This window comes from Bos javanicus, chromosome 3 (genome assembly GCF_032452875.1).
Source record: "Bos javanicus breed banteng chromosome 3, ARS-OSU_banteng_1.0, whole genome shotgun sequence".
NCBI classification, from domain to species: domain Eukaryota; kingdom Metazoa; phylum Chordata; class Mammalia; order Artiodactyla; family Bovidae; genus Bos; species Bos javanicus.
Window position 1 is genome coordinate 54,039,482 of NC_083870.1, and position 144,179 is coordinate 54,183,660.

The 144,179-nt window shown below is 39.8% G+C and overlaps 1 protein-coding gene across 4 annotated transcripts; it reads right to left on the reverse strand.

Moving 5' to 3' along the window:
* Positions 1-1,942: 1,942 nt before the first annotated feature.
* Positions 1,943-79,431, reverse strand: LRRC8B (leucine rich repeat containing 8 VRAC subunit B). 4 transcript variants are annotated; one of them, XM_061411291.1, is made up of 7 exons: positions 79,343-79,431; positions 38,477-38,580; positions 28,338-28,392; positions 27,550-27,608; positions 17,999-18,101; positions 13,352-15,519; positions 1,943-6,014 (listed from the first exon to the last, which is right to left on the reverse strand). In XM_061411291.1, the coding sequence occupies exons 6-7, from the start codon at positions 15,491-15,493 to the stop codon at positions 5,742-5,744; spliced, it is 2,415 nt and encodes an 804-aa protein (XP_061267275.1). In that variant the 5' UTR covers positions 15,494-15,519; positions 17,999-18,101; positions 27,550-27,608; positions 28,338-28,392; positions 38,477-38,580; positions 79,343-79,431; the 3' UTR covers positions 1,943-5,741. The 4 variants fall into 4 exon arrangements, with proteins under 4 accessions (XP_061267275.1, XP_061267276.1, XP_061267279.1 ...); XM_061411292.1 differs by lacking the exon at positions 27,550-27,608; XM_061411295.1 differs by lacking the exon at positions 38,477-38,580 and having other exon boundaries at positions 79,343-79,416.
* Positions 79,432-144,179: the final 64,748 nt, after the last annotated feature.

Sequence of the window (144,179 nt, forward strand, 5' to 3'; positions counted from 1 at the left end):
CCTGTCTTAGTTTTTTACTTTTTATTTCATCTGGTCCACTAGTCAATGTTAGTGCTAAACCAACAGCAAACGGAGAAACAGGAGCCAAGAAGAAAGGGAGAGAGATGGATTGGTTTGTGAACGAGTCCCAAGGGACAAACACTGCTGGACAGATGAATCAGGAGAGTGACAGACTGCATACCCTCCCACAGTGCATTCTAGGATCAGTCCAACAGTTTTCAGAGCCTTGTGGCCATTGTAGCATAGTTTAAAAACTCATATTACTGTTATGATAGTCATACCACCATTCCTTGGTGGCTCGGTGGTAAAGAATCTGCCTGCCAATGCGGAAGCCACAGGAGACGTGGGTTCCATCCCTGGGTCAGAAAGATCCTCTGCAGGAGGAAATGGCAACCCACTCTAGTATTCTTGCCTCGGAAATCCCTTGGACAGAGGAGCTTGGTGGGCTATACAGTCCATGGGGTCGCAGAGAGTCAGACACAACTTAACAACTGGAAGACAGCTACATAAATCTGAAATTTTTCATTTGGTGAACAACATAACAACACAACTGCACAGGGAACCCTGGGAAGAGGAGGGACTCACTTCTGGAACTTGGGCACTGATAAATGTATACAGGTAAAATTAGTCCAGTCAACTTCTTCCAACACTGAATCTGTTTTTATTTGCTATTTATTATAAAAATTGAATCTGTATGTTACATAAAAGTTATTTTAAAAACAATAAAGTTCACTCAAAAGTACTAAATCTCAGGCAGAGGGATTTCACACCAAAATCCAGATTTACATGGTAAACCTGAGGGCCAAAAGCATTCAGCTCACAACAAAATCTTACATTTTCTAATAATTCATTACCAGAAGCAAAAACCAATTATGTACATGCTTCAAAAGATATGACAAAAACAAAATAACAAATGCGAGCATTCCCTGTGAAGCTAACTACACAAAATGTTTCTTCTCAGAATTGGCCCTTTATTTTGTTGAGAGTGAAACATTTGAAGAGCTTGAAAAATATTTAAGCATGAATATTTAGGTTTATACACAATACATATATGTACAAACACACCCATTCTATGCCCCTTTGAATTTTTTAAATTGCACCATCTCTGTTAAGAGATAACATGTAACATGCAGGAGGCATTCCTAATTGTTTTTCTCAGCCGTAGTGTATTATACAAGTCAAATGCAAAATTTAAATATGAATTCAGTTCAATCGGAAGCCATCTCAACTCAGTACTTTGGCTCTTATATTCTATGCTAATACTTTAGGTTTTGATGGAATTGTTCATGTATTTAAAAAGGTGAAGAAAATGTAGTTCATTACCAGAAGGTACTTAGTAGATAGGTCTCAGTGGACGTAGAAGTGATGGACCAGAGGCAGGAAGAAACCAGTTAAACTGGTTTCTTTTCACTGCTTCAGCTTTCAGATACAGCTGAAGAAATTATCATATCCAGGGCATTTTGCAACAGTTATTAGTTTAGGCCATTTCATGTATATAATGTCTTCATAATTCAAACCAGGGTACAAAATAACTCCTCCCCAGACCAGACTTCCTCGTTTCTACAAAGAAATAAACACAGATTCTGATGCAATATACAGTTCCTGAAAACAAAGTGGATTTACAGTTATATTCTCATTCTCTCTGTTATATTGGTATGGATGAAGAATCACTGGATCAGCTCTGAACACTGCAAGGATGGGTTGAGTAGAACAATTCAATTAGGCGTAATTATAGGCTTTGGCTTCCCCCCAAATAAATACATGCTCCAGTAGTATTTCAAGTTCTCTAGCACAAATATATTCTGTTACTATATCAATTTAAGGAGGTGGGTGAGCAGAGAGGGAAAACAAAATAGCTTATGTGGATGGGACGTTATAAGAAAGTGAAGATGGAAAGAGTATTTGATTGAAAATACAAGGAAATAAAACTAAACCCACAGAATAATTGTTTGATTATTTTAATGGTTTTGAACCCATCAATATTATGCAATATTTTAATTCAACATACAAAATTTAAATCATGAGACACCTGAAGAACAGAAACAAATATTTCCACTATTAAACAATAATTTTATACAGATAACAGCTCCCCACAGCACATACACTGGCGCTATGCCACAACGATGAGATCTTGGCATCTCTATTTACCCTGTTTAACACAAACATTTGCTAAGTGACAGTGAAACATGGTGGTATCAGGAGAAAATGAAGACGAAGGATGAAGAATGAAAACACCTCATCTGTGTGCCACAGAGATGGACCTTAATGTACATTAGGGTCAAAACCACTTAGGTTGCTGACCAAGTCTGAGCATTTGGTTTTCTTTTAAAGTATTCTTGGGCTTCCCTGGTGACTCTGCTGGTAAAGAATCTGCCTGCAATTGGGAGATCTGGGTTTGATCCCTGGGTTGGGAAGATCCCTTAGAGAAGGGAATGGCTACCTGCTTCAGTTTTCTGGCCTGGAGAATTCCATGACTGTATAGTCCATGGGGTTGCAAAGAGTCAGATACGACTGAGTGACTTTCATTTTCATTTCTTTTTACTTTAATATTATAGCTAAGAGAATAGAGCACTCCATGATTACAAGTAAGGAATAAAAAAGAATTAATATTTTAGCATTAACCTACAACCACTTGCAACTTTGGAAAAATATAACATATATTCAAAACAAATAAATTTTGTACACGTAGGGATGTGCATGCAGGCTCATCATTGTGTATCTGTGTGTGTGTATGTAAATAAATGCATCTAGTCTAGCATAAGCCGTCAACTTTGTTCTGAATAACATCCATATTTATTTTTTGGAAAGTGCAGTACACATTCTTGGAAAGCAAGTGTCAACTGGTCTCAAAATTATAATTGAATAAACTTCATTTGCTTCTTTGAAAACTCTCTTTCAAAATGAAATTCTGCTCCAATATTGCATTAAAGTTGGCAAATACCACAGTTTTACATGTTAAGTGGTGGTCTCAGAGTTCATGGCATCTGTGTTACATCATTCCCAAAGCTACCTAAACACTGGTGTGTAGGACTGAAATAAAAATGTATAATATTATATATGAAACGAGTCGCCAGTCCAGGTTCGATGCATGATACTGGATGTTTGGGGCTGGTGCACTGGGATGACCCAGAGGGATGGTATGGGGAGGGAGGAGGGAGGAGGGTTCAGGATGGGGAACACGTGTATACCTGTGGTGGATTCATGTTGATATATGGCAAAACCAATACAATAAAGTTAAAAAAAAAAATGTTAACTTGAAAGGAGTTTGCACTAGTAACCAAATTCTTGTGTTTGGAAAGCAGCTTACAAAACTCATTATGATAGTAACTTGCTTCCAGAAATGTAGACAGGTGATAAGGAAGATTTAGTTAGTGCCTTTTGCAGGTGAACAGAACCTGGTGACTAGCCAGGAGGGGCTGTAGACTGTCAGGGGAATGGTGTGTACGTGCTCAGCCGCTCAGTCATGTCCGACTTTTTGCAACCCTATGGACTGTAGCCTGCTAGGCTCCTCTGTCCATGGGATTCTCCAGGCAAGAATACTGGAGTGGGTTGCCATCTCCTCTAGGGCATCTTCCCAACCCAGGGATCGAACCCATGGCTCCTGCATTGACAGGCGATTCTTTACCACTGTGCCACCTGGGAAACCCCAGGGAAATGGTAGTAAATCTGAAATTTGTTTTGAAAACTTTTCCTTATCAAAAGGGATAGGATTTTTCATACACATTATGAGTAATTATATGACCCAAAATGAACATATTTCCATGTATCATATTCATGTTCCAAACACTGGAATTGGTACACATGACAATTCTACTGTGCAACACAGATGGGAAACATTAAAATGACAATGATCTCACATTAAAAAGATTGAAAATAACAAAAAACCTAGATAGAGTCAGAATCTGTTTTCTGAAGTCTAGAAGAAAGTTTCATCAGTTATGCTTGGGTCCCTGAGAGCTTGAATGTTCTGACTAAAGGCAAGTTTTGGTAAAAATTGCATTTTTACATTGTTCTTCCTCATTTAGAATAAACAGCAGTGTTTTAGGCAGCTTTTGGTGTTTTATGTTTTTTATAGCTATTACTCAAATTTTATTTGATGTGAACAGTTGTTTTCTCTGAATGTAAGATCAAAGGTGTGTGGCAGGTGAGGGAAGCTACATTTGGCCATAATTTAAAAACTCATTTTCATCCTTCTGGAAGGGACAAAGCAAGGGGAAAAACATACCATACATCACAATTCCATGTTTACAGTACTCTTTACCCATAGTGTTTTCCAGTTTTGTCGAGGTGCAGTTAATAGATTATTTCATAGTTTGAAATGGCATCACAATGCCTAGACACAGAGAAAAACACATCAAAAATGTATATTTCCCCAAAATGAGTCAGTCAGCTTTATTCATTTTACAATATGCATGATAATAAAAAGCCAAACACAAAACTCTTTATTGAAAAAAAAGAGCAAAATGTATTCCAGAGAAGTTAGACAAAGACATGAGATGAATTTCAGTTAATTAGATCTATTTCTTTGTGAGCTTTGAGAACCCATATTAAGCAATGAATAGAGGCAGAGTGTTTCACATTATAATCCTATCTAGAGATCATGCAGATGGAGAAGAAAGTATTTTGTTTAACTTTTACTTAATTTCTACAGAGTGTTTAAAAATCAGTTTTATAGATCCAAATCTGTACCTCTCCCCTCCATCACAGTTTTTGAAGTAATTAAGAATGGTTACCCGTACAATAGCACAGCAACTAGGGAAGAGAGAGGTAGATGATGTGGCCATCCTCTTGGAAGGAAACCCCCAAATATTTTAGGGCATGAAAACACAAGGCTTTTGTTATTCAGAAATAATTAGCTGCAGACTACAAAAACATTTTGGAGCCAAGTGCGCACAAAAGTGAGACTCGTAAGCAGCCGAAACCAAGTACATTAATAGTAAGTTCTTAAAGAAAAGGATGTGTCCTCTGTACCTTACAAAAACTATTCTCACAGATTTTGAATCCAAGATTACACAATAGAAAACATTTATATGTTTTACATTTGATATAAAAATTAGTAGCAAATAAAAAAGGCTCTGATGATATACAAGAAGAAATTGCAGAGGATACATTAAAATTTCAGGATGGCCCAAGGATGACTTATCCTAAATACCCTGCTCCTGTTCTGTGCAAAGGCCACAGGCAGGCACTTTCTCAGGGTTCATCACTGTTGCTAAGAGAAAATCAGATGAAGGAAGACTCAAACAAGCTGGGGCAGGAAGTAAAAATTAAGCCAAGGAGGAACTCTGCCAAGCACAATGCATCCTGCCTAAAAGTATTTAAGAACATAAATCAAAGACAGTGCTGAGTGTACCTCAAGGGAATTTATGTTGATGAGTTTATGCCCTAGGTGATAAATATCAAAACAGGAAGTCAGTTAAAACAAGTATGCAAGTAAGTTATATCTCATCTTCAAAAGATAAAAACTGCAGTGTAGAGATTCAATAACTTCATGGCCCCATTCTACCCTCCAAGTGTACACTTGTTATATCTCCATAAGTTAAAGATCAATTATTCACAAAACTTTGTTTCAGTGTTAATACTTTTTACCTGTTTAATTTAGACACTGAGTTGCCTTATTATAATAAGACATTTGGTTATAGTTAGTGATAATTATCCATTGTTCATCTTTATAACCTAGGAAATTTTAGTTCTCATTTAAAGCCCTGGAATGTACTTTTAAAAATTATTCTCTCTTTAGGTCAACATTTATCCAGGCATGTCTGCAAACGTTCTGTTACAGGGGGAGGAAGAGTATTGAGCAAATTCTCCTCGACAATCAGACAGCTCCGTTTTAGGGACTGACACCCTTCCAGTTCAGGAGGAAGTGTTTCCAGGTAATTACCGATGAGCTCCAGATGAGTAAGGTTTGACAGCTCACCCACGTGAGGCGACAAGCTCATCAGGCTATTTTTCCCCAAGAGTAAACACTGCAGCTTTTTGCACTGAAACAGCCCATCTGGAAGCATCTCAATCTGGAAAGGGAAAAAAAAGAAGCCCGTAAAACTGGGTTTTGAGGGCCTATTATACTACAAGTATTTATTTATACCCCTTCCTTTCCCCCAAAACATTTTCAGACATTTTACAGAGGTACATAAAACAATGATGATACATTTGAAGTAGATGGGAAACTTACAGGAAAAATAAGGATGTTCTGGAGTCAGGATTGAGGCCACTAAGAACTTCGAAACCCCTGCTGTATATGGGTGGGCAACAGACTAGCTCTAACAAAGCAATTCTCAACTCTCAAAGGAAATCTATCAGTTACATACTCATTTACAAACCAGTAACTCAGGAGAAGAAAATCAATCTCAACAGTCCTCAAGAAGAGTTTTACTGTGTGAGGTAATGAGCTATACCCTCAAAAACAGACACAAGGCTATTTCTTAGGGTTTCACAATATAGACTGAAAACTTCCTTCTGGTTTAAAGAAAACGCTGACAGAAGCAGAGGCAAGAAGATGTGATCGTATAAACATGTAGGTTTCATTCTCCTCTACGTGCACACTCACGAGTATGAACTCTTTTTCTACCTGCTCCTGAGTTTTAAGGCATCTGAAACAGAGAAATCATTTGGAATATGATAAATAGCCTGTGGCTAGGTCAACGCCTAGAAATGCTCAACTGAATTGCTCCTCTATCTGGTGGGAAGGTTGCATGTGAGTTTCTAAGGGAACCACAGTGTGCATATGAAATGGGCTTATTGGGGAAAGACACCCAGAGAAAGGGTTAGCATACTCAACGTGCTCAGCTCTCATCCTGCCACTGAACTGCAAGTTTGCTCCAGGCCAAGCTGGACTGCACATACTCCACCCTCTTAATGGTTAACAAATTTATACAAGCCTGGACCAGGCAACTCTGCAACTATAAAACAATGCAGGCTCCCTAGTTCAAGTCGTTGCTTTGTTAGAAAGAGGGATGAAAGGGGCGCTCCAGAGTTCAACTTGCTCCTCTGATGACCTAGTACAACCCCACTGAGCCAGTTCTCCACAGGAACTTCCAGAAATATCTCTTTAAAAAGATAAACTTTCCTTATACAGTGTAAAAGATGGTCAGACTGCATTAAAAAAAAGGCTTATTATGATGGAATCTGCCCCCTCCTCTATCACTCATACAATCATTTGGTACTGGATATCCTTGAAAATAAATCCAATGATCACTGCTTCTAAGACTATCATGCAATATAACTCATTCTACATCAAAATACTAGGTGGTATAAGCAAAGGAAAATATCTACCCTTTTATTTCATTCCTTAAGAATACAGATACAAAACCACAGATATGTCAATTTCAGTATAGATACGGCAGAGAAATGAAAGAAAAAAACGTAACCTCCTTCTGATCAGACATTATCTGCAGCTCAAAAATAGGGTCAGTGACGTGCAAGTAGAGGGAATGATCAGTCCTGTGCAATGAATGTGCTCAGGGTTGAGAGTGCCTACTGGCACAAGAGGAATGACTTAGGCAAACAGGCTGAAAGGAGGGCAGACTTGTCTCACCTGTATGCAGTGGATGCCTGCTGAGAGCTTTGTTTTGTGCCAGGCTCCCAACCAGGTGCTGGGGATAAAATGCTGAGCAAGACAGATGGGTCTTTAAGACCCATGCAGGGTCTCTCCACCTTGGCACTGTGGACATTTGGGGTGGGATAATTCTTTGTGTGTGGGGTGTCCTGTGCATTCAGCAGCATCCCTGACTTCTACCTGCTAGATGCCAGTGCCACTGCCCTCTCTAGTTGTGACAACTACACATGTCTCCAAACAAATGTCTTCTGCAGGGTAAAACTGCCCCCCTTTGACAAGCACTGGTCTACTAGGAAAGAGAAGTATTAAACAATTATGGAGATCATTAGTCTACAGTGGCTGCTATGAAGAAGCCTGTCTTAACCAGGGCTGCATCAAAGAATCCCAATCTGTCTTCTTTAGTTAAGTTTCTAGACTCCAGCAGGTATCTTGCTTAATTGTACTGATTTTTTTTTTTAATTGGGTGAAGACCCTGAGCCATTGTCCTCTCTGGCTACCAGCACTACCATGTCTTACTCATCTCCTTTCAAATCTCTGAATTTGTGATTTTAGCTTCTTCTCAGCCCCCAGTACAGGCGAGGAATTTCACCAGGCAATGAGAGTGAGCCTCTGGGGTTGGCCCCTCAGTAGTGTCTGTTGGGAAAGTGAGTGAAAGGCTGTGGACGATGCACACTTCCTGAGCGCTAAGTGTCCATCTCAGCCAAATGTACTGAAGCCCTCAGAACATCCAAGGAAGGATGGTTCTCTTCCTATGTTCATGGCTGACACTGATAATTAAATATTTCACTGTTTCCCAGAGGCTGGGACCTCATTTCAGAATTCTTCTCAATGTCAGCTTTCCTATTTCTCTGGCCATTGACACATGCTATTTCAGAACACACCAACCTAAATCCATAAAGTCCAATCATTTCAAGAGACAAAGCTGAATATTTCCAATCTAAGTGATAATGTCAAAACCAACATGGAACATTGCCACATAAATGATCTTTAGAGAAGGATTTCTACACTATTCACCTTTGGGCTAAATGTCTGTGAGTTAATAAAATGCATTTAAATGCAGAAAGAGAAATTGGAAGACCGAGGTATAAGTTGGAGTCATTTTTAAGATTTGAGCAAAGCCATTAAACCCTCCTCCTTTCCTGTGCTTCTTGGTTACATCCAACACCATCATAATCCAACTACAGTTTGGCACTGGAGAGAGCTGGAGGTTGCCTCTTCCTACCCCATCACCCACACACACCACTGCTTCCCACGGAGCATCATTTGGACTGATGCATCTGAGCTGCAGGAGAAAGAGCACTGGAGGAGGAGCTGAACAGAGGTTCCGACCCAGATCCATCAACTGGGAAACTTTGGACCCCAGGCAAATCGCTCTGAGCCTCAGTTTCAGTATCAATAAAGTGAGGGCAGTGGATTAGAGCAGAGGTTGGCAAAGATTTTCTCAAAAGGAGCAAGAGGGACCTCCCTGGGGGTCCAGTGGTTTAGACTTTACATTTCAATGCAGGGGAGCTAAGACCCCATATGTCTTTGAGAACTAAGATCTCAAAAACCCAAAGCAAAAAAATAGAAGGAATATTGTAACAAATTCAATAAAGACTTTAAAATGGTCCACATCAAAAAAAAAAAAAAAAAGAAAAGAAAGGAGCAGGATAGTAAATATCTTGAAGGTTCTGCAGGCCAAATGGCAAAACTGAAAATACTATGTAGGTAATTATAATAATAAAAGAAAAAAAATTTCATATGTTTCTAAGTGATGTAATGAAAAATATAATAACAAGTATAATTTTTTTTGTAATATAGGCCCACTAGGGAGAACAATGGAATTTATTTATGGACACTAAAATTTGGATTTCCTATAATTTTCAAATATGAGGAAGTATTATTATTTGATTTTCTTCCCCCAATCACTTAAAAATTTAAAAGCCATTCTTAGGTCAGGCTGTGAGTAGATTTGGCTCCGAGGCTGTACTTTGCTGACCTCAGGACCAATGATCCATAGTATTCCTTTCATACATGAGTCTCTTTTTAATCTATATTCCTACTTCTAAATCATAACTGATTAAACCTTCCCATGGGGTTCTGTTTCTTGACTGTCCTCTTCCAACCTCTGAGTATGCCACACCCAATGCCTCCTCGCACTGTGAGACTCAAGCCTCACCTTAGTTACCACCCAATGACTCAAACTAGACTGGCAGAATTCAAGGCAGTCTCCATTCGGACCCCCCGTCTAAAGGCTCTCGTCTCTTATTACACCTGGCATGCCAGTGACAATCTTCTGGGTATGACTTCTATCCTTCCACATTTCCCCAATCAGTGTTCTCAGAACACTCCTCTCAAGAGTTATCATAAAAAAGAATGCCTTGCTCAAATAAGTGTGCCAAATGTTGCACACCCTATCATCCTCTTGGAGAAGCACAATGCATGTTCATATGATAAAGGCTCTGAGGAATCCTGCCACAAAAACATGCTAAAAACTGTTTCATGTTTTTTGTGAGAAGACCTATCACTATCCCATGGAGTAAAGTCTGGAGTGTCCTCTCAGTGAATGTCTTTCATTTGGGGGCTGCCCAACATCTTCAATGTCTAGAGAATTCTCTACCTTATCTTCATGGGGCTCTTGGTGGGAAGCAGCACCCACTTCCTACTAGAGGACTGACAACACCAGATTCTTCTGTTCCAGATTTCCTGCAGCTCGAGTGTGAGCATTCACGAACATGGGCGTGTGCGTTTGCTCGGTTGTGTCTGACTCTGTCCTACCCCATGGACCGTAGCCTGCCAGTCTCCTTTGTCCATGGGATTCTTCAGACAAGAATACTGGAGTGGGTTACCATTTCCTTCTCTAGGGGATCTTCCTGACTCAGGAATAAAACCAGTGTCTCTGGCATCTTCTGCATTGGCAAGCGGATGCTTCACCACTGAGCCACATGGGAAGCCTGTGAGCATTCACAAGCTCTATCAGTTGCTTAGATGCGGGGCTCAAGGCATGGTTTCAAGCAGAAACCATGAGGAACCGATTCTGTGGCAGAGCAAGGGCCACAGTGACAGCAGCATCGTTTTCAGGGCAGCACCGGTGCTCAGTGCTGGGATGGTCAGTGTCGGGGTATCTCTTAATTTTACTTTTGTACTATGATTCTGGCTGCTTTTCTCTTGCTATCTAACTTTGTCCCTGTTTCCCAAGCCTGATTTTGTAGGCTTTTCATTAATGAGACACATGACGTCTTTTCAATAAATGTCTTTTCTGCTTAACCCCAGGGTTAGCATTTGTTGCCTCCATCTTATGAACCTGACACACTGCCCAAGTCTTTAAAAGAGTGTCCTTTCTGCGATCTTTACCAACCTCCACTCCAGAGAGGAATCAACTCACATTTCTGAGTATAAGCATATCTAAATATTTATGCAGCAGGTTTGATGCTTTATTTTCTAAGTTTTATAAATATTTTGTTCTACCTTATAGAGTCATGAGAACCTTAAGGTTTCAAGAAGAAACCTTCAAGTTAGTTAAATTCCTACATAAAACATGAATCCTCAGTTCCCTTTACCAATATTCCCACCAAGCGGCTGACGATATCTGGACAGTTTAATTAAGAAAATCACTTCTCCCTTCTCAGATGTTCATTCAGTCTCTGGACAGCTTTCTTGGGAAAGATGAGAACTCTTCTCTTGCTTGTCTGAGCTCTAACACTAACAACAACTCCCAACAGGCTTTCCTTCCTAAGTAGGGCTTCCGAATATTTGAAGACCAATAGTGTGGACTATTCTCTTTCCCTTCCCTTTCCAGTGCTTCCTATCACTAGGCTACACTGTCCCACCAGAGAGGAATCTTTCATCTCTCTGGCTGCTGTCTTCCAATTTCACCACATCCTTAGCAGGTAAGTCTCTTCACAGTTCTGAGAAGAGTGTTTCTCACCCAGTCCAAGATTTGCAGTCATTACAATGGTTCTGAGGATGCTCACAACTGCTGGTTATGACTTCTGAGACAACACAACCCAAGACAGCATTGTTCTTGGTCCATAAATTATCTTAAGCATAAGAATTTTCATATGCTACCAAGTACCCTTTCCTTATTCAAGACAAAATATGTCTGATACTAACATCTAGTCTCCCTTTCAGCCACAAAAGAAGTCAATAAACTTAGTGTCAACAGTACCAACAATCTCACAGTTTCATGACATTAAACTAGAGAAAATAATCAACTTGCTTATACACTTAGATAATTATGGTTAGATGACAATTTAATCAGCTGTGGCTTTCAAAACTCCATGGAGTGATTTAATTGGACAATTTGGTAAAACCAATACCTTTCAAAATTATTATTTATATTTTTTAGTACAGGTTTAACAATGGAAAAACTGTGACCAAAATGCTAATATTAAGCAACTTTATAATTAAGCAACACTAATGCTAAATCTCTAGATTTGTAGTTTTCAAAGTGTGGTCATTAGACCAGCAGCACCAGCTTTACCTGAGATTTTCAGTGCTATAAACTCCTGGATCCTACACCAGACCTGCTTACTGAATGAAAAACCCTGGGAGTGGAGCCAAGAAATCTGTGTTTCAACAAGCCTTCCAGGTAATTCTAAGGTACATTGCTAACTTTTAAAGGAGTTTTAAAACCTCATAATCTTATAATGGGTTCTACCCTTCTACATATAGTGAAGCCACAGAGTTCTAAAATTCAGCATAAATTCTGTTCTTTCCCCAACTCTGGTATTTTTCCAACAATCTATGGTTTCTAAAAACACTGTCTGGTGATCAATATGTTTATTGGCCAACTCCATGCTCACAGATATATTTAGCATGAAATATAAACTATTAAAAAGTCTAGGAGTACATCTATGGCTAATTCATGTTGATATATGGCAGAAATCAAATTAATATTGTAAAGCAATTATCTTTCAATTAAAAATAAACAAATAAAAAAGTCTAGGAGATAATACCTTTTTGGGTGGGGTAGAAGAAAGTAGTTCCCATTTTAACTAAAGGGGAATCACTTTCATCTTTTGGCAGACCTGATTTCTGCAGGTTTTTTCTTCTTCCCATATGGATATTACCATCACTCTCTTGCCCTTTCAGCCAACATGATTTTTGTCTTTTTCTTCCTTCTTCACATTTTAACCTAGGAAACTACTCATTTATTCTGTTTTTTCTTGTTTCAGCTAAGTTAAGTTCTCCTTAATTTGGCTTTACTGTTGCAAATTATGGTTCATTTTTAAAGCATGGATGCTGGAAAAAGCTTCTAAGAAGCCCTAGTGCTGCATTATAGAACCAGGCCTTTCATTTTGAATTGTCTTTCTAGACGTGCATGGAGATTTCAAGTCTTTCTTACCGAATTACAGAAAGAACTTATGAATAATTCACAATCCCAGAATTTTTTACAAGAAGTTGTCCTATGTCAGACTTGGAAAGCTGAAAAATTTTATGAAACTTTGTAAATATTGTACTTAAGCCTTTTCTGAAACGAAAGCAAGCTCTGCCATAACTTTTGTGATGTTTATGTTAAAAAACAGGGAAAGAGGATAAAGAGAATATTTGAATACCTACTACATGCCAGAAACTGTGCCAAATGCTTATATATACTTTTTTCATAAAATCTCCATGACAACTTGTAAATTACATTAAAAACTGACTCTCAGTGTTTTGATAATTCGTCCACGGTCACATGTCTAATAAGTGGTAGTCAGGCCAAGCTCAAGATGCTATGACTTAAAGTCCACTATCTTTAGTGACATCACACACTGCAACAGCAGATGCTCAAATGACTGGCCAAAAAAGGGGAAGAATGGATTTACTTACGTTGTTATTGGTCACAGCAAAGTACTGCAAATTACTCAGATACTGGATTTCTTCTGGAATGAAGGTCAGGTGGTTATAGCTTAGATCCAAATAATGTAGTTTGGTGCATAGGAAAAGCTGCAGGGGCAGGTTCTCAATGTTATTATGGTCCAAAGAGAGCTGCTCTAGATTAGACAATGCCCCGATCTGGGCTGGAATATAAGCAATGTTATTGTGCCACAACTTTAAGCAGGAAAGATTCTGGAGGTGCTGAAAGCTAATGATCTCTTCCACAGTTTTAAGGTTATTTTCTCTGAGGTCTAACTCATGCAAATTGTTCAGACTGAAAATGGAGTGTGGAATACGTTCCAGGTCGCAGCTGATCAGCTCCAGGCTTTTCAGATTGACCATCTTTTTCAGGTTGTTCAATACAACCAGCTTGCTCCCCTCGTTATCGAGGGACAACTTCTGCAGTGAAGGCAGGAGATCCGTGATAACTTGTGGGATCCGGGAGAGGCTGCTCTTCAAGTAGAGGGTCCTCAGGTTTTTCAGGTCCTGAAAGCCCTCCAGCTGCATGGTGCTTACCTGTTCAGGCAGCACACAGCCTGACAGGTAAAGCTCCTTGAGATTCTTCAGGTGAAACACCCAGCGTGGGATTTTCCCCATTTCAGTAAATTTCAGGCGGAGGATTTTTAAATTCTCCTCTAGAAAGGCCAGGGCAGGGTGGTCGACCACCAGGGATGAGTGGTACACATGGAGCTCCTTAAGGCTGACCAGCTGTGAGATCGCAGAGGGGAGCTTGACCTCAGGGATCAGCTCCAGGCTTAGCACTTCGATTTCTGTCAGCTCGAAGACATTGTCAGGAAGACCGTTTAGCATGAAAAGGTGCAGTTCTACCTTGTCCTGGGCATTTTTCACAAGCTTGCTTTTTAGTTTCTCGACCGTCCATTCATTGTTGAGGTTGATCTGTTTCAGTTTGTTCTCACTGACCTCTGACAGGAATATGGAGAAGCGTTTGGAGTAAAGCGGGTCGTATTGATCAGCCAGATGGAGGATAAAGGCGAAGTCGTTCTTGACATCTGGAATGTCGCTATAGTTGCTTTTTTCTCTCAGTGCCTCAAAGGAATATTGCTTCAGAGAGCTCCGCAGCATCCACCACAAGCTGTAAGACGAGGTGAGACCATAAAGTATAACCAAGATGACGTAAAACGAAGCCAGGACCTTGAATATTTCTGCCAAGGAGTACACACACTGGTAGCGCTTGTATCCAGTAAAAGCCTGCACATCCACTGAACAGTCAATTTCCAGAGTGATGTAGGTTAAAAAATACGGAACATAAGTTATGATGAGGACAAACAAAATGACTTTGACTATGATCTGTTTCAGGTACACTCTGTAGATGATGTCCTTCTGCTCCACGTGCAGGCGGAACCTTTTCACTTTTTCAAAGATGGCTTTGGCCTGTTCGCCCTCCTTTTTGTCCAGGACACTAGAGGTCGGGCTTTCTATGCCAGCTGACTCTAAGCCAGGCTGTGGGTAGGGCAATGACTGCTTGTTGGAATCCACGTCGCCGGCTGAGCACCCTGAGGATGAGAGCAGAACCTTGGATTTGGAGAGGGTCAGGGGCCTCACTGACTGCTCAGCCACCGTCTCTGACAGGGCGCGGGTGGTCCACGGAGAATCGAAGCACTTGTGCAGGATGGCCACAAAATGCTCGAGCCTGGAACTGGTGCTGGGGTAGTGAAGCCAGAAGTTGCTGCAGGCTGCAAAGATGAGCGTATGCAAGAGCACCAAGTAGGGGAAGAACTTGGCAAACCAGTGGAGCTGCTTCTCGTAACAGACGGCGTCAATGTAGGAGTACTGCTGTCGGTGGAGGTCGTTCTGGATTCTGAGGGGCAGCGGAAGTGGCATCCCGGCATTGGAGGATGCGTTCACGCTGGCTTTCAGGATGTCCCAAGGCACGGCGCAGTGATTGTCAAATTCCACCTTACAAGGCAGACAGCACAGAACCCTGCTCTGTGTCAGCTGGAGGGCTCCAGCCAGCACGGCCACCAGCAGCATGATCAGGGTGATGTAATACCAAAAGACGTCCCACCACGGCTTCAGGATGTGATAACATGACTGGGCGTCTGCTAGACATTTTAGCTCTGTTAGTGTAATCATGGCTTTCCCTTGTAGGAGGACAGAAACTGGAAGAGGAAGATAAAAGAAAAACCACTGAAGCAAGTACCCCAAGTAAGCTTAAACTCTAATGTCTGTACATATCCAAGTAGGATTTAGCTCAGGGGCAAAACCTGGCAGGCAGGGGTGATGATCAAAAAGTATCAAAGTCTCCTGGCTTCATGTGAAACCTTAGGCTATGCCAACTGAGAACTATAAAGTCCCTTAGATGAGAGACTATTTGGTGACCGCCAGACTGGATCTCTGCAAAGGTATTTGGGGTAGGACGTGAAGCAACTATCTAGCTGCCTCCTGCATCTCCACTTCATGCTAATCTATTAAAAACCAGAAACTGAATTTTCTTCAATCAACACTAGGAAAATCTGTTCCTATGCTACTGATTTCTAACAACCACATGTTGTACCTTCTAAATGGTCTGAATAAGCTTTATTTCATATCCAATGGAGCATCGGTTACAGCCTAGGAGCTGTGTTTCAACCACTACAGGAACTTCCTTTGAGCGAACACTATTTTATAAAATTTTCCCTTAGGATTAGCAGGATCTACCAATCCTATCTATGTTCAGAAAAATTATGATTTAATATATTATCTCCTTTTCCCCTAAGCTCTAACTTTGTAACTTAAATTCACATCCAACTTAGAATACTTAAAAGCTGACACACAATGGTAATGGCTTAAAAAAATGGATGGGGAAGAAAGCCCTAGTTAAAACACCCTACTATGGGGACTCTCTTGTATTTAGTGTTTTGACAGCAAAGTACTAACAGTACAAATGACTAAGGGCATATGCTATTATTATTTTTGCCTTCAGAAACAACAAGGTGGGTTTTTCATTTTCATATTGAAAAGTATTCAGAGAATGCTCCTTACAGAAATGACTTACATGGTGTTCAGCCTTACATAGACCAATTGTTTAAAAATTGCTAACTGGTAAAGTCCAGACCACCTATATGATGGCACAGAGTAAAGACAGATAAAAGGAAATATGTGGATCTAATAACAACTCTGGTTAAAAACAATCACAGTAGTATGGTCATCCTTGCTAGGGGTCCAGCTACAACCTTCTCCCAAGGACTTCTCTTGCACTTTTTTGAGTCTAAAGTCTTACCGTCTTCCCTGGGTCTGAGTTTCTCTCTCTAGATACCCTAGTCCTGGTAGCATCACCAAGAAAAACTTTTTTGCTCTCATTAGTCTTCCTCTGAGGGACTGGTATCCTGCCTTGAACCCTAAAATCCCATTACAGAGGCTCTGGTACCTATGAATAAGCGTCTTTTCTTTTGCTGGTCAGCCTTAACATATAATGGGCCATCTGACTCTGAACCCTATGCCTTCATGCTCTCCCCCCTTGCTAGGGCGTCCCAGGGTCTGATTTTAACTACTGGCCTGCAGCACGAGTTTCCACCTGCATCCTTTCTAGGCAACATCATACTATATGGGTTCAACTTCCTCTTAGGACTCATGACTTGATTAAATAACTCTCCAGGGCTTCCCTCCTTTACTCTGGTTTAGTGGATCTCTTTCTAACTCTCAACTTCTCCCTTTCTGCCTCACTCAACTGCAGTTAATTATAATTGTGTCAAGACATGACAAAAACCCAAAACAAGAGGATTATAGGCAACAGAGAGAAAGTCTGGACTTGGAACCCAAAATACCATAAATATGATGGGAGGGAAGGATGGCAGAAGACACTGCTGGGTGAACATGGGAAAAATACTTAAGGATTTTAGTTGACATGAATGCATGCTTTAAGCTAACTGTGTCATAGCTATTATGCTCCATATAGCTATAACATGACGGTAATCTGTGGCCATATTAATTCATGAACTCAGATAAAGGGGCAACAGTCCTTCTGTGCCTGCCTGGTGAGATCACACCTGGAACCCAACATTGAGTCACAGGTTAAAGACTAACTGGACAGTGAAATAATCAGGAGCTAACTTGTCTACGAACCATTTCTCTTGGAGGAAGACAGGAAATTGATGATATTCAGCTGAGATAAAAGATGACTAGGGGAATCTAAGAATTCATCCTTACCTTTTTGAAGGATTACCTCTTGGATTAAAGAATAAGTGGATTTCTTCCCGAGGCAGAACTAAGAGGGTGCACATTTTAGAAAGTGGTATTTTGATTTAATTTGTACCGGGACACCCACAGAAATAGTTCTGTGAAATAGTTTAGGCCCTTCTCCCTACCAGGACTGAGCTAAATAAGATGACCATCTGTCAAGGATGTTGTGAAGGAATTTCTTGTAATGGATAAAGAAAGTGAAAGAGATCATCTCTAAGGGCTCTGCCAGCTCAAAGTCTATAGCTTTATTTGTCCTTTCAAAGATCCTCAGAGTTAAATTCATTAAAGCTACACAATAAACTATAGAATAATAGAAACAGCTTTAACAATAAGGGTATTTGACAGAGAGCAAATATTTATTCAACAAAGAATACAAGTCAACATTGGCCAAAACAATGTACTTTAAATGTTTATACTTACTATAATGAAAAAAAAGGAATCCAGTAAGTTGACTGTACTTCAATCAGGAGGCCTACACCTTTTGAAATTTCTTAGATACACCATCTCTGTGATTGTCTTCATTCTAAGAGGAAGTATAGGTATCTTGAAATAGCTGTGATCATTCAAACAAACAAAATTGGAGATACTGTCTTTAGAGACCCTCTCCATCATAAGACATGGCAAGTGGATTTTCATAGTTCAGTTTACTTTTCACACTGGAGGACATTCTGGCAAAGCTACTTATAAAAGACCCCATCCACAGACCAGATCACATATGGCCTCTGACCTTAATTTATAGAGATGTTTCTACAGAAATTTACATGTTATTAATAACATATTTTAAAGTGCCATAGCTATAACACTTGGGTGAACACTCAGCTTTTTCCAGGCAATCTACATACTCTAATTTTGCTCATTCAGTTGGTCTTATTTGCATTCATCAGATGGCCTGTCAAATCATATAATTTCTGCACTTTATCACACATCTATCCAAATGAGACTCAGTGCTCTTAAAATTCAGCCTACTGATTCATTAAATATAGTTACAAGTTAATAACTTACACAGCTCAGAAAAAAGACTGAAATTCTCTGAAATTATATTATTAAATGTAGCTATCCTTTACATTAATAGGTTTTTGTTTTGTACACAGTAAGTTAATAAAAGCCATTCTTAGCATCTATTTCAATCATTTTTAATAATTTAAATTATACATATACTGATTCATTTGAAATGTAACATTTTAAAACATACAAAATTTTTTTTAGTTGGGTGTGAAAACTGTATTTTTTAGTGCCGATATATCCTCTGAAAAGTTGCTGAGAAGGCTTATATATTTGCCTGGAATATACAATCCTTTTTCTGGTTTATTAAATACTCGAAATCCAGCTCAGAGTACTGACCCCAAATTATACTTAAGGTACTTTTAGCAATACTCTTGTAACCTTGTCATTTTCAAAGATCAAAAAGTTAGCATGTCTGAAATTTACTTTGGATTTACCAATCCATGTGTAAAAGCTTCTTTATAACTACTACCCAGGACCAAATTATTTTTCAGGCCAGAAAGTACAGTTAGTGTGTGACAACCCAACTGTGTATTAACTCATACTTAGCACCACTGGAGTATGAGTTTCTTATTCACAATTCATTTTTAAAAGTCTGACAACATATAACAGACAACTGCATTTATGTGTAGTAAGCACGATAAAGACATTTGATGTGTTAAACATTTTACATATTGTTCCACTGCCTTGCAGCTGTAATGTGCCAGGAGAGAATTTATTGCGTAATTCTAAAATGCTGCCCAGACATCACGATACTCACTATACAACACAATTTCCCTAAAGACTGCAAAAACATTTTCTACTTTCGATATAAGAAGAAAAAAACAGAATCACAAACTTCCAACTACAGTAATGGTTTTAAAATAATCAGAATGAGAGATTACTATAACTAACTTGTTAGAGGACCACAATTCACTACAAATTTGTGACATTTATTCTAAATTATTTGTAAATCATTTTTCCTGTTCATCTTTTTAAGAATTATAAACTTTTCCTCTAATCATCTAATGTAGCCTTCCTTGGATAAGTTCCTCATCAATAAGAGAACAAATAAATATCTGTTATTAATAATCTAATATCAGTTTTCTTACTGTCAAAGCACTTTCACTTACATTAGTTTTATACCTACAATAAACCATTATAATAAGTATGATTCGTTACATTTTACAAACATGGAAAATAAGGCAGGCTCACAATGGTGTGATCACTGACCTAGAGCCAGACATCCTGGAATGTGAAGTCCAGTGGGCCTTAGAAAGCATCACTACGAACGAAGCTAGTGGAGGTGATGGAATTCCAGTTGAGCTCTTTCAAATCCTGAAAGATGATGCTGTGAAAGTGCTGCACTCAATATGCCAGCAAATTTGGAAAACTCAGCAGTGGCCACAGGACTGGAAAAGGTCAGTTTTCATTTCAATCTCAAAGAAAGGCAATGCCAAAGAATGCTCAAACTACCACACTACTGCACTCATCTCACATGCTAGTAAAGTAATGCTCAAAATTCTCCAAGCCAGGCTTCAGCAATACATGAACCCTGAACTTCCTGATGTTCAAGCTGGTTTTAGAAAAGGAAGAGGAACCAGAGATCAAATTGCCAACATCGGCTGGAAAAAGCAAGAGAGTTCCAGAAAAACATCTATTTCTGCTTTCTTGACTATGCCAAAGCCTTTGACTGTGTGGATCACAATAAACTGTGGAAAATTCTGAAAGAGATGGGAATACCAGACCACCTGATCTGCCTCTTGAGAAATCTGTATGTAGGTCAGGAAGCAACAGTTAGAACTGGACATGGAACAACAGACTGGTTCCAAATAGGAAAAGGAGTATGTCAAGGCTGTATATTGTCACCCTGCTTACTTAACTTCTATGCAGAGTACATCATGAGAAACGCTGGACTGGAAGAAACACAAGCTGGAATCAAGATTGCTGGGAGAAATATCAATAACCTCAGATATGCAGATGACACCACCCTTATGGCAGAAAGCGAGGAGGAACTAAAAAGCCTCTTGATGAAAGTCAAAGTGGAGAATGAAAAAGTTGGCTTAAAGCTCAACATTCAGAAAATGAAGATCATGGCATCCAGTCCCACCACTTCATGGGAAATAGATGGGGAAACAGTGGAAACAGTGTCAGACTTTATTTTTTGGGCTCCAAAATCACTGCAGATGGTGATTGCAGCCATGAAATTAAAAGACGCTTACTCCTTGGAAGGAAAGTTATGACCAACCTAGATAGCGTATTCAAAAGCAGAGACATTACTTTGCCAACAAAGGTTCGTCTAGTCAAGGCTATGGTTTTTCCTGTGGCCATGTATGGATGTGAGAGTTGGACTGTGAAGAAGGCTGAGTGCTGAAGAATTGATGCTTTTGAACTGTGGTGTTGGAGAAGACTCTTGAGAGTCCCTTGGACTGCAAGGAGATCCAACCAGTCCATTCTGAAGGAGATCAGCCCTGGGATTTCTTTGGAGAGAATGATGCTGAAGCTGAAACTCCAGTACTTTGGCCACCTCATGCGAAGAGTTGACTCATTGGAAAAGACTCTGATGCTGGGAGGGATTGGGGTCAGGAGGAGAAGGGGATGCCAGAAGATGAGATGGCTGGATGGCATCACTGACTCGATGGACTTGAGTCTGAGTGAACTCTGGGAGTTTGTGTAGGACAGGGAGGCCTGGCGTGCTGCGATTCATGGGGTCGCAAAGAGTCGGACACGACTGAGCGACTGAACTGAACTGAACTGAAAGGTGTTATCCAAGGTGTTATCCAATGGACTGTCCAAGGTGACAACAGCAAGAAAGAGTTACAACTAGAACCTAGGTTCTCAGGATAAAATCTCAAGGCTCATCCACACCAGACCACATTGTCTAGGCCACTCAATCCACTTAACTATGCCAATCTCAGTTCTTTCAAAAGCTAAGAAAAAGTTGAATATTTAACTCTTTCCATTTAACTACAATGGACTGAATATTGTGTCCCTGAAAAATATGTATTTTGAAATCCTAATGCTCCAACATGATAGGATTAGGAGGTGGGACCTTGGCGGGTAGGTCACAAGGATGCTGCTGTAATGAATGGGATTGGTGCCCTTATAGAGGGTCCCCAGAGAGGTCTCTTGCCCCCTCCACTTTGTGAGGAAACAGAAAGAATGTGGCTATCTACCGACTAGGAAGTGAGCTCTCATCAGACACTGAGTCTGCTGATCTTACACTTCCCAGCCTCCAGAAACTTTGAGAAATAAATGTTTGTTGCGGTAGTTTGCTGTATAGCAGCCTGAAGGGACTAAGACATCAACTTAAACCAACATTTGCACTGTAAGTGGGCTCCATTTTAATCTTTGGAAAGACCAGGCTATAAATGTATAGCTTTCTGCAATGTCTCCAGTTACATACTATATAATCTGCTTTCTCAGCTAAACTTTTTCTACTAAACACATTCCACTGAACTATTTAAGAGTTTATATAAATATATAGCATCTGCATTTAATGCTGTATGAAGTCTCAAGCATTCCTATATATTAAATGATGTTAATTTTTCTAATTGAAGTGCTTAAGTGGAGAGTTAGAACATAGCTGTCCTTTGTCATTACAAAGTTGAATACTGTTTGTGTGTCCAGGAAATTTTTTCCAGACCATATTTTTGCAAACAATGAGGATTCAATCCAAATCAGATCTCTATTTCTAATATACAAATGCACTAAATCAATTCAAAGAAACAATGTTAAAAGTAAAGGATTTTATGGTCTTAATCCCATTCCTTTAGCTTTTAAACCTCATTAAAAAATCATAAAAGCTTTTCAAAGCACATGAATTCATTTGACAATCTCACCCCGAAGTCTCTAAGACTGGAACAACAACATTCAAGTTAGACAGTCTTTACTTCCCACTAGTCCTAATTTTACTTTGAAAGCATTTCCAAAATAACCAGTGAAAAAATAAACAAATGATGATCAGATGGTATTTAGAGTCATTCTATGCTGAGAACTGGACGCTACTTCAAAGATCTCTGTCTCTGGCTCCAGGCAGGGACATAGCCAAACAAATCAAAATGGGGTTTCTGTACACTACTCTCACTGATTATTAACTTAAAAAGTCACTTTATAGTCTTTCAAAATACTTAGTCCTACTCTTCTCATCAAGATGTTTCTTGGGTCTAACGTATCTTCAGCTGAAATGTAAATTCACCCTGGGAAACAATGCATTAGTGTCCAGGACTCACTTGCTCCTTTGCTTTATACTAAATAATCCTCTGAACCACTCTTCAGAGGTCTGATGACAATTATTTAGCATTTCTCAAGCACTTGAAGAATCACTAGCCAGACACTAGTTTTGTGATCTAGAAGGGAACTACAGGATTCATCTAGTAAAGTGTTTCTCTAATACTAATGCTCATAAATCACTGGAGAGCTTGTTAAATCACATGATAAACCCCACTCTCGGAGTTTCTGATTCATTAGGCCTGCAGTAGGCCCCAGGAATGTGTATTTTTAACAAATTCCTAAGTAATGTTGATGCTACTGGTATAAGACTACTTTTTGAGAATCACCAATCTAAGACAGTGGTTCTCAACTTTGGTTTCACATTAGAACCACCTGGAGCACTTTTATAAGAAACTTAAACCCAGATGCCACTCTTAAAGTTGGTGGAAGTGAGGTCAGAGGAGAGAGCTCACAAGATAGACTGGCAACAAAATAAATGGGGACATTCCCTATCTTTTAAGTCTTCCTGGAAGTTTCAGATGTCTAGAGTGCTCCCTCTCCCCAAAGACTACAAAGTAACAGCTACCATCAACCACAGGAACCTTCAGGTGAGAGGGGGGAACAATGAGTCACTGAGCTACAGAGATCTGCAGTATGGATTTAAGGTCGAGGGGTTAGAAACAGGGGGGCAGCTGAACGGTTATTTCAATCATGTGGGCGAGAAATAATACTGAAAACCTTTGCAATATATTTGAAAAGAAGCAGTGAATAAAATAGTCACTGTATATGAAAATTCAACACCGCTTAGCAACATCAAATATCCTAAAAGAGGACCATGGACAAGCAGGGTCAAAAGAATTCTGATTCTGATCCTACGGCATTATAGGATCTTCCACAGTTTCTAGCACATGGTGTACAGTAAGTATTTGTACAATAAATAACTGAATGTACAAAAATGCATAGGGCAGAAGAGTATAATGTTCACATGTTAGGCAGGATGTATCTAAGGGATTAAGCCTCTCCTTGGAGAAGCAAGATCTTGGAAGCATATAGATGGGAAGGAATTTGGCTAGTTAGTCTGTACATTCCAAACCTTAGTGGCTTAAAAATAAGTTTATTTCTTGTGATTCTGTGGGTGGTTCTTTCACTTCCTGGAGTTGGCTGGCACAGAGATGGCTGGAAGGTTCAAAATGTCCTTATTCATCAGGCTGGTACTTGGTGCTGACTGGAACTTCATGTGAGACTTCCTGTGGTTGTTCGAGTGTCCTCACTCAGCATGGTGCCTGGGTTCTATGATGGTGCTTTCCAAACAGAGAGGTGAAAACTGCAGTTCTTTTATGGCATAGCTCTCAAATCACGGTGTCATGCCCAGCATACACTATTGGCCAAAGGAGTCAAGTACCAGCCCAGATTTATTCGGGAATAAATGCCTCCTCTCAGTGGAAGAACGGCAAAGAATGTGCAGCCATCAGTCTACTCTCTACCCACAAATGATTTACATTCCTCTCACATGAAAGCCTCACCCTCTCCCTAGTCCTGCCCCCCGCCCAAAGTTTTATTCCACTATGGCATCAAGTTCAGGCTTAAAGTCCAGGATCTTGTCATCTAAATTATGTTCGGAATACTATGGGACAACACCCTTAAGATTCTTAGAAGCCTTGCTACCTAGCTGAGAAGAGGCACTGCCTTAAATCTTTCTAAAGTCTAAGTACAGGGCCCTATCCCTGTGCCCTGGCCTTAAGATTCCTACCTTAATACCAAGTTTTACTGCACTAGCACTGCTCTGGATCTCATCTTTGAGTACCTTTTGCTTGGAAGAGAAGCTATGAATTAAGAAACAGTTTTATTCATGACCCCAGAAAATTCTGAATTGGAAATATGTCCTCTAAAAGTCTACTTAAAATCTGAACTGTTTCTTCTATAATTAATCTCTCTCTTACTTTAGTCATAAACGTTTTTAAGAAGTCAATTAGTACTTCCAACATTCTGAAGGAAAATCTAAGCTAGATATACAAATCGATTAGGTTCATTTTCTATATTCCATATTACTGTGTCAGTCTCGTCAAGTTTTCTGCCAATACATAACAAGGGTACTGTTTTATACCCTCCAGTAGAAATTTCCTTTCTGCCCTTCCAGCCACCATTAATAATCTTCTTACTTCCCCTGCAGGTTCACTGCTACCTGGTCTCAAAGCCAATGCCAGATGTTTTGTTGTGGCAACACCTCGCTTCTAGGTACCAATTTTTATTTTGGTTCTTTATTGCTATGTAACAAACCAGCCCAAAACTTAGCAGCTGAAATAACCATTCATCATTTCAGATGATTCTTTAGGATGAAGAGGCAGTTCTGTTTTGCATGGTGTTGGCTCGAACATTGTGATGGCTGGAAGGTCCAAGCTGCCTCAGTCACAGGGCTGGTGTTCTGGCTGGCTGCTTGGCCTGGACCTCAGCTTCAGCTACTGACCAGGGGCCTTGCCACTCCTTCACATGGCTGTTTAGACTTTCTCACAGCAAGGTGGCTGAGTTCTAACTAAGAAAATTATAAGCACACAAAAGCAGAAGTCACAAAGCCCTTTAAGGCCCAGCCTTACCCCATATGATTTCTGCCACATGTGACAGGTCAGAAAAAATAACAGGGCCAGCCCAGATTTAAAAGGACAGGAAATAGACTCCATCTCTTGACGGGAAAAAAAATCACAAAGTATTTGCAGCCATCTTTAACCCACCACGGGAAGTCCTGAGCATTTAAGTAGCAGATAGTGCCAAAGAAATGAATTCATTGGAAGAATTTGGTGAAATAAGACTAGAATCTCTCTCTCCTTTGTAACATATCAGATGAGGAAGGGCCAAGAGTAAAGGTGGATAGAGAAGCAGGTGAAAGAGCAGCATAGTGTTTCTGGAGCACAGAAATCAAAGGATCTGACGTCATAGTCAAAACAGAGAAACCAAAGGAGAATAGTAACGGGTAACTGTCATTCTGCAGCTTCTTATCCAAAGCTGTAGAGTGGTAAGGGATCTGTGAAACAATCAAATCATATGCTAAATATTAGAAAAATTACCCTTATCATCTGAAGCCCCAAGAGAAAGTTACTGAATATGACAATTGACAGCATGTGACCATCTCTGGAAATCCTAATTAAATCAGAGTTGTTGAAATTTAAGGAACATTGCTTCACTTCTTGTTTCTGATGGTTATGAAATACATCATGTATTTAATTTACATGGTAATTGTGCTTTCAGAAAAAGACCTCTCAATTCTTTGATGCTTTACGTAAGCTACCAAATCATCTAGAATAAAATGAAGAGAAGCTGCAGCCCTATTACTATCTCATTAACAGTAGAGCATAAGCCGCCAGTGGCTACACAATTCCTAGAATGTGTAAATAGACAGCAACCTCAAACCCTTCTCTACCATCTTCATTGTTTATAAAACTGTTTTCCTGACCCCCTCTCATCATCCCAGGGTCAGCAAACCACAAAGCTGAGCCAAACTCAGTCCCTGTGCAGTCCCTCGGGAATCACACATGCTCTCCTTTTAAATGACAACAGCAGGCATCAGTCCATTTCCTTCTAATTCTTGCACAGGTGACCTACCTTTCACAGGAGCAGAATCATATGGACTATTTAACCCAAGAAGAAACCATAGAGATCAGAGTCTAACTCTTTACAAATAAAGAAACTAAATTTCAGAGGTGTTTAAGTAGCTTCTCTAGGGTCACAGAGTAGTACAACATGGGTTTATTGCCTAACGTGAAAAGAACTGAAGTTGAGAGCATTGCTTCTAGTCACCTAGCCTAAGTAATAATAGGCTTTCTTAAACAGTTTTAGAACATGAAGCTGAAAAAATAGTCCAGAATATTTCTATGTTATAAATATTTTAAACCATAAATCAAAATGAGTCCCCCCCCTCCCCCCCGCTCTAGGACACACAAACCAGAATTATGTTTTGGTCTTAACCCTTTCTCTAAAGTTAACATTTACATGCATTCAATCATGGAGTTTAGGACTTTACAAAGGTATACCAAGGAAACACGAGGCCTTGTTTCTGCTCTCATGGGATTTAAAATCCTATTGTGGAGAGATGACATGCATAGTTGAGAGTTAGCAACACCATCTTATACTGTCATTTCAGTGCCAAAATGAGTAGGATGGTGGCCAAAAATAAGCAGTGCATTTGGTTCTACACAAACAAAATACCCAAAGAGAATGGGTGAAACATTACAGAGAATAGTAAAGCAGTGCTTGTCAAAGAGAGGTCAGGATTTTAGTCTGTTATGCAACAAATATTTAGAACATCTACTATGCGCCAGACAGAGTTCTAAGTGTTAGGGAAATACAGAAATGTGAAAGATGGACAAGATCCTGGCTCCCAGGGACCTTACTGTGTAGTAAGGAGAGACAGATTAGATACATGTACATGATAAAATCAGAAAAGCTACGAAGAAGACATAGCTACTTTAGACCAGGGAGTCAGGGCAGGCGTCTCTCTTTAGAGGGACTACCACTAAAATGTAGATGAGAATGGAGCCAACCATGTGATGATATTGGGGGAGATCATCTAAGTAGAAGGCGCAAGAAGCTTAGGATGTGTGCAGATCAGAAGGGAGGACACTTGGCCTCAGTGTCAGAAGCCTGGGGAAAGTTAAGAGTAACAGAGACCTGCAGGCAAGATAAGCAGTTCAGATAACAAGTAGTATAGGAGTGGTAGAAAAGCCACTGAAGAGTCACAAGAAGAGAAGTGGCTGATCTGTTATTAGCTTCTCAGAATTCATACTGACCTCGATAATTCAACAGCAAAATGTGGATATACTCAAGAAGTCCAAGTGTCTACCTTCATCTGTAAAAAGAAGGATGATCAGAAAACAGTAGGAGACAGGTCCACTGTCCTCAAGCACTGCTTTACTGGGACTATGTTCAGAGCTGGGTGACACAGCTTTAAGACATATGCCATATTCAGAACACTGGAGAGCCACGCAATTTAACGCATAAAATTTAATCATTCATTATGTCCAAGTCAAAAGCTCTGCCACAGAGCTAATTCAAGATTAAACTTCCACAATTACAAAAGATGAATGATGCTTGCAGGAAGCAACAGGAGATGGGACTTGTTTACTTCTGACTTGCCTACTCGAGGAAGGCAAGGCCATCTTTTTATTATGGAAACATACCAAACAAACCAATTCTATGCATTAGAAATGCTACCTTAAACAAAAATCAGGAAAATAGAGACAGGGAGTCATGGAGTCTAAGCCTCTCATAAACATTCATTATATTCTTTAGATCTTTAACGTTAAAAAATTACAAATATCTAACACATACATACACACATATCCTTTCCTACATACAAAATAAACAAAGGATAGGAAGATGATATTTTACCAAAATGCATACAGATTTAATTTTCTGTTTAATTGGTTTTAAAACATCAAAAGGATTTTACTCAAAACATCTGTAAGAATAGTAATCTTTTTTACATACTAAGTATTCAGTACTTATTTGCCCCAAGCTACCAATGTAAAAGTAATTATCTTTACCATGTGTTCACAATTCAGAATATTAATCTTACCCTATGAATGCTGGTCAACTGGAAATGCTGCAATTAGTTTCTGTTTGAAAAATTCCTAAAGAGAAATCATAAACATACTGTTACATTTTATCCATCACAAATTGCAAGACAATTTTATCCATTTTTGTGGTTCTAAAGTTTCAAACATCTATAACAACTTTCTGAAACATACAAAAGATAACAGTTTAATAAAGCAACTGCTGTTAAAGAGGTCACTTTTAACCTCTCACAAAAGTTGTCAACTAAAACCCAGGGAGGTAAATAAATCATTGGCTGGCACTAGTGGTAAAGAACCTGCCTCCAGTGCAGGAAACTGAGAGACATGGGTTCAGTCCCTGGCTTGGGAAGATCCTTTGGAGAAGGGCATGGCAACCCACTCCAGTATTTTGCCTGGAGAATCTCATGTTCAGAGGGGTCTGGTGGTCTATAGGGTTGCAAAGAGTCAGACACAATTGAAATGACAGCATGCATGCATGTCATAATTTAAGCATTTAATCCCATCACCATGGCAATTTACAAGGCATAAAATATGAACTTTAAATTTTTAATGAAGAATGAGATAAGCATTATATCTAAGGCACCACTACAAGAAAATTGTTTTCTCTTAACTAAAAGAAAAGTTCATTGAAAATATCTATGCTTCTTACAGAAAATAAGGAAACCTGGGGAGAAAACAACTTAATGTTTAGGATCATTTTCTCCTTCCAGTTTTATTTTTGTTTTGGTTTTTGCTGCCTGCTAGTTGTATATAATTATACTATTATAAAATTCAATGATAAGATATTGAGATCTTTTTGACTCATCATTTCTCATAGGCTTTTTTGATGTTGTAGTTTCTCTAAGCATCATTTTTAAATCATAACAGTTCACACATGGATATGTCACAGTTTACAAAATCATTTCCCTACTGAATCATAGATTTTTCTCTTTTTATTACTAATAACGCATATTATTACTAATACGTAACTCTGTTCATGTGATTTCCTTTGCAGAGACCTCTGGAAATAGTAAGAGTACTAAGCTAAAGAGCATAAACATTTTAAGGCTTCTGCTGCTGCTGCTAAGTCGCTTCAGTCGTGTCCGACTCTGTGCGACCCCATAGATGGCAGCCCACCAGGTTCCCCCGTCCCTGGGATTCTCCAGGCAAGAATACTGGAGCGGGTTGCCATTTCCTTCTCCAATGCATGAAAGTGAAAAGTGAAAGTGAAGTCGCTCAGTTGTGTGCGACTCTTAGTGACCCCATGGACTGAAGCCTACCAGGCTCCTCTGTCCGTGGGATTTTCCAGGCAAGAGTACTGGAGTAGGGTGCCATTGCCTTCTCCATAAGGCTTCTGATATATCAAATTATTTCCCAAGGAGATTACACTAATTTTCTTTCCTGTAAACAGTATGAGTAATACCCTCATGAGGTGGGAATCATCTTTAAAAATAAAAGTCTTTGCTAATTCCATGTATGAAAAGAATCTCACTGTTGCTTTACTGTACATTTCTTTGAATTGGCTTGAATGCTTCCCAACATGTTTCAACAATGAGTTTCATTACCCTTTTACATTTCACATTTACCTAAACTGGAGTATTTTGCTGAGAGGATACAAATGTAGAACTTAATGCAAACTCTCTCACAATGACAGCTTGTCATCTCAGAGTGAAGCCACTGTTGTCAAGTGGGAAAAAAAAAAAAAAAAAACCCAACAAAATGTAGCTCAGTGTCTTTATCCAGCCTAAAATCAAATCACTCAAATTCATTTTAGAAACAACAGCAAAAGTTAACACCTCGCTTCCTCCCCAACACCAAACAACAGTACAAGCTGGAATAATTAAATGTGAAAGTACTAAATCACAATGCTTCTAAGATTAGAAATAAATATTCCATATTAGGCAAGATCAAAATAGGACTTGGACTGTCACAGTCATTGTGACAAACACAGCTGCTGAAGCAGCATCAGTGAGTTCCCCAGCTTGCTGTGCTGGAGTGTTACAAAACTGGCCTTATCTGCCTCTGAAAAACATTTACTGTCCCCAGAGGCAAGACACAAGATGTTTATTTTCCCTGGAAAAAATCAATCCCAAGATAACCTTAAAAATGTATTCTGGAAGATTTGGAGATGACAAACACTGAGAACTCCCTTTCTCAAATAAGAGGTTTTTTCAGAAGGCTCCCAGGCAGGGACACAAAACAGAACACTCCCAAGGGACTATGGATTAAGGAACAATAGGGGACAACCAGCTTTCTGATAGAAACACAAAAGGTCCCAAGGCCTTTGAAAACTGAGACGTCCAGGGGCTCTTATTTCCTTCTAGTCAGTGGAGATAGCAGAGTCTGAGGAAACAAACTTCTCTGTAGTAATGCAAAGGCCTACTGTAAAATTTTTATCTGAGAAAGGCCTTCCATTTGGGAGAATTTGTCTCTCAGTGATAGATTCCTTTTAAGATGTAGCAAGGAGTCAAGAATCTTTCTTTACTATCTAAGCCACCAGGTCAGTATGGCAAGACTCACTGCAATGTCACACTTACTCAACCTGCCTTGTGCAATTCCATAAGTTTAAGGCTTTAGGTTGCATAAAATGAAAGTATCCTATTTTCATCCATTTGAAAGATTCAAACTCTGAACACCAGATTTACTTAAAATTAAGAAAGGGTATTTCACTTCACCAATGGTCCCGCCCTAGGATCACTGTCATGAATCATTGCCTTGAGCCACACTGACCTCCACAGGCTACATTCACTGTTCTTCTCTCTGCTTTCCCAGAAGACTAATAGATCATGGCATCTGGTCCCATCACTTCATGGCAAATAGATGCGGAAACAATGGAAACTGAAAAACTATTTTCTTGGGCTCCAAAATCACTGCAGATGGTGACTGCAGCCATGAAATTAAGATGCTTGTTCCTTGGAAGAAAAGCTATGACAAACCTAGACAGCATATTAAGAAGAAAGACATTACTTTGCCAACAAAGATCTGTATAGTTAAAGTTATGGTTTCTAGTAGTCATGTATGGATATGAGAGTTGGACCATAAAGAAGGCTGAGCACTAAAGAATTGATGCTTGTGAACTGTGGTGTTGGAGAAGACTCTCGAAAGTCCCTTGGACTGCAGGGAGATCAAACCAGTTAATCTTAAAGGAAATCAGTCCTGAATATTCATTGGAAGGACTGATGCTGAAGTTGAAACTCCAATACTTTGGCCACCTGATGGGAAGAGCTGACTCTGTAGAAAAGACCCTGATCCTGGGAAGATTGAAAGCAGGAGGAGAAGGGGGACAACAGAGGATGAGATGGTTGAATGACATCACTTACTCAATGGACATAAGTTTGAGCAAGCTCTGGGAGATGATGAAGGACAGGGAAGCCTGGTGTGCTGTAGTCCATGGGGTCGCAAAGAGCTGGACATGACTGACCAACTGAACAATAGTTCTCTCCTACTATCTTATGACATGTAATAAGTTACTATTTCAAGTTCCTTGAAGACTGGGGCAGAATCTTATTTACCTATATTCTCAGGATCTAGCCCAGTGTCTCTTTCTAAGGCTAGACTTAGGGCCTGGATATTATAGCAGCTTCCCTGTACCAATTCATCAATGGGGTGTTCAAACATCTTTGGAAAGTTAGTGAAATTAAACTTAAATATTATGCCTTTTCTCAGGGATGGTACAGAATATGGCTTGAAGAAAAGGCAAGGAGTCTGCTACTTTTCTTCTGGTCAGTTGAGATCCTGAGAACTGGCAAAAAGGGGAACTAGAGGCGCTCTTTGGCTACCCTGTTATCTCTCATACAGCTCCTGGCTTCTCTTAACAATATTGTGAACAAATATTTAAAGAATAGCAGGGAGGCAGTCCTAAGAAGGTGGAGGAATAGGACGGGGAGACCACTTTCTCCCCCACAAATTCATCAAAAGAACATTCGAACGCTGAGTAAATTCCACAAAACAACTTCTGAATGCTGGCAGAGGATATCAGGCACTTAGAAAAGCAGCCCATTGTCTTTGAAAGGAGGTAGGAAAAAATATAAAAGACAAAAAGACAGACAAAAGAGGTAGGGATGGAAATCCGTCCCGGGAAGGGAGTCTTAAAAAGAGAGAAGTTTCCAAACACCAGGAAACACTATCACTGGCAAGTCTGTGGCGAGCCTTGGAACCTCAGAAGGCAACATAATCAGGAGGAAAAATAAATAAATAATTAAAACACACAGATTATGCGCCCAATGGTAACTCCCAGCGGAGAAGCAGCACAGACTCCCGCATCCGCCACTAGCAAACAGAGGCTGGGCAGGGAGGCCCGGGCTGCACTGCTTAGATTAAGGACCAGGCCTGAATGCCCCAAGGGCAATCTGAGGGAACTAACTTGAGATAGCAAACCAGACTGTGGGATAGCTATCCAGGGAAAAGCCCTAACCTAAGACACCGCCAGACCCGCTCACAGAACAAAGGACTGAACAGAGCTAGCCGGCTGCGGGCCGGCCCACCCCTGCCAGAGACAGGCAGGCGAGGGCAGCCAGAGCCGGAAGGGGGCAATTGTGGCCTCAGAGAGGCATCATCTACCAAACTGCAAGCAGATTTTGTTGCTAACCAAGACTTCTTGGTATTCTGGACGGTCGACATCTGCCTGAGAAGGTGTGCTGGTTGTACACCCAGAAAACCAAACAGCAAGGATGGGGGAGGTGATAAGTCACAGCGACCACGCTCACCAAGCACCTGGTCACCTGAGCTGCTCGCACCTGGGAAGGGCACAAAACGCAGGCCCAACCGAGTCTGCGCCTCTGAGGACTACCCAAGTACCTGAACCTGAGCGGCTTAGACCTGGGAAGTGCATACAACCCAGGGCCGGCCTCAGACAGTTCCTGGTAGAGCAACCTAGAGCCTAAGCAGTGTAGACAGGGAAAGCACACACGCCATGAGTGGGGGCAAACCCAGTGTGGCCAAGACACTGCGAGCAAATGCCAGTGTTATTTGTTTGCAATGTTCTTCCCTCCCCATGGTACCACTGAACAACTGAGCCTAAAAAAGTGTCCACCACCGCCCCCTTGTGTCAGGGCGGAAATTAGACACTGAAGAGACCAGCAAACAGAAGAAGCTAAAACAGAGGGAACAGTCTTGGAAGTGACAGGTACAGTAGATTAAAACCCTGTAGTTAGCACCGAAAAATGGCAACCCACTCCAGTATTCTTGCCTGGGAAATTCCATGGATGGAGGAGCCTAGTAGGCTACAGTCCATGGGGTCGCAAAGAGTTGGACACGACTGAGAGATTTTACTCACTCACATAGGAAGGGGCCTATAGATCTTGAGAAGTATAAGCTGGATCAAGGAACTATCTGAAAATGAACTGACTCCACACTGTCCACAGCAACACCAGAGAAAGTTCTAGATATATTTTTACTATTATCATTCTTTAAATTAAAAGGAATTTTTTAAAGTCCTCTATTACTCCTTTAATTTTCATTTTTATAACCTACTATTACTTTGCAAAAAAAAGACCCTATTTTTTCAAGCAAACTTCATATATATAATTTTTGTGACTTTGTTTTTTTCTTTAACACTGTATTTTTGGGAATCCAACCTCTACTCTAGATTTTTAATCTTTGCTTTTTGGTATTTGTACCAAAAATTTTGTACCTTTAAGAACCCAATCTTCAGTACCCATTTTTACTTGGGAGCAAGATTACTGGCTTGACTGCTCACTCCCCCTTTGGACTCTCTTTTTTCTCCACTGGGTCGCTTCTATCTCCCCCCTCCCCCTTCTCTTCTCTACCCAACTCTGTGAATCTCTTTGTGTATTCTGGACTGTGGAGAACACTTAGGGACCTGATTACTGGCTGGATCTGTCTCTCTCCTTTTGATTCCCCCCCTTTATCATCCTGGCCACCTCTGTATCCTTCCTCCCTCTTCTCTTCTCTGTATAACTCCATGAACATCTCTGAGGGATCCAGACTGTGAAGAGCACATATGGAAGTGATTACTGGCTAGCTTGCTCTCGCCTCTTTTGATTCCCCCTCTTCTCTTCCTGGTCACCTCTATCTCCCTCCTCCCTCTTCTCCATGTAACTCTGTGAACCTCTCTGGGTGTCCTTCACTGTGGAGAAGCTTTTTATCTTTAACCTAGATGAGATGTTTTATCATCGGCGCTGTATAGATAGAGAAGTCTTGAGGCTATATATAGAAAACTATGAAACACTGAAGAAAGAAATCAAAGAGGACAGTAATAGATGGAGAAATATACCGTGTTCATGGATTGGAAGAATCAATATAGTGAAAATGAGTATACTACCCAAAGCAATCTATAAATTCAATGCAATCCCTATCAAGCTACCAACGGTATTTTTCACAGAGCTAGAACAAATAATTTCACAATTTGTATGGAAATATAAAAAACCTTGAATAGCCAAAGCAATCTTGAGAAAGAAGAATGGAACTGGAGCAATCAACATGCCTGATTTCAGGCTCTACTACAAAGCCATAGTCATCAAGACAGTATGGTACTGGCACAAAGACAGAAATATAGATCAATGGAACAAAACAGAAAGCTCAGAGATAAATCCATGCACCTATGGACACCTTTTCTTTGACAAAGGAGGCAAGAATAAACCATGGAGAAAAGACAATCTTTTTAACAACTGGTGCTGGAAAAACTGGTCAACCACTTGTAATAGAATGAAACTAGAATACTTTCTAACACCATATACAAAAATAAACTCAAAATGGATTAAAGATCTAAATGTAAGACCAAAAACTATAAAACTCCTAGAGGAGAACATAGGCAAAACACTCTCCGACAGAAATCACAACAGGATCCGCTATGACCCGCCTCCCAGAATATTGGAAATAAAAGTAAAAATAAACAAATGGGACCTAATTAAAATTAAAAGCTTTTGCACAATAAAGGAAAATATAAGCAAGGTGAAAAGACAGCTTTCAGAATAGGAGAAAATAATAGCAAATGAAGCAACTGACAAAGAATTAATCTCAAAAATATACAAACAGCTACTGCAGCTCAATTCCAGAAAAATAAACGACCCAATCAAAAAATGGGCCAAAGAACTGAACAGACATTCCTCCAAAGAAGACATACAGATGGCTAACAAACACATGAAAAGATGCTCAACATCACTCATTATCAGAGAAACGCAAATCAAAACCACAATGAGGTACCACCTCACGCCAGTCAGAATGGCTGCTATCTTAAAGTCCACAAGCAATAAATGCTGGAGAGGGTGTGGAGAAAAGCGAACCCTCTCACACCGTTGGTGGGAATACAAACTAGTACAGCCACTATGGAGAACAGTGTGGAGATTCCTTAAGAAACTGGAAATAGAACTGCCATAGGACCCAGCAATCCCACTGCTGGGCATACATGCCGAGGAAACCAGAGTTGAAAAAGCCACATGTACCCCAGTGTTCATCGCAGCACTGTTTATAATAGCCAGGACATAGAAGCAACCTAGATGTCCATCAGCAGACGAATGGATAAGAAAGCTGTGGTACATACTCACAATGGAATATTACTCAGCCATTATAAAGAATACATTTGAATCAGTTCTAATGAGGTGGATGAAACTGGAGCCTATTATACAGAATGAATAAGTCAGAAAGAAAAACACCAATATAGTATAATAACGCATATATATGAAATTTAGAAAGATGGTAACGATAACCCTGCATGCGAGACAGCAAATGAGATACAGATATATAGAACAGTCTTTTGGACTCTTTAGGAGAGGGCGAGGGTGGGATGATTTGGGAGAATGGCATTGAAACATGTACATTATCATATGCGAAACGAATTGCCAGTCCAGGTTTGATGCATGATACAGGATGCTTGGGGCTGGTGCACTGGGATGACCCAGAGGGATGGGATGGGGAGGGAGGTGGGACAGGGGTTCAGGATGGGGAATACATGTACACCCGTGGCGGATTCATGTCAATGTATGACAAAACCAATACAATAATGTAAAGTAATTAGCTGCCAATTAAAATAAATATATATTAAAAAAAATAAAGAATAGCAGGCTGAAGTGGCATCAAATCATTAGCCTGCCCAGAGTGACAAGTTAATAGCCCACCTAGGGTGCTCCCATGTCTCAGTCCTGCCTTTGCCCTCATCATAAATACTAAGTAATTATTGAGTGAACCAATAACACCAGATCAGGTTTCCCCACCCAGTTAAGCACCAAGGGTATGGAGAAGCAGGTCTGGCTCTATAAAAGATATGTGCACACAGCTCGAGTACAGACAGTGGGCCTGGAAGGGTGATAAGCAAAGCAGTGGAGACAGGGCCTTGGGCATTTTCATCAGCTCTTGACAGGTGCAGAGATTCAGAAGCAGAGGCTAAGCCTTTACCCTTCAGAAAGAAAGGGGAAAAATTCATATTTGCCAACTTACTCACCAAACATGACATCTCACAAATCTGAATAGAGAAGTGCTGTCAAATTCAGCCTGACTGGCTGCATTATAATGACAGTGAGTCAATTTGAATCAGTGATGGATCGCTGGATAAATGCCGCAGCATTCTTAAATGACCTTAATATCTTATCAAATTATGACTTCACAATTCTTCTTTTTTTTACAAATTAACAGTATAAGCCAACGAGAAAACGTGTGGGCCAGAGGAAGTATCAAGTTACCACCTAACAAGGATAATGTGTACCAAGTCATTCTGTGTCCACTTGATGCCCAGTTCACCTTCCCCCAAGACCACAGACTCTGGGAAGGTAAGGACGTTGCCCAGGGCCTGCCACATATTAGGTGCTCTCTAATTATTGTAGTTCCAGAATCCTGCATGCTATGATCAAGCTGACAATATTCATATCCTGGGATGGTTTCAGTCTCATAAAACCAGTAACTTCTGACCATGATCACTGTAAAAAATGCTATATCTGCACTACCATACTGTCAACCCAATGACAAAAATAAATTGCCATGCACTGCAAATCAGACTCATGTTAAGATCAAGCTAATTTCTGACCACAAAATACAAAAGTGTAATGTTCACCAAGTACTGAATGACCACTAAACATTAAACACAGAAGATATTTAAAGTGAACACTGCTACTCACTCACCCCCCAAAACAAGTAGTGGTTCCATTCCTGGTGCTTCTTCAGCATTGAGGGAGTGCTCAGTGTTGTACTGCTTCTGTTAAACTGCATCACCAAGAGCTGGTCAGATGCCTTCCTGCCTCTCACTATGAGCTCTTAGAAGAGTTCACATGCAAGACAGGGGCTAACACACAAGATTCTCAGTAATTGTCTGCCGAATGGAGAAAGGTGGTGGGAGGTGGAAAGGAGAAGGCTCCCATATAATGTGCTTTTAGTGAGGTAGGTATTATGGTCTCCACACTAATGGTGGGAAAGGTGAGAATGAGAAGAACGAAGAAGCTTGCTCAGGCTCAAGCTCACAAAGCAAAGCCAGAATTCACACCAGCTCTGACTAAGAGCCATCTGCTATACTGCCTCCCCAGTGAGCTATGTTAAAAGGAGTTTTATATAGAATGTGATAATGCTTAAAGAAAAAAAAAAAAAAAACCCCTACAATCTATCTTAGAGAAACTGAAAGACACAATCTAAAAATCATATCTGTAAAGTTTTCCTGTTCATTACTCAGTATTCCATCCAGTGAAACAGAATCACCAACTGCTCCCTCCATCCTGCTTGCCTCTATTAAGTAATTAAGATCAGCATGACAGCCAGCCAGAGCAGGCACGTACATCCTGCTGCCACAGCCTCTTATAGAGAAACATGCACTCATCCCTGTAATGACAAGAGGAGTAACCCAAGTTTCATCTGTATTTAAATGATGTTTTACATGGCTTTTCTTCCTGGTCTTCCTATTAAAATGAGGTGGCTCAGTAGTAAATAATCTGCCTGCCAATGCAGGAGACATAAGAGACGTGGGTTCAATCCCTGGGTGGGGAAGATCTCCTGGAAGAGGCAATGGCAACCCACTCTAGTATTCTTGCCTGGAAAATCCCAAGGATAGAGGAGTCCAGAGGGCTACAGGCCATGGGGTCACAAAGAGTTGGACACGACTTAGCAACTAAAACAACAAAATAAATTTATGCCATAACATCTAAATATGACCTTTCTGAATGACTTAATAAAGAAGTACTGCATGTCTTAATCTGTTAGTTGCTTTGTTAGGCCTAGTGCTTACCTGACACTCTTACGAGGAAGGGAGTGTAGCAGAATGGTTAAGATCAAGTGCTGTGTCATTTACCACCTGCTTGATCTAAATAAACTAAGTATCAGTTTTCTCATCTGCAAAATAATGATGACAATAAGAATTAAATGTTTTAAGAATTAAATAAGGTAACTATAAAAATCAAATGCTTAGCATAGCAGGAGGTTCGAAGTAAATGCTCAAAAATGGTAATTTACTAACTAATAGGTATATCTAAAATGAATTCTTTAAAGGTTGCCTTTAAAGCATTACCATCGGGTAAAGAGAAACCAGACTGGATGTTAGGGATTTTGGTTCTCCACCCAAGTTAGTGATTTCCATGCCAGATTTTACAATGTATCACATGACTTCAGTTACTACAAAGTGTTGTGAAATATAAATATAAATGTAACTTACCTGAATTATTTAATATATGACACATAGGGAAGACCAGGTATTGTGAAGCCAAAACAACACAGGGTGATGCAACATTTTTAAAAAGTTAACCTGTCCAAGTAACCTCCACTTTTATGCCTATCTTTCCAATGAAGGTTCATGCTGCAGACAAGTCAGATACAGCTAATGTCACCCAAGGCCATGTTTTAAAGTCTATAAACACAGATGCACACCAATGTGAATAAATTTTATGCCACAAAACTATACACTTTAAAATGGTTAAAACTGTACATTTTATATTATACATATTTTACCACAAAAAAATCTCTCATGTAAAGAAAGTGAAGTCGCTCAGTCGTGTCTGACTCTTTGCGATCCCATGGACTGGACCCCGTGGGACTGTAGCCTACCAGGCTCCTCCCTCCATGGGATTCTCCAGGCAAGAATACTGGAGTGGGTTGCTATTTCCTTCTCCAGGGAATCTTCCTGACCCAGGGAATGAACCTGGGTCTCCTGCATTGCAGGCTGACACTTTAATCTCTGAGCCACCAGGGAAGCCCCTCTCATGTGAAACAGGAAAACTATTCTGCTTCATTTTTTTTTTCTTCTTGGCCATGCCTCACAGCTTGCTGGATCTTAGTTCCCAGAACAGGGATTGAACCTACACCTCTGGCTATGGAAGCATGGGGTCCTAACTACTAGACCACCAGGGAATTCCCCTACTGCTTTAAAATGAGCATAAATGGATTACACAAATCAAATACATAGCAGGCCCCCATGTACTAGAAAACATAACACATAAAAATATACTGTGTCAACTTTGCTTTGTCCATAATTCACAAATTATTATAACACTATTTAATTATGAATTTTTTGGTTACTTCTAATTGGAAGGATTTGAGTGGGGGAGATATGATCTCACTAATTTGTCCAGAAAAGGCATGGGTTTCTTTTATACTAGATAAACAGCCATATAAGAAGCTAAGACATTCAAAAATCTTCTAGTGACTAGTTAGGTAAACACACACATATGAGATCTTTTTTTTTCTTCTCCTAAAAGAAATGAAGAACCCACATGTTTATAAAATCATTAATAACTTACAATGAATTTGGCAAGTATTTGATCCTCCTGTTAATCTTCTTTTATTAATAGGTCAGTTCAGCAAAAAGCATCTAGGATAGCCTTATAGGGTGTGAGGCAGGGTGGAGGGAGAGGCTGGTGCTAAGGTGGAGAGACTGCATGTGTGTGTGTGTTTGTGTGCGGAAGTGGTGAGAGAAGATTCACCATAATCCTTTGCCTAGTGATACCAGACATACTTATTGGGCTCTTAAGAGTGGTCAATCAATCAATCCTTGAGGCTTTCATAGTAACACACAATTTTGTAGGACTGCCTTGTTACTTCCTTGGTCTCTGCATTATGTGTGGCAGAAATGTCCATTCCAGGCCTGAGAGAATAAAGGTAATGGTCAATATCAAATGAGAGCCCATTTAAAATAAGAAATAGCTGCTCTGCCTCTCTACAGGGCTATATTGAAGAAGGATGAGGGGAATGTAGTAATGAGATTGGGTGTTTAAATGAAGGAACGTCACCATCACCATGTCATAAGGGAAGAATCAAGACTCTGAGGCATCATGCCCTAACAGAAAGAATCCCTGACTAGGTATGGGAAAACCCAATTTCTACTCTTTACTTTATATCTAACTGATCATATGTTAGACAAGTCATCTCACCTCATCTGACCTGACTGCCCTCACTTGTCATGTTACAGAGAGCCAAACGACAGACCCTCCACTCCCAGCATTCCATCATCCTGTGAGCTGACTAACCGAAGCTGGAGCTAAGTGAGACCTAATCTGAAAAGACCACTTTGGAGTGATGAGAGTCGAGCAGCGCTTTAAGAGAAGAAAGCGATATGGCCAGGAAACGATTAACCTGAAGGTAAATGCTGTGTTTTCTTAGAAAGAGAGTACACTGAATGGTATGCAATTAGAAACTAATAAATTGGTCTTGCCAAAATGAGAGGAAAAGTGGGTCATCGCAAGAAAGGAAGGTCATCAGGTCAAGCATATGATGAAAGCATTGATTTTAATTGAGCTAGAAAGGTAAGTGGGAGCCATGGAAGGGTCCTAACACCACCATCCCTTAGGCAGCAGAGTTTGCCAGGATTCAGTCCCTGGCCAGTAGCTTCTCTGTGCATGCATATGCTCTCCTGGGGGGGACATCCTCTATTAAGAATCATCCACATCTCCCCGCAGATGAATCCCAAACACTACACGACAAGTCCAGTTCCCTAATCCTAAGCCACAGAATCACCTCCCCATTATCTTCCTGGCTACACACTGAGATGTGTGGAAAATCCAAACTTAGCATGTCCCAAACTGAACCTGTCACTTCTTCTCAACACCCACATCAAACCTGCTCTTCCTGAGTGCCTGGATATTGGAAGCAACATTAACACTGATAGCTGAAGGTTGATGGCAACATCAAGAACGCTCATACCTAACCCCAAAGCTTCTTTTCCTCTATTCTCTGAAATCAATTGGTTCTTTTCTTAAACTATTCCCTTCTGCATCCCTGCTACCACTGCCTTGGATGAAGCCTGCCTCATCTTTGGGGAAGACAGCTGGAAAGGCCTCCTTTCTTGACTTCCTTAGTTCCAATTCCATACTGTAGCTAGAGACCTCTTTTTAAAACGTATCATCTCCTGATTTGGTTATTTGTTATTATAATGTCTCAGGGTGGTGGGACGGAAGCTGGCAATGGAACAGCATGGAAAGGAGAGCTATCCAGTCCCTTTTGTGGTTTTATTAGCTCTTGCTATTTCCTTCCCCAAAGGCTGGGCAGACTGGACCTTATTCTGTGATCACCAGTCACTTGAGAACAGGTGTTTCTCTGTGAATGTTCTGGAGCTGCTTTAGGTGACTGCAAACTGCCCACGTTTTATTTATTCATATCTTTTGTTCCCCTAACCCTCCACTCCACCCACAAGTGAGAGTAGGAGGTTGGGGCTGGTTTTCTCTGCTCACAGTGGAAAATGTACACTGGAACAATTTCTAGGCCTGCCTCCACCGCCATCTGCAGGGGCTAAAGCAAACCACTCACTTAGTCCAGGCCACAAGGTCCTAGGCTTTGAAATAGGGCCAATCTAAGTTGGCTTAAAGCTCAACATTCAGAAAACGAAGATCATGGCATCCAGTCCCACCACTTCATGGGAAATAGATGGGGAAACAGTGGAAACAGTGTCAGACTTTATTTTTCTGGGCTCCAAAATCACTACAGATGGTGACTGCAGCCATGAAATTAAAAGATGCTTACTCCTTGGAAGGAAAGTTATGACCAACCTAGATAGCATATTGAAAAGCAGAGACATTACTTTGCCAACAAAGGTTCGTCTAGTCAAGGCTATGGTTTTTCCTGTGGTCATGTATGGATGTGAGAGTTGGACTGTGAAGAAGGCTGAGCGCCGAAGAATTGATGCTTTTGAACTGTGGTGTTGCAGAAGACTCTTGAGAGTCCCTTGGACTGCAAGGAGATCCAACCAGTCCATTCTGAAGGAGATCAGCCCTGGGATTTCTTTGGAAGGAATGATGCTAAAGCTGAAACTCCAGTCCTTTGGCCACCTCATGCGAAGAGCTGACTCATTGGAAAAGACTCTGATGCTGGGAGGGATTGGGGGCAGGAGGAGAAGGGGACGACAGAGGATGAGATGGCTGGATGGCATCACTGACTCGATGGACGTGAGTCTGAGTGAACTCCGGGAGTTGGTGATGGACAGGGAGGCCTGGCGTGCTGCGATTCATGGGGTTGCAAAGAGTCAGAGACGACTGAGCGACTGATCTGATCTGATCTGATACTGCCCCCATGACTTGATAGTGATAAAGAAATACTGCAGAGGAGCACGTTGCAATCATTAAAGGTGTACATAAATGTAAAGGGGAACCCATTAGAGAAAGCCAATTTTTTTGCTGGTAAAGTAATTTTAGAGGAGGATACTTCTGGCCTTGGAGCACTATCCTAAATTGAAACAAAACAGCTCATGAAGTGAGCCTTATTTATACCACCTTGGTTCCAAGGAAACAAAACAGCAAGTGTTACAAAGTCACTGACGCCCCCTCACATCGAAGTCCCATTACAAAGTCAAAAAGAATTTTTTAAAAAGGCACAGGGGTCTGGGTAGAAATATGTAACCAAAACACAAAACTGCAATAGTCCCTTCACTGTGAGCAAACAATAACCCGAGTACATGGGTCTTCTCCAAATTCACCTTGCAATAATGGACTGAAAACAGGCCATTCATACTGTCAACTAGGGATCAAAGAGCGAGAGAGGAAGGAAGGAAATAAAGAAGGAAGAAAGAAAGAAAAAGAAAAAAATAACACCCACAATCTCTGGTTCACAATGCCAAAGAAGTGCAGCCATGCCTGTCTGCCCAACCCAAAGGCCTTTTAAAACATTCTATCAGCCAAGACTGCTTATCTCTTCTGGCTCCTGTTTTCCCTGGAAAGTGTGGGAAGTAAAGGATTGAGCAAGAGCATAAAGAGAGAAGTAGGTCAGTTTTGAAAAGCAAGCTGTTATATCATCTACTTTTCAGAGGTTAAAAAGTCCACCTTCACCTTGGTGTTAAATCAGTGCTTCCTATTTGCAACCCTGGTTAATGGCTGCTGGTGGTCAAAAACACTGGTTTCCATTTGCTCTTCTGCTAGAGTAGAGAAATGTCTGGTTTCCATTCAGGGTAAACATAGTGAGTTGTCTTTTTCTGACATTACCTTTTCTGACACCAACTGGGTAGTCTTCCATGCAATCCTCTTTCGACACTTAGGTTAGTGCAAGATTCCACAGGTTTATGTGTAGAGTCCCACAAGACCGCCCCTACTTTAGATGCCAGTCTCAAGTCCCAGGGACTCGGATGATCCACACTTCTGTCCAACGTGACTACAAATTCAGAGGTTCCCGCAACCCCCTCCTCAAGCTTGATAATTCACTAGAACGATTCATAGAATGCAGGGAAACACTTTATGCTTACAAGTTTATTGTAAAGGATACAACTCTGCAACAACCAAATGGAAGAGATGCACAGGGTGAGTATTTGGTGGTGTGTGTGGGGAGGGCGGCAGAGGGTGTGAAGATTTATGCACTAAGTATGACACCCTCCCAGAGCCTCCACATGTTCACTAATCTGGAAGCTCCCAGATTCTGTAGTCTAGGCATGTTTCTGGAAGTTTCACTGCATAGGCATGATTGATTAAATCACTGGCCACTGGCAATTAGAAATCTCTTGACACCCCCTCCTCCCTCCTCAGAGGTCAGTGGCTAGACTGAAAGTTCCAACCCGCTAATCACTTGGTTGGTTTCTATGGCAATCAGCCTCCATCTAGAAGCCACCCCAGAGTCACTCTATTTGCATAAACTAGGGTAGGGTTGAAAGGGGCTCATCCTGTGTAACAAAAGATGCTTCTATCAGGAAATTCCAAGGATTTTAGGAGCTCTGTGCTATAAACTGAAGGCAAAGACCAAATATACATGTATTTCTTATTATACCACTCATGACATTACATTGCATGAGAACAGTCTTACAGAAGGGCTAATTCTTATTCAAAATAGTTGCAGTCTGAAACAGTGCCAAGTGGTCCACTTAGAAAGTCCGGTTCACCTTCAAGGCCCAAACAGAGCAGGCAATCACTTAAGCCATGGATGTCCTGAGTTAGTGACTTAGAGAAGTTACTTCTTAAGGGACACCTCTGACCAGGACCTTCACATCTGGCCTTTTCCGTTTTCTATTCCTTGCTTTCACAGCATTTATTACACACCTTTATGTAACCATTCAATTGAGGTTTATTTCTCTTCAACTAAAATGATAAGCTCTAGGAGGTCTGGTCTACATGTCTCTTGCTCATCATTGTATGCCTAGGGCTTAGCAGGCAGAACTGCTATTAAATATTAAATGAACATTAAAATAATTAAAATTAGAACCTCCCTTCCCCCTTGCTTGAAGCAAAACCCAGAACCATTTCCTACAAACACTGCATCATCTAATCTTCAAGTCACCAGAATCCTTTAGGAAATTAAGTCTCTATTCTAGCCCTGTCAGCAGAGAGAAGAGGTTTAGTTTAGGCATGGCCGTAAGACTAATGTGAGGCAGCTCTGGCGTTACTGAGGTGATAAGAGGAAGGTCAGACTTCTAAAAGAACCCATAAAGAACTGTAATGACACGAATCAGGTAGGTCGTCCCCATTCCAAAGAAGGGGAGTGGTAGGGTTTCCACACACTGGGTTGGCTTTGGGCTTCAGAACTCAGAGGACTCTGTGGCTTCATGTGGTATTAGCAAAGGAGAGAAACCATACTCTCTCTGAAAGTTTAGAGTTGTGATGGCTTCCAGGAAATAAAAGCCACATTCTCTGAAAGTTTAATACATGACTTCTAAATCAGGGTGGGGCTTTGCCTGGCTCAGTGACAAATTCAGCAGCACAACAGGTATCATCTTTGGTCAGTGACCTGGGTTTCTCTTCTGTGCACAGCACATGAATCTACGATTATTTCTCAACAACAAACTTGAAGGTAGAAAGATTGTACCAAGAAAGCTAATGGTGTCTTTTTTTCCTATCTCTATTTTTTTCCCCTTAATCCATACACAATAAATAACATTTTTCTATTTCTACCCGACAACATCGCGTGTTTCTATTGTGGAAAGTCTTTACTCATTGAAGGAAGACAACAACAAAGTCACTGTCAGTTGAACAGAGACAGAAATGAAGAGGGTCCTATGTGCCACCAACTTGGTCCCAGCCAGAGATGGGGTTCAGAGAGTGTAGGAGGACTTTCTTTCAGCCACATCTTTCATTCATTAGGTATCCTTAACAATCATGACCTAGCCTCTACTGGGTGCAATGCATCATCCCAGGTGCTGAAGGGGACAGAAAAGTGTCAGACTCAAGACATGAACTTCAAAAGGAGCTTATTTGGTAAATAAAGCATGAATACAAGATCAAACACATGGATTACAGAGTTGTGTTTTAAGGTAATATATGCTAAGGAAATAACAGTCATTGCACAAGATTTATGAGTTGGACCAAGAAAAATGCACAGGATTTATATAAATGGGAGGTAATGGGATGAGGGATAGAAGGCAAGATTAATAAGGGGCACATAATATTTTATGTGAAGGGATGGGGAACAAATAAAAAGGCAAACGGATATTTCAGAAATTAGTGAAGAGACTGGAGTGGAATTTAGTTAGTGCAGATGGAGTGGAATTTCTGAGACAACAATAATGGAGATGAGTGTAAAGTGGATTAGGGTTAAATATTAAAGTCTAGATTGTCAGGCTAAGAATTTTTCAAGATGAATCTCAGCCCTTGGTATGTAACAGACACCTGAGAAATAATTGCTTTGGGATACAAATATCACTTTTAGAATTAATAGTCAAGTATTTTTATGAGAGCAGAAAGGAATTTAGATTAGAACATACAAGCAATAGGAAACCACTGATGGCATGTGAGCAGAGGACTGATGGAAAAAAAATTTAAGGGCATATTAGTATATATTAGGGAAATTAATTTGAAAGCATAAGGAAGCATTCATTGGAAAGGATTTGAGGATGAGAGCAGTGAGCCTAATTCTGTATTAGGGTATACACATCACATCACCTTGTAAAATAAAGATATTGGGACTTTGAAATACCAAGTAGAAGAGCAGTTATGCTTAAAAATATTAAGCTTTCAGATTAGCCAGTAAAATGATGCAACTGGACAAAACAATTAGATTTTGAGGGGACAGAGTTTTCCCAAAAGTCATAAATGATGTTTTCAAAAGAGAAAAGTATTTGATTAGTTTCTGTTGTTGTTATTAGTGTTTTGTTGCATCAAGCGGCACGTAGGGATCTTGGGCCCTGGACCAGGGATTGAATCCACACCCCCTGCAGTAGAAGCATGGAGTCTTAACCATAGGACTGCCAGGAAAATTCCTGATTAGTTTCTCTACACTAGGTGGTACTTGAATACTTTGGTAGAAATTAGATGCTTTGAGATAAAAAGAATACTTTTAGAATTAGTAGCCAAATATTTCATGCAATGTTATATCAGAGAAGAACAGGCATTTAAAATACACACACACACACATACACAATGGTGCCACAGATCCACAAGTGCCCATGTTAGACATGCCCGAGGCAAGCCGTCCACCCAAGAGCACACTGGGCTTTTCTTCTGGAGAGATCGTTAGGCTTTACGTCACTCACCATGCAACCAAATCTCTGTTTGAAATCAAGTTACAATTACTCAATTATGGGCCAACATTTCATTTGTTTCACAACCGGGGCCTAATCAAACAGTTCTGTAGACTTTACCACAAGGTAACTTAATTGGAACTCCAGTACTTTGGCCACCTCATGCAAAGAGTTGACTCATTGGAAAAGACTCTGATGCTGGGAGGGATTGGGGGTAGGAGGAGAAGGGGACGACAGAGGATGAGATGGCTGGATGGCATCACTGACTCGATGGACGTGAGTCTGAGTGAACTCCGGGAGTTGGTGATGGACAGGGAGGCCTGGCGGGCTTCGATTCATGGGGTTGCAAAGAGTCGGACACGACTGAGCGACTGAACTGAACTGAACTGAACTTAAATTCAGTGCCAAAAGAGATTTTTTACAGTTTTCTTTACGTAACTGATTTACCAGTTTAGGGATCAGAAATCTTATTTCTATAAAAATTACTACAGGAACTAAATCTAAATTAAATCAAAACACATCCATTAAAAACTATATTCTTCTTTCATAAACACTTTGTTTAAATATCCCCCAGCAACAGGCCTGTGTGGACAAACCAGGAAGTGAGAACAAATATGATCACGTTGTGAAAGCAGAGTAAGATGAAAGAATACATTTGGAATCTGCTGAAGCACTCTTCAGATTTCATGTAAAAATTCATTCCTATGGAAACATCAATTTATATAAAATTGTCATAGGAGGAATTGCAAAAGCAGACGTCTTCATTTTGTTGTTTGGCAATTCCCCTCAACCTCCTATGCAAATGCCTTTTCCTGCAGCTGGGCTGGCTCATCTGAAATGAGGGCACTCATCCACCTGTCTGGTGAATGGAGGACAGGGTTAAGCTATCATTTTCATGATACAAAGTCAGTCCTGAAAAAACAAAACAAAACAAAACAATCGCAGCCTTTAATGACTTACTTTGGAGAAATGTGCCTTTAGCTTCTAAGGTAACAAGCAAATCCCATTCCTCCTAATGGTTTTGCTGAGATTCCTGTCACTCCTTGTGATTTACTTTAAATTATAAACTCCTTAAAAATAGGAACCATATTTTACTGTTTGACCAGTTTGTTTTTTCACTGAGTATGAAGACTCAGTGACCCAGACATAACAAGAGTTATATGTATCTAATGATTATTTTTATTGTTCAAGAAAAGTGTTATCAAACAAGACTTGTCACAGATCACATTCCCCTACCAAGTAGAATCATAAGCACCTGCACTCAGCACCTTTTCCTTCATTCCTAGAGGTCTGCCTTGTGGAAGAGGCAGCTGGAAGATACCTGTGCAAAAACAGAAGGAATTCCCACTACTGACAGTTACTTTTATTCTTATTTTTAATTTTAAGCAGGATTTGACTACATTTACTATAAAAATTTGCAAAAAAGCAAAATGGCTGTGTGAGGAAGAGAAGCGAAAAGCAAAAGAGAAAGGGAAAGATATAAGCATCTGAACGCAGAGTTCCAAAGTACAGCAAGGAGAGATAAAGCCTTCCTCAGAGATCAGTGCAAAGAAATAGAAGAAAACAACAGAATGGAAAAGACTAGAGATCTCTTCAAGAAAATTAGAGATACCAAGGGAACATTTCATGCAAAGTGGGCTCGATAAAGGACAGAAATGGTATGGACCTAACAGAAGCAGAAGATATTAAGAAGAAGTGGCAAGAATACATAGGAGAACTATACAAAAAAGATCTTTACGACCAAGATAATCATGATGGTGTGATCACTCACCTAGAGCCCGACATCCTGGAATGTGAAGTCAAGTGGGCCTTAGAAAGCATCACTACCAACAAAGCTAGTGGAGGTGATGGAATTCCAGTTGAGCTATTTCAAATCCTAAAAGAGGATGCTGTTGAAAGTGCTGCACTCAATATGCCAGCAAATTTGGAAAACTCAGCAGTGGCCACAGGACTGGAAAAGGTCAGTTTTCATTCCAATCCCAAAGAAAGGCAATGCCAAAGAATGCTCAAACTACCTCACAAGTGCACTCATGTCACACGCTAGTAAAGTAATGCTCAAAATTCTCCAAGCCAGGCTTCAGCAATACGTGAACTGTGAACTTCCAGATGTTCATGCTGGTTTTAGAAAAGGCAGAGGAACCAGAGATCAAATTGCCAACATCTGCTGGATCATCGAAAAAGCAAGAGTTCCAGAAAAACATCTGTCTGCTTTATTGACTGTGCCAAAGCCTTTGACTGTGTGGATCACAATAAACTGGAAAATTCTGAAAGAGATGGGAATACCAGACCACTTGACCTGCCACTTGAGAAATCTATATGCAGGTCAGGAAGCAACAATTAGAACTGGACATGGAACAACAGACTGGTTCCAAATAGGAAAAGGAGTACATCAAGGCTGTATATTGTTACCCTGCTTATTTAACTTATATGCAGAGTACATCTTGAGAAACGCTGGGCTGGAAGAAGCACAAGGTGGAATTAAGATTGCTGGGAGAAATATCAATAACCTCAGATAGGCAGATGACACCACCCTTATGGCAGAAAGTGAAGAGGAACTAAAAAGCCTCTTGATGAAAGTGAAAGAGGAAAGTGAAAAAGTTGGCTTAAATGTTGGCTCAACATTCAGAAAACTATCATGGCATCTGGTCCCATCACTTCATGGGAAATAGATGGGGCAACAGTGGAAACAGTGTCAGACTTTATTTTTTTGGGCTCCAAAATCACTGCAGATGGTGACTGCAGCCTTGAAATTAAAAGACGCTTACTCCTTGGAAGGAAAGTTATGACCAACCTAGATAGCATATTCAAAAGCAGAGACATTACTTTGCCAACAAAGGTCCGTCTAGTCAAGGCTATGGTTTTTCCATTAGTCATGAATGGTGTGAGAGTTGGACTGTGAAGGAAGCTGAGCGCCAAAGAATTGATGCTTTTGAACTGTGGTGCTGGAGAAGACTCTTGAGAGTCCCTTGGACTGCAAGGAGATCCAACCAGTCCATCCTAAAGGAGACCAGTCCTGGGTGTTCATTGGAACTACTGATACTGAGGCTGAAACTCTAATACTTTGGCCAGCTCATGCGAAGAGTTGACTCATTGGAAAAGACTCTGATGCTGGGAGGGATTGGGGGCAAGAGGAGAAGGGGACAACAGAGGATGAGATGGCTGGATGGCATCACTGACTCGATGGACATGAGTCTGAGTGAACTCCGGGAGTTGGTGATGGACAGGGAGGCCTGGCGTGCTGTGATTCATGGGGTCGCAGAGTCAGACACGACTGAGCGACTGAACTGAACTATAAAAATAATGCAATACTTCTATAGACATTTCTTAGTCAGGTAAACAAGCTAGGCTTCAACAAGGAATCAGGTACTACTGTCAGACAATGCACAAACACAATGCAAAGGCGAACAGGCCAGTGCTCCTCTGTAGACAAAGCAGACACTGCTGCTACACATGAGAATGAAATTTAAAGGAAAAAAAAAAAACTGTGAATGTCAGTGACATCCACGGGCACAATACATGCCTGTATAAACTGTGTGCATATAATAGTATGCATAATTAATTATGTGGATAGTGAATTCAATAAACATTTGAGAGCCTATTCTATGCAAGAATGGTATTATTCCTAAGAAAATGAGGCAATTCTATTGTCATGTCTAAAGATACTGTCTAATGAGCCCACCTGTAAACTGATAAAAGTCAGTCAGTACTGAGGCAGGCCAGTGGCCTTGACAGTCTCCTTCTCTCTGGTCATTTTGTTGTCTGCCAGTTACTCTCTCTCCTTGTACTTTCCACTCTAGTGCCTTTTAGTTTACATTTGTATTCACTGGATTCTCTTGACAGGGGAGAATTTATTGAACATTTGCTATGTTGTAGGCTAAACGGGACAAGAAGGAATGACAGTCACTAAATGAGAATTCATTTTACTTTTGTATTTCACCTCATATCTACCCTTCAAACACTCAAAAGTTAGGGCGATGGGCAATATACACAAAATGAATAGGGAACAGAAATATATATAATCAAGGATTGAACAGGATAGTTGAAACAACAGTGAGATACACCTACATAATGCTTTAAAGTTTATGGAGTAATTTTTCCCGTAAGTCATTTAAATCACTCACTTGACTTTACTAAGGATACCAGCTCAGAGAGAAAAAATAGCTGCCTAAGTCAGATGTATGGTGAACAAGAGCTTGATCCCATTGCTGACACCAAATATGGTGTTGTTCTCACAATCAATGCTGCCTCTCACAAAGGCCAACAGGAAGACTTCAGGGAATGGAGAAAGCAGCACAGGTGATGTATATCTGAGAGTCTGGGAATATGATGAAGCTGGATCAAGAATTCCAGTTGGGGAAGGGCAAGAGCAGGGAGGTCCTGAGTGAGGAAAAGTAATGAGTCAGCAGGTCCCACTGCGGACTGATGGTAGTCTTCTAGCCAAACGGAAATGTAAGGTGTAAAAATACACCTTCACAAAGATGTATAAAGACACTTTTAAGACTTAAGATTCCAGAATGAAGAATATAGTTTGTCTTGACTCACAAAAGAGAAACACTATATATTCTAAAATAGAATGCAAGGAATGCTTTAGGAAAATGAACCTAGCGGGGCCTGGGAGATCCCCTGGGGCAGGAGAGGGGAGGGGAGGGGAGACAGAATGAAGGCAAGGGAAGCGGGTAGGATCCTACTGCAGTAATTCAATAACTGAGGAGTGGGGGCCCAAACAGGGCAGTGTCGGTGAAAGTAACAGGAGTGAGTTTAAGCAGCAGTAACAGTCCATTCTGAAGGAGATCAGCCCTGGGATTTCTTTGAAAGGAATGATGCTAAAGTTGAAACTCCAGTACTTTGGCCACCTCTTGCGAAGAGTTGACTCATTGGAAAAGACTCCGATGCTGGGAGAGATTGGGGGCAGGAGGAGAAGGGGAAGACAGAGGATGAGATGGCTGGATGGCATCACTGACTCAATGGACGTGAGTCTGAGTGAACTCCGGGAGTTGGTGATGGACAGGGAAGCCTGGCGTGCTGCGATTCATGGGGTCGCAAAGAGTCGGACACGAATGAGCGACTGATCTGATCTGATCTGAACAGAAAAAAACTTGACCAGTGTTGGCTGATGGGAGATATGAGGAAAGGAAATAGGAATGAAGTTGGGTGAAAGGCTTTATCATGAAGTGTGAGTTAATATTCAATTATTCATTGGAAGGCCAATGAGCAATCTGGTGATTTTGCTTTCACTTTGATTAAGGATAATTTGCTAACATAATAGAGTTTTTATTTCTTTATTAGGGGTTTGGCTAGGCTAAGTTTTGACTGAGTATTGCTCTTGGGAATGAACCCTGTGGGAAAGTTGAAGAAGGTGGGGTGAAAAGGCCACTTAGGTTCAGATCATAAAGAGACTTGGGTACCATGCTATGGAACCATGAAGGTTTTTATACAAGGAAGTGAAATGATCTGGTCAGTGTTAAATTTCAAATTTAGAAATGTAGTATTTGAGGCTTTGGTAGCATGGGGGATTCATTAGAAGGGGGAAATGTATGAGACCAGATCAATAGTCCAAGGGATAAAAACAAAAGAGAAGGTTTGAAGTAAGATGTGACTGAGTGTGAGAAAAAGGGGAATAAAAGCAAATACTTTAAAGTACCATTACTCTTTCAAGCAGGTACTTTGCTAAATAGTTTATGGGCATGGATCCTAGGGCGGCTGCTGCTGCTGCTGCTAAGTTGCTTCAGGCATGTCCAACTCTGTGCGACCCCATAGACGGCAGCCCACCAGGCTCCCCCATCCCTGGGATTCTGGAGTGGGTTGCCATTTCCTTCTCCAATGCATGAAAGTGAAAAGTGAAAGTTAAGTCGCTCAGTCGTGTCTGACTCTTAGCGACCCCATGGACTGCAGCCTACCAGGCTCCTCCATCCATGAGATTTTCCAGGCAAGAGTAATGGAGTGGGGTGCCATTGCCTTCTCCGATCCTAGGGCTACTCAGTACTAATCAGGACTAGTGGCAAACCCGATGTTAAGGAGAGCCAAGGACTCAAGGACAAGTGACCACCCTTGTTTTGGACCCAGGGTCAATGGTGAATATTGGTCAGTGGAGAACAGTTTTTTAAAAATACTGAGTCTGCAGTACCTTTTAGGTGGTGAGGTTTAGTAGGCAGTAGGAAATAAACTGGAGCCCTGTGGAGAAGAGAACATATGAATGAGTTGTTAGACTGTTTTTGCCACTGACTCTGGCCAATGTTGGATTCAAAGGCTTGCGCTTGGTAATTTGGAAAAAAATAAGTTATTTAAGACAAAGGCTCACACTTGGTAATTTGGTAAAAATAAGTTATTTAAAATAAAAAACTAAATGTAGACTGAGTCTATTGCCTATAAAAAGTAGTTCACTTAATACTTTCCTTTGTGAATATTTCTATTTAAAGATGAGGCAATTTAATTTTTTATGAAGGCAATCAAGTTGACTAAAATATAAAGTTTGTATATTATAAAAAACACACACACATACACGTCTCTTAAGGTGGCTTTTACTTGTCTGCCCAAATGGAGGTAAACGGGATTGACTTTAAATATGAACTTCCAGTCTCCCATTGCAGGTGCTCACTGCCTTCTTGATCATGAATGGACAACTCTCTAACAAAATGTGTAAGGGCAGATTTTTCATTGTATGCTGCTGCTAAGTCACTTCAGTTGTGTCCGACTCTGTGCGACCCCATAGACGGCAGCCCACTAGGCTCCCCTGTCCCTGGGATTCTCCAGGCAAGAGTACTGGATGAGATCAGATCAGATCAGTCGCTCAGTCGTGTCCGACTCTTTGCGACCCCATGAATCGCAGCATGCCAGGCCTCCCTGTCCATCACCAACTCCCGGAGTTCACTCAGACTCACGTCCATTGAGTCAGTGATGCCATCCAGCCATCTCATCCTCTGTCGTCCCCTTCTCCTCTTGCCCCCAATCCCTCCCAGCATCAGAGTCTTTTCCAATGAGTCAACTCTTCACATGAGCTGGCCAAAGTACTGGAGTTTCAGCTTTAGCATCATTCCTTCCAAAGAAATCCCAAGGCTGATCTCCTTCAGAATGGACTGGTTGGATCTCCTTGCAGTCCAAGGGACTCGAGTCTTCTCCAACACCACAGTTCAAAGGCATCAATTCTTCGGCGCTCAGCCTTCTTCACAGTCCAACTCTCACATCCAAACATGACCACAGGATAAACCATAACCTTGACTAGACGGACCTTTGTTGGCAAAGTAATGTCTCTGCTTTTGAATATGCTATCTAGGTTGGTCATAACTTTCCTTCCAAGGAGTAGTGTCTTAATTTCGTGGCTGCAGTCACCACCTGCAGTGATTTTGGAGCCCAGAAAAATAAAGTCTGACACTGTTTCCACTGTTTCCCCATCTATTTGCCATGAAGTGATGGGACTGGATGCCATGATCTTCATTTTCTGAATGTTGAGCTTTAAGCCAACTTTTTCACTCTCCACTTTCACTTTCATCAAGAGGCTTTTGAGTTCCTCTTCACTTTCTGCCATAAGGGTGGTGTCATCTGCATATCTGAGGTTATTGATAATTCTCCCAGCAATCTTGATTCCAGCTTGTGTTTCTTCCAGTCCAGCATTTCTCATGATGTACTCTGCATATAAGTTAAATAAACAGGGTGACAGTATACAGCCTTGATGTACTCCTTTTCCTATTTGGAACCAGTCTGTTGTTCCATGTTCAGTTCTAACTGTTGCTTCCTGACCTGCATACAAATTTCTCAAGAGGCAGATCAGGTGGTCTGGTATTCCCATCTCTTACAGAATTTTCCACAGTTTATTGTGATCCACACAGTCAAAGGCTTTGGCATAGTCAATAAAGCAGAAATAGATTTTTTCTGGAACTCTCCTGCTTTTTCCATGATCCAGCAGATGTTGGCAATTTGATCTCTTGTTCCTCTTCCTTTTCTAAAACCAGCTTGAACATCAGGAAGTTCACGGTTCACATATTGCTGAAGCCTGACTTGGAGAATTTTGAGCATTTACTAGCGTGTGAGATGAGTGCAGTGAGTTTGACCATTCTTTGGCATTGCCTTTCTTTGGGATTGGAATGAAAACTGCCCTTTTCCAGTCCTGTGGCCACTGCTGAGTTTTCCAAATTTGCTGGCATATTGAGCACAGCACTTTCACAGCATCATCTTTCAGAATTTGGAATAGCCCAACTGGAATTCTATCACCTCCACTAGCTTTGTTTGTAGTGATGCTTTCTAAGGCCCACTTGACTTCACATTCCAGGATGTCTGGCTCTAGGTCAGTGATCACACCATCGTGATTATGTATGAAAGTGAAAAGTGAAAGTGAAGTTGCTCAGTCGTGTCCGACTCTTAGTTACCCCATTGACTGCAGCCTAGCAGGCTCCTCCATCCATGGGATTTTCCAGGCAAGAGTACTGGAGTGGAGTGCCATTGCCTTCTCCATTTCATTGTATGCTGCTGCGTTTCATTGTATACTTCGGTGTAAAAAAGCTGCTCTCTCTCACACTACTTAAACTTCATTTTGTGCTGTAAATTTACTGGTTGGTTGCAGAAATAGTGAATATATTTAGCTTATCAACAGAATTAATAGAACCAGGAAGGAATTTCAGATGTGGTATGTTTTGTATATTTATAAATATCAATCTTCCCTTTGCTAGCTTTCATAGAATTGGGAAATGTACCCTTGGGGAATCCAATTCTGAAGAATACTTCCTGTTTTGTTCTTCTCTGTGTAATTTATCTCTGTTTAATGTACTACATAATTATTTTGTCTACTTTCTATGTCTATCCACCAGGCACAGTAGGCTTCAAGAGCACAGAGCTTTTATCTGTAAAGTTCAATGACATATCTTTCTCTAGCTTTTAACCCAGATAATAGGAGCTCAGTAAATAACTGCTGAGTGAATATATCACAGTCCTGTGATTACTGTACTTCACAAACTTGACATGTGTTTTTCCTTAGCAATCATGACTCAATTTCCATATTCTAACTTCATCTTGAACCATGATTTCTATTTATATACTCCAAAGAAATTCTTTTAGGACCTATATCATCATGAGATTCTGTAGGGCATTGAAGGTTACTGGTACAAAAAAATGAACGTGGGAGAAATGGTAGCCAAGTGTTACACCTTCCCAGATTCTCCAGGTGATTCCTCTGCCAAGCTCTGTCTTACAAGGAGTTATGATTCTTCTACCCTCCTACTCTGACTTCTTGTTTCCTGACCTCAGTTCCTGTTTTCAGCATCTGCTTCAACCTAGACCTCCTTTTGGTAATCTGACCCCAGGGTACCTGAGTTTAACATCTGTTATTTTTCACTGCTTGACATTTTAATTTTTTTTTTTTTGGTGTGTGTGGTTAAATCTAGAGGATGGTCTAAGCCTGTATTTCTTACACAGCCTAGAAACTCACATAATTTAATGTTACAAGATAAATATTATAGACTACTTTCCCCTAAAGGTTCTTATTGCCCTTCCCTGTCCCCCACACATAAAACCTAATAATTTCCTCACCACTCTGCTTGATGGGATAATCACAGTGATCACTTGCATTCCTTATTGTACATAAATTTTTTTCTCTGGTCAACTGCATTTGGTAAGTAGGAATTATTATACAATCAAAGAAAAGAAGAAAACTACCACCAGTCTCCAGATGCATACAGTGAATGAAATTAAAAAGGACTTCAAACTTAGAAAAAAGAGAGATGTATTCTAAGCTACAAATTATCCAGTTGCTGTCTAGATATACGTTAGAAAAAATATTGTGCTTGTGCACTCTTTGTGAGATATAGTCAGCACATAACCTAGGCTATGTGTTTTAAGTCATTGGATTTGGCCTAATTTAATTCATAGGCCAGCAATTCTAAACACATCAATTTTATCAGCAAGGCAATGTTTAGAAAGGCTCATCAACTGCAGAGAAGACAATGCGCTTGACAGCACTGCTTTCTCGAGCAATGACTCAAATCAGTTAGACTGAAAATAAATCCAGAGGGTACACAGCTGTCATATAGCCCAAAGTAGTCCTCTGAGTGATAATGTGATTCATTTTCCCCTATCTGTTCAACTGCTTCTGCAAACAGGATTGAAATCCAACAAGTACATTTTCATCCCACTGTGAAGGGAGAGCTCTTCAGTGTCATAGAGAGGTCTCTGTTGGGTTCCTTTATACTTACAGGTATGGTAAACTGTGCATAGTGATTTCTTGATGTTATTTAATAAGAAACAGACATTTATTTCAATGATCTACATCAACCAGTTACAAGAAAGGGCTCTAAAATTAGAGAATCATATTTTTTCAATGTTTGATGCACCAAAGTTTGAGGAATAGACAGGTACCAGACCATCTACTGGGTATAGGCCACTTATTTATATTGTAATATTCCTAAATTGGGCTTCCCAGGTGGAGCTAGTGGTAAAGAACTCACATACCAATGCAGGAGACAAGAGATGTGAGTTTGATCCCTGAGTCAGGAAGATCCCTTGGAAGAGCATGGCAACCCACTCCAGTATTCTTGCCTGGGGAATCCCATGGACAGAGAAGCCTGGTGAGCTACAGTCCATAGGGTGCAAAAAGTTGGACACAACTGAAGCGACTTAGCATATTCCTTAATTATTAACATTTTATTATGGAAAATTTGAAACATACACAAAGGTAGAGAGCAGTAGTAAAATAAAGCCTGTGTGTCCATTACTCTGACCCAACAAACATGATACCCACTCCAATGGGATTATTTGAAACAAATTCTAGATTTAATCCTTTATTGGACTTATTTCAGTCATCTCCAACAGGTAAAGAATTTTTTAAAAACATAACCACAACATCATAATCATACCCAAGAGTGTATTTAACAACCAGTTCTCTAGCCAAGGGAGGACAGTAGTCCTTGCCAATTTCAATGGGGTTGAAAAGAAATGTACAGCATATATATGGTACTTACACTATGCAGATACATTATATATGCTGTTGTTCAGTTGCTCAGTTGGGTCCGACTCTTTGCGACCCCATGAACTGTAGGATTCCAGGCTTCCCTATCCTTCACCATCTCCCGGAGTTTGCTCAAACTCATGTCCATTGAGTTGATGATGCCATCCAACCATTTTGTCCTCTGTCGTCCCCTTCTCCTCCTGTCTTCAATCTTTCCCAGCATCAGGGTCTTTATGAGTCAGATCTTTCCATCAGGTGGCCAAAGTATTGGAGCTTCAGCTTCAGCCTCAGTCCATCCAATGAACATTCAGGGTTGATTTCCTTTAGGGTAAACTTATTTGATCTTCTTGCAGTCCAAGGGACTCTCAAGAGTCTTCTCCAACACCACAGTTCAAAAGCATCAATTCTTCGGTGCTCAGCTTTCTTCACAGTCCAACTCTCACAATCCGTACATGACTACTGGAAAAACCACAGCTTTGACTAGATGGACCTCTGTTGGCAAAGTAATGTCTCTCTTTTTAATATGCTGTCTAGGTTGGTCATAGCTTTTCTTCCAAATAGTAAGCATCTTTTAATTTCATGGCTGCAGTCACTGTCCACAGTGATTTTGGAGACCAAGAAAATAAAGTTTGTCACTGTTTCCACTGTTTCCCCATCTATATGTCATGAAGTGATGGGATCTGATGCCATGATCTTAGTTTTTTGAATCTGAGTTTTAAGCCAGCTTTTTCACTCTCCTCTTTCACCTTCATCAAGAGGCTCTTTAGTTCTTCTTCACTTTCTGCCATAAGGGTGGTGTCATCTCTATATCTGAGGTTATTAATATTTCTCCCAGCAATCCTGATTCCAGCTTGTCCTGCATCCAGCCCAGCATTGTACATTATGTACTCTGCATGTAAGTTAATAAACAGGGAGACAATATACAGCCTTGACACACTCCTTTCTGAATTTTGAACCAGTCTATTGTTACATGTTCAGTTCTATCTGTTGCTTCTTGACCTGCACATGGGTTTCTCAGGAGACAGGTAAGGTGATCTGATATTCCCATCTCTTAAAAGAATTTTCAACAGTTTGTTGTGATCCACACAAGTCAAAGGCTTTAGCATAGTTAATGGAGCAGAAGTAAATGTTTTTCTAGAATTCTCTTGCTTTTTCTGTGATCCAGTGGATGTTGGCAATTTGATTTCTGGTTCCCCTGCCTTTTGTAAATCCAGCTTATACATCTGGAAGTTCTCGGTTCAGGTACTGTTGAAGCCTAGCTTGGAGGATTTTGAGCAGACCTTGCTGATATGAGTACAACTGTATGGTAGTTTGAACTTTACATATACATTACATGTAAATAACCTTAAGTAGTTTATACACTTATAAATAACCTTGAGAGCACAGATAATAGCAAATTATAGAAAAATAAATAGGAAGTGATAAGTTTTGAGTGTTACTTTAACACTTTAAGTTTGTGTAATTTTTTGAAGGCTGTGTTTAACAACTGGCTTGCAGAATTCCTGAAAATACAATAATTAACTCTTGTCAACTCCATCGTACCACCGAATCACAACCAAATAATTAATAATTCCTTCATAGTACCAACTATCAAATTTCTCTCTCACCTCTTTTCCCTTAGCAACAGAGAAACACATTAAGTAGGAAGGAAGAGGGAAACTCTGCTTTAGAAAGCTACACCAAGGTGTCTGGCTTTCTATAGGCTTCAGTGCTGCTGTATGTAACTCAGTCTGCTGTTAAAGGCTGCTTCCAGGAAGTGAAATTATGGGCTGTCAGGCACATGTGCCACAAAAGAGTTGGACACAACTGAGCGACTAAACAACAAGAGCAGTGTTTTTATTTCGCTTTTACTGCCCATTCTCAGGCACATAGGGCAGAGAGTTTTAAAAAGAGCAGAGGAGGAACTTGGCAGGTGGAAAAATAAGTCCTTTTCAGGTAGACAACCATAAATTGATGAAATGTTCTACAAGAAAGATTCCTAAGATGTGACACCTTCTGTCACACAACCATCGACTGTTTGTAAAAGCCCTTTTAAAATGTGCGTTCCCGAGTGGAATATGGCATGTCAGATGTGATGGGGCCAAATAAACCCCCAAGTGGGGCTGCTGTCATCCTTGATGAAGAGGCAGGCTGTACTACAACTCTACCTTTACGTTCACAGTCAAGTGAAACTCAAGTCCAGAAAATGAAGCGGTGTCTACCAGTATCACCCAGACTCCAGAGAGTCTGGACTTCAGAAGGACCCAGACTTCATCAACTCCTCCCAGCACCAACTCTGTTCCCACACTGTCTTTCCAACATCATCTCCCACTGCGCCTCTGAACATGCCCTTAATTCCAAATAGGCAGCCGACTCATTGTCCAAAACGTACCATTGTTATATTTTAAGCTTTTTATTATGAAAAATCCCTAATACATACAAAAGTACAAGTAACAGTACAAGGAAGTCCCATGTACCCTTCCACTTAGTTTCAACAATTAACAAACTCTTATCACACCCATGCTCAGGATTAATTTTGAAGCAAATCCTGGACATTATTTCACCCACAAATATTCCAGTACTGTATACTGAAATATACAGTATTTCAGTTCTGTCCTGTACATCTCCAGTCAGATATTTCCCTTCTACTTCCTTCCCCTTTCCAAATTCTATCTCATCTGACGAGGCTCGCTTGGGTCTCTCTTCCTACACTGTTTCTCCACTGAACCTGTCACCTAGTTATATGTCTCCTTGGGCGCCTCTCTTATTATCGTCCTGTTGTTCCTGACCTCCTAAGCTGTACACTCACGATGTCATTAGCTTGCAAAGCAGGAAACTGCTCTGCACTGACAGGGAAATGATGATGCTCAGTAGGAAGCAAACTAAGTAACAACCTGGTTTTAGAAAGTTTATAAAAATTTAGTACACCAATCTCACACAGCATATTGACTCAATTACTTGTATGGCAAACATCTCAAGGCATAGAACAGGGTGTGCCCACAAAGTATGATAAGCCAGAAAGAACACTAGACACCGAGCTAAAAGAACTAGTTCTTGTTCTGGTCCTACTGTTTGTATGTTATTCTGGGGCATATTGAGCGACTTCTTGAGGTTTTCCCATAAAATAGGAATTAACTATAGCCATTTTCTCTCTCTTTTCCTCACTAGACTGTCAGACATGCATACGTACATGCTCAGTCATGTCTGACTCTGCAACCCCAAGGACTGTAGCCCGCCAGGCTCCTCTGTCCATGGGATTTCTCAGGCAAGAATACTGGAGTGGGTTCCTATTTCCTTCTCCAGGGGATCTTCCCGATCCAGGGATCAAACCCGCATCTCCTGTGTTTCCTGCATTGGCAGGCGGATTCTTTACCTCTGAGCCACCTGGAACTCTCAGAATCAAATGCAATTATATATGCAAAGATGGCTTTGTAATTACAAAGCATGTTGTTGATACACATCATTACCTGGCCATCTGACTTGATAACAAGGACAACTATTGCTTTAGATCTCGAATATATGAGAAGAGTTTGCTCTCAACAGGGGAAATGGGAATGTGAAAAATAGAAGTCAGATGAGATTCAGAACTAACAAAGTTAACCCCTGGGGGAATTTAAAAGTGTACCTAGAGTCTAGTTGCAAAAACCACTGCCTTGGGACCTGCCAGTACAGTGGTTAAGACTCCATCCTTCCATTGCAGGGGGCATGGGTTTAATCCCTGGTCGAGGAGCTAGGATCCCCCATGCTGAGCAGCACAGCCATAAAAGAAACAAAAAACAAGACAAAAACAACCAACCAAACAAAAAAACCCAACCGCCTGCCACTGCTTTATAATTAAAACAGACACACTGAAGGATCTCTAAAAACAAGGGAACTTTTAAACTGCAAGGGAAGCAAGATGGCAGCTATTTAGGAAAAATTCTTGTTACTTTAATTAAATGAAAAGTCAAAATTCAACATTTGATGCCCTCTTTCAAATAAAATGGCATAATTGTCCAATAAAATGGCTATAATTCTGAGTTTATTCTCTCCTAGGACATTTTCAAAGCCTTTGACTTCTCAAATTTTCCTTTTGCTTTGCCAGAGAATAATCATTACTATCAAACTGCAAACACTTATCATATTACACTAAACACTACTTAAATTACAATAGAATCAAGGTCTCTCCCTCCTCCAGTAAAAAAGAGGATAGATAGCTTTATTCAAAAAATGCTGTTCCATTAGAATATTAATATTATAAGCTTTCTTGCAACTAAATGAAAAGTACAAGGAATGAGGAAAAGGCTTAAATTTTATAAAACTCTGGATAATTTAGGCCAATGTAGAAAACAAGGTTTTTCAACTTTGAACATTAACACAATTTAGCAATAGTTGGTAAAAACAACAGCTGCTAAGCGTGGTAAACCCAAATGAGATTATTAGGTCAAAAATCACACAAATACACAGAGAACATTTCAAAATTCCCAGCACAATCACAACAAAGCACCAAAATAAATCTCGTTAAGAAACAAAATGTTTTCAGAAAGAATTTTTTTTTGTAAGACTGCACCATGTGTAACATCTCCAAGGACTTCACTTGAAAGGAAAAACACAGAATCAAAAGGGAGAACTACAGAATGGTTTCCTTCCTCTCTTCCCTTTCCCCTCTCATCATCCTCTACTGCACATACCAAGTAACTCTCTGCATTCTTACAACTCATTCTCTGTTCACACACACATTGATAGAGACTGAAGAAAACAAACAAAAAAAAATCATTTTTCAAAAATGAGATATTGTTAGAATAAACTTTCTCTTATCTAGACGCTTTAAGGAAACTACCAGTCACTGATTCAGTCACCTTCATGCACAAGACAAGAAACAAAGGAGTTCCAAGGCTTCTAACAAATAGCAATGGGGATTTTATACCATCTAGACTTACGTGGCTTTCATCAGTATGTTACCCATGCTGATCAATTATCATGAAAGACTTTTCAAAGTTAAGGTTTACATATCACAAAAAATATGCATTAAAAATGTGAAGCAGCATAATTTTTTTACCTGTTCATTTGCTGAATAATTCAAGGTTGAATTTCAGAGAATGTGAAGATTGAACAAATCTCAGGCTAAAACAAAGACTTCAGGCTTTTCCAATTTCCTCCTGGGACAGCTATAATTTCTTCTAACACTGTAGTGTTTTTTGTACAGACAAATTCTTTGTAGTGTTCCTATACAATCAATAACTATCCAAAAGCCTAATCTTCAAGGCTTAAGTAATTTGAAACTAAAAATAACCAGAAAAAAAGTTCATCTAAAGCCTAGTTAGGTGAAACAACTTACTATAAATCATCAAAAGACAAATGAAATGGGACTGGCCCTAATAGTTCCTCCTAGGTAGATAAGACAAAACAAGCCCAGTGTTCTGTGAAGCCCTCATATAAGTAGCTGATGTGAGGCTGAAGTAGTCAAATTCACTACACATACTGTAACACTCAGTCATGGAAGCTGATGCTCATCGAAGATAATCATATGTTACATATTCTACTAAGCCTTTCATATCAATGAACTTATTCATGCTCCCAACAACGCCATGAGGCTATCTCCACTTTACACATGGGGCAACTGAGACAGTTATGGAATTTATCTATGTCAGCACAACAGGCAAACTCAGAAGACTAGCCAGAATGTGCATAATCTTCAAAGAGACATTTGAGGGGAATAAAAAGTAGCTCAGCATTAACCTAGACAGCATCTTAAAAAGCAGAGACATTACTTTGCTGACAAAGGTCTGTCTAGTTAAAGCTATGGCTTTTCCAGTAGTCATGTATGGATGTGAAAGTTGGATTATAAAGAAAGCTGAGTGCCGAAGATTTGATGCTTTTGAACTGTGGTATTGGAGAAGGTTCTTGAGAGTCCCTTGGACAGCAAGTAGATCCAACCAGTTCATCCTAAAGGAAATCAGTCCTGAATATTCATTGGAAGGACTGATGCTGAAGCTGAAACTCTAATACTTTGGCGACCTGATGGGAAGAACTGATTTATTGGAAAAGACCCTGATTCTGGGAAAGATTGAAGGCAGGAGGAGAAGGGGGTGACTAAGAATGAGATGGTTGGATGGCATCACTGACTCGATGGACATGAGTTTAAGCAAGCTCCGGGAGTTGGTGATGGACAGGGAGGCCTGGCGTGCTGCACTCCATGGGGTCACAAAGAGTCGGACATGACTAAGCGACTGAACTGACTGACTGACAACTCAATAAAATGACCAGCAGTAAACATGCATTCATTCATTCACCTCTTCCTTCAGTCATGAGTGGAGCAGTAGAGGCCAGCAAAATGACTAAGGAGAGTGAACTCTTATCCTGCCTAACATCTTCCTTAACTGGGAGCCAAGTGACACAGTGTCTCAGAATGCCAGCTTGATTGTAAAAATAGAAATAGTTTAGCTGGCCTACTTTCTACCTTCTCACTGATGATAATATCAAATGCAATGGATACTCCCTCCTCCCAGGAGGCATCAGAGAACAACTGCCCATGAAGGGAGAAACTCCTGGCAAATCCAACGAGCCCACAGTTTTCAAGCCTTCTGGGAAACAAGGCGCTATCCTGCGTGGAGGGATTACCTGGTTTCCACAGACCTCTCCTCTGCAAAGAGAGTCATTATTCTTCCCACAGAACCCACACTACTTCTCCCAAGTCTTCTCTCGTTTCTAGTCAGAAGACACTCAGGTTTTGAAGCTGTCTTAATCCATCTGGGCTGCTATCCCAAAGATTGGGAGGCTTAATCAATAAACATTTATTTCTCACAGTTCTAGAAGCTAAGGAGTCCAATATCAAGTGCCAGAAGAGTCAGTGTCTAGAGAGAGCTCAGTTGCTGGTTCACAGAAGGACTGCTTCTGTGGGAGGGGCAATGAAATTCTCCTGAGTCTCTTTCATAAAGGCACAACCCCCATTCTTGAAGGTTCTACTCCTGGGACTTAATTACCTCTCACCCGTCTCCCCAGCACCATCACCTTAAGGGTCAGGCTTTAACATATAACTTTGCTATAGCAGAAGCTATGATTTTCAAAGTTCCAGCTCCCACTCTAGTCTCTGGTGCTCTCAGTCTTCTGCTCATGACACAAAGGGGAAGAGCTGACTTTGGCAGGGAGGGCTACACTGGGCCTATACTTAAAACACAAAGTGTGAGGTTGATTGTGAGCTTATTTTCACATCAGTATAAGAGCCATTATAGCAGATAAAATTGGCAAAATACTATTTCATCAGGCAAAAAGAAAGGAGCCATGTGACTAAAGAAGCAAGAATTTACAGTCAAAAAGAACTTCAGGCCTTCATGCTACAATGCAACAGAAAAACAGAATGTTCATCTTTGTTAGCTCTAAATTTGATTCATGTCCTATGACTTTATATACTAAAGGACTGTGCTAAATTATTTCCCTTGTACATAAAACAGAGACATAAAATATGAGCAATGTAAAACTTAAAACATAATTTTAAAAAATTTAGAAATAACTGTCCAGAAGATGGAACTGATTAACTGGAATATTTTATTTAATCTTTGGGTATTTCATTATGGGTGTCCAAGAATCTGATACATGAAGATGTATTAAAGAATGATTATGTATGCAGAAGGTTTAAAGGGAAGCCCAAGAGGGAGGGGATACATGTATACTTACAGCTGATTCACACTGTTGTATGGAAGAAACCAACACACACTGGAAAGCAATAATCCTCCAATTAAAAATAAAAGTAAATACCTGTGGGCACCTTCTCCCAGATTTTATGGAAAATACTAGTTTCCACAATGCAGGGAAAATATTTAATTGTAATTCTAAAACAAGCAAAATAAGTACACATTAGTTTAACCTCATTTTAAAAAATTCAAACAGATGGGACCAAATACTGCAAGCTATCAGTAATTAAGATAAATCGGTATTCCTTTTTTAAAAAATGTCTAATACAGGCTAAGCATCTTGAAGGCAGGAAAACCTAGGCTGGCAAATCTCTAATGTGAGGTAAAGCTGAACACTGCTAACTCAGGTAATAGGACTGATGACTGGTAAACCTTAAAACCAGTTCATGATTCCCTCCCATATGTAATATGCGTCAGTAGATTTGTCTTTTGCAGTGCGGTGACTCTATGGCATTAATTTCTGTACCACATCCCCCCTACAAGCCCCCATTACTCTTTGCTCACCTTCATGACTCTGGGTAAAGAAAGGTCTGGGGAAGAGGAGAACAATGGGAAAAGCAGGGCCTGAATCAGCTCATAACCCCAGTGCCCCCTCCCAGTTGGGTTGGTCCAGTTCTACCACCAATAAAGAACAAGCCTGAAAAAAACCTAGATCCCTTTTTAGCACTGTGAACCATGTAGGAGATGCTTATTACATCCGCTTTGTTCTCCATTTCTATGGTGCCCATCACCATAGTAACAAGGCACACAGATGGAAAAGTAGGCTACAAACACCCAAAAATGGAGGTGGGGATGGGGAATATGGAAGAAAGGGCTTTTCACTGGTTAAGAGAGAAGAGGATAGAATTCTTCTATCAACATAACATTAAGGGGAACTTCTAATGGAAAAAAGTAGGTTTTCTTTGTCTTTAAGACAGCAACAATAGAAAGCAGCCTAAAATTTCAGTTAAGTATCAGTGTTTTGTAGGAGGTGGAGTTGGTAAGTTTTGAAGGTTTTAAAAGCCAGATGTATTTTATTAGAAAATCTTGCATGCAAATCAAAACCTTTACACAGCATCCAATTTTGAAAATTACACACTCATTCCGATTACTACTTAAAATTTTTGGTTATTTCATAGTACTAAAAGTTGAGACATCTGTGACGGAAGTGTGGCTGGGAAGATAAGTTGACACAATGAATATTTTCCTGAAACTAACACGTTTATCTTCGAAGTTTTTGTATAAAATGTCCAAAGGGGAAATCACTGGGTGGGTTGGTGAGGGTGCCTGTTGAAACTGGGACAAGGCCTTTCCCACCACCAATCCCTCTGGTGTCTGTACACAGACCTTCAAAGGCACTGCCAGTCCCTATCCGGTCTGTAAGAAAATCTTCCCACTCCAAGATCTCCATTTTTGTTTTTGTTTTTTCCTTTTCTGCTACCAGCCTGAGTTCTCCTCATTGAAAAATTTCTAAGACATTTGGAATACTTGGGATATTATTTATGTTGTTATGGGTCAGGAAATGGGAAAAGGAGCTACGTTAAGCCATATAAGCTACTTGGGGAGGTTTTCTACATAAATAAAAGCAGTACACACACACACACACACACACACAGAGACATAAAGCAGGAGACACTTCATGGACTAAACTGAAAGAGTTTAACAATCTAGCAACTTTGTTGTTGTTCAGTCACTTAGTTGTGTCTGACTCTTTGTGACCCCAAGGATTGTAGCTTGCTAGGCTCCTCTGTCATGGGATTTCCCAGGCAAAAATCCTGGAGTGGGTTGCCATTTCCTCCTCCAGGGGATCTTCTTCAGGGATCAAACTCAAGTCTCTTGCATCTCCTGCACTGCAGGCAGATTCTTTAATGCTAAGCCACCAGGGAAGCCAACTAGTTGTGACACTGGATGATTTTCACTTTGCTTTTTTCAACCTTACTGTCTTATCAGTAAAAAGAAAAACTGAGAACAGAAATAATGAACTTGAAGTGTTGTAAGGATGATTTCAAGGCACGTTAAAATGTTATGCATATGTGTTGTATTATTCTGGGAAAGACCCTCAAGGATACCTACAATATAAAAAAGTTAAAAAGAGATACTCGTTAAGATCAATACTGTATGTCAGATTTGCATATTTTCTATCTTCCCTCCTCTAGGATGTATACTCCATGCAAAGAAACATTTTTTATGTTTTCTTCATTGTTGGATTTATCCCCAGGGCTGAGGTGATTCCTGGCAAATATTAAGTGCCCCCAAAAATACTGAATAATTTTTTTTAATCCATAAAATGAAGAAAAGCAGATTCAAAATTCAAATACATCTTTTTTCTTTTTTAAAAAGCTGAGGGCTTGCTAAGAACAATGTATTCTACTAAGCATTTGTGAGCATATTTATCTTAATTTTTATATGACCACTTTACAGCAAGTTTTCCAATCTTTAGAGCCTTCTACAAAATGATTCTGGGAAAAGGAAGCAGCCAATATACATTAAAAAAGTTGCTTTATCAGGTACCAGATCTGCAGCTAACACGTGGAGTGTGCTGAGACAAGCCACATATCCCCTTATAAACCCAGTATGCATATTTGCATCATGGGAATAATACTTGACCTGTCTTCCACAAGTCATCAGGAGAATAAATGTGAGCATAATGCTTTAGTATTTTAGAAGAAACATCAAAAAATATAGTAATGCAGTGGGGGCTCTGTAAGTGTTTCGGGAGAGATTTGCTACAAACTGGTGGGAGAAGGCAAGGGCACAGTGGACCTCTGAACAGTATCTTTACATACATGGTGTCGAGAGCATCTAGGATCAAGAGGACCCCAGGAAAGACTTCTTAATCAATGGGATGATGGCCAGGCTCAACTCCTCTCCCTTCAGAATGCATTAATCTGCAAAGAAAAAAAATTTCCTAAACCTAGCTTGGGACCAAACCTTTTGGCATGTAATTCATAACCTCCTCATTGGGGGAAAAAAAAAAACAAAACCCTAGTATTCCTGATAAAACGCTGCAAAAAATTTTTTTTTCAATGGGACTAATTGGAAATCAGTCACCTACTGACCTATGTGACTGTCAGTCAAGCATCTGTTGATCTTTACCAACATTCTATCTGTATCTAGTCTAACAATGGGTATAAACAAGTATTTCTAAATATTCTAGGAGAGTTTGAGTATACTTACTAAAATGGATAATTTTAATTCCATTACTATGGTATCAAATTAGCTTCCATCAAGTCTTTTTAAAACAGTGATTCACTCTATGTTCTTTCCCTATTGAATATTCCTGTCCACCAAGAAGAAAATTTTATATTGGCTTATTAGGGGCATTTTCCCTTAAAGTTGGTAGCTAACTTGACAGGGAAAAGTTTTCTTCAGCACCCAATCAATTGATCTACAAAGTGAGGTATGGGATTTGAAGGGCCTTTTGTTTTCAGAAGAAGGGGTAATCTGGTAGAATCTACTTTCAGATCACCAATTAACTGCTGTCTAAAAGTATCTGCTTCTGGGACTTCCCTGACTGCACAGTGGTGAAGACTCTGTGCTTCCACTGCAGGAGGCACAGGTTCAATCTCTGTTCGGGGAACAAAGAGCCTGAGCATGCCTCGCAGCATAGCCAAAAAATAAAGTATCAGAGAAGGAAATGGCAACCCACTCCAGTGTTCTTGCCTGGAGAATCCCAGGGACGGGGGAGCCTGGTGGGTTGCCGTCTCTAGGGTCGCACAGAGTCGGACATGACTGAAGCAACTTACCAGCAGCAACAACAGCAGGCCCATTGAGAGTTTTGAAGATCTCCCAGGACCATTGAGAGTCAGTTTCAACACCCCCTAAACCCAGAGGGTGCCATCTCAGGTCCAGACAGTTCTGCTGAAGAAGTCCTTTCCTGGCCCCCACCTTCTCTAAAAAAAAACTCCCGTGTGGGAACTGGGGGCGGATTTGCCTTTCTAATTGCAGGCCCAATTAGAGGCCCAATGGGAGAAAAGACACTTTAACTTCAAGTTTAGAGTTCTCATTATTACACAAGAATGGATTTTTTAATCCCTGTAGTGAAACTGGTTTTTGTGTATGTATGCATATGTGTGTGACCAAGGGTAACTGGAAGACTCTGATTATCTATGAACAAGTGGAAAAAACTCTAGGTCTACCAGAGATTGTGTCTAAGGGAGAGAAGGAATTAGCCCACCAAGTGAGTCTGATCAGGCAAATAAAATTGCTTTATGATTACGCTCTATCAAAAAAAAAATAATAATAAAGTGTCTATTTCAGAACACCTGATGTCCAATTGGTTACTTCTGGTCATCTCCCTCTTTCCCTTTTCATAGTCATCCTCTCCCCACACTCCATAAGAAAGGCAAACCTTTCATTTCTCAGGAGTCTGCTTATGGTACACTGCGCCTTGGGGAGTAAAAATCTCCAGGCCCCAAGTTGAGGGTCATTTGAGATAACTGTAGGGTTATAGATGTTAAGGAAGTAAATGACTTTGAAGACTGAAACATCCTTTTGGGAGTTAAGGAAAAGTATCCATTTCTCTGCTTCAAACAACACTGGAGGGAGATATAACTAAGTCAGACAGCAGAACACGGAAAATCATTTTTGTGATCAATTACTAAGCAATTTTGGCATACACCTCAGAAGTTTAAAAAATAGAGTGGAATTATACTGCCTTCATTTTCATATACATATGGGAAAGTGTCTTAAGCATTTACATTTAAAAAGAAAACTTGATTATGAAGCCTATCTTATCTTAGCAATATGAAATACTTACTTATGCATGAATATTTTTTAAGTCCCAGGCATCTCATCAAGAAGTTATTTCCCATAATATTTTACCTATGCTTAAAATTATTTATCAAAATTCTAATATACTTGTTCTGATCAACTGTGTATTAGTCAAAATCATAAAAACTCAATCCAAATGAAATTTTATGTAACATTTAGAGCCTTATAGTCACAAGAACTTCAAAAAATATGTTGTGTGTATATGTGTGTTAGAAGAGTATGATAAGGAATTCAATGAAAGATTTTCAAACACAAGTGTTACATGGGGAGTAACTATGTAAAATTTCCAGCTTTTCTAAACAAGCTTGTTTTTGTGTTTTTTAAATGGATGGCATGGTAGATAAAAAAATCATTCTAGTATTTAACTTACACTGGGTACATTAGAAAAAATGTCTTTCTAAATCAATATTTATATATCACAGGTACCATCTATTACAACTATTAAAAAATTTAGAATAAACTTTTAAAACACATGAAGAGGGAGATAGTGTTTCAAAATCCTTTCAGGGGGTATTAGATGAAAAACATTCAGATACTTTGTTCTAAACTGCCTGTAAACCGAGAACTTGTGCTGACCATCTAAAATTCTGACTTCTGATAGAATGGTAAAGCCAGAGTTAATTTAGAAAAGTTCCAAGAGCTGACTCAAGCCTGTCCTGCAAATGGCCAAATCCAGAACTCTGAACACAATAAATGTTCAGTAAACACTAGCTCACTGACAAAATATTTTGGTCATTCAATTGATACCTACTACCAGCATATACATGATAATTCTTCTTCCTACTTCTAACCTTCAAGGACATCTTTCAAATTTTCAAATACCAGTCAGAAGAATGTTATTGAAACAAAGCCTTGGACTAGATAATAAGTATACTGAATTTTATTGCCTAATTCTTTCCCAGATATTAATTTACATGCCACGTATAATGCCTGGCTCAGGAAACTCAATCAGAGGATGAACAAAATAATCTTTATAGGAAGAGTACAAGGCTCGGAGGTAGCACAGAGAAGGGAATGAGGATCTCTTGGAAGTGGTAGGCAGAGGGAAGGGTTTGGAATGATCTTCCAGAAAAAGTATGCTTGAACTGACTCCTGAAACATGAGCAAGTGACAAGGGGATATGACTACCACAGATAGAGAAAAGGTGAAAAAAAGGGGGTGGGGCATGGAGTGGAGCCGTCTGGCTACCTCCTACCTTCCTCCTTGCACTGCAAACAGTTTAGGATGCCCGGTGCATGGGCTGTGACTGCATGCTGTACCCACAGTGCACGCGTTCGTGATTTAGAAATGATGAGGGGTCAAAGGTGAAACTGGAGACCTGAAGAAGCAGGCAGAGGAAGACTATACTATATGGCTCTCCAAGGCACTTGGACTTGATGCTTTGACAAAGTAAGTCATTAAAGGATTATTAAACCAGGCAATGGTGGTATGAAATTTACCTTTCATAATCATTATTTTCCTCTTGTGTGGACAACGAATTGAGGGGGGAGGTGGGTAGAAGACTGGAAAGACTACAAACTGAACTACTGGTTGCAGGCAATAAGCAGCGGGCCTGGAAAAGACTCAAGGCAGTCAAGAAGCTGTGAAGGAAGGGTGCTGACGGGAGGGACCTGAAGGATGCGGCCTCTGGACAAACTGGTTGCCAGAATTTATAGAGCAGTTTAACAGGGAACAAAGCAAAGAGAAGCCCAGAACGAGTTCTAAGTATTTAGGGCTATATAATTGGGTAAATGGTATTGCTGTTTGCAAAAATATGAAATCTAAAGATGAGCAGCAAGTTTGGGGTGGGGAGAGTATCTTTGGTATATATTAACTCCAGCTCCTCATTGTTCTGTGACACAGGTAGCACAGATGCTATTATCCCCATTTTATGTTCAAAGGGCTAATTTTTTTGCCCCAAACCACATGTAGCAGCAGTCTGGGGAGTTTTACTACATACCAGGCTTAAGAGCAGGTATACTAGGGAGACAAGATCCTTGCTTTCACAGAACTTATATTCTGGTAGGGACAAGCCAGCAAACAATAAACCAACGCCTGAAAGACTACAGTGAGGGCAGGCAGATGTATTTTATCCGAGGTGATCAGGGAAAGGATCCCTGAGATCACTGAAGCCAACTATTCATTGAAAAGGAAGCAGTTACACAGACTTATAAGGGAAGGGGGTCCAGGCAATGGAGAAGTGCCTGGTGCAGTAACAAGGCTGGCATGTCCTGAGGGAGGAATTCCAACTACCAGGCTAGTGGTTAGCCAGAGGAAGTCCCAGCTCCAAAGGCATTCCTGGGAGGGTGAAGTTAAAAGGCTTGCGGCCCCTTAGGGCAGTGCTAGCAGAGCATAAATTCTCTGGGAACCTGCTCACCAAGCACAGCACTGCACATCTAGAAACTGCATCATGACTCACACACACTTTTCAAAGACAAGTCACTGGCTCAGTTGCCTATCTGGGCATTGAATCAGGGGCCAAGAACAAACTCAGTTTTGCCTAGAGAGATGAACTTTAAAGTTTTTAGATGGACGAAATTCATCATAAATGTTATCTGCTCAGAGCAAGACACAACCTGAAGTCCAATGGCAGGCAGCTCTGCCACGCAGGCTCAGTCATGCCTTAACACGTTACATGAGAGCAGAGCCTCCCAGACACTCTCCAAGGCCCTCAAAGGGATGAGAGATGCAACACTTCTCCCAAAGGATGCCCCCATGAGCTCAGCTGGAAAGGACAAGGAAAAATGGTATACCATTGTCAAGGTGCTAAGCTGGGTCCTACCTATGCAAGCCTGAAAGCCTTGGAGAGATGGGATGCTGCGTGGCCTGTGGGCCCTGAGATGGGCCATCCCAAGCTCAGTAATGCAGCCCACTCTCCAGAAAACACTGCCTTTGCCTCCCCGCCTGTGGTCATCACCCACCGCTGCTTTGTGGGTTACCTATTTGTCTGTCAACCTGTCCAGCCAAAGGTCTTCAAATTCTACTCACTAAGGGTGATGCAGATCAATCCTCTGACCCTCTCAAAAGACCCTATTTTACTGCCTATTTTCTCAGATGCATCTGCTTGGTGTATCAAAAATAAAAAAGGTATCTGAATTTAAAGCTTGTCACTAAAGCATAAATAAATTATAAAAGAATTTAATTATTCCTGAATTATGTAGTCCCTTCCAGAGACTCACATGGATAAGTTATATATTATGTACATGTATTTTAATGATGGCTCCAAATGATATGCCTTCTTTGGTATGGTGCTGGAAACCTGTGGGACACTCTGATCTGTGCTGGGACCATGCTCATCTCACGACAGAGCTCATTTCAAACCACACTCCCACAACACCTCTTTGCTTCCAAGCACTGGCCGACTTTTTCCTAAAGATACCATTCAACTTCTGACCATAAGATATTTGCACATACTTTCATAGCACCTGTACATCTCCTTCCTGATCATGTTAAGTGGAAATTTTTTTCATTTATTTGCAGGGATTGATTCTCCTGTCTCCCCTAGTACCTTGCAACCTCCACGGTGGCAGGGACCATGTACATTTTTGCTTACTGCTGTGTCCCTAGAACCTGGCATAGTCATATCTGGTACACAGTAGGTGCTTAACAAACATGCTGAAAAAAAAATACTATGACATATACTCACTGGTGGGAATGATTCTGCTTCTGAGAGTGGATCTGCCAAAATCATTTAAATCAAGGCTGAAGACGGTTAAGGCTGAGCTATTCTGGTTTTCGTTTTTTTAAAAAAGCAAAGACTTTGTAGCTATTCAAGGTTTAAACCGATTTTGGGGACAATTCTCAAAAAGTCTGACTAAAAATTTAACAACACTCATTTAGATATGTATGCTGCTGCTACTGCTAAGTTGCTTCAGTCGTGTCCGACTCTGTGCGACCCCATAGACAGCAGCCCACCAGGCTCCCCCATCCCTGGGATTCTCCAGGCAAGAACACTGGAGTGGGTTTAGATATGTATGGAGATGACCAATTTTAAAACTTCTTTTTAATGGAATAAGAGGTCATTTTCTGAAAGGTTCACCTAGATTGGGCCAAATTTTAAAAGAAAAGCTAGCACTTAATCACACAATTTCTTAGGCACTCTAAATACAATTTTTCCATACTTCTCATATCTGAATCTTACCGCAGGTTTCCAGATGAGGAAACTGAAGGTGCAAGAGGCTGAGGTTACATACTGAGTAAGTGACAGAGCCAGGATTTATATCTAGCTATATTTGATTCCAAGAGCTATATCTTAAATCTTAGCCACCCTTTAAGCTAAGAAGTAGATGCTGACATTGAGTCATAATGTGTTACTTTCTCCCATGATAAGGAACCTGACTATAGGCTAGTACTATCAATTGGGGCCAGTATTTAAAATGGGATTTGGATACCAATGATGTGGTAGCAGAGAAATGCGATAATTTATGAAAAAGGAGTAAGGAGGAATATGAACTAACATTTACTGAAAGCTTGTTTTACACCAGATACTGTATTATATGCTTTCACATTAATATTTCTTTTAATCTTAAGACTCCTGTGAGATGGGTAACAAGTCAAGAAAAAAAGAGGTGTAGAATAACAGTGGTGTTTGACTACTCCAATATTTCTTTCCCTCTATCTTACTAAGGATGCAAAACTCCCAAGTTTTAGCTGGGCTTAAGATTGTCTCAAGTAAGGACAATATTCCCTAGTCTCTATCCTAGCTGCTGCTGCTAAGTCGCTCCAGTTGTGTCTGACTCTGTGCGACCCCATAGACGGCAGCCCACCAGGCTCTGCTGTCCCTGGGATTCTCCAGGCAAGAACACTGGAGTGGGTTGCCATTTCCTTCTCCAATGCATGAAAGTGAAAAGCTAGATGAGGTCATATTACTCAAAGTCTGGTCAATGAGATATAATAAAAAGTGTACGACAGCCTCCAGGAAATTTCCTTAAGAGACTCTGGTCTCTTGCTTTTCCCCCCTGTCTTCTTTCCTTCCTTCCGTCTTCCTTTCTAAACTTGGAACCTAAATGTGATGGCCTAAGCTCCCCTTTGGATCACAAGACTGAGGGTCTGATTTAATGTCTGAGGTTCTAAAAGGTGGAACCAGCATAGGTCTGAAAAGATTTGCAAAATCATAATACCAGCTCTAGACTGTCTCTTTGCAAACTTTTCTTTAACGTGAAAGAGGAACAAACATTGCTTTGTTTAATTAAGCCATTGTTCTTTGTGGTCTCTGTAACTGGCAGCTAATCTTAACTAATCCAGTAACGCATCCAAAGTGATACAGTGTAGGGTTCAAATCCAGGCCCATCAATCTGCATAGCTTAAGTTCTTAGGTGGAAGCCTGAAGAATTCTTGATTATAATCTGCAATAGATCTGAGGGGTAAGTGTAAAAATGCTGAAAAAAATATGACAGAAGAAAAGAAGGATGGTTTGAATATGCTCTCAAATCTTCCTACCTGAGAGATCATCAAAGGGAATATGCTACTTGACAGTAAAGAATTTAGTCTCCATCAGAGATGGGCAGAGGAAGATCTGAGTCACCTGTGTGGAGCTGGAAAGACAAGTGAAATACAAGCTTTGCAGCTGATGATGTCTCTGACAGATACTGTTGACCAAGAAGTAGGCATTGTAGAAATACCTGAAAATGGCCACAGGATGAAACAAACACAACACAGAATTAAAGGAACCCTGAAACTGAAGAAGCAGGAGATGAAGTTCAAAGATACAGAGTCTGGAAAGAACCAAGGAGAATCACGTGACCCATATCAAGGCTTAAGGGCCAAAAAGGCAAAAGGAAAGGTCAAGGTTGAAGCTCTGACAACTCATTTTTATTCATTTCCTTTACATGCATTCACAACAGCATTGAAGAAGTGAATTTAAATTCTGTTGCAATTGAGCAGAATCCTAAATAAGAGGAAGTCATAGAACAGGGAGCTTATTATTTCCCTTTGTTCAATTTCTAAATGAACAGCACTGATAAGAACTTAGCAGACAGATTCAGTGACTGCAGACAGGACCAATTTTATTTAAGATCAATGTTAATAATCCAGAAAAGGAAAAAATAAGTTGTTATGTCTGCCAAAGACATTAGTTTAAACACCTTGTAAAAACCTGTCATAATAAAGGTACATAGGAAGTTTAGAAAATATAGATGAGAAATAGAATGCAAGTGGGCAAAAGCAATAAAAGAAAAGGCAGCAATATGAAAACAGAGATGACAGAAATTAGAATACACTTGACAATTCATTAAAGAAACCCTACACTATAATTGGGCCTCCCAAATTCCTCATGAGTGGTCATGGGTTTGTAATGTTTGCAGAACAAGCAGTACGCCCTGAGTCAAGAAAGCAGAGGCGACACGCTATATAGAAGGCACTGGAAACCATGCCATTGAGTCTGGGGTAACAGGACAGAGCCAGCATACATTTGCTTCTGATAATACCAGAGTATGCTAGAAGGATGCTTTAAAGAGAAAAAAAAAAAGAGAAAAAAAGAGACTTTTATTTTTTTTTAAGTCTAAAAGAGAAAAAAAAAATTGGAAATTCAACTTGGGAGACACTACATGAACATGAGAGATTAGATTAAATAGGCTATTTTTATGGGCAGTTAAAAAAATCAAAAAGAAAATAAAAATATTCAGATACCATCAAAATAGATTCATAAATTACAAAAACTTGTTTATAAATAAAAATCTCGGCTCAAACAAGAATCTTTCACATATTAAATATTTCCAACCTTCCACACCAGAAAATAAAACAAAAAATCACAAACTTCAAGCCACTTACAGGAAAATACCCACACAGTCTAAAAAAATCTAGAGCCATAAAGTAATATTATTCAGTGCTTAAAAAAAAAAAGTTAATCAAGCCATGAAAAGACAAGAAGGAAACCTAAATGCATAATATTAATTGCAAGAAGCCAATCTGCAAAGGCTTCAGACTGATTCCAGCTATTTGACATTCTGGAAGAAAAATGTGGACACAGTGAAAATATCAGTGGTTGCCAAGGGTTAGGCAGGCAGTAGGAATGACTAGGAAGATCACAGAGGATTTTTAGGCTAGTGATCATACGATATAGGATCATACGTGATGGTATTATAATGGCAGATACACGTTGTTACACATATTGGCTAAATCCACAGAACGTATGACACCAACAGTGAGCTCTAAACTATGGTCTTTGGATGATACGTCTCAATGTAGCTTCATCTATGTATCAAGTGTCTCACTCTAGTGGGAGATGTTGATAATGGGGGAGGCTATGCATGAATGGGGGCAGGGGGTATATTGGGAACTCTCTGCAGTTACTCTCAGTTCTGCTGTGAACCTAAAACTGCTTTAAAAAACAAATTCTCTTAAAAAAAAAAAAAAAACAGCTTAGAAGACCTGATATCCTATTTCAGTGATATTCAATAGAACCCTTTTCATTCCCAGGCTTCAGAGGAATGAAACAGCAGTGGGGAGGACAATGGTTATTATAAAGCAAATCTTAACAACTAGTCAAATGAAATCATTCTCAACATGCGAATCTTCACGCTAGGCTGGACGTGCTGGGACACTTTTCCAAATTAAGAAAAAAAGAACAAGTTTCACATAATACAAAATTTAATTCTAACATGTAGTAAATGGATAGTAGGTATCATGACTCAACGAACACTCAGAGACAACTCTGTCCCCCTCATTACCTGAACTAAGAGTAACATCAGACATGCTAGGACGAATATTGTTAAATCACAGAGGCCCAGTCACTTGCGGGATTGGCTGTCATTTCACATTCCTTCAAGGGTGAAGCTGTTGACTAGGAAACCAGGAGTAAAAGGAAGTCACCTTGACACTCACAAATCAAAGAGCACTTGGGGTTCTCTCAGGAGGTTCAACCTCAGCACCTGGAAGTTATTGTAATTAAATAATTACACTGCAGTTTGGTTGCTTCTGTGTACTACAACCTAACTAGGAGGTTTAGGAGACCTAAAGGTTAGGAAACCTAATAGTCTGATAAAGACACATACCATTTCCTCTTTTAAAAAAAAGTGAATACTGTCTATTTTAAGTTGGTAACCTATTTGCAAATTAAATTTTCATACTGGTATCTTTTTATGGATTTTTAAAAGTTTTTGGCAAGGCGAATTTATTCAAGAAAGTTTAAAGGTAGGTTTTTAAGTTCAGGTTTGACCTTTTTGGGGGGAGGTGTGAAGGGGGCTGCCGGCAGGGTCTTCCTGACCACAAAAAAAGTCTTCCACACACGTCATCTGACTAAAGGCAACCTATGGACTTTGGGAAGTCAGCTGAGGACATAGTGATGAGCCAACACTGAGCCTCCTCCCTTCTGACCTCTCGGCACCTGCTTAGCTGCAGCCTAGTAAGGGGAAACTCAGATTCTCTCTCGAAAACGGTAGAAGTTGCTCCCTTCTCCCTCAAACAAATGAGAGCCAACACCACCATCAAACAGTAGGTGAACAACTGTATAATAGGTTTCCCAAGAGCAGAAAAATGTGTGTCAACGAACAGCACCAGGGCAGGGGGCAAAGGAAAGCGACCCAAGCGCGGACGCCCTCCGGACAGGTCTGCTCACCTAGGGAGGGCGAGACTCCAGCCCCAGGAAACCAGAACCCGGTTCCCGCCCCGCCCCGGGAGCTCACACTTAGGTGTAGCGCCGCGATTACGGGGGAGACAGCGTCCATTCCTCCTGCCCCGAATGACCCCAGCACCCCGGAGGAGTCACGGGCATCACTCCCACTCTCCCGGAGACAAGGGAGTGGCAAAACCGCTTCTCATCTCCCCCGCCCAGCCACTTGCCCGCAGGCCCGGCTCTCAGGTGAGGCGAGAACAGGTAACCGCACCTGCTCGGCCAACCCCACCTGCTGCGTCCCCTCGCCCTGTTCTCTGCCTCCATCACCTGGATCGGCTCCGCTCCTCCTCCGTGACCCGGGGCGTCCGGCCCCGACCTACCTGTGCGCCTCCGGCCCCGGGCGCCTGCGCTCCTCACGGCGTGCGCCCCGCGCCGCTTCGGGCGCGCCGGCGGCGGCCCCGCGCCCGCACTTCCTCGGCGCCGGCTGCTGCGGGCTCAGCGGGAAGCCCCAGCGCTGCCCGGCTCACCGCCTCCAACCGGCTCCATTGTGACGCGGCGAGTTCTGCTGGCCAATCGGGGCGCGGCGGCGCGAACCGCTGACTAAGTTCGCGGGGGAAGGAGGAGGGGACTGGGTGGAGGCAGCAGGCGGAGGTGGCCGCGGCCGAGCGGCAGTGGCGGTGGAGGAGGAGTAGGAAGAGGAGAAATGGGATGCGGCTGCTTCGGTAGTTGCTCCTGCTGTTAAATTTGCAGCAGCCTTGGCCCGAGTGGTTTGCCCAGCTTAGGAACTGCGGGAACCTGTGACTCACCCCTTGCTGATGGAAACAAAGCGCAGCTGCCATCACCCAGGAGCGCGCCATGTGGCCGCCCGGCCCGCTCCGCACAGCCTCCGGTGCGCAGGCTGCAGTGCCCTGCGCCCATCGAGCTGGGGCTAGGAACGCGGAGGGCTGGTTTCAAGAGACCAGAGAGGGGCTTAGGACTGTCCAGGTGCACGTGCAAGGGGCTTTGGAAGTACAGTATTTATCTGTCGGACCAGCGCCTTCTCACGTGCACACCCAGAGTAACTTATTTACATAATGTGTTTTGAATCTTCAGGGAAGCCGGGGGTGGAGCTTGCGGGAAATCCCTTTACCTTTCCTTACGCTGCGTCCTTAGGCTGCTGGGCCGAGCCCTGTGTGGCAGTTTACGGTTGTACCAAACTAAGCGGCTTAAGTTAAGATGCTGGGCCTCCAATTGCATCCGTCTTTCTCATATATGTCCTTATCCTCCGCATGGGGAGAGAACAACGCTGTAGAGTGGTCTTGCTTTACTCATCACCAGCCTTTTACTGCTGGTAAACTGCAGGCTCACCCCATCTACTGCCCCACTGCTTTCCCTCCACAATTAGGTGGGAAAAGTTAAACAAAAAGTAAATCCAAAGCCAGGAATTCGGGGGACAGAATTTTTTATCATCGTCATTCACTCCCGATTCTCATCCCTACCCCAGATTTAACTCAGTCTTTTTGCAGACTATCATCCTTAACACTGTGATTCACTTAGGCAACATTTATATCTGAGTTGCTATGGCAGTCACATTTCCATTAAAAAAATGTTTGTACAGGGACCTCCCAAAGGAATTAAATAGAGGCTATAAAAGACTCACAGTTGGAACATATCTGATCGGCTTGTATAAATGGGAGTAAAGAAAATGGAACAACTGAGTTATGTGAGACTGGGTTGTGTCAGACAGAGACTTGAGACTAGGACTACTATTTGAATTACCCCAGAAGGGAATAAGAGGGTTGGTTGTCTTTGTGATGACACTACTCTTTTCTCTCTTGGTCCATTCCATTCTGGGTTGGCAGCTGTCTTGGAGGAGAAGCCAAAAGAGCATTCCTTCCTTTGGTCATTGATAGAGTTTTAATATAGCTTATGAGTGTGAGACACTGTGTATGTAGAGATGTGTTAAGCTAATTTAGGTTTGAGTTTGGTCATCAAACTGCTTAAAACCTGGAGAAGATGAAATGTATTCAGAATTACATATGAAACAGGAAAAAAGCAAGTGCTATAAGAAATACTGATCGATTGTAAAGTCATGACATTAAAAATTTTTAATGTCTAGCTTTCCATATGTATCTTTGAGTGTTTGGAAAGGAATATTCTCTCCCCTTCCAAAAACCATGAATATCACTACTTGTGTGACTTGGAGTAGTTATACTTAACCTTTTTGGAAGTCAACCTCTTCATCTATAAAATAGATTATAAACTGAATGATCATAATTGAAAATTATGTTTTCAATTCCTATGAGAGTATGAATAAAAAAGTGACTCCCATGCTTGATAACCCAAGTCACCATCAGCAGGAAGTTGAAGTGCTCAAGTTCATTAAAACTGTATTAGCTTTGGGTTCATCTTGGATATGTGGCTTATGAATGTATTTATTCCAGTTCTCATGAACAAAATCACCCTCCACGGTGACACATATAGTGCTGACACTGGAGAAAGTAGGCTTCTGAATTTGTGATATTGCTTCTGAGAATACTTCTCTGAAACTGTACCATCAAACAGATGCTTTTTCTTCTTTCTCCTGTTTCACTTCATATAAGCTCCTGCTTACATCACAGGAGAAAAATAAATGACCTCAAATGCTATTCTCGAAGAACTTTAATACTGTGCACATGATTCAAGCCCATACAGAGGAATATTTAGTAACTAGAAATTATTGGCATCCCAGGCTAGACTTTATAATGAGAAATACAAATACTGTTTGAATTTTATGCCTGTGCCCAGTTTTTCTACTACATTGTAATCTCTTCGAAAACAGGATTAGTGGAATCGTGAAATATGCTCAGTCCTTAAAGAAGTATCTAAAATCCTCTAAGGGACTCTGATCAATTTATTTTGATGAAAGAAAACCAATTATTCTGATCAAAGAAAATTCTAAAAGATTCAGTCACTATTTCCAGAGCCAAATTTGTCCAAATCTATTGCCAGTGGTAAAGAACTCACTTGCCAATGCAGGAGACAAGAGATGCAGGTTCGATCCCTGGATTGGGAAGATTCCCCAGGAGAAGGGAATGGCAAACCACTCTAGTATTCTTGCCTGGAAAATCCCAGGGACAGAGGAGCCTGGCGGTCTACAGTCCATAGGGTCACAAAGAGTTGGACACGACTGAAGTGACTTAGCATGCACACATGTATATTAAAGCACTTATTATGTGCACATAAGTATGCTAGACATGGTGGGCAATACCAAAAAAGCATGAGACTTGGTCCCTGACCTCAGCAGCCCATAGCTTAGATGAACACATTGAAAACAAGTACTACTTAGGCTCCACTAAAGAGATGGATCAGTGCAGATGGTAATAGACAAAGCCTCATGAAGAAAGGGGAACTTTATTGAAAGGGAAGCAAAATTTAGAAAAACTGAATCCTATATCTTTGTCTTATCTAGCCCATATATTGTCTTAATAACCAATCCATTTTCAGGGATCAGTCAATCTCTTTCTGGTAAGTTCAGACTTTCTAGAAGAAGCAGAAGTTGAAATTCTGTTTTCTACAACATCCCATTGAGTAAGGACTAAGCTAGTGAGTGCTAGGTTTGTCATATTCATATGACAAAGGGGATGACTGTAGATAGCAAATTTGGCTGGTTCCTCTGCCCAGTGACATGAATAATAGAAATGAAAGGAACACTATGATTTGGTATCTGGTTATTGACCTACATGACCAACAATAAGTAATTAAGTAACTTATGGGTTTTGCAGGCCCCTTTTGAGCTGACACCCTGGGGGGAAAAATGAGTGACATCAGCATTAAACTATGCTCCATGTGGCTGCCTTGATAAGAGTTTTCTCTGTATCTTGAGAATTTTCATGATTAATGTAAGACAGAATATTATCCAGTATTAACAGTTCTTTTCTAATTCTAAAATTATTTCTGATAGTGAAAAATCCTTTATTTCTTTAAATTAATTAAACATTGAATGCCTACAGTGTATAAAAGAAAGCACTGGAGATCTGACAGAGGTTAGGGAGAATACCGAGATAAATATAATAATTCCTTTTCTTAAAAGATGTGTACTCTAATGGAGGTTTATCCAGATATCATATAGCATTTTAAAGGTGAGGTGAGATTGGTAAGCCATACAGGGTTGGAGGAGAATCAAATGAACATGGGTCTGGGGAAGTTTGGCTAGCTTTAAGTTTCTAAATTAGAATATTACTTTTAAATACTGTGTCACCATCATGGTTCAAGTTTGTTAGTTTTACTAAGACATCAAGTCAGAAGAAAAGAAAAGCTAGAAGGCATTCATGGTTTTGCATTCTCAGAAACTTTGCCAGAACCCCCCTGGTTCAGCTGTGTATAGTTGGGCTCATTGTCACTGACAAAGATTTTTAATCTATTTTTAACCAAACACTTCACCGTGTTTTCCTGATCTTTTCAATTTCATGGTTGCAGAGGGGTTTGTTGTTGTTGTTGTTTTTAAGTTATTTGGCTGCACTGTGTGTGGGATCTTAATTCCTCAACCAGGGGATCCAACCCATGGCCTCTACCGTAACCACTGACCCACCAAGGAAGTCTCTACAGAGGTTTGTCATGAGCTTTCCTTGGGCCTGGGGAAAATTCTAAGAATGACCCCTGAGAATGAGCTCAGTGGTAAAAATTCCAAAGGTAGAATGAGTGGGACATTCATTGCACATGTTTTTGGAATAAGGGAGCTTGACTAGAAACTAATTGTGCAGGGCCAGCTGTACACTTCTGTGTGAGTTGATCCTTTATCATGGTCCCAGGATGGAATACTCATGACTAATTACACTGTGTTCTCACATCCCACTGTATTGATTGCCCACTCTGTCTTAAATATGCATTTTCATTTCCTTATGAGACAGGGGCTAGAAAGGTGAACTTCCAGCCTCTTCTCCAAAGGAAAAACATGAATTCCTGCAGCAGGATGCCCAGCATCCCCAGTTGATCTGTCTTCTGGGAAGATGTCCAAATGTTTCTTTGAAAGTTTCCCATGCATCCCATTTAAAAAATATATACCATCATCTAGATCACGTATTGGAGTCTGCCACACAGCACCCATTCAATTATTGACTCTTGTCCCTTTCCTATCCATAAAAAGAAGACTTCTAAGAAAATATTTACAAGTGAAGCCAGACTTAAATCTTAGAAATAAAGCAGAATTTATGCTCCTGCAAAGTAGTCTAAAAAAAGCCCTTAGAAGTTCTGCTAGTCACTGAGTGCTTACTGGGATCCCTGTGAGGATTGAGTCTATGTTCCCTGAACCATGTTGAAATCTAGGCAAAAAGTCTCCTGCTACTGGAAAAAGCAACTGGTTTGACTGGTTTCTGAGGTTCTTCATAGTAGACCCTTGCATTTCTTTGGTTTAAAGAAGTTCAGATCTACCACCAGCCAGCCCTTGATTCTCCCCACCACCTCCCACCGTTTTTTTTTTCCTCAACAGCTGTGGGTGTGTGTACTTGTGTGTGTGGCTTCTTGGCCTAATATAAGGCCATCTGTTAATCATAATACACTTCAAAAACTAGACTTCAATTTTCATATAAAATCATTCTCTTAAGAGTAGGAGCTAATATGTATATTAAATATGCAGTTTATTAAGAATTTTAGAAATCAAAATAAATTTATAAATGAATAAGATTCAGAACATTTCAGAGATGCAGGAGAAAAATATATGCCAGAAAGAGCACAGGACTTGGTGTTTCTTCTGGCCATGAGACCCAGGGCAAGCCACTAACAGTCTAGGCTAGAGTTTCTAATTTCCAGTTTGTTAATAGGAGAAGGAAATGGCAACCCACTCCAGTGTTCTTGCCTGGAGAATCCCAGGGACAGAGGAGCCTAGTGGGCTGCCATCTATAGGGTCACACAGAGTCGGACACGACTGAAGCGACTTAGCAGCAGCAGCAGTGTGTTAATATATGTATCCTGGACTATATAAAAAAAGAAGATAGATATAGTTCATCCTTCAGATATCTCAGATTTCATTTTATTTTACTCAAACATTTGCTATTGTTATTGTTCAGTCACTACGTCATGTCCGACTTCTTGCAACCCCATGGACTGTAGCACACCAGGCTCCATTGTCCTCTACTATCTCCTGGAGTTTGCTCAAATTCATGTCCAATGAGCTGGTGATACGATCTAAACATCTTATCCTCTGCCACCTGATTCACCTTTTGCCTTCAATCTTTCCAAGCATCAGTGTCTTTTCCAATGAGTAGGCTCTTCATATCAGGTCACCAAAGTACTGGAGCTTCAGCATCAGTCCTTCCAATGAATATTCAGGACTGATTTCCCTTAGGATTGACTGGTTTGAGCTTCTTGCAGTCCAAAGGGTTCTCAATAGTCTTCTTCAGAACCACAATTCAAAAGCATCAATTCTTTGGTGCTCAGCCTTCTTTATGATCCAATTCTCACATCTATACATGACTACTGGAAAAACCATAGCTTTGACTCTACAGACCTTTGTTGGCAAAGTGATGTCTCTACTTTTTAATATGCTGTCTAGGTTTGTAATAGCTTTCCTTCCAAGGAGAAAGCATCTTTAAATTTCATGGCTGCAGTCACTGTCCACAATGATTTTGGAGCCAAGAAAATAAAAGCTGTCACTGCCTCAATTTTCAGTTCAGTTCAGTCATTCAGTCCTATCTGACTCTTTACGACCCCATGAATCGCAGCACGCCAGGCCTCCCTGTCCATCACCAACTCCCAGAGTTCACTCAGATTCACGTCCATCGAGTTGGTGATGCCATCCAGCCATCTCATCCTCTGTCGTCCCCTTCTCCTCCTGACCCTAATCCCTCCCAGCATCAGAGTCTTTTCCAATGAGTCAACTCTTCGCAAGAGGTGGCCAAAGTACTGGAGTTTCAGCTTTAGCATCCTTCCTTCCAAAGAAATCCCAGGGCTGATCTCCTTCAGAATGGACTGGTTGGATCTCCTTGCAGTCCAAGGGACTCTCAAGAGTCTTCTCCAACACCACAGCTCAAAAGCATCAATTCTTCGGTGCTCAGATTTCTTCACAGTCCAACTCTCACATCCATACATGACCGCTGGAAAAACCATAGCCTTGACTAGATGGACCTTTGTTGGCAAAGTAATATCTCTGCTTTTGAATATGCTATCTAGGTTGATCATAACTTTCCTTCCAAGGAGTAAGGGTCTTTTAATTTCATGGCTGCAGTCACCATCTTCAGTGATTTTGGAGCCCAAAAAAATAAAGTCTGACACTGTTTCCACTGTTTCCCCATCTATTTGCCATGAAGTGATGGGATCAGATGCCATGATCTTCATTTTCTGAATGTTAAGCTTTAAGCCAACTTTTTCACTCTCCACTTTCACTTTCATCAAGAGGCTTTTGAGTTCCTCTTCACTTTCTGCCATAAGGGTGGTGTCATCTGCATATCTGAGGTTATTGATATTTCTCCCTGCAATCTTGTTTCCAGCTTGTGCTTCTTCCAGCCCAGCGTTTCTCATGATGTACTCTGCATACCAGACCACCTGACCTGCCTCTTGAGAAACCTATATGCAGGTCGTAAAGCAACAGTTAGAACTGGACATGGAACAACAGACTTGTTCCAAATAGAAAAGGAGTATGTCAAGGCTGTATATTGTCACCCTGCTTATTTAACTTATATGCCTCAATTTTACCCCCTTCTATTTGCTATGAAGTGATGGGACCAGGTGCCATGATCTTAGTTTTCTGAATGTTGAGTTTTAAGCCAGCTTTTTCACTCTCCTCTTTTACTCTCATTAAGAGGCTCTTTAGTTCCTCTTCACTTTCTGCCATTAGAGTTGTATCATTTCCATATCTGAGGTTGTTGATATTTCTTCCAGGAGTCTTGATTCCAGCTTGAGCTTCATCCACCCTGGCATTTCGCATGATATACTTTGCATAGAAGTTAAATAAGCAGGGTGACAATATACAGCCTTGATGTACTCCTTTCCCAATTTGGAGCCAGTCCATTGTACCATGTCCGATTCTTTTACTTCTTGATTGGATACAGGTTTCTCTGGAGACAGGTAAGGTGGTCTGGTACTCTCATCTCTTTAAGAATTTTCTGCAGTTTGTTGTGATCCACATAGTCAAAGATTTTAGTGTAGTCAATGAAGCAGAAGTAGATGTTTCTTTGGAATTCACTTGCTTTCTCCAGTATCCAATGAATATTAGTAATTTGATCTCCGGTTCCTATGCCCCTTTGAAACCCAGCTTGAACATCTGGAAGTTCTTGGTCCAGGTACTGCTGAAGCCTAGCTTGAAGGATTTTGAGCATAACCTTGCTAGCATTTGAAATGGGTGCAGTTGTACAGTAGTTGAAACATTCTTTGGCATTACCCTTATTTGGAATTGAAATGAAAATGGACCTTTGGCCAGTCCTGTGGCCACTGATGAGTTTTCCAAATTTGCTGACATATTGAGTGTAGCACTTTAACAGCATCATCTTTTTAGGATTTTAAGTAGCTTAACTGGAATTCCATCACCATCATTAGCTTTGTTCATAGTGATGCTTCCTAAGACCCACTTGACTTCACACTCCAGGATGTCCAGTTCTAGGTGAATGACCACACCATCGTTGTTGTCCGAGTCATTAACACCTTTTTTGTATAATTCTTCTGTGTATTTTTGCCACCTCTTTTTAATCTCTTCTGCCTTGTTATGTCCTTACCATTTCTATCTTTTATCATGCCATCCTTGAATGAAATGTTCCCTTGATATCTCCAATTTTCTTGAAGAGATCTTCAGTCTTTCCCATTCTACTCTTTTCCTCTATTTCTTCGGATTTTTCATTTAAGAAGGCCTTCTTATCTCTCCTTACTATCCTCAGGAGCTCTGAATTCAGTTGGGTATATCTTTCCCTTTCCCCCTTGCTTTAACTTTTGTTCTTTCCTCAACTATTTGTAAAGCCTCCTCAGACAACTACTTTGCCTTCTTGCATTCTTTTTTCCATGATTTTAGTCACTGCTTCCTGTACAATGTTCTGAACCTCTGTCCATAGTTTTTCAGGCACTCTGTCTACCAGATATAATCCTTTGAATCTATTCATCACCTCCACTGTATAATCATAAGGAATTTGATTTAGGTCATACCTGAATGGCCTATTGTCTTTCTTTACTTTCTTTAATATAAGTCTGAATTTTGCAATAAGAAGCTCTTGATCTGAGCCACAGTGAGCTTCAGGTATTGTTTTTACTGACTGAATAGATCTTCTTCATTTTTGGCTACAAAAAAACATAATCTGATTTTGTTATTGACCATCTGGTGATGTTCGTGTATAGAGTCACCTCTCTTGTTGTTAGAAAAGGGTGTTTCCTATGACCACTGTGTTCTCTTGACAAAACTCTGTTAACCTTTGCCCTATTTCATTTCATATTCCAAGGCCAAACTTGCTGTTATTCTGGATATTTCTTGACTTCCTACTTTTGCATTTCAATCCTCTATGATGCAAAGGGTATCTTTTTTGGTGTTAGTTCTACAAGGTCTTGGGCTTCCCTGGTGGCTCAGTTGGTAAAGAGTCTGCCTGCAATGCAGGAGACCTGGATTTGATCCCTGGTTTGGGAAGATCCCCTGGTGCTGCCGGACACTGCATGAGAGCATACATTTGTTCACAACACCCTGGAGAAGGAAATGGCAACCCACTCCAGTGGTTTCTTGCCTGGAGAATTCCATGAACAGAGGAGCCTGGTAGGCTAAAGTCCATGGGTCACAAAGAGTCGGACACAACTGAGTGACTTTCACTTACTTCACTACAAGGTCTTGTAAGTCTTCATAGAACTGTTCAACTTCAGCTTCTTTGTCATTAGTGGTTGGTGCATAGACTTGGATTACTGTGATGAATGATTTGCCCTAGAAATGAACCAAGATCATTCTGTTGTTTTTGATATTGCACCCAAATAGTGCATTTAAGACTCATTTTTTTTATTGTGAGGGCAACTCCATTTCTTCTAAGGGATTCTTGCCCACAGCAGTAGATATAATGGTCATCTGAATTAAAATTACCCATTCCTGTCCATTTTTGTTCACTGATTCCTAAAATGTCAATGTTCACTCTTGCCTTCTCCTGCTTGATCACATACAATTTATCTTGATTCATGACCCAAAAAGTCCAGGTTCCTATTCAAAATTTTTCTTTATGGCATCGGAGTTTATTTTCACCAGCAGACACATCCACAACTGGGCATCTTTTCCACTCTGGCCCAGCCTCTTCATTCTTTCTGGAGCTATTTCTCCACTCTTTCCTGAGAGAATATTGGACATCTTCCTACCTGGGGGGCTCCATCTTCCAGTGTTACATCTTCTTCCCTTTTCATGCTGTCTATGGGGTTTTCCAGGCAAAAATACTGGAGTGGGTTGCCATTTCCTCCTTCAGTGGACTGTATTTTGTGAGAACTCGTCACTATAACCCATCTTTCTTAGGTGACCCTGCACGGTATGACTCATAGCTTCATTGAGTTACACAAACCCCTTTGCCTTGACAAGGTTGTGATCCATGAAGGAGACTCAGTCATTTATCATCCAACAAATATTTATTGATTTATTTATTCTGTGCCTACTACGTGCAAAACACTGTACTAGATTTGGGGGAAACACTGGGTCATGTGATAGATGTGACCTTTGCCCTCCTGAGGTCTACAGTCTCCCAGCATTCCTCCAAGGAATGTTAGGCTGGCTGTGATATTAATAAATCAGTGAGGACTAACTAACCAAACTCCAGTGCTTCTCCACACCACCATCCTCTCTGGCTTTGTCTCCTGAATTCTGTGTACCCAAATGCAGACACACATTTAAATTATCTGCTTATTCTTCTACTAACATATCTCTGCAGATGTCTTTACATCCAATTCACTATCTTTGCCAAATTGTTGTTTGGGGAGCATGTAAGAGCAAAAAGACATGTACCTTTGAGAAGCTTAAAGTTTTAAATCTTAAAGAAATAGAGGCAAATATATAGCTGGTTATATGAGCAACTGTGAGGCTAAGTAACATCTCATAACGCAGGATATTGATATGCTTCAGAACCTACAACTCAAATACACTTTATAATAGCCATTATATAACCAGGTTACCTTATGAAAAGAACAGTAATAAACCAGGTGTCCTTTATCTCATTTCAAAATTGAGGGGCAAAGATAGTTAGGTCTTACACTAGTAGAAGAAAGAGTGGGTTAAAGTAGGAAAGACTTCTCAGAGAAATTCAGACCTAATGGGTAAATGACTCAGGGCTTAAATGAAGCCTATTGTTTTGGTGAGTGGAACAGATTTTGGTGACTGACAAAGGTCTCTGTGTAGGTGGAGGAGTTACAGACAGCTTGGTTACAAGATGAGGCAAAAGCATACTGAAGGATGAAAACAGATATATGAGTGGGTGGAAATTTATAGTTTATCTTCTTTCAATGAAGTAGATTGTCCGGTAAAATTCCTAGATTTACTTAATTTACTTACCAATTCAATAAGGTCCTTGAAGACAAAAAGGATGTTGCATTCTGACAAAATGTAATCATAATGCAAATAATTTCTATCTATGGACTGTTTTATAATTCACACAAATAACTCAGATAATGTATTACAAGCATTTCTAAACAATATACTCTTCCTGTAAAATCTGTATATCTAAGAGTGGTGTCATCTATTAGCAGTCCTTAGACTTGCTGAGTCACTCTATTAATCCTCTTGCAGCTCAGCCATCATTCAGAGCCCCAGTAGGTTGAAAGTTGGCAACTGCTTAACTCTACATCCCTAACATCCTCTACAGGAATGTTGCAAGACTGTGAGCCTCAGGAGGGCAAAGGTCATATCCATCACAAAGATTCGTGCATCCTCAGAAACAGGTGCAGTGTTTTACACATAGTAGGCACAAAACAAGTATTTGTTGGATGATAAATGAAAGAGTAAAATGAAATGAAGTTTGAGACTTCTGAAATGCACATCTTTTCTATATTGTGTATTCTAGGGTCATCTCAGGATTTAATTCCTAGATTTGTTCACTTTAGTTCTCATAGTTTAACTTGATCTTACTTGATTGAAGAATTAGCAAATTTAAAAGACTGGGATTTGGGACTTCCCTGGTGGTACAGTGGATAAGAATCCACCTGCCATTGAAAGGGACACAACATTCAATCCCTGGTCCATGCCACAGAGCATCTAAGCCCTTGCACCGCAACTGCTGAGCCTGTGCTCTGGAGCCCAAGATCCACAACTACTGAGCCCATATACCGCAACTACTGAAGCCCATGCACCTAGAGCTTGTGCTCTGCAGCAAAGGAAGCCCACACACTGCAACAAAGAGTAGCCCCAGCTCACTGCAACTAGAGAAAGCCAGTGCATAGCAACAAAGACCCAGCACAGCCAAAAAGCAAAGACTGGGATTTGGAAGTGGGGAGGAGTACATGGGGGTGAGTCAAGAAGAAAAAGCAATGATATACAAGTGCCAACATTTGTCAAAGTTAGTTAAAAAAATTGCCTATTACAAGATTACTTATTATATTTCTCATAGATTCGATCCCAGGGTCAGGAAGATCCCCTGGAGGAGGGCATACTTAGCAACCCACTCCAGTAGTCTTGCCTGGAGAATCCCATGAACAGAGGAGCCTGGTGGGTTATAGTCCATAGGGTCGCAAAGAGTTAGACACTTACTGAAGCAACTTAGCACCCACGCACATGTACGCTTCCATCTCTTCCCCTTGGTAATGTATACATCCACAGTGGTTTGGGCTGTTTTTCCCAACTTGAGTGTCTTGTGCCTTTGAAGTGCCATAGTATCTTGAGATTTCTTTCATAATTTTTGACCAAAAATTTTGCTTTAGAGATGCTGGAAAGTAACAAGACAGTGTAAAGACATGAGTCAGAAAATCATGATTACATGTAGAAATAGCTACTTGAATATAGCATAGTTTAAAAACATGGATTCTGAAACAAGACTGCTTGGATTCAAATCATGGCTTTGCCCTTATGAGCTGTTTGATTTTTGTCATTACTTAATTTCTCCATGCCTTAGTTTTCTATTTGGAAAATGGGTTGTGAGGATTAAATAAATGGTATGGTTAGAGTAGCTCCAAGCACATAGTAAGTCCCGTGTTAATCTTAGCTTTTATCCTGATCTTGGGTAAGTCATCTACCAGGTTTAGAGTTTCTATGTATAAAATGAGAGGCTTTGACTAGACTCTAAGCCTCTCCAGGACCTGCTTTTTTCAAGCAATGACAGTTCATGCATTTTTCTACCATATGTGTGTGTGGCTAGGGATGGAGAAATGCATGATTAGTTAGTAAATACTTTCCTTGATTGATGGCAGAGGGAACTATTGGGAAATTGAGATAAGCTTCTTCACTAGACACTAAATTCCTTGAGAGTAAGAAGCATATCTTTTCCTCTTTAGGATCCCAAGGCCTAACATGGTACCTGGAAATATTGAATATTCTATAAACTGTTCCTGCTACCCAGGAAGCTCTATAAACTGTTAATAAATGTGGAATAAATGCCTGTGACTTATGTTCCCAGGTATGTAGGAATGGAAAATGGTCATAACTGCTTCCTAAGCCTTTTCTAGCTTAACACGACTTACACAAAATGTTCAAGAAACATTAGTGCTCTCTACTGGAGATATTCATAGTGCAGGAATTCATGATTGATTTTTTTTTTTTTTTTTTTGATGACAGACACTGATTTGAGTTCACATGTCCTGGATTTTAGGAATAGGATATTCCAGATAGACACATTTTACTGTGCTGCAAGTACAGATTTGGTGTTACGGCCTTGAGAATGGCATGATTTGTGATAAAATCCCAAGTCTCACTTCCTTGCCTTGTATTTCTGCCTTTCCTCCAGAGCATTTGTAGCTATACACTTTTACAAATATTGTATTCTTTCTCATTCATTTTAAATAAAAAGAGAAGGGTGGCATTAAATAAAACATTAATGTTAAGAAAGTGAAAAGACAACCCACAGAATGTTAAAAAAAAGTCCACAAATCATATATTTGATAAGATACTTGTATTCAGAGTATATAGAAACAAAACTTAACAAAAAGAAGAAAAATAACCCAATTTTAAAATAGCAATGGGTTTGAATCAACATTCCCTCTCACCAAAAAAAGTACTGATGGACAATAAGCACATGAAAAGATACTGAATATCATTAGTCATTAGGAAAATGCAAATCAAATTCACAGGAGATACTCTTCAAACTTACTAGAAAATGACAAATCTCGGTAATGATGTGGAGATATTGGAACCCTTATGACATACCTGGTGGAATTGTAAATTGGTGTATCCACTTTGAAAAATAACCTGGCAGCTTCTCAAAGTGTCGAACAAGAAATTACTATTAAAGTCAAAGTGTTAGTTGCTCAGTTGTGTCCAACTCTTTGCAACTCCATGGACTGTGCCCCGCCAGGCTCCTCCATCCATGGGATTTTCCAGGCAAGAATACTGGAGTGGGTTGCCATTTCCTTCTCCAGGGGATCTTCCCAACCCAGGGATCAAACCCAGGTCTCTCACAATACAGGCAGACTCTTTACCATCTGAGCCACCAGGAAAGCCCATATGACCCAGCAATTCTGTTCCTAGGAATATATTCCAGAGAATTGAAAATACATGACCACACAAAAAACTGTACTGTACATGAATGTTCATAATAGCATTAGTTATAATAGCCAAAATGAAACAGTCCAGATGTCCACCAATTGATGAATGAATGAACAAATTGTATACCCATACAATGGAATATTTTGTAGCCATAAAAATAAAGATTTGCTATATGCTACAACATAAATGACCTGGAGAAGGGTATGGCAACCTGCTTCAGTATTCTTGCCTGGAGAATCCTATGGACAGAGGAGCCTGGCGGGCTATAGGCCACTGGGTGGCAAAGAGTTGGACATGACTGAAGTGACTTAGCACGCATACACAACATAAATGAACTTCGGAAACATGCCAAGTGAAAGAAACCAGTCATGAAATTACATAATATGTGATCTGTTTATTTGAAATGTCCAGTATAGGTAAGTCTACATACACACACACACACACACACACACACACATTACTGATTGACAGAGGCTGGTGGAGAGGGAACAGAAAGTGACTGCTAACAGGTACAGTGTTTTTTGGGGGGTTGATGAAATGTTCTGATATTAGACAGTTATGATTATTGCATAACTCTGTGACTATACTAAAAAACAGTGAATTGTACACTTTAAAAAGGTGAGTCCTATGAACTGCATCTGCTTTTAAGCAAAAATCAATGTCCTCTGAATATATCCAAATCTAATAACCATAGGACAAAATTTCAGGCTTTGGTGGAGTTTTTGAATCTGGACATTGCCATATAAAGATTTCCTGTAGAGCCATGCCTATCAAGTGATTTCTGTTTTGTTTGTTTGCTTTTTGTTTTAAAGCTAAAGAAACAATCGAAAATTATGTCTTTTTAATGCCAAAAGAACTGATTAAGAAGTGATAAAAGTAATGTAATAGGTTATTTTGGTTTTATTAAATTTAAACTTTTTTGCCTTTTATTAGGCAAACTATTAGGTATATTAATTTTTAAAACTAAAAACTATAAAGGAATGAATCTTCTATCAAGTGTTCCCCAAACTGTGCATTTGGAGCCTCATAAGAAATGCTGACCAGGGCTTAAGGATGCTATGATAGGGGGAACTTTATGTAAACATAGTCACCTCTCTGTATCCACAGGTTCTGCATCTGTGGATTGAATTTCAATTGGCTGTTGATTGAATTCACAAATGCAAAACTTGCAGATATGGAGGACCAACTGTACTATACCATTTTATATAAAGGACTTGAGCATTCATAGATTTTGGTGTCCATGGGTACTCCTAGACCCAATAATACACTGTGGATACTAAAGGATGAGTATACAGTTCTCTTCATTTCTGTCAGTTTTAGTTTCATATCTTTTGTGCTCTGTGGTTAGGTGAAAATATATTTATAGTTGCTATATCTTCCTGACAGACTGATGGTTTTAGTATCATATTATGTCCCTCCAGCTTTATGGTTGTTGTTTGTGGGGTGCATCTTTTTCCATTATTTTACTTTTAAACTATTTGTAATTTAATCAATAACCTGTGTCTCCCATAGAAAGCATATGTTTGTTTTTTTAAAAACTTTTTATTTTATACTGGAGTATGCTAAATTGCTTCAGTTGTGTCCAACTCTGTGCAACGCTATAGACTATAGCCCACCAAGCTCCTCTGTCCATGGGATTCTTCAGGCAAGAATACTGGAGTGGGTTGCCATGTCCTTCTCCAGGGGATCTTCCTGACTCAGGGATCAAACCCAGATCTCCTGTGTTGCAGGCAGATTCTTTACCATTTGAGCTACCAGGGAAGCCCAATAGCTGATTAGCAATGTCGTTAGACAGCACATATTTGGATCTTTTTTTTTCTTTTGAACCCAGTCTGACAGTCTCTTCCTTTTGATTGGATTGTCTGAGCCACAACTCTGGCCCTAGAGTAAGAATAGCTCAAGGGACTTCCGTGGTGGTACAGTGGTTAAGACTCAGTGCTCCCAATGCAGGAGGCCCGGTTTCCATTCCTGGTGAGGAAACTAGATCCCATATACCTCAACTAAGAGTTCACATGCTACAGTGAAGGTCAAAGATCCTGTGTGTTTCTACTAAGACTTGGCACAGTCAAATAAAATAATATTAAAAAAAAAATAGAAACAGCTCAATTCTAAGTGACACCCTAGCTTGAGGAACTAAGTGCTCAGTGGATGTGGGGCACAGCCCCAGGTGGCCTTGGCTTGTCTCCCTTGGCATAAATCCTCTGTCCTATGAGCTGAGGCAAGATTAATTGGGATCTCAGTGTCCTACGTAGGTAGAATCTTTGTGTCATGAATGGGAAGATGGAGCCCTTGCCTCTTGGCTACACTTATCTAGAACAGTTCCTCAGGAACAAGTAGCTGGGTGCAGCATGAAAAATGCTGATGTCTTTCCTATCCCTCCCAGAAAGATAGCCCACCAGCTGGGACCTGGGGAGGAGTCAGAACCTTGTGTTCTAGGCTGCACCAGTCTGGGTGGAGTTCCCATCTCCTTGAGCTGGTAATAGGGAGGGACAGTGTGCGTCTTGGTTCAGATACCACATACTCTTGTAGTTTTATGGAATTTTAGTAAATATTCTTGAGTAAATATTTCCTGATATGCTGTTCAGTTCAGTTCAGTCCAGTCGCTCAGTTGTATCCGACTCTTTGTGACCCCATGAATTGCAGCATGCCAGGCCTCCCTGTCCATCACCAACTCCCAGAGTTCACTCAGACTCATGTCCATCAAGTCGGTGATGCCATCCAGCCATCTCATCCTCTGTCGTCCCCTTTTCCTCCTGACCCCAATCCCTCCCAGCATCAGAGTCTTTTCCAATGAGTCAACTCTTCGCATGAGGTGGCCAAAGTACTGGAGTTTCAGCTTTAGCATCATTCCTTCCAAAGAACACCCAGGACTGATCTCCTTCAGAATGGACTGGTTGGATCTCCTTACAGTCCAAGGGACCCTCAAGAGTCTTCTCCAACACCACAGTTCAAAAGCATCAATTCTTCAGTGCTCAGCTTTCTTCACAGTCCAACTCTCACATCCATATATGACCACTGGAAAAACCATAGCCTTGACTAGACGGACTTTTGTTGGCAAAGTAATGTCTCTACTTTTGAATATGCTATCTAAGTTGGTCATAACTTTCCTTCCAAGGAGTAAGCATCTTTTAATTTCATGTAGGGCCATTTATATTTTTATATGCCTATATGACCAACTATTTTTATTTTTTTAATAATTAAAAATATGTTTTTTTTTTGTTTGTTTGGCTATGTTGGGTCTTAGTTACAGCATGAGGGCTCTTCGTTGCAGAGCTCAAGCTTCTCTAGTTGTGACGTCTGTGCTTCTCTGTAGTTCTGGCTCATGGGTTTAGTTGCCCTGCTGCATCATGTGGGATCTTAGTTCCACAACCAGGGATTGAATCTGCATCCCCTGCATTTGAAGGTGGATTCTTAACCACAGACTACCAAGGAAGTCCCCAGCCAACTATTTTTATATAGTTGTTTAAAAAATACTTCTCATCAGTTTTGCTGAGGAGTGAGTCTGGGTTGCACATTGTAGTGCCAGAAGTGGAAGTAGGAAGGAGAAACTGATTAAGTATAGATTACCATTGTCTTTAGTTGAATGCTTGGAGTATTTTTAGTTGCTAGAGAAGCCTCGTGGGCTGCAGTCCAAGGGGTCGCTAAGAGTCAGATACGACTGTCTTCACTTTCACTTTTCACTTTCATGCATTGGAGAAGGAAATGGCAACCCACTCCAGTGTTCTTGCCTGGAGAATCCCAGGGATGGGGGAGCCTCATGGGCTGCCATCTATGGGGTTGCACAGAGTCGGACACGACTGAAGCGACTTAGCAGCAGCAGCAGCAGCAGTGGGAGGCATAAGATATATTTGTACTACTACTGCTGCTACTGCTACTAATGGGCTTCCCAGGTGGTGCTAGTGATAAAGAATCCACCTGCCAACACAAGAGGCCCGGGTTTGATCCTTGGGTCAGGAAGATCCCCTGGAGTGGGAAATACCCACCCACTTCAGTATTCTTGCCTGAAAAGTCTCATGGACAGAGGAGCCTGGGAGGCTACAGTCCAAAGGGTCACAAAGAGTCAGACGTGACTGAGTCACACCACTACTACTACTACTACTAACAATAATTTTCTTAGGTTAGTATCCCAGAGGCAAGGTCTAAGGTCATAGTTCTTATAGATGATTGGTTAATTAAGTCCTCTTAGAAGAAATCTTTAGAGAAGTGGTGACATGACAGCATGCAAGTTCCCAGGCATCTCAAGGGAGATGGTGTGAGCCTGTCTAGCAGCCAACTCATAGCATCTAGGGATGGATATTCTGTAGTAAAGAAACTCAGAGTAGAGTTCAATAGTACCTGGTATAAGAATCTAAATCAACCTCATAAAAATAACTGTAGTAATGTTAATAAAAGTAGTATAATAGCTACTTTTATTGGCTACCTTCTATCTTTTAAATAAGTTTACACTTACTATCTCTAATTCTTATAACACAGTAAATTTAATATTATTCTTTCATTTCTGCAGATGAAGAGATTAGATCTGATCTATCCTAGGTCACTCAGCCTGTCCTCTGTCCGTTACCTACACAAAATTGTCCAGGAAGGAGTAAAGAAATGAGAAATGAAAAAAAAAGGGGGGGGGCGGAAACAAAGAAAATAAAATAGTAAGCAGAAATGCAGCAGCAAAATGGGAGTACACACCAGCACTTGCCCCAGTAGGTATTCATTAGCACAAATACTCTTGGTTTTGATCAAGTCTTCTAGGGTCAGCCTTGTTAGGGCTCAACAATGCTGAAATCTGTTGATTAAGATCCTCCAAGGAGTGAAAATTTTGGGTAATATGCTTCTGGGCCCATTTCCCACTCAACATGCTTAAATTACTTGGTTTAGCAAGGAGCAGAGCTTTTTCTCTAAAGCGAGAACCCCACATGGCAATATTTTCCTCCAAATTAATTGGCACTGGAGAGACTTCAAGTGGTGCTACATATCCCCTAAGCCCCATTGTGGTTCAAGTGCTAAAGGTTTAGGTGCTCCATGAATATCAATTTAAATAGCATCCTGCAGTGATTTATTCCAAAGGAGCCAGATTTTTTTTTAAGCAGAGGATACAAGCACCTGGTCTCTCTTCAATAAGTGACAGTGTGATATTTCTTAGTAAGAATAATGTAAAGGAGGATTTATAGGTTGAGCCATACTCATTGTTAGAAAGAAAGAAAGAAAAGAAAGTGAAGTTGCTCAGTCGTGTCCGACTCTTTGTGATCCCATGGACTGTAGTCTACCAGGCTTCTCTGTCCATGGGATTTTCCAGGCAAGAGTACTGGAGTGGGTTGCCATTTTCTTCTCCAGGAGATCTTCCTGACCCAGGGATCGAACCCAGGTCTTCTGCATTGCAGGCAGACACTTTACCCTCTGAGCCACCAGGGAAGCCCATACTCATTGTTAGGTACAATAAATGCTTTCTTTTTACACTGAAGATGTTTTGTGAAGTAGATGGTAGAGATCATTTCAAAACCATTGCTTTTTTAGATTAGATTGAAAGAAAAAGCAAGTGAGTTCCAGAAAAACATCTGCTTCTGTTTCATTGACTATGCTAAAGCCTTTGACTGTATGGATCACAACAAGCTGTGAAAATTCTTAAAGAGATGGGAATACCAGACCACCTTACCTGCCTCCTGAGAAATCTGTATGCAGGTTAATAAGCAACAGTTAGAACCAGACATAGAACAATGGACTGGTTCCAAATAGGAAAAGGAGTACGTCAAGGCTGTTATATTGTCACCCTGCTTATTTAACTTATATGCAGAGTACATCATGAGAAATGCTGGGCTGGATGAAGCACAAGCTGGAATCAAGATTGCAGGGAGAAATATCAATAACCTCAGATATGCAAATGACACCACCCTTATGGCAGAAAGTGAAGAGGAACAAAAGAGCCTCTAGATGAAAGTGAAAGAGGAGAGTGAAAAAGCTGGCTTAAAGCTCAAAATTCAGAAAACTAAGATCATGGCATCTGGTCCCATCACTTCATGGCAAATAGATGGGGGAAACAGTAGGAACAGTGGCTGACTTTATTTTTTGGGGCTCCAAAATCACTGCAGATGGTAAGTGCAGCCATAAAATTAAAAGACGCTTGCTCCTTGAAAGAAAAGCTATGACAAACTTAGACAGCATATTAAAAAGCAGAGACATTACTTTACCAACAAAGGTCCATCTAGTCAAAGCTATGATTTTTACAGTTGTCATGTATGGATGTGAGAGTTGGAGTTAAAGAAAGCTGAGTGCCGAAGAATTGATGCTTTTGAACTGTGGTGTTGGAGAAGACTCTTGAGAGTCCCTTGGACTGCAAGGAGATCAAACCAATCAACCCTTGAGGAAGTGAGTCCTGAATATTCACTGAAAGACTGATGCTGAAGCTGAAACTCCAATATTTTGGTCACCTGATGGGAAGAACTGACTCACTGGAAAATACCCTGATGCTGGGAAAGATTGAAGGCAGGAGGAGAATGGGAAGACAGAGGATGAGATGGTTGGATGGCATCACTGACTCGATGGACATGAGTTTGAGCAAGTTCTGGGAGTTGGTGATGGTCAGGGAAGCCTGGTACGGTCCATGGGGTCGAAAAGTGTTGGACATGACTGAGCGACTGAACTGAACTGAATTGAAAGAGAAATTGCTATTCAGCAGGACTACAATTCTACTTAAATGATAAATTAGGCACCTAACTAAACAGTGAATGTTTAGTTGAAGTTCAAAATCACTTTTTCACTGTGTCTTCCTAATTCAGAATATATTAACATATAAGTTACTCTCTCAGTAACACCAGCAATTCCAAATGGTGTGCCATGTGAATATCACAGAAATATTTGAAAGTGGTGATTTTCTTCACAAAACTCTCCTAATCTCCTAAAGTAGAAGTTATGCTTTCAGACCTAGAAATATCAATGCAATCTGACAAGTTAATAACCCCCAAAACCAAATTTTACAGAGATTTCATTGTCATATGAACAGTGTGGAAGTTATAACAAAGACATTTGAGAAAAATTTAGATCTATTACATTCTAACAAAATGCTTTAAAGTTTAGTCTAATATCTGCTTTTTCAGTGCCAGCCAAGATAGGTAACATGATTGAACCATATTTCTAATCTCTTGGGTTTCACATTGCTTTAATTTGTCATGCAAGAAAATTTTTTAGCATAGGACATTTCAATTTTTTTTAAGGTCTGATAGAAGTTTCTGGGAGAACTTAAAAAATTTTCCTTAAAAAGTGATTCCTTATCCATATCAGCAGAAGTAGGTTCAGAAATCACAGCTGGATTAGATAGAATACTTGACACAATGATACTAATGATTGATTAGATGACCACTTCTGATATTTGATTTCTGACAAAATCAGACCTACCTATTATTCACTATTATTTTGTATTATTATTTTGATTTTATGATGCAACTAGAACAATGGACATGTACTTTAAGATGTAATGCAAAGTAACATGTACTCTGCATATGCAAATTTTTAATATTTCTATGGGTTTTCTCTCAGATGTATTCCATTTGCAGTGAGTTTTTATCTTCAGTGACCCTATATTTCCCTTCAGTGTCCCACAGCTCCAAACTCTCAGCGGAGGGGAGAAGACCTTTTGCATCCTTTCAGTCTTATCGCTCCTCTTGTTAACCCTTTAAACTCTGCCCCGGTTAAATCGATTAAAGAAGTGTTAGTGGCTGATGATGGTTTGTGTGCTAAGTTGCTTCAGTCTTTGCACCCTTTGCAACCCAAAGGACTGTAACCTGCCAGGCCGCTCTGTCCATTGGATTCTCCAGGCAAGAATACTGGAGTGGGTTGCCATGCCCTGCTTCAGGGAATCTTCTCAGCCCAGGGATCAAACCCATGTCTCCTATGTCTCCTGCATTAGTAGGTTAGTTTTCCACTGGGCTTCCCTTGTGGCTCAGCGGGTAAAGAATCTATCTGCAATACTGTAGACCTGGGTTCAATCCCTGGGTTGGAAAGATCCGCTGGAGAAGGGAAATGCTACCCACTCCAGTATTCTGGCCTGGAGAATTCCATAGACTGTATAGTCCATGGGGTCTCAAAGAGTCGGACATGACTGAAAGACTTTCACTTTTTTTTACTACTAGCACCACTATTTGCTAAAACCAACAGTCACTAGTGATCTACTATGTACTAGGTAGAGTATATGCTTATATTCCATGTTATAACACACATGAACATGCACACACACAAACTCACACATCAGGCAGGCTCTTTCCATGGAAGATTGAAATATAACAATGGCCCTATTATTCCAAAAAATTGGAATATTACTCTTGAAAAGAGTATGTTTTTAAATACAAAATATAATAAACATTATGCAGTATTCCTTTTCAAAATCTATTGGCTTTGATGAGTAAATATTTAATTATAGGCTTACAAAGAACATGTCTCTAAGAAGAGACATATCCCATTTTAGACAAGGTCATCATGTAGGACCAGAAACTCAGAATTATAAACTAGATTAATTAGGGGTGATTATTTTTTCCAAGCAAAGTTTACTACCTCACATGATTCTTTCTGAAGTGTGAACTCTGATTTAAAAATCATTGGTTTTTGATTTTGTTTGTTTTTACTATTCAAATAAACCTTTTTTCTGTTCTCTGAATTTTTCTTTAAAAAAAATCATTGTTAATAATTTGATCTAAAAAATTCAATTTGTGCACTAGCTTTACCTGTAATCATTATGACTGCATAGATTCCTCTCTGAACTACTTCCTGAAAAATACATCTATCTGGGCAGAGAGCTAAATTTAGGTCAAATTACTTTTTAAAATTTAAAAACATTGCATTTGTGTCAGAACACTGAGGGTAGAGAAGAAAGAAGCAGAGGTAGTTAATATTTATTTAATATTTAATTTCTCCAGACTCTTTGTGAAATGCTCCATGTCCCATTTAGCATCAACAGTTTTGAAAAGAGGCTTCCTATTCTTACTTTGACAATCAAAAACAGAGGCCCACAAATAACCACAGTAATACAGCTAGTAAGGACTGGAAAGTGGTTTATAATCCATAACCATAGGACTCCATAGTCCTGGCCTTAAAAACAAAAACAGAACCAAAAAAACCCAGTTCATCAACCAAAAAGAAAAACTTTAAAAAAACCCTTGATTTTGGAAGGAAATAGTAAATATATATTTTTTGAGTACAAAGGGCCATATATAGTTATATTCCAAAAACATGTAAAATAACTTTTCTAGTTAGCTTGCTTTAAGTTAAAACAATTTGGGCCCTTGCAAATTGTAAATTTAGACTCTTGAAAAATACTGAAAATTTACCATGCATGAAGAAAACAATTCATAGAACCAATTATAGCCCACTGGCATATTACATGCTCAGTTTTTACGAGCAAACCATGCCAAACATAGAGTAATTTTAGCCGTTGAAATCTGTCCTTATGTAAATAGATGTCTGCTCTCATTGGTGCCATCTCAGCAATACAGATGGGCTATTTGTTGCCTGGTGCCAGGCTGTAGAAAGATATTAGAGTGCCACAGATTGATCTGCTGTTTGAGTTGGAACTGAACCAACTGCTGTATGATAGCTCCAGTCATCTATTTTGCTAGCCGGTTCTCTTCATTAGTATTCATTTTTGCTCTGGGGATTCAGCTCTCACACGAAGAATGGGTCCCTAAAAGCATCTGGTTTCTCGCTTCCATATCACTGGCTTTGGATATACTATTAATTACAGTGGAACTTTGCATCATTTACTAGTTTCAAATACTCTTCAAATGCCATCAATATAAATAATCTGTTGTTCCCTTCTTTGTGACAAAAAAAATCACAGGGTTCAAAGTCTCTGGTCCATTATGATGCTGTATTTTATTTCATTCTTGATATGGAGTGAGTGTAGTCAATCTCTTAGAATGTGGTGAAAGATTTTTTCTACATGACTACATTTTTCTTGTATGATTTCATTCCATACTGACTTTCCTTTAATCCACCCTGCCTACTCTTGGAACTCCTTCTATTGCTTCTTCCAACTTTCAATTCTTTTTCAAAGTGATAGATGTCACATCTATGTACTTCAGAACTTTCAAGGATCTATATTCAAGTGATGCTCTTCACCACATTTATACTACTATCTGAAGGTGGTGTCTGTGTGTGTGTGTGTGTGTGTGTGTGTGTTCAGTTGTGTCCTACTCATTGCGACCCCATGGGCTGTAGCCCACCAGGCTCCTCTGTCTATGGGATTTTCCAGGTGAAAATATTGGAGCAGGTTGCCATTTCCTGCTCCAGGGGATCTTCCTGACTCAGGGATTGAGCCTGTGCCTCCTGGCTCTCCTGCATTGGCAGGTGAATTCTTTACCACTATGCCACCTGGGAAGCCCAGGTGAAGGTGGACCAAGAGGTTACTCAGGCAACTGAAGGATCTAGGCTATGAAATGTTGTTGTCGTTCGATCACTCAGTTGTGTCCAACTCTTTGTGACCCCATGGGCTTCAGCACTCCAGGCTTCCCTGTCCTTTCACCATCTCCCAGAGCTTGCTCAAACTCATGTCCATCGAGTTGGTGATGCTATCCAACCAACTCATGCTCTGTCATCCCCTTCTCCTCCTGCCTTCAGTCTTTCCCAGCATCAGGGTCTCTTCAAATGAGTCAGCTCTTCACATCAGGTGGCCAAAGAATTGGAGCTTCAGCTTCAGCATCAGTCCTCCCAACGAATATTCAGGATTGATTTCCTTTGGGATTGATTGGTTTGATCTCCTTGGGATTCTCAAGAGTCTTCTTCAACATCACAGTTCAAAAGCATCAGTTCTTCAGCTCTCAGCCTTCTTTATGATTAAACTCTCACATTCATACATGACCATTAGAAAAACCATAGCTTTGACTAGATGGACATTTATTGGCAAAGTAATGTCTCTGCTTTTTAACATGCTGTCTAGGTTTGTCATTGCTTTTCTTCCAAGGAGCAAGTGTCATTTAATTTCATGGTATCTTTTAATTTCTTGACCCACCTACCTCCAAAGTAAAAGTAAAGCCTGGAAAAATACTCAAATTAGACTCATAAAAATTCTGAAGTGATTTAGATGTGGCATCTATTACTATGAATGAATCCTATATATTAAAAACATCAGAATATCCTACAGCACACCAGTGTGCCAGCATACTGGACCCTGCCTCAAAGCCTGCAATACCCAGAAGCCCTTGAGATACAGTGAATGACAGAACTTTGGATGGCACGTCAGATGTTAGCACATATACTGCCCTATCTGGTGCAAACAACTATATTCTGGGCCTTGAGATGGAAACACTAAGATTCATTTATTCCTTGCTTTACTCCTTTATTTATACAAATGTTTATTGACTGCCTACTGTGTGCCAGGAACTCTGTTAGGAATACAGCTCAGAATCCTTTTCTTTGTATCCTGTTGGTCTTTCCCCTTCTCTCCCCACAAATCACAATGGTACCATTGTTAAATATTTGCCGAGCCTCTGGGTTGTGCTAGGCACTGTGATGGTTATTTACACAATATCTCACAACATTGTCATAATCCTGCAGGGGAGATCATGATGTTCCCATTTTATAACTGAGGGAATAGAGTCAGAAAGATTAGTTATCTTCTCAGAGTAAGTGGTGGGACATGGAATCCAAGAAGTCTAGTTTGGTTGGACTCTAAACAGTTGTACTACAGCTCTTTTTCCCAATAGGTGGTAGAAAATTCTCCTGGACTGAGAGTTAAAGTGCTCAGTGTGCCAGACTCGACACCTCCTGCAGCACTTTGGAGCAGGTCCATCTCTTGTCAAACTGGGACAAAATTCGGGCTTCCTTCTCCCTCCAGGGTTTTGGCAACCAAACGTTCTTCTCCTGAAACCAGTTTTTTCTCTTGTGTCTCTTGCCAATGGTTGTCCAGTTGCCCAGTTAGCAAATTCAACTTTTATTTTCCCCTTTATAGATCAACTTACCTGTGTATCAATAAATTTAAAGTCATTCATTTTCACTTGTCTTTACTTTTTCTAAAATGCACTTAGTTTTCTCTTACATGTGGTTAAAGTTTTCCTGTGTCATTTCTACTTAGTGCTTTATTTCCTGGTGAATGTGTATGTATCCAATTATCAATTCTTCCCGCTCCTATCCTATGCTGCTTCCTTGCAATCTTACTTAAGTGGTCAAATCTGGTCTCTGCTGCTTCTGAGCAAGTAATATTAGGCAAACATTCTCATCCGTAAGTGCCTCGGTTTCCTCATTTGCATAAGGCGATAGTATTTACTATATGCAGGTCAGGAAGCAACAGTTAGAACTGGACATGGAACAACAGACTGGTTCCAAATAGGAAAAGGAATACGTCAAGGCTGTATATTGTTACCCTGCTTAGTTAACTTATATGCAGAGTACATCATGAGAAATGCTGGGCTGGAAGAAGCACAAGCTGGAATCAAGACTGCTAGGAGAAATATCAATAACTTCAGATATGCAGATGACACCACCCGTATGGCAGAAAGTGAAGAGAAACTAAAAAGCCTCTTGATGAAAGTGGAGAGTGAAAAAGTTGGCTTAAAGCTCAACATTCACGAAACTAAGATCATGGCATCTGGTCCCATCACTTCATGGGAAATAGATGGGGAAACAGTGGAAACAGTGTCAACAGTGTCAGAGTTTATTTTTGGGGCTCCAAAATCACTGCAGATGGTGATTGCAGCCATGAAATTAAAAGACGCTTACTCCTTGGAAGGAAAGTTATGACCAACCTAGATAGCACATTAAAAAGCAGAGACATTACTTTGCCAACAAAGGTCCATCTACTTAAGGCTATGGTATTTCCAGTGGTAGTGTACGGATGTGAGAGTTGGACTGTGAAGAAAGCTAAGCACTGAAGAATTGATGCTTTTGAACTGTGGTGTTGGAGAAGACTCTTGAGAGTCCCCTGGACTGCAAGGACATCCAACCAGTTCATACTAAAGGAGATCAGTCCTGGGTGTTCATTGGAAGGACTGATGCTACAGATGAAACTCCAATACTTTGGCTACCTCATGTGAAGTGTTGACTCATTGGAAAAGACTCTGATGCTGGGAGGGATTGGGGTCAGGAGGAGAAGGGGACGACAGAGGATGAGATGGCTGGATGGCATCACCGACTCGATGGATATGAGTTTGAGTGAACACCGGGAGTTGGTGATGGACAGGGAGGCCTGGCGTGCTGCAATTCATGGGGTCATGAAGAGTCAGACATGACTGAGCAACTGAACTGACCTGAACTGAACTGATATTATTTACTGCATAGAGTTGTAAGAAATAACTTCACAGTGACTGGAACTTAGTAAGATATGCATAATGTTTATTGAGTTTTAGTATAGCACATCAATTTTTTCCAGCAGAATACACTCATAGGAGGGCCTATGACCGGACAATAAACCCTCCTGCAGGGGAGCTGGCATCTGATGCATGTGCTGGGCTGGAGGTTTAAGCTGTTGGGTAACCATGCTTTTTGACTTTCTGAGGGCTAAGTCAGATTCAGTCAGGAAAAAAGTTGGTAACAGAACTGATGATAATGTAGCAGGGAATTCTGGCATTTGAGCAAGACACAGCAATGAAGACTTAAAGATTTGTCAAGGATTACAAAGGCTTGGTTCTCTAGGCTGATTTCCAGGACAGGGCCCCAGTCCTTTGCACAGGACCTTTAGAAGATATCCTGGTAAAGAACTGGAGTATAGGTGAGTAATCAAGAACTTGGAGATGGGTAGAAGCCAACTGTAAGTCATAGAGGTAGATGCCAAAATTTGGGAATGCAGATGTCACAAGTAGGGACTCAGGTTAGTTTAGAATAGAATAGGTTAGGTAGGATAAAATAGAATGGAATAGAATAGAATAGAATTGAGCAACATGGGACTCTGGGATGTGGGGCTGGGGCAGTCCTAGGCCAGGACTAGGGACCCAGCCAGCTGATATGGACTTGGATCCAGACCTGATGATTCTGAGTGGGAAAAGATATAGAGATGAGAAACCAGGCTAAGCTGGTTTCCTTTATATATGCAATATTTTATTACATTTATAAACCTCCAAGTCTATATTAGATTTATAAAACCCTAAGTGTATGTAGGTATCCTGATGTGGTGTTAATATCTTATTCTGCTACCACTTCAAATAATTGTAGAGATAATGAAAAATAGATGCAATGGTGATTTTTAAGTTTTTTCTTAAAAAGTTTTTTTAAATGTAAGGCATTGTGGCTGTTTTTCCTAATAATAACTTTTCATGATAGCAATGCAATTTTCTATTTAAATTCTTGTTTTTCTTCATAATCTAGCAATACAACTGGTATATTGAATAAGCATGGTTTAAGGGATATAATAAGAAAAGCAATTTTATTTTTGCCTCCCACTGACATTTTAAAGTGTATTCAGTAAGATAAATGTTTCTCCTGCTGCTAGATAAAAGCTCAAGGGGACTTAATGACAGAAAGTCCCATGGTTGCTTTAACTTGCAAAATAGAGCTTGATTCAAAAATTAGAATGTCTAGACTAAATTTTAGTTTTCATTTATACATAAGAGTTCCTTCCCTTCTCCTTTCCCCTCCCATCCCTAGCTGTCTCCTTGCAGCCTTGTCAGAGAGGTACTATGGGTGGCTTGTCCCACCTAAATTAGCCTCAAGGATGAACAAGGAGAAAAGGAACAGAAGGTTTTTACTTAACTGGTACTTTCATTCTGTCTCTTTACTCTCTGTGCCTGGTTGATGTTTAAAGCTGACTTTCTCCTTCTGGAGTCATTCTGGGTTATCTGACAGCTCACCTGCTGGGCCCTCTGACTTCAGCTCCCACAGTGTGGGCTGTGCCCTCATTCAATGACTACTGGCTCCCGCTTAGCTTCTAGACTTGAGACAGTCCACCCAAGCCCAGATTCTGTTGGGATCTCTTGCCATCAGGCCAAAGTTCTGTTTGAACAGCAATTTCAAAATGATTCTAGGACAAAAGTCAATTAGTGATCAGTCTCTGTTGATGAGCCAGCAGCAGCCAATCTCTTGGATGTCTGTGTCCTGACACCTCTGCCAGTAGCTCTAGAATCCAGCCATAGTCCTCAGACTGGTCACATCCCAGTCCAGCCTGCTCCTACAACTACAGGGAACCCAGAGTCTCCCTCAGGATTTCCTCACCTCATTTGAAGAAGGATAAAGCTCTTTTCAGTAGGTTAAACTTTATAATTCTACTCTCTCAGTCTGCTCTCAACCTTTTATATCATCAAAGTGGGTCAGGGGTTTTAAAGGAAGCAAAACTAATTCTTATAATTTTTGTTTGAAAATTTACATATGGCCTGGCATCTCACTTTGAAATTAAATATCTACTGTATTGTGATGTATGAGCGACTAACATGACTGAGTGACTAACACTTTCACTTTCATACAAACAAAAATGCATCTGTCAGAAAAGCTTCTCAACTATTTATGTTTAAGATACAGGGAATTTAGAGTTCATTGGGCTATAGAATCAGTGGGAAAATTAAGACTCCTTAGAGTTCCAAGTCCAAGTACCTCCTGATCATAAGAGAACAGGGAAAGTACCCTTCCCTTTTGCTGTCAGTGTACTTGGTATATCACTATTATCATTGCTCTCACCATTGCACGTTTACATTTACTAGATTTTAATATTCTGGAGAATAAGTGTATGTACCAACTTTTTCTTGTATTTTTGGTGTTTAGTTTAGTATTTGGAACATTCATCATAAAATAATAAATGTTTATTAAACTAACTTAAAGAGATACAGATTTCTACTTGGGCTCCTATGATAACTGGGTGAGTGGCATAGGAATGCAGTATTACTATTTACCAGGTTCTTTATGAATGTAGTATCACTATTTACCAGGCTCCTTATAAGTAAAATCAGTTCAGTTCAGTTCATTTCAGTCACTCAGTACTGTCCAACTGTTTGCGACCCCATGGACTGCAGCACACCAGGCTTCCCTGTCCATCACCAACTCCTGAAACTTACTCAAACTCATGTCCATTGAGTCAGTGATGCCATCCAACCATCTCATCCTCTGTCTTCCCCTTCTCCTCCTGCTTTCAATCTTTCCCAGCATCAGGGTATTTTCTAATGAGTCAGTTCTTTCCATCAAGTGGACAAAGTATTGGAGTTTCACCGTCAACATCAGTCCTTCCAATGAATACTCAGGACTGATTTCCTTTAGGATGGACTGGTTGGATCTCCTTGCAGTCCAAGGGACTCTCAAGAGTCTTCTCCAACACCACAGTTCAAAAGCATCAATTCTTCAGCACTCAGCTTTTTAAAAAATAGTCCAACTCTCACATCCATACATCAGTTCAGTTCAGTTCAGTTGCTCAGTCATGTCCAGCTCTTTGCGACCCCATGAATCACAGCACACCAGGCCTCCCTGTCCATCACCAACTCCTGGAGTTTACTCAAACTCATGTCCATAGAGTCGGTGATGCCATCCAGCCATCTCATCCTCTGTCGTGCCCTTCTCCTGCTGCCCCCAATCCCTCCAGGCATCAGGGTCTTTCCAATGAGTCAACTCTTCGCATGAGGTGGCCAAAGAATTGGAGTTTCAGTTTAGGCATCAGTCCTTCCAATGAACACCCAAGACTGGTCTCCCTTAGAATGGACTGGTTGGATTTCCTTGCAGGCCAAGGGACTCTCAAGAGTCTTCTCCAACACCACAGTTCAAAAGCATCAATTCTTCAGTGCTCAGCTTTCTTCACAGTCCAACTCACACATCCATACATGACCACTGGAAAAACCATAGCCTTGACTAGACGGACCTTTGTTAGCAAAGTAATGTCTCTGCTTTTGAATATGCTATCTAGGTTGGTCATAACTTTCCTTCCAAGGAGTAAGCATCTTTTAATTTCATGGCTGCAATCACCATCTGCAGTGATTTTGGAGCCCCCCAAAATAAAGTCTGACACTGTTTCCACTGTTTCCCCATCTATTTGCCATGAAGTGATGGGACTGGATGCCATGATCTTAGTTTTCTGAATGTTGAGCTTTAAGCCAACTTTTTCACTCTCCTCTTTCACTTTCATCAAGAGGCTTTTTAGTTCTTCTCCACTTTCTGCCTTAAGGGTGGTGTCATCTGCATATCTGAGGTTATTGATATTTCTCCCGGCAATCTTGATTCCAGCTTGTGCTTCTTCCAGCCCAGCATTTCTCATTATGTACTCTGCATATAAGTTAACTAAGCAGGGTAACAATATACAGCCTTGACGTATTCCTTTTCCTATTTGGAACCAGTCTGTTGTTCCATGTCCAGTTCTAACTGTTGCTTCCTGACCTGCGTAAAGGTTTCTCAAGAGGCAGGTCAGGTGGTCTGGTATTCCCATCTCTTCCAGAATTTTCCACAGTTTATTGTAATCCACACAGTCAAAGGCTTTGGCATAGTCAATAAAGCAGAAATAGATGTTTCTCTGGAACTCTCTTGCCTTTTCAATGATCCAACAGATGTTGGCAATTTGATCTCTGGTTCCTCTGCCTTTTCTAAAACCAGCTTGAACATCTGGAAGTTCATGGTTCACATATTGTTGAAGCCTGGTTTGGAGAATTTTGAGCATTCCTTTACTAGCATGTGAGATGAGTGTAATTGTGTGGTAGTTTGAGCATTCTTTCGCATTGCCTTTCTTTGGGATTGGAATGAAAACTGATCTTTTCCAGTCCTGTGGCCACTGCTGAGTTTTCCAAATTTGCTGGCATATTGAGCTCAGCACTTTCACAGCATCATCTTTCAGGATTTGAAAGAGCTCAACTGGAATTCCATCACTTCCACTAGCTTTGTTCATAGTGATGCTTTCTAAGGCCCACTTGACTTCACATTCCAGGATGTCTGGCTCTAGGTGAATGATCACACCATCATGATTATCTGGGTGGTGAAGCTCTTTTCTGTACAGTTCTTCTGTGTATTCTTGCCACCTCTTCTTAATATCTTCTGCTTCTGTTAGGTCCATACCATTTCTGTCCTTTATTGTGCCCATCTTTGCATTAAATGTTCCCTTGGTATCTCTAATTTTCTTGAAGAGATCTCTAGTCTTTCCCATTCTGTTTTTTTCCTCTATTTCTTTGCATTGATCACTGAGGAAGGCTTTCTTATCTCTTCTTGCTATTCTTTGGAACTCTGCATTCAGATGCTTATCTCTTTCCTTTTCTCCTTTGCTTTTCACTTCTCTTCTTTTCACAGCTATTTGTAAGGCCTTCTCAGACAGGCATTTTGCTTTTTTGCATTTCTTATTCTTGGGGATGGTCTTGATCCCTGTCTCCTGTACAATGTCACGAACCTCCATCCATAGTTCATCAGGCACTGTCTATCAGATCTAGTCCCTTAAATCTATTTCTCACTTCCACTGTATAATTGTAAGGGATTTGATTTAGGTCATACCTGTATGGTCTAGTGGTTTTCCCTACTTTCTTCAATTTAAGTCTAAATCTGGTAATAAGGAGTTCATGATCTGAGCCACAGTCAACTCCTGGTCTTGTTTTTGCTGACGTATAGAGCTTCTCCATCTTTCACTGCAAAGAATATAATCAGTCTGATTTCAGTGTTGACCATCTGGTGATGTCCATTTGTAGAGTCGTCTCTTGTTTGTTGGAAGAGGGTTTTTGCTATGACCAGTGCGATCTCTTGGCAGAACTCTTTGAGCCTTTGCCCTGCTTCATTCTGTACTCCAGCTGTTTCTTGACCTCCTACTTTTGCATTCCAGTCCCCTATAATGAAAAGGACATCTTTTTTGGGTGTTAGTTCTAAAAGGTCTTGTAGGTCTTCATAGACCCATTCAACTTCAGCTTCTTCAGCATTATTGGTTGGGGCATAGGCTTGGATTACTGTGATATTGAATGGTTTGCCTTGGAAACGAACAGAGATCATTCTGTCGTTTTTGAGATTGCATCCAAGTACTGCATTTTGGACTCTTTTGACCATGAGGGCTACTCCATTTCTTCTAAGGGGTTCCTGTCCACAGTAGTAGATATAATGGTCATCTGAGTTAAATTCACCCATTCCAGTCCATTTTAGTTCAGTAATTCCTAGAATGTCGACATTCACTTTTGCCGTCTCCTGTCTGACCACTTCCAATTTGCCTTGATTCATGGACCTAACATTCCAAGTTCCTATGCAATATTGCTCTTTACAGCATCAGACCTTGCTTCTATCATCAGCTCCACAACTGGGTATTGTTTTTGCTTTGGCTCCATCCCTTCATTCTTTCTGGAGTTATTTCTCCACTGATCTCCAGTAGCATATTGTGCACGTACCGACCTGGGGAGTTCCTCTTTCAGTATCCTATCATTTTACCTTTTCATACTGTTCATGGGGTTCTCAAGGCAAGAATACTGAAGTGGTTTGCCATTCCCTTCTCCAGTGGACAACATTCTGTCAGACTTCTCCACCATGACCCGTCCATCTTGGTGGCCCCACAGGGCATGGCTTAGTTTCATTGAGTTAGACAAGGCTATGGTCCGTGTAATCAGATTGGCTAGTTTTCTGTGATTATGGTTTCAGTGTGTCTGCCCTCTGATGCCCTCTTGCAACACCTACTGTTTTACTTGGGTTTCTCTTACCTTGGACGCGGGATATCTCCTCACGGCTGCCCCCCTAACCTTGAATGTGGGGTGGCTCCTCTTGGCCCTCCTGCACCCGTGCAGTCACTGCTCCTTGGATACATCCATACATGACTACTGGAAAAACCATAGCTTTGACTAGATGGACCTTTGTTGGCAAAGTAATGTCTCTGGTTTTTAATCTGCTGTTTAGGTTGGTCATAACTTTTCTTCCAAGGAGTGTCTTTTAATTTCATGGCTGCAGTTACCATCTGCGGTGATTTTGGAGCCCCCCAAAATAAAGTCTGACACTGTTTCCACTGTTTCCCCATCTATTTGCCATGAAGTGATGGGACTGGATGCCATGATCTTAGTTTTCTGAACGTTGAGCTTTAAGCCAACTTTTTCACTCTCCTTGTTCACTTTCATCACGAGGCTCTTTAGTTCTTCTTCACTTTCTGCCCTAAGAGTGGTGTCATCTGCATATCTGAGGTTATTGATATTTCTCCTGGCGATCCTGATTCCAGCTTGTGCTTCATCCAGTCCAGCATTTATCATGAAGTACTCTGCATAGAAGTTAAGTAAGCAGGGTGACAATATACGGCCTTGACGTACTCCTTCCCAATCTGGAACCAGTCTGTTGTTCTATGTCCAGTTCTATCTGTTGCTTCTTGACCTGCATACAGATTTCTCAGGAGGCAGGTTAGGTGGTCTGGTATTCCCATCTCTTTCAGAATTTTCCACAGTTTGTTGTGATCCACACAGTCAAAGGCTTTGGCATAGTCAATAAAGCAGAAGTAGATATTTTTCTGGAACTCACTTGCTTTTTCGATGATTCAACAGATGTTGGCAATTTGATCTCTGGTTCCTCTGCCTTTTCTAAATGCAGCTTGAATGTCTGGGAAAAAATGGAAAAGTGCTATTATCCTAGTTGAAAAAACATGAAAACTATTAAAAATGACTCAAGAACTATTCTTAAAGCAAAATGATTTATAAATATTCATAATCACTTCTATTAAGCCTCATCTCTTGCTGCACCATTTCAACAGACGTACTGTCAAAATGTCCTGTTAATAGAATCACAGATTTTGCCCAGTCTGTTCTGTTGGTCAGGGAGATGAACTCCATGTTCTTTTTTTTTAGGCCATACCACAGTAGGCATGTGGGATCTTAGTTCCCAAACCAGGGATTGAACCTTTGGCCCCTGAAGCGGATGTGCAGAGTCTATAACTACTGGATTGCCAAGGAAGTCCCAATATAGGATTTCTTCATTAAACAGTCCTTGATAATTATTTATAATGGATAAAGTGAAAATAGCTAAGGGAACTTTTGAACTGAATTTTACTTTTTGTTTTGTTAACTATGAGAGGTCATAGAGTGGTATCAGAAGTAGTAGGAAAAGCACATAATCAATTTGCAAAGCATCTTTTTTAGAAAAAAAAAAACCACAAAACACAACCACCCAGCCTGTTGTTCTTTTATGCTCCTATGAAATATGCACATCCGATTCAGTGTATGTCAATGTATTTCTCATCTAGTGTTGTATAAAAAACTACCTTAAACCTTACCAGCTTAAAAAAACAAACATATTTATTGTTTCACAGTTTCTGTGGGTCAGAAATCTGTGAAAGGCTTAAGTGGGTGGTGTTGTTCAAAGTTTCTCATGTGGCTTCAATCAAGGTGTCTGCCAGGGCTGGAGTCATCTGAATCTTAACTGGATCTGGAGAATCTGCTTGGCTGACAGTCACAGCTGTTGGCAAGAGCTTTCAGTTACTCTCCATATGGGTCCTCCATAGGATTGTTCATGACATGGTTTCCACCAGAGTGAGTGGTCTAAGAGACAGAAAAAGAGGCAGGGAGAGGGAGTGAAGGGCATGAAGACAGAGGAGAGGAAACAGTTCCTAAAACAGAAGCTATAATTCCTAATAATCTAAATTTGGAAGTAACATGCTGTCACACAGACCAACCCTGGTACAGAATGGGAGGGGACTCCACAAAGGTCTGACACCAGGAGATGGGGGATCACTGGGAATTCTAGTAATCCTGGTTATGGCAGTGTGTCCTCTGGCCCCCACTGATCCACCTCCTCTCCTACTCTTACCTCCTCCCTTGGCCCTCATTGCAGTATCCGGAATCTCATCATTTAAGTCAGGTACAGGTGTGGATGAGGTGCCTTGGGTGTATTTTCTTAGGTATAATTACCTAGATCTGTACATTTGTGAACTAAACTGATAAGATCTATCCCTCTCAGTGTTAGTCATAAAAAGGAATGAAATAATGCCATTTACAATGACATGAATGGACCTAGAGATTGTCATACTGAGTGAAATAAGTCAGACAGAGGACAACTATTGTATGCGAGCATGCATGCTAAGCCACTTCAGTCATGTCCAACTCTGTGATGCTATGGACTGTAGCTTGCCAGGCTCCTCTGTCCATGGAATTCTCCCAGCCAGAACACTGAAGTGGGTTGCCATGCCCTCCTCCAGGGGATCTTCCTGACCCAGGGGTTGAACCCACATCTCTTATGACTCTGGTTTTGGCAGGCAGACTCTTTACCACTAGCGCCACCTGGGAAGCCCCCAACTATTGTATGATATTGCTTATATGTGGAATCTAAAAAAATATGGTACAAATGAATTTATTTACAAAACAAATAGAATTACAATTGTAGAAAACAATCTTATGGTTACAGGAGGGAGTATGGTGGGGAGAAATAAATTGGGAGATTGGAATTGACATATACAGACTACTATATATAAAATAGATAACTAATAAGGACCTACTGTATAGCACGGGATATTCTACTCAATACTCTGTAATGACCTATATGGGAAAATAATCTAAAAAAGAGTGGATTTATGTACATGTATGACTGATTCACTTTGCTGTACAGCAGAAAGTAACACAACATTTTAAATCAACTATACTCCAATAAGCTTCCCTGGTAGCTCAGATGGTAAAGAATCTGCCTGCAATGTGGGAGACCTGGGTTCAATCCCTGAGTCAGGAAGATCCCCTGGAGAAGGCACTGGCAACCCACTCCGGTATTCTTGCCTGGAGAATCCCCTGGACAGAGGAGCCTGGCAGACCATGGGGTCGCACAGAGTCAGACATGACTAACTACTTGATGATGATGATGTTACTCCAATAAAAATTAGAAAAAAAAAATCATCCCTCACACACAATGATCACTCGTGTGAAAGGCACAAGATACCTACTATAGACATTCTAGTATACGAAAAAGGGGAGTGGGGAGTCACTGATCAGAGCAGTTATAAAATCCAGTCAGACATATCGGAAGTGTCTTGATTAGGTTGCCAGGCCTACAAATACTTCATTGTGGCTCTCCATGCCTTTCTCTGGGCTCCTGGCATTGCCCTCTGAGAAATCCTTCATTTTTCACAACTGATAGGGTGTGTTTGCAGCTGAGCAATTTTCTTAGCCTGCTTCCTTCCAGTGAAATTTTGTAGTCCAAAGTCTACTTTTCATATTGTACTATTCTGTCCCTCTCAAGCCAACCTGATAATGTTTTTGAGTGTGTAATTCTTTTAAAGATTGTGGATTTTCCGTGAACCTTATTAAGTTGAACTGTTAGACAAAAGCTATACCTATATATCCTTTCAGTGTAGCCCAATCTCTTCCTTGGGCTTTTTCTGAGAAGGCTGAGGAACAACAATACACTTAAGCTTTCCAGAGGCCCCATTTTTTTTTTAATTTTAAATTTTTATTTATGGTTGTGCTGAGTCTTTGTTGTTGCGTGTGGGCTTTCTCAAGCTGTGGTGAGTGGGGACCACTCTCCAGTTGTGGAGTGCAGGTTTCCCTTTGTTGTGGCTTCTCACTGTGGGGCATGGGATCTAGGGTGCTTGAGCAGGCTCTAGAATGTGGACTCAGTAGGTGTGGTGCATGGGCTTAGTTGCCCCTTGGCATTTAGGATCTTTCTGGACCAGGGATCGAACTAGTGTCCCCTGCATTATACGGTGGATACTTAACCTCTGGACCACCAGGGAAGTCCCAAGAGGCCCTATTGTTTGATTGAGAGCATCTGTGATACACGCTTTAAAGCTCCTCAGTCTTTTTCTGACCCATTTATTTTTCCTTTAGCAGTGCCTTGGATTTGTTCTTTGCTGGAAGACATTTCTTAATTTTAGGATCATTTGTCATCCTGAAAAGCTGAGAAGTTTCAGAAACATTGATTTCTGGCTCTGGCTCCTTTGTGTTTAACAATTCTTCCTTAGTTTATTTCTCTCCTCTTGCATTCTACTGTAAGCAGCAAAAGAAGGCAGGTGGCACTTTTTAACACTGTTGTTGGAAACCTCTTATGTCACCCTGTTCATTACACTTTATACTTTTCATATAACTACATACAACAGTGTTGCTGAGGTTTCTGCTATTAAAATACAAAGTTCTTCTTGATTCTGGGTTCCAGTAACTGTTACTTCACTTCCTTGTAAGCCTTCACTCACTGCCTTATCAAACACTACCAGGCATCTTTTAATAGCTACTTTGATGCACTTTAGGTGTTCATTAATGCCATCTTCAATGCCCATTGCCCAGTTTCTAAGCCACTCCCACATTTTAGATTTTTGTTATAGTAGCATCCCATTTCCAGATACCAAAACTATACTAGCCATCAATTGTGTAATAAATTACTCTTAAATATAACAACTTTAAATAACAAATATTTCTTATTTCACAGTTTTCAAAGGCAGCTTGGAGCAGCTTAGCTGGGTGGTTCTGACTCAGGATTTCTCATGTGGTTTTAGTTGAGCTATTGGCTGAGCTGCATTCTATGGAGGCTTGGGTGGGGTTGGGGTTCCATTTCTAACTCATTCCAATGGCTTTTGGCAAGAGACTTCTGTTCCTCCTTACATGTGCCTTTCCACAGGGCTCCTCATGACATGGAAGGAAGCCATGACATGGCTTCCCCAGAGTAAATGACCCAGGAAAGAAAAAGCACATTCCCAAGGAGGAAGCTACAGATTTTTTTATACTCTAGTCTCAGAAGTGGGTACCATTACATTTACTATATCCACATCATTAGAAATTAGTCATTAAAGCTAACCTACACTCAAAGGGAAGGAGATTAAGTTTTACCTCCCGAAGGGAGAAGGTTCAAAGAATTTTGAGGCATACTTTCAAAATCACCACAGGCAACATGCTGACTAGGAAAGACAGTTTTAGATGGTTTTAATTTCTTTGATTCCCAGTAGCCTGATTTTAAGATATAAAGTATCTTAAAGTAACTCAATCCCCTAAGAAAGAAGACTTAAGTAATATTAACTATATGAAGGTATTAAAGCAATTGGTCATTAAATTTCACAATCTATTAATAGTTGTGGAAAAAAGAAAAGGAAAAAGAAATCTTACATGTGTAGCTAATTTATAAAGCATTGACATAAATGAATTGAGCATGTTCTTGTATGAGTAAAAATTGGGCAACTCCTACTGATGGCTTTATCTTGTGGTTCAGATTTGTGGTAAATAATATGTGGTAAGAAGGTTTTAATCATTTATCTTGCCATTATATATACTTCTTCTTTGTTGACTTCTAGTTAACTTGAACAATCAATCCACTTGAGTCTAAATTAGTCTTTTTAGAGAAAACTAATGAATTTGAAAAAATATATAATAAAGATTTAAAAGCCACAATTAAATACTATTACAATTATGGAATAGATATAGTTGTACTTCTTAGAGAGCTACAGAATTGTTATAGAACCCTGCCAATTGTAATTTTCATTCACCTTTTACATTTTTCTACATAGATGCAGAATAGGGTAGTGTTAGTTCAGTTAATATAGGTTGGAATCATATTTAATGATCATAAAGGTTGAAATGGTCCTGGAACAGTTATATTTTCATACATTGTTCTTTTAGAAATTGGAGATCACTCGGAGAATTGGAGAAAGAAGTTTATTCTACTCTTTCCTAATATATCCACATGAGCTGTTGTAGTCAATATCAGGTCCTAAAAATAGGAAAGAGAATTATATATTAAGTAGAATTGGCAAACAGGAAAAAACACTGCCATTCATTACCTCTTTTTCTTAATTTTCCCTCCTTGTCCCTGAACCAAAAACATTGTACAGAATTTGGAATGGCTAAAGCTAGTGATGAAGATGATGTTAGCGATTTCTTTTAGAACTCTGGAAGGCCATAGATCTTGAAACCTTGAAATCAATGCATTCTGTACCTCATATCTCCCTCTTGTGGCCAAAACTTAATCTTCTGGCATAATTTCTGCTTTTCACGGACCCCTCTTCCAAAGTTACATCAAAAACAAGGGATTATTTCTCATCATTTACTGATTCCTACAGTCAACTCATTAGAAGTAAGAACCTAATTTCTATGAATTCATCTGTTTTATGTGTTCAGCAGTTATAGAAATCAAGATACTCTTGTCAATACTGAATAGTTGGATTGTTGCTGTTGCCCTCTTGTAGCTGGAACCCATACAAGACTTCAAGGCCTGTTCTATTTTTGTTTCCTCAGTGCATGATAATTATAGACAGAAATTTAAGAAATCCCTGAATACGTATGCTGACAAAGTCATAATCTTATAGAAGGTGATAAAATGAATAAAATCTCAATAATTTCCATGGTTATGATATTTGGGCATAAAGAACAAATTGCAACTACCAGAAGTAGATAATGCCATTAGAAAAATAAATTAGAAAAGTATTAGGAAATACATGTGATGGTGACTTGTGACAGTAATGAAAGAGGAACTTCTTAAGCAGCAAACTGAAAAAGCTGTAGTGTGCTCATTTAAAAATAGATTTCTATGATTATCATAGCAGGTGCTGTTTATCATCATTAACATTTTGTAGTATAAAAATTTAAATGAACTCATACTTTCCATGGCACTACTAAAATAAAACTAAAGGAATACTTTCCCCATATTTACCCATATTTCCATTTTTAAAATAAAATTAAGTATGACAATTCAGAAAAATGAGCAAATTATAAGTATTCAGCTCGATAAACTATCATAAAGTAAGCACATGAGGTAATCACCAACCAGGCTAAGAAACAGAGTATTGTCTTCATTCCTCTCTCAGTCAATGCTTCCTTCCTTCTTTCCAGGGAGCATACATTATTCTGACTTCTAGCATCATTTTGGCTGTTTTAAAACTTTACAAGAAAGTAGTTACAAAGCATGTATTCTTCAGTGTTTGGTTGCTTTTGCTCAACGTTAAATTTGAGAGTCATCAGTGTTGCGGTGAGCTATAGTTTTAAATTTTTAATTGTTATATAGTATTCAATTTTATGAATGTGTACTATGTGATAACCATGATGGTGGGATCACTCACCGAGAACCAGACATCCTGGAATGCGAAGTCAAGTGGGCCTTAGGAAGCATCACTATGAACAAAGCTAGTGGAGGTGATGGAATTCCAGTTGAGCTATTTCAAATCCTAAAAGATGATGCTGTGAAAGTGCTGCACTCAATATGCCAGCAAATTTGGAAAACTCAGCAGTGGCCACAGGACTGGAAAAGGTCAGGTTTCATTCCAATCCAAAAGAAAGGCAATGCCAAAGAATGCTCAAACTACTGCACAATTGTGCTCATCTGACACACTAGCGAAGTAATGCTCAAAATTCTCCAAGCCAGGCTTTAACAGTACGTGAACTGTGAACTTCCAGATGTTCAAGCTGGATTTAGAACAGGCAGAGGAACCAGAGATCAAATTGCCAACATCCACTGAATCATCAAAAAAGTGAGAGAGCTCTAGATAAACATCTACTTCTGCTTTACTGACTATGCCAAAGCCTTTGACAAAGCATTTGACAAAATGTGGTCCACTGAAGAAGGAAATAGCAAACCACTTCAGTATTCTTGCCTTGAGAACCCCATGAACAGTATGAAAAGGCAAAAAGACAGGACACTGAAAGATGAACTCCCCAGGTCAGTAGATGCCCAACATGTTACTGGAGACCAGTGGAGAAATAACTCCAGAAAGAATGAAGAGATGGAGCCAAAACAAAAACAACACCCAGTTGTGGATGTGACTGGTGATGGAAGCAAGGTCTGATGCTGTAAAGAGCAATATTGCACAGGAACCTGGAATGTTAGGTCCATGAATCAAGGCAAATTGGAAGTGGTCAGACAGGAGATGGCAAGAGTGAACATTGACATTATAGGAATCAGTGAACTAAAATGGACTAGAATGAGCGAATTTAACTCAGATGACCATTATATATACTATTGTGGGCAAGAATCCCTTAGAAAAAATGGAGTAGCCATCATAGTCAACAAGAGTCCAAAATGCAGTACTTGGATGCAATCTCAAAAACGACAAAAAATCTCTGTTTGTTTCCAAGGCAAACCATTCAATATTATGGTAATCCAAGTCTATGCCCTGACCAGTAATGCTGAAGAGCTGAAGTTGAATGGGTCTATGAAGACCTACAAGACCTTCTAGAGCTAACATCCAAAAAAGATGTCCTTTTCATTATAGGGGACTGGAATGCAAAAGTAGGAGGTCAAGAAACAGATGGAGTACAGAATGAACAGGGCAAAGGCTCAAAGAGTTTTGCCAAGAGATCGCACTGGTCATAGCAAACACCATCTTCTAACAAACAAGAGACGACTCTACACATGGACATCACCAGATGGTCAACACCAAAATCAGACTGATTATATTCTTTGCAGCTAGAGATGGAGAAGCCCTATACAGTCAGCAAAAACAAGACCAGGAGTTGACTGGAGCTCAGATCATGAACTCCTTATTGCCAAATTCAGACTGATTGAAGAAAGTAGGGAAAACCACTAGACCATTCAGGTATGACCTAAATCAAATCCCTTACGATTATACAGTGGAAGTGAGAAATAGATTTAAGAGACTAGATCTGATAGACAGAGTGCCTGATGAAATATGGATGGAGATTCGTGACATTGTACAGGAGACAGGGATCAAGACCATCCCCAAGAAACAGAAACTCGAAAAAGCAAATGGCTGTCTACTGCCGCCGCTGCTGCTAAGTCGCTTCAGTCGTGTCCGACTCTGTGCGACCCCATAGACGGCAGCCCACGAGGCTCCCCCATCCCTGAGATTCTCCAGGCAAGAACACTGGAGTGGGTAATGGTTGTCTAAGGAGGCCTTAAAAATAGCTGTGAAAAGAAGAGAAGCAAAAAGCAAAGGAGAAAAGGAAAGAGATAAGCATCTGAATGCAGAGTTCCAAAGCATACAAGGAGAGATAAGAAAGCCTTCTTCAGTGATCAGTGCAAAGAAATAGAGGAAAACAATAGAATGGGAAAGACTAGAGATCTCTTCAAGAAAATTAGAGATACCAAGGGAACATTTAATGCAAAGATGGGCACAATAAAGGACAGAAATGGTATGGACCTAACAGAAGCAGAAGATATTAAGAAGAGGTGGCAAGAATATACAGAAGAACTGTACAGAAAAGAGCTTCACCACCCAGATAATCATGATGGTGTGATCACTCACCTAGAGCCAGACATGCTGGAATGTGAAGTCAAGTAGACCTTAGGAAGCATCACTATAAACAAAGCTAGTGGAGGTGATGGAATTCCAGTTGAGCTATTTCAAATTCTAAAAGATGATGCTGTGAAAGTGCTGAGCTCAATATGCCAGCAAATGTGGAAAACTCAGCAGTGGCCACAGGACTGGAAAAGGTCAGTTTTCATTTCAATCCCAAAGAAAGGCAATGCCAAAGAATGCTCAAACTACTGCACAATTGTGTTCATCTTACACGCTAGTAAAGTAATGCTCAAAATTCTCCAAGCCAGGCTTCAACAATATGTGAACCATGAACTTCCAGATGTTCAATCTGGTTTTAGAAAAGGCAGAGAGATCAGATTGCCAACATCTGTTGGATCATGGAAAAAGCAAGAGAGCTCCAGAAAAACATCTACTTCTGCTTTATTGACTATGCCAAAGCCTTGACTCTCTGGATCACAACAAACTGTGGAAAATTCTTCAAGAGATGGGAATACCAGACCACCTGACCCGCCTCTTGAGAAATCTGTGTGCAGGTCAGGAAACAACAGTTAGAACTGGACATGGAACAACAGACTGGTTCCAAATAGGAAAAGGAGTACGTCAAGGCTGTTATATTGTCACCCTGCTTTTTTAACTTATATACAGAGTACATCATGAGAAACGCTGGGCTGGAGGAAGCATGAGCTGGAATCGAGATTGCTAGGAGAAATATCAATAAACTGAGATATGCAGATGATACCACCCTTATGGCAGAAAGTGAAGAGGAATTAAAGAGCCTCTTGATGAAAGTGAAAGAGGAAAGTGAAAAAGTTGGCCTAGAGCTCAACATTCAGAAAATGAAGATCATGGCATCCAGTCCCATCACTTCATGGCAAATAGATGGGGAAACAGTGGAAACAGTGTCAGACTTTATTTTTTTGAGCTCCAAAATCACTGCAGATGGTGATTGCAGCCATGAAATTAAAAGACACTTACTCCTTGGAAGAAAAGTTATGACCAACCTAGACAGCATATTAAAAAGCAGAGACATTACTTTTCCAACTAAGGTCCATCTAGTCAAAGCTATGGTTTATCCAGCAGTCATATATGGATGTGAGAGTTGGACTATTAGGAAAGCTGAGCTCAGAAGAATTGATGCTTTTGAGCTGTGGTGTTGGAGAAGACTCTTGAGAGTCCCTTGGCCTGCAAGGAGATCCAACCAGTCCATCCTAAAGGGAATCAGTCCAGGGTGTTCAATGGAAGGACTGATGTTGAAGCTGAAACTCCAATACTTTGGCCACCTGATGCAAAGAACTGACTCATTCGAAAATACCCTGATGCTGGGAATGATTGAAGGCGGGAGAAGAAGTGGACAACAGAGGGTGAGATGGTTGGATGGCATCACTGACTCAATGGACATGAGTTTGAGTAATCTCTGGGAGTTGGTGACAGGGAAGCCTGGCCTGCTGCAGTCCATGGGGTCACAAAGAGCTGGACACAACTGAGTGACTGAACTGAACTGAACTGATACTTTGTAAATATTCAGTTACTATTGATCTTAAAGTAAGTAAAAGTTGCTCAGTCGTGTCCGACTCTTTGAGACCCCAAGGACCATACAGTCCATGGAATTCTCCAGGCCAGAATACTGGAGTGAGTAGCTGTGCCCGTTTCCAGGGACTATTGATAGGCATTTGAATTATTTTAGTTTAACGCTATTAGAAATAATGATATTAGGAATGTTCTTGAATATGTCTTTTGGTGCACATTTGCAGGGATTTTTGTTGGCTATAAATTTAAGAGTGGATTTGTTGGGCAGAGCTGGCTTCATGGACATGAAACTTGTACAATTGTAGAATGCCCTGCGCTCATGTAAGTTCAGTTCTTAGTTTAACGCTCTGTCATTGCTGTCTTGACATTCTTCTTCTTTATTGAATTATATTTGATTTACAGTACTGTGTCAGTTTCATGTGTACAGCAAAGTGATTCACTTATACATTTATTTATCTATATATTCCTTTTTCCAGTTCTTTTCCACTGTAGGTTATTACAAGATGTTGAATATAGTTCCTTGTGCTATACAGTAGGTCCTTGCAGTTTATCCATTTTATATGTTGTAATATATATTGCTAATTTAGCCTTCCCTGCTTCCCCATTAGGGTAACCATCAGTTTGTTTTCTATGTCTCTGATTCTGTTTATATTTTATAAATAAATTCATTTGTACTATTTTTAGAACTCCACATGTAAGTAATATCATATCACATTTGTCTTTCTCTGTTTGACTTACTTCACTTAGTATGATATACTCTGGGTCTATCTATGTTGCTGAAAATGGCACTATTTCATTCTTTTTTGGCTAGTATTCCATTGTATATATACATATATATGTGTATATATACACACATATTCCACATCTTCTTTATCCATTCATCTGTTGATGGGCGTTTAGTTTGCTTCCACATCTTAGCTATTGTAAATAGTGCCACTATGAACATTGGTACATGCTATCTTTTCAAATTAGAGCTTTCATCTTTTCCTGCTTGAAATTTTTAATTTTACCCTGGAACTTGTGTTTTGTAGTTGAAGCCTGATGGATTAATGAGCATGCGCATAGCAGAGGAGAAAGGCACAGTGTCCACGTTCACAGTTCCTGGTGGCTTTACTCGCCTGTGACTCAATGCCTGCAATTCCAGTGGAGCCACTATTCATAGAAGTTCAACAAGATTCAAAACAACTTTAAGATGAATGTGTTACATCTACAGACTGAAGACAATAAGTGGGGGATGACAGCCTTGAGAGGCCATGCTTTCATTTGAATCATAATTTTCATCAAATGCAGGGAGAAGGTAATGTATTCTAAGAAATATGACTTCATTTTATTAGCCAACCATGTAACTTTGAAAATGATGACAGAGAAGGAAAGGGAAAGATAGGAGAAACCCTAGTGTCGTTTCTTTTTAGTCCTTCCTTAGTAAAGTCTAAAGTAAGCCAAAGGTAGAGAATGTAGATAGAATGTGAAGTGAAATAAAAATAGCAGAGTTAGTTTTGTGCGGTTTCCACTGTTTGGTAGAATAAAGTACATCTGCATGTATGAGCTATAAAATACAAATTGTGTAATATTGCTGATTCCACAGCTCAGTCGAAGGTCTTTATAGGTGCACTTAAAACTGGCATTGCACAATACAGAGATTAATCGTAAAACTCAGGCTAATAATTTAAAATTTTAATTTTTCTTTACTTAGAAGACATTAAAGAGAAAATAAACAGCATCACAACAAGTTGCCAGAGAGACTGAAAGGAAAATTATTTTTGTTCTAGCACCTTTTGCAGCACTTTTCTCCTGCTGTTTGAATGTGTCCCATAGTTTTATTTTGTATTGGACTCACAAATTATGAAGCTAGACCTGCTACATAGGGCTATAGCGTGTGCATGACCATTTTAGAAAATATTCTTTCAAAGTGTTTTACTAATTTAAACTCTATCTGAAGAGGACAAAGTTCCTGTTTTGTCCTAGTCAGTCAGCACTTGATACTTAGATTTAGATACTCTGATGGGCCTGTTGTATTTCCCTGAGGATCAGTGGGATTGAGAGCCTTTTTATATGTTTGTTGGCCCTTTGGTCATCATCTTTTGTGAAGAATCTTTCTTAAGAGAACCATATGTAAACTGCTTTCTTTGTCCTTTTTGTATTAATTAGTATGAATCTTCGTATATTCTGAACATGCACTCTTCGATTGTTTGGGTTGAAAATCTCTTCTCCTGTTTGTTATTACCTTAATAGAATCTTTTTATGAACTTAGATTCATAATTTTAATTTAGTCTAATTAATTTTTTCCTTTATGCTTTTTGCTTTTTGAGTCTTGTTTTAGTTATCCTTACACCATGAAGCCCCCTTGTCCCCCAATCTTGATATCATCCATGAAATCTGGAAGTTTTATTGTTTTACTGTTCATATTTACATCTACAATACACCTCGACTTGATTTTTATTTATAGTGTGAAGCAGAGGTAATGTTTAACTTTTTCCTCACATAAATGTTTATTTATTTATTTGGGCACACAGGCATGTGGGATCTTAGTTCCCCAACCAGGAATCGAACTCATGTCCCCTACATTGGAAGTACAGCGTCTTAACCACTTGACTAGGGAAGTCCCTCACATAAATATTTTAATTCATCCAGCACTAACCTTTCTCAGACACTCTGCAGTGCTACCTTTTTAACAAAACAAACGTCCATGTACGTGGGGTCTGCTTTCTGAGCCCTCTGTTTTGGTTCATTGTTCTATTTCTCTCTCCTTGTTCCAATACCTCCTGCCCAGGGTATCTTAGTTACGGAAGCTTGATAATCAGTGATTCTTGATATCTCATAAAGCAGTTCTTCTAGTCATTTTTCCAAAGTGTCTTGATTGCTCTTGGCCCTTTGTATTCCAATACAAATCTCACAATCCATTGGAAAATTAACATAAGAATATAAATCTGTTATGACTTTTATTGGGATTGCAATTACTTATTGATCACTTTGAGATTTTCATTTTTACAGTTGAGGTTTTAATCCCTGAATATAGTATATGTAAATTTTCTTTACTTTCTTTCTATACTGTATTATAATTTTCCATGTAGGGCTTCCCTGGTGGGTTAGTGGTAAAGGGTCCGATTGCCAATGCAGGGGACATGGATTCAATCCCCAGTCCAGGAGGATCCCACATGCTGTGGAGCAGCTAAGCCTCTGCACCACTACTGCTGAGCCTGAGCTCTAGAGCCTGGGAGTCACAACTACTGAGCCCATGTGCCACAACTACTGAAGCCTGCATGCCCTAGAGCCTACGCTCCACAAGAGAAGCCACCGCTATGAAAAGCCCAGACACAACTAGAGAGTAACCTCCACTTGCTGCAACTAGAGAAAAGCCTGTGCAGCAACAAAGACCAAGCACAGCCAAAATATATATATACATATATAAATAAAATTTTCATTGTAGATTTCTTGCATATTAAAAAATTGAATTAAATTAAAATTAATATTATTCCTAGATATTTGATATTTATTTATGCAAATATATTTGAAATTTAATTTTCTAGCTTTTACAGACATATACACATGTATTATAAACAGAAATAGAATTGAGTTTTGTAATATTGACCTCTGTATGTGACCTATAGCTTTTTATTTATATTTTTGTGCCATTTGCAAATAATTACAAATTTCCAGTTATTAATCATTTTATTTCTTTTCCTTGATTTATTTTACTGGTTAGGATTTCCAAATATGTAGAATAGAAGTGGGTATATTGTGTATTTTTAATCTCATTTCTATTCTTGCAGGATCCACTACTTGCATCAAATCATTAGGTATGGTGTTTTCCGTGGCCCTTTTATAAGTGCCCTTTGTAAATTAAGGAAGATTCTCTTTGTAGTTTGCTGTATTAAATTATGAAAGAGTATTGAAATTTCTGCATTTATTGAGATAATCATATGGATTTCTCTTTTATTTTGTTAATGTGAAGAATAATATTGATTGATTAAAAAATGTTAACTGCATTCTTTGAATAATCTCAAATTAGTTGTGATATATAATCCTTTTAATATATTATTGTGCTTATTTTGCTTTTATTAATATTTTGTTTGGAATCTTTGTGTCAATGATCATCAGTAAGAAAAACTTAAATATCTCCTTTCCTGTGGAGTATTTGGTAAAACAGTAAAAAAATATTTGTTTTTGCTAATCCTTTGGATCTGGAGATTTCTTTATGGAAAATGTTTAAATTATACACAATTCTTTTACAGCACTATTTAGATTTGCTATTTTTTGTGTCATTCTAGAAAGTTATGTTTTTCTAAAGAAATGTACTGATTTACACCTAAATTTAAAAATAACTTGAATAATATTTTTCATGATATCCTCTTAATGATATTTTCAATGTCTTTATGATTCATACTGATGTCACTTTGTAATTCCCCAAATTATTTATTTTGCACCTTCTTTCTCTCTTTTCTTGATTGCCAGGGATCAATCATTATTTTTATACATTTCAAATAATAAGTTTTAAGCATTGTTGATCTTCTTTATTCTACATTTATTTTTCAGTTTTGTTAGTTGCTCTTACCTTTCTTTCCTCTGTACTTTCTTTGGGTTTAATTTGCTATTCTTTTCCTCAGTTTTGTAATTAACTCACTGGTTTTTTACTTTTTGCTCTCTCTAATGTATGTGTTAAAACTATAAAAGTTTGGCTTTAGCTACGTTCTAAAAGTTTTGGTATTGACTGTTTTCATTATCATTTAGTTCAAAATATTTTATTTATTTATTTTAAAATTAATTAATTAATTAATTTTAATTACAGGTTAATTACTTTACAATATTGTATTGGTTTTGCCATACATCAACATGAATCCACCACGGGTATACACGTGTTCCCAATCCTGAACCCCCTCCCTCCTCCTTCCCTGTACCATCCCTCTGGGTCGTCCCAGTGCACCAGCCCCAAGCATCCAGTATCATGCATTGAACTTGGACTGGCAATTCGTTTCAGATATGATATTAAACATGTTTCAATGCCATTTTCCCAAATCATCCCACCCTCTCCCTCTCCCACAGAATCCAAAAGACTGTTCTATACATCTGTGTCTCTTTTGCTGTCTCGCATACAGGGTTATCGTTACCATCTTTCTAAATTCCATATATATGCGTTAGTATACTGTATTGGTGTTTTTCTTTCTGGCTTACTTCACTCTATATAATAGGCTCCAGTTTCATCTACCTCATTAGAACTGATTCAAATGTATTCTTTTTAATGGCTGAGTAATACTGCATTGTGTATATGTACCACAGCTTTCTTATCCATTCATCTGCTGATGGACATTTAGGTTGCTTCCATGTCCTGGCTATTATAAACAGTGCTGCGATGAACATTGGGGTACATGTGTCTCTTTCAATTCTGGTTTCCTCGGTGTGTACGCCCAGCAGTGGGATTGCTGGGTCATATGGCAGTTTTGTTTCCAGCTTTTTAAGGAATCTCCACACTGTTCTCTATAGTGGCTGTACCAGTTTGCATTCCCACCAACAGTGTGAGAGGGTTCCCTTTTCTCCACACCCTCTCCAGCATTTATTGCTTGTAGACTTTTGGATCACAGCCATTCTGACTGGCATGAGATGGTACCTCATTGTGGTTTTGATTTGCGTTTCTCTGATAATGAGTGATGTTGAGCATCTTTTCATGTGTTTGTTAGCCATCTGTATGTCTTCTTTGGAGAAATGTCTATTTAGTTCTTTGGCCCATTTTTTGATTGGGTCGTTTATTTTTCTGGAATTGAGCTGCAGGAGTTGCTTGTATATTTTTGAGATTAGTTGTTTGTCAGTTGCTTCATTTGCTATTATTTTCTCCCATTCTGAAGGCTGTCTTTTCACCTTGCTTAGAGTTTCCTTTGTTGTGCAGAAGCTTTTAAGTTTAATTAGGTCCCATTTATTTATTTTTGCTTTTATTTCCAATATTCTGGGAGGTGGGTCATAGAGGATCCTGCTGTGATGTATGTTGGAGAGTGTTTCTGGTCTTACGTTTAGATCTTTAATCCACTTTGAGTTTATTTTTGTGTATGGTGTTAGAAAGTGTTCTAGTTTCATTCTTTTACAAGTGGTTGACCAGTTTTCCCAGCACCACTTGTTAAAAAGATTGTCTTTAATCCATTGTATATTCTTGCCTCCTTTGTCAAAGATAAGGTGTGCATAGGTGCGTGGATTTATCTCTGGGCTTTCTATTTTATTCCATTGATCTATATTTCTGTCTTCGTGCCAGTACCATACTGTCTTGATGACTGTGGCTTTGTAGTAGAGCCTGAAGTCGGGCAGGTTGATTCCTCCAGTTCCATTCTTCTTTCTCAAGATAGCTTTGGCTATTTGAATTTTTTTGTATTTCCATACAAATTGTGAAATTATTTGTTCTAGCTCTGTGAAAAATACCATTGGTAGCTTGATAGGGATTGCATTGAATCTATAGATTGCTTTGGGTAGTATACTCATTTCACTATATTGATTCTTCTGATCCATGAACATGGCATATTTCTCCATCTATTAATGTCCTCTTTGATTTCTTTCACCAGTGTTTTATAGTTTTCTATATATGGGTCTTTAGTTTCTTTAGGTAGATATATTCCTAAGTATTTTATTCTTTTCGTTGCAATGGTGAATGGTATTGTTTCCTTAATTTCTCTATTTCCTCATTATTAGTGTATAGGAATGCAAGAGATTTCTGTGTATTGATTTTATATCCTGCAACTTTACTATATTCATTGATTAACTCTAGTAATTTTCTGGTGGAGTCTTTAGGGTTTTCTATGTAGAGGATCATGTCATTGGCAAAGAGTGAGAGTTTTACTTCTTCTTTTCCAATTTGGATTCCTTTTATTTCTTTTTCTGCTCTGATTGCTGTGGCCAAAACTTCCAAAACTACATTGAATAGTAGTGGTGAAAGTGGGCACCCTTGTCCTTTTCCTGACTTTAGGGGAAATGCTTTCAATTTTTCACCATTGAGGATAATGTTTGCTGTGGGTTTGTCATATATAGCTTTTATTATGTTGAAGTATGTTCCTTCTATTCCTGCTTTCTGGAGAGTTTTTATCATAAATGGATGTTGAATTTTGTTAAAGGCTTTCTCTGCATCTATTGAGATAATCATATGGTTTTTATTTTTCAATTTGTTAATGTGGTGTATTATGTTGATTGATTTGCAGATATTGAAGAATTCTTGCATCCCTGGGATAAAGCCCACTTGGTCTTGGTGTATGATCTTTTTAATGTGCTGTTGGATTCTGATTGCTAGAATTTTGTTAAGGATTTTTGCATCTATGTTCATGGTGATATTGGCCTGTAGTTTTCTTTTTTTGTGGCATCTTTGTCAGGTTTGGGTAGTAGGGTGATGGTGGCCTTATAGAATGATTTTGGAAGTTTCCCTTCCTCTGCAATTTTCTGGATGAGTTTGAATAGGATAGGTGTTAGCTCTTCTCTAAATTTTTGGTAGAATTCATCTGTGAAGCCGTCTGGATCTGGGCTTTTGTTTGCTGGAATATTTCTGATTACAGTTTCAATTTCTGTGCTTGTGATGGGTCTGTTAAGATTTTCTATTTCTTCCTGGTTCAGTTTTGGAAAGTTGTGCTTTTCTAAGAATTTGTCCATTTCTTCCATGTTGTCCATTTTATTGGCATATAATTGTTGATAGTAGTCTTTTATGATCTTTTGTATTTCTGTGTTGTTTGTTGTGATCTCTCCATTTTCATTTCTAATTTTATTGATTTGCTTTTTCTCCCTTTCTTTCTTGATGAGTCTGGCTAATGGTTTGTCAATTTGATTTATCCTTTCAAAGAACCAGCTTTTGGCTTTGTTGATTTTTGCTATGGTCTCTTTTGTTTCTTTTGCATTTATTTCTGCCCTAATTTTTAAGATTTCTTTCCTTCTACTATCCCTGGGGTTCTTTATTTCTTCCTTTTCTAGTTGCTTTAGGTGTAGAGTTAGGTTATTTATTTGACTTTTTTCTTGTTTCTTGAGGTATGCCTGTATTGCTATGAACTTTCCCCTTAGCACTGCTTTTACAGTGTCCCACAGGTTTTGGGTTGTTGTGTTTTCATTTTCATTCATTTCTATGCATATTTTGATTTCTTTTTTGATTTCTTCTGTGATTTGTTAGTTATTCAGCAGTGTGTTGTTCAGCCTCCATATGTTGGAATTTTTAATAGTTTTTCTCCTGTGATTGAGATCTAATCTTACTGCATTGTGGTCAGAAAAAAATGCTTGGAATGATTTCAATTTTTTTGAATTTATCAAGGCTAGATTTATGGCCCAGGATGTGATCTATCCTGGAGAAGCTTCCGTGTGCACTTGAGAAAAAGGTGAAATTCATTGTTTTGGGATGCAATGTCCTATAGATATCAATTAGGTCTAACTGGTCTATTGTATTGTTTAAAGTTTGTGTTTCCTTGTTAATTTTCTATTTAGTTGATCTATCCATAGGTGTGAGTGGGTATTAAAGTCTCCCACTATTATGGTGTTATCATTAATTTCCCCTTTCAAACTTGTTAGCTTTGTCTTACATATTTGCGGTGCTCCTATGTTGGGTGCATATATATTTATAATTGTTATATCTTCTTCTTGGGTTGATTCTTTGATCATTATGTAGTGTCCTTCTTTGTCTCTTTTCACAGCCTTTGTTTTAAAGTCTATTTTATCTGATATGAGTATTGCTACTCCTGCTTTCTTTTGGTCTCTATTTGCATGGAATATCTTTTTCCAGCCCTTCACTTTCAGTCTGTATGTGTCCCCTGTTTTGAAGTGGGTCTCTTGTAGACAGCATATATAGGGGTCTTGTTTTTGTATCCATTCATCCAGTCTTTGTCTTTTGGTTAGAGCATTCAACCCATTTACTTTTAAGGTAATTATTGATAAGTCTGATCCCGTTGCCATTTACTTTATTGTTTTGGGTTTGACTTTGTACATCCTTTTTGTGTTTCCTGTCTAGAGAATCTCCTTTAGCATTTGTTGGAGAGCTGGTTTGGTGGTGCTGAATTCTCTCAGCTTTTGCTTGTCTGTAAAGCTTTTGATTTCTCCTTCATATTTGAATGAGATCCTTGCTGGGTACAGTAATCTGGGCTGTAGGTTATTTTCTTTCTTCACTTTAAGTATGTCTTGCCATTCCCTCCTGGTTTGAAGAGTTTCTATTGAAAGATCAGCTGTTATCCTTATGGGAATCTCCTTGTGTGTTATTTGTTGTTTTTCTCTTGCTGCTTTTAATATTTGTTCTTTGTGTTTGATCTTTGTTAATGTGATTAATGTGTGTCTTGGGGTGTTTCTCCTTGGGTTTATCCTGTTTGGGACTCTCTGGGTTTCTTGGACTTGGGTGATTATTTCCTTCCCCATTTTAGGGAAGTTTTCAATGATTATCTCCTCAAGAATTTTCTCGTGGTCTTTCTTTTTGTCTTCTTCTTCTGGGACTCCTATGATTCGAATGTTGGGGCATTTAACACTGTCCTGGAGGTCTCTGAGATTGTCCTCATATCTTTTAATTCGTTTTTCTTTTTTCCTCTCTGATTCAATTATTTCTACCATTCTATCTTCTAATTCACTAATCCTATCTTCTGCCTCTGTTATTCTACTATTTGTTGCCTCCAGAGTGTTTTTGATCTCATTTATTGCATTATATATTCACTATGTATTGATTTTTTTTTTTATTTCTTCTAGGTCCTTGTTAAACCTTTTTTGCGTCTTCTCAATCCTTGTCTCCAGGCTATTTATCTGTGATTCCATTTTGATTTCAAGATTTTGGATCATTTTCACTATCATTATTCGGAATTCTTTATCAGGTAGATTCCCTATCTCTTCCTCTTTTGTTTGGTTTGGTGGGCATTTATCCTGTTCCTTTACCTGCTGGGCATTCCTCTGTCTCTTCATCTTGTTTATATTGCTGTGTTTGGGGTGGCCTTTCTGTATTCTGGCAGTTTGTGGAGTTCTCTTTATTGTGGAGTTTCCTCGCTGTGGGTAGGGTTGTACAGGTGGCTTGTCCAGGTTTCTTGGTTAGGGAAGCTTGTGTCGGTGTTTTGGTGGGTGGAGCTGGATTTCTTCTCTCTGGAGTGCAATGAAATGTCTAGTAACAAGTTATGAGATGTCAATGGTTTTGGAGTAACTTTGGGCAGCCTGTATATTGAAGCTCAGGGCTGTGTTCCTGTGTTGCTGGAGAATTTGTGTGGTATGTCTTGCTCTGGAACTTGTTGGCTCTTGGGTGGTGCTTGGTTTCAGTGTAGGTATGGAGGTGTTTGATGAGCTCCTATTGATTAATGTTCCCTGTAGTCAGAAGTTCTCTGATGGTCTCAGGATTTGGACTTAAGCCTCCTGCTTCTGGTTTTCAGTTTTATTTTTACAGTAGTCTCAAGACTTCTCCTTCTATACAGCACCATTGATAAAACATCTAGGTTAAAGATGAAAAGTTTCTCCACAGTGAGGGACACCCAGAGAGGTTCACAGAGTTACATGGAGAAGAGAAGAGGGAGGCGGGAGTTAGAGGTGACTCGAATGAGATGAGGTGGAATCAAAAGAGGAGAGAGCAAGCTAGCCAGTAATCACTTCCTTATGTGTGCTCCACAGTCTGGACCACTCAGAGATGTTCATGGAGTTATACAGAGAAGAGAAGAGAGAGGAAGGAGACAGAGGTGGCCAGGAAGATAAAAGCAGGGAATGAAAAGGAGAGAGACAGATCCAGCCAGTAATCAGTTCCCTAAGTGTTCTCCACCGTCTGAAACACACAGAGATTCCGAGAGTTGGGTAGAGAAGAGATAGGGGAGGGAGAAGACAGAGGCGACCTAGTGGAGAAAAAGGAGAGTCCAAAGGGGAGAGAGCAGTCAAGCCAGTAATCTTGCTCCCAAGTAAGAATGGGTACTGAAGATTGGGTTCTTAAAGGTACAAAATTGATAACAAATACCAAAAGGCAAAGATTAAAATTCTAGAGTAGAGGTTGGATTTTCAAAAATACAATATTAAAGAAAAGAAGAAGAAGAAGAAAAAAAAAGTCACAAAAATTATTAAAAAAAGATATATATGAAGTTTTCTTTAAAAATAGTCTTTTTTTTGGAAAGTAATAGTAGGTTATAAAAATGAAAATTAAATGAGTAATAGAGGACTTAAAAATTAAAAAAAGTTTAAAAAAGAAAAAAAAAGAAAAGAATGATCATAAATATGGTAAAAATATATCTAGGACTTTCTCTGGTGTTGTTGTGGGCAGTGTGGGGTCAATTCATTTTTGGATAGTTCCTTGGTCCAGCTTATATTTCTCAAGATCTATAGGCCCCTTCCTATGTAGTTGGTACTAACTACAGGGTTTTAATCTATTGCACCTGTCACTTCCAAGGCGGTTCCCTCGGTTTTAGCTTCTTCTGTTTGCTGGTCTCGTCAGTGTCTGATTTCTGCCCTGACACAAGGCGGGTGGTGGTGGACACTTTTTTTTTTAGGCTCACTTGTTCAGTCGCACTGTGGGGAGGGAGGGACGCTGCAAACAAATAACACTGGTGTGTGCTCGCAGTGTCTCAGCCACACTGGGCCATGCCCCTGGTCACAGTGCATGCACTCTCCCTGCCCACACAGCTCTGTCCAAGACTGGCCCTGGGCTGCATGCACCTCCCGAGTCTAAGCCTCTCAGGTTCAGGCACTCAGGTAGTCCTCAGAGGTGCAGACTCCGTTGGGCCTATGTTTTGTGCCCTTCCCAGCTCCAAGCAGCTCGGGTGATGAGGTGTTTGGCAAGTGTGGTCACTGTGACTTATTGCCTCTCCCATCCCTGCCGCTTGGTTTTCTGGGCGTACAACTGGCACACCTTCTCAGGTGGATGATGACTGCCCAGGACCCCAAGAAGTCTTAGTTAGCAAAGAAGCCTGCTTGCATTTTGGTAGATAATGTCTCTCTGGGGCTGCGATTGCCCTCTTCTGGCTCTGGCTACCTGTCACCAGAGGGGGATGGTCTGCAGCCAGCTGGTTCTGTTCAGCCCTTTGTTCTGTGTGCGGGCCTGGCAGTGTCTTAGGGCTTTTCGCATGGTAGCTATCCCACAGTCTGGTTTGCTAGCCCAAATTAGTTCGCTCTGATTACCCTTGGGGAAATCAGGCCTGATCCTTACTCTAAGCAATGTAGCCCACACCTCCCTGCCCAGCCCCCGCTTGCTAGTAGTGGGTGCAGGCATCTGCGCTGCTTCTCCGCTGGGGGAGTTACCGTTGGGCTTAATCTGTGGGTTTTAATTATTTACTTATTTTTCCTCCCTATTATGTTGACCTCTGTGCTTCCAAGGCTCGCCACAGACTCGGCAGTGAGAGTGTTTCCTCTCTCAGTGAGAGTGTTTGGAAACCTCTCTTTTTAAGACTCCCTTCCCAGGACAGAGCTCCATCCCTACCTCTTTTGTCTCTTTTTTTGTCTTTTATGTTTTTCCTACCTCCTTTTGAAGACAATGGGCTGCTTTTCTGGGTGCCTGATGTCCTCTGCCGGCATTCAGAAGTTGTTTTGTGGAATTTACTCAGCGTTTAAATGTTCTTTTGATGAATTTGTGGGGGAGAAAGTGGTCTCCCCGTCCTATTCCTCTGCCATCATAGGACCGCCCTCAAATATTATGATTTTTGTTGCAATTTCCTTGTTGACACATGAGTTATTTACAAAGAGTATTTTAAAAATTCTAAATATGTGAGGATTTTATCTTTGCATTATTGATTTCTAGCTTAATTTCATTGTGATAAGAAACTGCATTCTGTACACCTGCAAGTTTTGAAATTTCTGACTTATATTATGACCCAGAAAATGTTCAAAAAAAGGATATCTGTAGTTGTTTTGTGCAGCATTTCATATATCAAGTCATTATTATATTATTGTTAGCACTTTTCTAGACATATTAGTATTTTTGTTCCATTGCTCTAGTTAATAAGAGAGGCATGGTAAAATTTCCCAGGAAGCATATTGGATTTATGTATTTTTCCTTGAAGTTTGGTCAATTTTTGCTCTATATCATCTGAGACATTATTATTATTAGATACATACAGATTTAGAATTATTATAGTTTTCTGGTGAATTGAAAATTTTATCATTAAGTAGCTTTCTTTATCTATAGAACTGCTATAAAAACAAACAAATCAATGTACTAGAGATATTCCAAATTTATTACTTCAGAAAATTCTTTCCTGCTTAACTAAATGCCTTATAACATACATACTTATTACACTTTTTAAATACATATATTTTAATTGTACAGATATGTTTGAGTTATTTCTATTCTACTTGTGTTAATAGTTTAAGGCTTGGCACAAATGCCATTTCTGCCATGAAACTGTTTTTCATGTCTCAAGGTAAAATACTTACTTCCTCTTTTAGACCTCATGTTAATTTGCAAAATTACACTGTAAGATTCTACCTTATCTAAATTGATTTTATTTCCATTGTAAAAATTAAAGCTTTTAGGGAGAAGATATTGTGTCTCACCAACGACTTAGTGACTAAATCACCACCACAAAATATATACACTCCAAAACATCTAACATATATTTTGAATGTACTGGAAGCTTAATATATATTTGCAAAATGAACGGAGATATGAACAAATAAACAAGAATACTGGGTTAGAGTGAAAGGAATGTTGATTGAAATAAGCACATCTAGGTTTTTGTGTCATCTCAACTTTGGTCAAGTGTTTCAAATGTTTTCTGAGTGTCCTCATTGGGCTTCCCTGGTAGCTCAGCTGGTAAAGAATCTACCTGCAATGCAGGAGACCCTAGTATGATTCCTGGGTTGGGAAGATCCCCTGGAGAAGGAAACAGCTACCTACTCCAGTATTTTGGCCTGCAGAATTCCATGAACAGAGGAGCTTGGCAGGCTACAGTCCATGGGGTCACAAAGAATCAGACATGACTGAACAACTTTCACTTTCATTGTAAAATTGGAGCAAATGCCTACCTCAAGGAGTTTTGAGGCTTAACATAATTTATCTTAATGGATATTATAGAAAAATATACAACTATAAGGTAGCCATTTGTATATTAAAAACATGGGAAGGGGAAATTATATGCCTCAAAGGCATAAAATATCTTTGGATGAGTACTCAAGAAACTCTAGGAAGGAGAACTGGGTGGTGAGGAGGTGGGATAGGAATTTTACTTTTAACATTACATCCTCATTTGAATTTTGGACCACATGAACTTTTTATACATATATGCATTCTTTTTAATATTCCATAGGAATATTTCAGCTATTAAGAATAAAACAAATAGAATTTAAGAAAAATATAATGTATTGTTATTTCATTTTGTATCAGAGAACTTGGTTCAGCAGAAGACAGAACATAAAACACTTTTTGTGCTGATAGTAATAGTCAAGAATGAAATCACTGTACAAACAAATTAACTTTATAGGTAGAGGTTTATAGAATTTGTGAACTATTTTGCTTTTATTATTTATTAGAAAGTTCTTGCTTTTGATCTTTATGCTGTCACTCAGAGGCTGGAGAATATATTGATTATTTCTTAAATTCATTATGTAGTTTATGTTTGTTAGACTATCACAAATGTTTCCTGCCACAAACAGAGAGCTTTCTAGGGCATGGAGCAGGAGAGTACATCTACTCATCTATTCTTGATGTTGAATACTGTCCTCCTAGATTGACCTGGCAGCATTTGTAGGGATATGTGACTTACTGACAGGGGATGGTGTCCTCACTTACCTTAATCAACCATCAACCTTGGTGATAAATGGAGTGATACGTGTGGCAGACTAATGGCCTTTACCTCTAGAATTTCTACAGAGCTTTTCTGAGTCAACTTTTGGTCATTTAAAATATTTCTTGATATCCAGAAACTCTTCCTAATGTTTGGCTTTGTCTATGTTCTGGCCATTTTCAATTGTACTAGATGACTAGGGATTTGAAATCCAACCCAAGGAAATACTGTTCTCCTTAAACTGTTCTTGTTGAACTTGAGTGGATTGAAACTAATATCTAGGCTGAGGATGAAGGGTGGTTTTGGAGCTCTTCCATCTCTTCTAGGTTGGCAGGAATAAAGCAAAAATTGACTTCACTCTGTCTCCAGCTACTGTAAAATGGTTTCTGATTTAAAAGAAAAATAAAACTTTCTCATTCTCCTTTTCAAATTCTCAGCTTCACTAAATTCAGTTTATCATATTTTAAACTAAATAAAATTAAAAAGACTTTGGGATGAATGTTTTCTATTTATAATTTGTTTAGGTATCCCAGCTTCTTAATCATATCTCTCAAAAGAGTCAAGTTTTTTTTTTTTTTGTTTGTTTGTTAACCTTTCAAAAAGACTCAAGATTTTTTATCTTTTAAAATCTGTTATATTTCCTTTGAGAGTTTGAGAGGTAAATGAGATGTTTGCCCAGAGTCCTGCAATTTCCAAATTTGAACATGAAAAATACATCACTGCTGGCACTATATTAGCACATTTTTATAGTTACCACTAAGCTGCAAGTAACAAGAATTTGTTGTTCAGCTTTGGCTTGATTAAAAAACTGAGTAAGTCATTATACAGTCATGATTTTTGGTTCTGTTGCTCAAAGTAAAATGTATTATGAACCAATTTTCTAGGTGTTTCAGTTATGCATTGTCTATGATTTAGAGTGGTTTGTTACAGAGCAATAAGTAACTAAAACAAAGAGCAATAAAAACTTCATTTTCTCCTTATTCTGGAGTTTGAAGAGGGCTCGGTGGTGATGTATTGTCTTTGAGCCATGTGGTGTTGACTGGGGTAATTCAAGCATCACTTACATGTTGATAACCTAGAGTGGCTGGATCAGCTGGGGGCTGGCTGGTCGTCTCTCTTTTCTTTCAAATTCTCTTATTATCCAGGGCTTCTCTCTATGTACATAGTTGTCTATCTATCTTCTTGCCAGCGTTTATCCATCTAGCAATCATTATCTATCTATCTATTTAGTCACCCACCCAGCTACCCATTAGTCCATGCCCCTATCCATCCAAGAGGCTTCTCCTCTCTGACATGGTAGTTGAACTTCTTTATATGGCTACTATCTTCCAAGAGAATTAAAGTAGAATCTACCAATTTCTTAAGATTTAGGCCTGAAACTATCAAAACATGACTTCTGCTATAAACTCTTTGACAAACTTGTCACAAGGACAACCCAGATTCAAAGAGAGGAAAAGTAGACTCCCTTTCCTCAGGATGAAGTGACATAGTCACAGAAATGAGAAGAAGGGGGCCATCTTCAAAACAATTAATCATGTCAAAACAGCAAGATCAGTCTATTAAAATATCTCTTTGATGAGCTCCTTTACTCCTAAAAAAGGATCAGTTCATTGCCTTAAAATATGTCCTTTTATGGAATCTAGCCTTAGTCTTGATCTGATTTCCATCAATATGCAAGAAGGTTTTTTGTACTTTTCACATTTCAGATTAAATGCTCAAGTTTGCCTTCCTTACTGGCTCCCCAGGTGGCACAGTGGTAAAGAATCCATCTGCCAATGCAGGAGACACAGGAGACGTGGGTTTTATCCCTAGGTCAGGAAGATCCTCTGGAGTAGGAAATGGCAACCTACTCCAGTATTCCTGCCTGGAAAATTTCATGGACAGAATCCTGGATGGTTACAGTCCATGGGGTCACAAAGCATGTACGCTTTCCTTATTACAGTTTTTGTAATACTTACATAGACTTTTATGAAATACATACACACAAACACATGCACAAAAATGATTTCTACAGTAAGACAGATTTAGGTTTTCATTCCAGGTTTTATCACACAATAACTGTATGACTTTGAGCAAGCTACTAAAATTCTCTGATTCTCAGTTTCCTTACCTGCAAACTGGATTTACAGAAATAACTATTGGGTTGGCCAAAAAGTTTATTCAGGTCTTTTTGTAACTATAGCATAGTTCTGAGGTTTGAATGAGATGGGCAACATCTGATGTATAAGCTTTCAATATTATTAACTACTATCATATCTTCTCTTATGGCTTCAAGATCATTTATAAAAATATGTTTATTTTCACTCTTGTTTTTCAAGGTTCCCTGTGGTTTGAGCCATTTACTTACTGAAAAAGACTGAGGCAAGAGTATGTTTTAGGACAAGTAATTTTCTGGGTAAGAAATTATCCCAGAGGCTATTAGATGATATATAAACATATATTCAATTATACATATATATTCATATATATACATGCACACATGTAAATGTATATAGATACATAGCAAAACATGTAGACCAGAGGGAATGGAGGAGGAAGAGAAAGAGGAAGAGAGGGGGAAGGGAATAATTAATTTTATAAGCAATGATTCCAACTAATGATGAATGACTAAAGACTATTCATTACTCTTTGTTCTCAAAGGCAGAGATTTTACCTTAGTCATCTTCCTAGTTTCCATAATACACACCACTGTCTAGCACCTAAATGTAGTAGAGTATTATAAGTTTAATCTGAATTGTATCAACACATTCCTTATAGAATTATCTTGAGAAATAATTTGGCAACAATTTTTAGAGTTAATCAATATTTCAGATTCAGTTATACCCAGTCATGCCTTTCATTTTCTGGGTGTTTGAAATACCTTTCTTTGCTTTCTCAATATTGTAATACAATGGGGAAGAACTTACAATATGAGTAATCTCTTTGTATTCTGAGGCTCATAGCTTCTATTATAATTTGAACAAAATATGCATCTTGTAATTTATTAACATTCAATACCAACTAACATTTACAATTCGTATCATATTTTCATAGTCATTACAGAATATGATAAAAATGAACCCTTAGGGTATCATCATTATGCCCATATGACAAATAATGAAATGCTCAGAGAGTTTAAGCATGAGCAAGTTAATGACAGAGGTAGGACTCAAGTGTGTGTCTTTCAAACTCCAGAATCTATGTAATAATAAAAGTTTTGTTAAAAGAATCATCTTTGTATTATTCCTAATTCTTATTATTATAAATAATTTGAAATGACTCTATATATTTCAAAATTTCTAATTAATTTTGGTAACATCTTTTTAAAAATGCACCATCTGTGATTCTTCAACTTTTCATCATGAATCTTGGTTTATTTTAAATATATACATTATCAATTCATAATTATAGTGAACAAAATGATGGAGAAATTCATCAGAATTGATAATAAATCTATCATTAAAAAAGATTAAAAAAAACAGTGCTCTTGGCTAGTTATAAGATTTTTGAAATCAAAATTATTCCAATTATTATTCCAACTATAGAAAACTGGCACTGATTCTAGGTTTATCCAGCCCACAGCAGGTTCAGTATTATACTGAACTTCATTCATGGCAAATGGATTCTGCCCTTGCACTGAAGTTCAGTGATGTGGAACCGTGGTTTCAAAACTAGTTAATGGACTGGCTACTGCCCCAGAAGCTGTTGTTGATGATCTGAGCATTTGCTAGGATTCTCTTTCTGAACAACTAGTGATTAAGCCTCTTCTCTTATTAACAATAGCAAACACATATGCCCTCAGCCTGTACCAGGCTTTATAGAGTTATATTTCATAGGGCTATTTAGTTCCTGACATGTTATGATAGTTCTGTCTAAACTTTCAAGAAAAGAGTTAAACTAGATGACACAAATAGTCATTGCTCAAGGCAAGTTGAAACACTCCTGTCCTTTGTACATTCTTAAAAGCTTGCAAAACACTTTCTCAGACTTATCTAGCCCTCAAGATGGTTTCAGGGGCAGGTATTATAATTGAAATACTATAGGAGAAGGAACTGAAATTTAGAGAGGTTAAATGACTTACCCAAGACCCCTTTGGTGGTGGCAGAGTAGGGTCCTGGGGCATCACAGTTAAAGCAAGGAGACAGAGAGACCCTAATTCATGTTCCATTGTCTTTCCCATTTCCTACCTCTGTGACTTTTGACAAGTTCCTTAAAAATATCTGAGGCAGTTTCCTCATCTGCTTTGGCTTTGTCAGAGGATTGCTCTTTGGACTGAGTGAACCATTGACTGCGGAAGTGTCTGACACTCAAAATGTCTCTGTGTGTGTTACATTATTTAACCTTTGGGGAAGAGATGGGAGATGGCAACCGTGTTGTAGACTACGACACATCAAGTCAGATCTGGTTCTACCTAACATGTGCTGTGGGAACTTGAGTGTGTTACTTGAACTCTGCGGGTCTCTATTTCCTCTGTTGTGAAATGTGTATCATAATATGACCCGGTGGAGCTGTGAACACTGACCAGCGTGACACAGGTGAAGTTTGAAGCCCAGCACAGACTCTCAGCAGGCACTCAGTGAATGTCAGGGCTCCTCCCTCTGGCTCCCAGCCTGGTGCTGATGTCAGGACAGCATTTGCCCCATGGAGAGCACTAAATGGTTTGGTCCTAGCATGGAAGAGCTGTGGTGGGTGATGCAGGTCATTCCATGGGTGAGGAATCTGAGACCTGGAGGGGCAACTAACTTGCCCAGATCACAGAGCTAACTGTTGAGCTAGAAGTTGAACCCAATTCTGATTTCAACTCCAGCAGTCTTTTTCTCTTTTTACAATATTGTATGCTTAGTTGCTCAGTCTTGTCCGACTTTTTGCAACCCCACGGGCTGTAGCCCACCAGGCTCCTCTGTTCATGGGATTCTCCAGGCAAGAATACTGGAGTGAGTTGCCATTTCCTTCTCCAGGGATCTTCCTGACCTAGGGATCGAACCCGGGTCTCTGGCATTACAGGTAGATTCTTTACAGTGTGAGCTACCGTGGAAGCCCAATTTTACAATATTGCAGTAAACTTTTAAAAATATACAGTAAACTATTACCCAGTAAATAACAGCATTATTTATACCTCTCTTGCCTTGTTAAAGTGATTTTTATTAGAACAGTTGAATCAAACTGAATTGTTCTACTTCACCAATAGCTAGGTGTAGGACTTTAAGCCTAGAAACATTTCTTTTTATATCTTGAGCTATTCTCTGTAACAGAACAACAGGGATTATATGGTCTTTGTGCCTGGTGTCTAAACCTGTGCCGCTGTGGAAACAAGTCACACACATTCAGTGTCCACTTACTTGATTTCAAATTCCCTGTTGCTATTACTCCAGAGACTTGTGTGTTTCCAATGAAAGATGAAGTAGGAAGAGTCCAGCACTGAGGCAGCAGGAAACCCAGATTCTAGTTCCACATTCAGTATTAACTAGCTGTCAAACCTTGTTGGTAACCCATCTACTACTACCATC

Bases quoted from the DNA above. Each gene is read 5' to 3' on its own strand.
- LRRC8B (XM_061411292.1), bottom strand. From the start codon at position 15,493: ATGATTACACTAACAGAGCTAAAATGTCTAGCAGACGCCCAGTCATGT. The intron at 6,015-13,351 runs GTAAGTAAATCC...TTCCCTTTCCAG, and splicing joins TTGCTGTGACCAATAACAAC to ATTGAGATGCTTCCAGATGG.